We start from the raw sequence: 144,179 nt of genomic DNA on the forward strand, positions 1-144,179 counted from the left end.
CTAATGAATAAAAGGAAATTAAACCATGAGAAACAACCAAATTCAACTACAAACAGAAACTGAAACTAAGCACTAGTGATAACTACTAAGAAAAACAAAAAGATAAATTACACATAATACAGGGCATCAAACAGAATATGAGAAAAATAAGAAGATACAATCAGAATAATAACTCCAAGAATTCAGAAATCCTGGGTTTAAGAGGCAAGACAGTATAAGCTGCAGGTTTTGTATTGTATAGCAAAGAACAAAACTAATATAGAATATGGCACATATTTTTCATTAAAACAGTACCTGGAGAATAAAAGATCAAATATTAATATTAACAAGGTAAATACAGTTAGAATATATGCATATAAATACATATAGAAATTACTTTTAGTTCTTTAAAGATTTAAAGCCAGGTATTTAGACTGTGACAGTTTACACAATTTTGCCTCTGCATGCCACCTCTGAGGGATTTGAAATAAATAAATCAACAATGGGGTTTTAACAAAAGCGGTTCATCAACTGACAGATTTTTTTATGTCTCTTTTTTCCCAAATGGTTCAAAAATTTCACATTTTACTGACAAGTAAGTTAACGGCTAGGTGTGAGTTATTTCCCTGTTATTAACAAATTATAGTGCAGAGATAAAAGATCTGAATATCAATCAATTCCACCTGTTAAATTATCATTAGTGTTTGGCAGATTAACTGCAATGGCAGTTGCAGTTAATCTGCAACAGGCAATTAAAGCATTGTAAGTCTAAGAAAAGGAAGCTGTCATTTGGCTGAAAAACAAAAAAAAATAGATGAGATGAAATAAGATACGTGGACACCCAGGTATTTGTATGGCTCCACCACATTAACATACTGTCCCAGGAAAGATACAGAACTTGTAGCTGTCCTCTTCCTTCTGAAATCAATCATCATCTCTCTGGTCTTTGTAGGAAATAGTAAGATCATGCAATATTGCATTGTTTTAAGCACAATGTTAGTTCAGTACAGATGCTTATTAATTTATATTGTATTTGCAAAACAAAATGTAATCAGTGAAATAAGCACAAATTATTAACCACATGGTGAACCTGCAACCTTTGGGCCCCATATTGTAGAGGATATCCCAGAGCTATTATAGCATTATGTCATATGTGTTACTATCCATATAATGAGAGTCAAGCACTTCAGATATCAGCAATCCATGCCAACCAACCACTAAATGTACATGAAGTGATACATAATATAGGATAGAATTAACAGAATGTTGGAGATTTTCGTCTACCTAAACTTTACAGTCAGTGGGCCAGAATAGAAAGTTTCTCATCAGATTACTGCTGGGAAAAGCCAGAGTCATTGAAGTCAAACAGTCATCATGCTGCGATAATCCCCTCGGGGCTGACTCTCTGGGGAGCATGAATGTGCTCAGTAACATCATATTATCTACCATAGAGTTACCTGATCGTGGTGCAAGGGTCGGGGGGTATCAACATCACTCACAATGGTCCTCTGGGGATCGCTAAAAAGTCATATCATCTTTCATAGCAATCTGGTCTGTAGTTCTCTTGATGTTTGCTCAATCATCCAGGTAAGGAAAGCCTAAAAAGTTGATTCTATTCATCCGGACATAGGCTAGTCTGTAGTTAAGCGATACTGGAAGAAAAAGTTGGATGGACAGTACAGCTCATCAGTCAGCAGTGACAAACATCCCTTTTCTTTAAATCTATTCAATTCAATTCAATTCAATTTTATTTATATAGCGCCAAATCACAACAAAAGTCGCCTCAAGGCACTTTATATAATATCCACTATTTGATATTTTCTCAGAGGCTATGTTCAAAAAAGGAAAAAAAACAAAAAACCCTGTCAAGATGGGTTTGGGGGGGGGGTTAAGTCTGTTTTACTAGAAAGTTTATAATGTTTAAAGCTAAATTGGGAACTACAGAAATTTTTGTCTTAGATATTCCAGCCAAATGGGCGACTAGGACACTGTTTACTACAACACATATATGCTGTCACAGTTTAGTTGTATTTTCTAAAAGTGATATTTGGAGACGAGGACAACCACACAATAACCTGCATGGAGATTCTGGACCTTGTGGCTCTATGTTTAAGTCAATAAACCTTTGAGTGAGTTTTTAGTGTTTTTCTTGAAAACATGATGTGGAATAAAATCCAATGGGTTAAAAAAAAGGGAAGCTACAACATCAGCATCTGTGGGTGCTCTAATTCTAGTGATGACAAACTGCAGGTAGAAATAAAGTTGACAGGGATCTGATGGGATGTCTGTGCTGCTTAGTACTCTGAGACATCAAAAAGACGAATGATTGTGTGTGACAGATGTTGGTTTGGGATATGTGGTATTCTAAAAAAATGAGTGTGCATTGCAATGGGAGATAAGTGGGGACAGAGTGAGGAGGAAAATGTGTCTGTTTGAGTAAATGCACCGGGTGGGTCGCAGAAGCTCACACTTCTGTGGCTGAGTTTCAGTGATGGGTCATGAAAGGAAAGAATGCTGAGAAAGATTCTTATCGGGATCTGAAAAGACATGCAATGATAACAACAAGTTATCATTGACTGAAAAGAACAACAATGGACAGCAACAGGTTTGGTTAAAAGGACTAGGAGGAAGTATAACAAGTAGCAATAGATTTATGAGACAAACAGGTGACAACAAAGTTGGAATTTATTAATAAAAAGATTTTTTTTTTTGCTCTTGTATTTAAAACATCTATTACAAAGTTACCTCAGGCCACAATCCAGTTCCTGTTGTATGTAATGATAATGGTGAGAGAACACAAATAAATTAGGTGATGCAGAGTCACAAAGGTAGGAGGTGGGGGTGGATGGAGGAGTCAACAAAACAGAAAAACTGTGTTTTTCCTCTTTCAGTTTCCTCTTTAGTTCCGTTAACCACAATCATTTTATGACCTTGACCTTAGGTAACATCTTGGAATCAGTGTTTTTGTAATGGCTAAGGCCAAAGCTGGCTCCTTCCTTACATAAACCAAAAGGAGGGAGAAAATAGTATTTCTGTGTTACCAAAAAGGTTGGTAATACAAGAGACACTCATCAGGGTAATATTCATGTGGTAGAAACAAGAGGCAAGTGTGATTTTTCAGTCTGGAGGAATTGTTCTTCAGTCATCACTGTAGGTGCTTTTTGAACAAAGACTTCTGGGTAACTGCCTAACTGACTTGAGTGCTCCCCTGGGAGGTACATACATTAATGGCTTTGTGCTGCTAATAGCAACGCTAACATAACATATTATCAAGCCTACAGCTGGCATAGCAAAAAGTAGGCTACAACCCCAGTAAGTGGGACGACACTATGAATGTAGCAGTGTGTTTGCAGTATGTTGTGACTTTCAAAATAACAACAAAGCTGTAAGGACACATTTTGTGTTCTTTTAAAAGATAAGATAAGATAAGATAAGATGACCTTTATTAGTCCCACACGTGGGAAATTTGTTTTGTCACAGCAGGAAGTGGACAGTGCAAAAGTTATGAAGGACAATTAGAATAAAATAAAATAAGAATAAATACAGTACACAACTGTACAGAATAGAATAAAAATAGAATACTATATACAGTAGAATAAAATAGAATAAAATATACAATAGGATAAAAATAGAATACAAATGCTATATACAACAGAGTGAAAAATACAACGGTGCCAGAAAGATTATTGCACATTTGTGTTATTGCACATTTGTGGATGTGTGTGTATGATCAGTTAAAGTCTTTGTTGTGGAGTCTGACAGCAGTGGGGAGGAAAGACCTGCGAAATCTCTCCGTCCCACACCGTGGGTGCCGCAGTCTCCCACTGAAGGAGCTGCTCAGTGCTGTCACAGTCTCATGCATGGGGTGGGAGATGTTGTCCAGCAGGGATGACAGCTTAGCCACCATTCTCCTGTCACTCACAACCTCCACTGGGTCCAGAGGGCATCCTAGAACAGAGCTGGCCCTTCGGATCAGCCTGTTCAGTCTCTTCCTGTCCCCAGCAGAGATGCTGCCACCCCAGCAGACCACACCATAAAAGATGGCTGAGGCCACCACAGAGTCATAGAAGGTCTTCAGGAGTGGGCCCTCCACTCCAAACGACCTGAGTCTCCGCAGCAGGTACAGCCTGCTCTGCCCTTTCCTGTAGAGGGCGTCTGAGTTATGAGTCCAGTCCAGTTTGTTGTTCAGATGAACACCAAGGTACCTGTAGCTGTCCACAGTCTCAATGTCCATACCTTGGATGTTCAGTGGTTGCAGTGGAGGATGTTTGTGCCTGCGGAAGTCTACCACCAGCTCCTTGGTTTTACTGGCATTGATCTGGAGGTAGTTCAGCTGGCACCAGTCCACAAAGTCCTGAGTCAGTCCTCTGTACTCCTTGTCATCCCCATCAGTGATGAGGCCGACTATAGCAGAGTCATCAGAGAACTTCTGCAGGAAGCACTGGGTGGAGTTGTGGGAGAAGTCTGCAGTGTAGGTGGTGAAGAGGAACGGAGCCAGAACCGTTCCCTGTGGGGCCCCCGTACTGCAGACGACCCTGTCCGACACACAGCCCTGAGTCCTCACATACTGTGGTCGGTCGGTGAGGTAGTCCAAAATCCAGGTAGTGAGGTGATGGTCCACTCCTGAGTTCTCCAGCTTGTCCTTCAGAACCGAGGGAAGAATAGTGTTGAAGGCACTGGAGAAATCAAAGAACATGATTCTCACAGTGCTTCCAGCGGTCTCCAGGTGAGCGAGGGAGCGATGTAGGAGGTGAATGACGGCATCATCCGCTCCAATGCCAGGCTGGTAGGCAAACTGAAGTGGGTCCAGTGATGAGCTCACAAGGCGCCGAAGCTGAGCCAGGACCAGCCGCTCCAGGGTCTTCATCAGGTGGGATGTCAGAGCCACCGGCCTGTAGCTGTTGAGGTCCTTGGGGCGTGAAGTCTTTGGCACTGGTACAACACAGGAGGTTTTCCAGAGCTGTGGGACTCTTCCCAGCCTCAGGCTCAGGTTGAAGAGGTGCTCCATCACACCACACAGTTGGTCCGCGCAGGACCTGACGACCCTCGAGCTGATGCCATCTGGACCCACTGCCTTCTTGCCATTAATCCTCCTCAGTTCCCTCCTAACCTGGGTGGTTGAGAGAGACAGTCTGGAGCCTTGTGTTGATTGTGTATTGGATGCTGTTGTTGGGGGTGGGGAGGAGTGAGCAGGGTGAATAGAGGAGGTGTGAAGTGTCTGAGGTGTCAGAGGTGGAACAGCAGCAGTGGGGGTGGTTGAGTCTGCAGCCGATGTTGGAGACTGCCTCATGGCTGAATCAAATCTGTTGAAGAAATGATTCAGTTCATTTGCCCACCTCACATCCCTCCCAGGCAGAGAGTTCTGATGTTTGTGGCCCGAGATGGTTCTGAGGCCTCTCCAGACTTCACCAACGTTATTTTGCTGAAGCTGGTTCTCCATCTTCTGCCTGTAGCTATCCTTCCCATTCCTTATCAGTCCCCTCAACTCTCTCTGCACCCTTTTCAACTCCTCTTTGTCTTTGGATTTGAAGGCCCTCCTCTTCTGCTTGAGGACAGCTTTAATTTCTGGGGTAATCCAAGGTTTGTTGTTGGAGAAACACCGTACAGTCCTGGTAGGTACGGTGTTATCCACACAGAAATTAATATAGTCCGTAATGCATGTAGTAAGGCTGTCGATGTCCTCTCCGTGGTCGTCACAGATCACCTCCCACACAGTCGACTCAAAACAATCCTTAAGAGCCTCCTCGCTCTCCTGCGACCATCTCTGTACTGTGCGGGTGGCTGGTGGCTCCCTGCGCACTAAGGGCTCATACACAGGGACAAGGTGCACCAGGTTGTGATCAGATCTGCCCAGGGGAGGGAGAGGTGATGAACTGTATGCCTCTTCAGCATTGGCATACAGTAAGTCCAGTGTTTTATTGTCTCTGGTTGGGCAGGTCACATACTGGGTGAAGGTGGGCAGTGTGGAGTCCAGTGAGGCATGATTAAAGTCCCCTGATATTATGAGGAGGGCTCTCGGAGATTGTGTTTGCAGTCTGCTGACCACTGAGTGGAGAGTGTCACAGGCTGCATCCGCGTTGGCCGAGGGGGGGACATACGCTGTTATCGCGATAACATGCGAGAATTCCCGGGGCAGGTAGTACGGACGCATGCTAACGGCTAACAGCTCAATGTCTCTGCTGCAGAGTTGTTCTTTTACAGTGATGTGCCCAGGGTTACACCATCTGTCATTCACAAACACTGCCAGTCCCCCTCCTTTCCTCTTACCGCTGTCTCTTGTCCTGTCCGCTCGAAGCAGCTGGAATCCCGGTAGTGTCACACTCGTGTCCGGAGTTAGCGGTGTTAGCCACGACTCCGTTAGCATCATGATGCTACATTGCCGGTACTCCCTCTGTGACCAGGTTAGCGACGTGAGCTCATCCAATTTATTGTGCAAAGACCGTACATTTCCAATAATTACAGAAGGAAGAGATGGTCGATAACGTCTCCTTCTCGGGCGACGGCGCTCCTTCCCAGCACGACACCCCCGTCTTTTCCTCCTCAGCTCGCTGGGAATGTCGGGTCTGTCCGCCGGCAGTACCGCTGTGGGACGCAGCGCTAACAGCTGATCCTTACTGTAAACAAAGGATCCCTGCTCTGTGTCCCCACACACGGGTGAAAAAAGTAGAAAAAAACTAAGAAAAACGACCAGAACTAGCACAAAACGGTAGAACATGGTTGCAGAGTCTAATTACTAATACGTTAGTTATAGAAAAATTACGAGAAGAAAAGATAAAAAAGAAAGAAACTCGGAATGAGCAGAGCTGCTGTAACAGGCTGCCGCACACGGGGGGCGCCGGAAGTGAAATACACTACCAGTTAAAAGTTTGGACACACCTTCTCATTTAATGGTTTTTCTTTATTTTTACTACTTTCTACATTGTAGATACATAATGATGACATCAAATATATGAAGCAAGGTATATACAGGGTGGGCCATTTATATGGATACACCGTAATAAAATGGGAATGGTTGGTGATATTACAGTCCTGTTTGTGGCACATTAGTATATGTGAGGGGGTAAACTCCTCAAGATGGGTGGTGACCATGGTGGCCATTTAGAAGTCGGCCATCTTGGATACAACTTTTGTTTTTTCAATAGGAAGAGGGCCATGTGACACATCAAACTTATTGGTAATGTCACAAGAAAAACAATGGTGTGCTTGGTTTCAACGTAACTTTATTCTTTCATGAGTTATTTACAAGTTTCTCTTTGTTCACAGCCATTGACATGTCGAAGAGGTTAACACGTGAGGAGCGGATCGAAATTGTGTTGATATCTGGTGAACGCAGTAACCGGATCATTGCAGCAGATTTCAATGCAAGACACCCTACGAGACCACCCATCTCCCATGCTACAGTCCAGCAAACTGCTTGCTAAGTTTCGTGAAACTGGTTCAGTGTTGGATTTGCCAAAATGTGGACGCAAGAAAACTGTCACTGATGAAGAAACATCAGTGGCTGTCCTAGCTTCATTCAGCAAGAGCCCACAGCGTAGCACTCGCCGCATGTCACTGGAGAGTGGCATTAGTCAAACATCCCTTCGGCGGATATTAGCTACTCACAAATGGCACCCTTACAAACTCCAGCTACTGCAGCATCTCAACGAGGATGACCCAGATCGGCGCACAGAATTTGCAGAATGGGCAAAACAAAAATTGGAACAGGACCCTCAGTTCACGCATAAGATTTTGTTCAGTGATGAGGCAAACTTTTATGTGAATGGTGAAGTTAACAAACAAAACCACCGCTATTGGTCTGACACTAACCCACATTGGCTGGATCCCTCCAAGACTGTTGGAACAACAGAAGTGATGGTTTGGTGTGGTATATGGGGTACAACGATAGTGGGTCCATTCTTTATCAATGGAAACCTCAAGGCCACTGGATATTTGAAATTGCTACATGATGATGTGTTTCCCTCTTTATGCACTGAAGCTGGCACGTTCCCTGAGTTTTTCCAGCAAGATGGTGCACCACCACATTATGGGTGCCAGGTCCGAGCATTCCTAGATGAACAGTTTCCTGGAAGGTGGATTGGTCGTCGTGGGCCAGTTGAATGGCCCCCAAGGTCTCCCGATCTGACCCCCTTAGACTTTTATCTTTGGGGTCATCTGAAGGCAATTGTCTATGGTGTGAAGATACGAGATGTGCAGCACCTGAAACTACGGATACTGGATGCCTGTGCTGGCATTTCTCCTGCGGTGTTGCTATCAGTGTGTGAAGAGTGGGAGAAGAGGGTTGCATTGACAATCCAACACAATGGGCAGCACATTGAACACATTTTATAAGTGGTCAGAAACTTGTAAATAACTCATGAAAGAATAAAGTTACGTTGAAACCAACCACACCATCGTTTTTCTTGTGACATTACCAATAAGTTTGATGTGTCACATGGCCCTCATCCTATTGAAAAAACAAAAGTTGTATCCAAGATGGCCGACTTCTAAATGGCCACCATGGTCAACACCCATCTTGAGGAGTTTGCCCCTTCACATATACTAATGTGCCACAAACAGGACTTTAATATCACCAACCATTCCCATTTTATTACGGTGTATCCATATAAATGGCCCACCCTGTAGAATTATGTAGCAAAGATTTTAGACTTCAGAAAGTAGCCACCCTTTGCTTTGTTTACAGCACTGCAAACCCTTGGCCATCTCTCAGTGAGCTTCATGATGCAGTCACCTGAAATGGTTCTCACTTCACAGGTGTGCCTTGTCAGGGTTCATTTGTGGAATTTCTTGCCTTCTTAATGGGGTTGGGACCATCAGTTATGTTGTGCAGAAGTCAGGTTGGTATATAATATTAACTGAGTATGAGTCTGAGTCTTCATTAATCCCATGCAAACGTACACCCATTTGGAACAACCCTGACATACCACAGGTCCTGGTCCTACTTGGGCTCTCGTGCTCTGGGGGACCTCTAGATGTTTGGGGCCTGGATCTCCTCCATGCCTGTTTCATGTCCTGGGCAGCAGGGCTATGGCTCCCCACACCCACTATTAGACACTTACATGGAGAAACCTTATGAATACAAGCACGCTCACACACAGGTGTGCACATACTTGTACACGCAAGTGTTCACACAGGTGTACAAACAGGTACTCAGACACACACTATCTTGGTTGGCTGCTGCCTCTAAACATATTATGTATTATTAGTACTGCTCAGTAACAGTCAATATTTATTATTTACTGTAACTTATGCTTATGTTGGTTGTTGCTGTGGTTTCCCAACTGTGTTGTCTTCTTTTTTCACCAGGTATAGATTTTCACTCTTTTCTCTCTATCCCTCTTCTCCTCTATTTTTCCTACCTTCTGCTTCTGTTAATTCTTTTCCCAACATCTCGTTCATTCTTCTTTCTCCACATCTCTACATCAACTGTTCAGAGGAGACTGCATAAATCTAAGAAACCACTACTAAGGAAAAGCAACAAGTAGGAGAGATTTGTTTGGGCCAAGAAACACAAGGAATGGACATTAGACCAGTGGAACTCTGTGCTTTGGTCTGATGAGTCCAAATTTGAGTTCTTTTGTTTCACCCACCGTGTCTTTGTGCGATGCAGAAACTAATGGTGAACGGAGGTATGATGGTGTATCCTAAACCCAATGGAGATGGTTTGGGATGCGATGGACCGCAGAGGGAAGGCAAAAGGGCCAACAAGTGCTCACCATCTCTGAGAACTCTTTCAAGACTGTGTGAAAACCATTTCAGTTCACCTCATGAAGCTCATCTAGAGAACGCCGTAAGTGTGCAGTAATCAAAACAAAGAATCTAAAATATCAAACATGCTTTGAGTTATTTGACATATTTGTGTCTACTACATAATTCCAAATGTGTTCATTCATAGTTTTGATGTTTTGATTAGTTTTTCAGTCATAAAAAAAGAAAAAAAAAACATTAAATAAGAAGGCATGTCCAAACTTTTGACTGGTAGTGCGTACCATCTGCCATTAAACGTGATTAACTTTGCTACATGTAGTGAAGTATAAGAGGAACCACAAATAGAGCCTTTCCCTGGCAGACTAGGATATCAGTAGAATTCAACTGAGAGGAGACCTTTATGGTTGGGACAGTACCCCCGAAGTCCATTCATTAAATTCATGCTGTAGAGAAGACCAGTTGTCCTAATGTGGATCCCTCAGAACTCCTTTGAATTCTAGCAAAAAAGAGCCAGCAAAGTGGACACACAGTTGTAGCTGTCAAGTAATTTGAGAATCAACTCATGTCATTTCCAAATTAGCCAGTGTTGTATCGTCTGTTTCCAAAGATGACAAGACAATATTTTTTGCAGTCTATTACATCGATAATGTTATTTACCACTTTAAAGGCACAATAGAAAGTTAAATGATGTTCGTAAAAAACACAGTTTTTGTCAAACAATTTGTTATTTGTTTGCTAATAAGCTTTTCAATAACTTTTTCTAAAATATACAATGTAGCTATTGAATCATGAACTGAATGATCACCTCAATTCAAAAGAGGGAAAATAAAGGCAGGTATCAGATTAATTCTTACATACTGTTCAGGTTTGACATTTGAAAGCAGGAAAAACACACTAAATGGTTTTTACTTTTCATTCACAGGTGCTACACAAGAAGGTTTATTCACATGTGTGAAAGGCTGGGGACTTTCTTCATGTTTTCTTCATGTCTCAGTGATTCTAAATTTGCCATGGAAGTGAGGAAGATGAAAAGCTTGAGGTGTATAGAATAAATTGGTGTATGAATATGTATATACAAAGTGTGACTTTTTGTGAGAAGCTCTTTAAGTTGTCAGTAATGGGCCTATTTTTTGGTGCTCGTGCTTTGCAACTGCAATCATAAATACCTACAATGTAAGAAAATAATCTAATGATAAACAGATGAAAATCTGTTTATTCTGAACTAGTTGGGATTATGGTAATTTAGAGTTAACTCAGATTAAAACACAGATCAAAAGGGGCTGACGGTCATAAGATTTGAATGGCACCTGAGTTGCTGTTTCAGTGAGTGTACGAAATATGTACAAATCCCACATACAAAAGTTTTCTTATCACCGTTTTGCAGGCACAGACTAGTTGGAATAAACAAATTTTGTGCACCGTTTCATGATTGTAATGGTTATATGTGGTTATATAATAAAAAGTTATAAAATTTTTGTGCCATTTTCACTTTTAATAAAACATAATTAAATCTTTATAGCTGTTATGTTTTCATAAGACATACTTAATGGTGGCATTGTCTGGGTCGGTACTGACCCAGACAATTCTACCCAGACAGTGTACAGTACAGGGCTTAGCACACAACTTTGTGGGGAGTGAATATTAAGGCTAAGGATTGTCCCATTTTGGCTCTCTGTATGTAGAAAGCCTCTAACCAAAGAGCAGGTGGTTAAAGGAAGTTTTACTGTAATTCTTTCTGGGAGTATTAGCATAATAATCTGTTCATCTGTTAGCTCTGTATGGGAGCTGAAGTGGGTGGGAGGCAGGACATGGTGTGGCATCAGACCAGTTTCTCAAAACACTTCATTATAACAGATATCTAGTCTGTTGGTAGGGTTAGGCTGGTAGTTCTTAAGGTGGCTAATGTTGGTCTTTTTGGGCAGTGGGATGACTGCGGTCGGTTTAAGGATGGTGGGATGAAGAACTGGGACAGTGATGCCCACCTCATGGTCCTGTACTATGAGACTTCAGCTACTACATTCTCGTGTACAAGTTGCAACTTCCTGCAAAGAAGCAGTTCAGCCTTTCTGTGTGTACAGAATCATGCTTACCCATCATGGTGTTGCCAGCATTTATTCAAAAGTTCTCTGAAGATTTAGCAGTTGTTGGTCTCATCACCAATGAGAACAACAGAAAGTATAGAAAATTGATCTATTTTTCTCATGGGTGTTCACCTGACCAATACACTGGACTGGACTAACAATACAAACGCCATCTACAAAAAAGGATAGAGCAGGTTGTATCCTCTACAGCGGTGATGGTGTCTCTCCTAATGATGGGGATGTATGCAGGAATATGGAAGGTGGCATGCTTATTTAGAATTTTGATAAAAAGTATTTCCACAGTAGTTCATTTAATAAGATAAATGCTATTCTAAACACAGTCCCATATATCATTTAAATTAAAAAAAAAAAAAAAACTTACCACAATGATTAAAACCTAATTTAAAAACTATTTAACATCTTCATTTTGGGAGCTTAGATTATCTGACAGTAGCTCCCACAAAGTGGTCACTGACTTCATCTGCAAAAACATTAACATGAGAATATTGAGTTGAGTATTGGTTAAAAATAAATCAATATTGATTATTTTTCTCAGCGTTTAAGATTTGGATGAGTTGGACTGTTAATCTCGTGTGACATTGGATGAATCGCAGACAACCAGTCTCAGATAAAATCTCCAGTCAAAATCTACTTAAATTAAAATCTAAGGTAGGTAGCTGGTTACTCCATAAAATTAAGGTCTCCCTGTTTGCTGAAGGAGGCTATAAAAACCTACAATGGTGATCAAATGGACCTTGAAAAACTAAAATTTGAGGGCAAGAAATTCAGCAGATACTGACAACTGGATAATAGCATAGAATTATTTTTTTACATGAAGTGCAACGCCACCATCCTTTTCTGGGGCAGTCTCTATGAAAGTCATTATAACCAGTAATTGCAAAGTCTTTGTCTTTATACAAAACAAAAGTTTAGTATAAAGTATTAACATCAGTATCTGATGCTTTTGCTGAAATTTTCCCCAAATGCAGTTTATGAGAAAATCTGACATTTAGATGGAAAATATCAAGGCCAGATAGAGTTTTAAAATCACAATGAATACTCAAAACATTTATAATCGGCACCACAGGGTAGGTTGTACATTTCCCGATTTTTTTTTTTTAAAAAGAACTGGTGGAGCATTTTTTTCATTGTTTTTTCTAGCAACACAGACTTATTTTTGGGAATGAATGTACAGGGAAATAAGCCAATTGAATAAATAGGTAAGATGAGATCTCCACTGATATGTGTGATCAAGTTAGAAGAGTTTCTAGAAGATTTAAAATCCCAGTTCATGCTGTTTGAAAGTAATAAAAAAAAATATAGTCTTGTTCTCCAGGCTGTTTCTATATCTCACATGGAGAGGGAATAGCCAATAAAGACAATTAAAGAAGCAAATGTGCTGAAAGGCATGTAAATCGAGTGCACTCGAGTGCATGTTCGAGTGCACTTAATCTAGTCTGGTTCAGGATAGAATAGTCCAGATATTTTTTTTAAATCTTACTCAACAACCTGACAAGAAAAGAGCAACCATTTTCAAAAGTGATACATTTTGTACTCGATTCATTTTCATAAATTGTATAATATAGTATATCATGACACTTTTTTGTTATGATAAGTCTGAATATGAAATTATGATATCAAAACATAAGAACTAATCTGAGTTCTGTAATACAAAGTAGAAAGCCCCCTCTAGCAGTGGTCAGTGCTGACACTTTAGCTGCAGTATTAATAAACCACAGCACTGCTTTCACTACTACCTCAAGTAGTCGCATATTTGTGGAGCCAACATATTTGGCTCCACAAATATAGGCAAGGAAGTACTGCTGCTTGTATGAGACATGATATGCAGCTCTGTGTGATTACTGAATGCTATGTGGATGGATGTTCCCTCTGTACATACATTAGATTTGAAAACATGCTTCACCACAATGGGAGGACTTGGATTCAAACTTGTCTGACTGTTGCCTTAAGTCGCAAAAAAATAAAAAAATGTAAATCTAGAAAGATCATCAAGCCCCGACAAGAAACCGGCAAGGCAATCAGCACATTTAAAAACACTGTATCTGCTGTTTCGCATTCTGCATCAAAGTTTTGGACTGTGTATCCGAGAGACTAATGGGATTATCATGAATATCATGTGGTGATGTGGCAGCTACACTGATGACTAGCCCAAGGGTGTGGAAAAACAATTATTTTGCAAAGCCACCAAGGGGAAAAAAGGAAGCATTTACAAAAGCAATGCCTATCGTCCCCCATTCATTTTCATAAACCAGTGTATAGAGTGATTCTTGGGAGCCACTGTGTTTTAATAGCTGTCGTGTGATGTCACTCATGTTTCAGCACTTCTGACGGCTCAAACATCATCCCTCGAGCCATAAAAGTGTTGAGCAGTGTTCTTGCTTGCAGTTACTGCAAAGCCGATGAGCTTATATTATGATTTCAGATGTCTTATCTTATATGTCAAAGGAATGGGATTTCAATTTAACGGCAAATATAACTTTACAGTATCCTCGGGCCATAAAGTGCATTTTTCACACTTCCTCGGTTATATGGTGGCTATTATTAAGGTAGGCTTCTGAAATGAGAAGTAGTTGCTCTCCTTGTTCTTTACAATTCCTTAATGTTGTAATATGTCTGGAAATAAAGTCTCTTCTCAGTCTTTTGTGTGCCAGATGATTAACTCCATATGTGCAGTGTGGTGAAAATGATGTGCCCCCTTCCTGCTTTTTAAAAATTTTGCATATTTTTCATGCTTACGTCAAACAAAGTTTACCACCTTGCTGCCACCGTTGGAACCAAAACTACATTCAAGCATTTGTGATAACTGACAAAGAGTTTTTCACTCAACAGTGGAGGAATTTTACCCTCTCTGACCCTGTGTGAAAAAGTAATTGACCCCCTTGTTTAATCATGAATTAATAGTGATTAACAACATTTTTTGGAAAGCTGAAATCAATTTCACTAGCCACAACCAGGCCTGATTACTGCCAGACCTGTTCATTAAAAAATCACTTAAAAGAAAAGGTCTGAAGTAGACTTAAAAAAAAAATCATTCCACAATCTAAAGAAACTCAAGAACAGATGAGAAAGTCATTGGCATCTATCAGTCTGGAATGGGTAACAAAGCCATTTATAAGGCTTTGAGACTCCAGCAAATAATGGTGAGAGACATTATTCACATGTGGAGAAAACCTGGAGCAGTAGTGAGACTTCCCAGGAGTGGCTTGACTACCTAGTCCATAAATGACTCATCCAGGAGATCACAAAAGAACCCAGAACAACATCTAAATAACTTACCTCAATGAAGGTCAGGGGGTGGCTGTAGCTCAGGAGGTAGAGCATCTACTGATCATCTACTGATTGTAAGGTTGGTGCTTTGATCCCTGGCTCCCCCAGTCTGTATGCCAAATGTACTTGGGCAAGATATGAATTCCAAGTTGCTCTCTGATGAATCCATTTGGAGTATGAATGTGTATAAAGTTAGTTAGAAAGCGCTTAAAAAGCATAGAAAACAGTGCTTGTGCGAATGGCTGATCTTCTGTGGACTGATGAGTCAAAAGCTGAACATTTTGGAAGGTTTGGAGATGGTTTGCAGATGGAGGTTAAATCTGGTGTAAAACGCATACAGCATTTCATAAAAAGAGCATCATACCAACAGTCAAGTTGTGATGGTAGTGCAATGGGCTGGGACTGCTTTGCTGCTTCAGGACCTGGACATCTTTCCATAGCTGAGAATGCCCATCCATCAGTTTACACACTGAAGCTCAAACACACTTGGGTTTTGCAGTAAGACAATGATCGAACAAACAGACCAGCAAGTCCACCTTTGAAAGTCTAAAAAAATAAAAAATAAGAATGACTAAATAAATAAAACCAAAAGAAGGTTTTGGTGTAGCCTAATCAATGTCCAGACTTGGATGAGATGCTTTGGCATGACCTTAAACAGGAAATTATCCTGGAAAACCGCCCAGTGTGTCTGAATTAAAACAATTCTGCAAAGAGTGGGCCAAAATTCCTCCACAATAATGTGAAAGAATCATTGTCAGTTATTGCAAACGCTCGATTGCAGTTCTGCCTGGCCAAGGGCAGGTAGGTAGGTTTGGAAAGCTTTTTTTCTATTAATGAAATCAGTTTCAGATCATCAAACATATTTCAGAACTGTTTCAGAAATCAGGAAGGAGGGGATACATGGTACTGCAGAAAATGTGAAGATCAAGATTGTTTTGAGATTTAATTATCTGATACCATTGTATTAAGTATGGCTTTCCCATTTATTGTAAATTCAAGTGAATTGCTCTGTCTTGTTATTCTCAACCTGGTCGAGCTTTCTCAGCCTTCTCTGAGGATCTTTTGAATCATCCTCTGATCAATGTCTTTATCTCATCTTGTGCCTGCCATGCGCATTTTTATACTTATCCTCTTAGTCACAAATCACACAGAGACTTTTGTATTGCTTTTATCTTTTGATTGTATATTGTGTGCTCTCTTTCTTTGAAATACGACAATGATCTATACACTTGATCTGAGTCACACAGACAAGAGTTATTCATGCAATGTACACACGAGCAACCTCTCTGACCTACTGTGTATGCTACAGTTCTTGTGTTTGACTCTTTCAGAAAGGGTTGTTTAGAGATCTAAGGTTGCACAACCACTGTTACACATTAAACTACTTTTGAGAATATGTAAAAGATGCTACTATGGCTTATAGTAGAACGTAGAACCAAACAGCAGCTCCAAGTGGTGCCGGTTTTTCGAGATTTTGCTTATTCTTTTCACCACATGAACATTGACACCAGCGGTGATCACAACCACCAACGCTAGACACAGCATCATAATCACCAGCGCCAGACTATATGACCTCAGCTTGCTGTGGGCACCAGGAACTTGGATATTATAAGTGCAGTGCAAAGAAGATCTGAAAGCTAACTTTATTCAATATCTCTGCAACAAAAGCTAGTTAACGAGCGTTAATTTAATTGCCATAACTATTTAATCCTCACATTCTGTTGATAATTTTAATTATATCTTTGAACGGGTTTTTTATGAACTAACAGTTTCATAAATGTTTCATAATTGTTACCAACCCATTTCAAGGTCTTTTTGAGTTGTCACAACTCCCCAAATGATGTCTCACAAGGGACAAACTGTACAGAAACCATGGAGGTGTGTATCATTCATTCTGCTCACTGATTAACCCAAAGTAACCCAGATGATGTAGGTGACCTCTTGCAGTTAGACGAGTAAGTGCATGTAAATTCTTGGATGGTGTATTTGAGGCCTGTGTCATGTCAACATCTTCAATAGATCTGTTAGTTCACCTGAGCATGCCATGTCAATGTCAGGTTTTGCTTTAGTTAGGTGGTGAAAAAAAGAAAAAACAAAAGACATTTTGTCCAACGATTGTACCCAAACCTTTTTCTTCACCCTGTAAGCTGCTGACTTTCTGGAAACTGTACCACTGAATTTAACGGATGATGGACCCTTAAGATGCTTAATGCTCTTATTGGCTGTTCCAGGCAGCTTAATAAGGTGTTTACCTGCAGTCATGTGAAAATGAATACTTTTGGAAAACTGCTGTGAGCCGTTCACCCTGATATACATTTTTATGTGTAATTCTTAACACAGAGGCTGAGAGTGCAACTTTAGGACAGTTAAGTTAATGAGCTTTTGTTGCCACAATGGCTACTGTACGTGTGCATCATTTTAAAGGCCAAAACGTTCAATTTCACCAAAATATTTTATTTTGTATTTTAATTTCCTACCACACAACACAAACAGCTCTTTCCATATATTATAGGTATAGAGATAGTTTTATGTTCTGGAAATGTGATTTCTCATTATTTGCTTTTGTGCTATAGGATGACTTCCTATATTACCCGTGCCTATTAATATAATTTTATTGAATTTGAATATGAGGGTTAAATTGTGAATTTTTGTGATATTTCAAAGGACCAAAACTTTGGATCCTGGTTCTTAATTTGTATTTGTTTGTCTGATTTGTCTGAATCCTCCCTTAGTTATGCTGGAATAGGTGCAGGGTCCTTGGGGATTCCCATGGTGCATTAAGTATTTCTTCTTCAGTCACCTTTCTCACTCACTATATGTTAATAGACCTCTCTGTATTGAATCATACTTGTTATTAATCTCTGGCTCTGTTCCACAGCATGTCTTTAATCCGGTCTTCCTTCTCTCACCCCAACTGGTGGCAGCAGATGGCCACCCCTCCCTGAGCCTGGTTCTGCCGGAGGTTTCTTCCTGTTAAAAGGGACTTTTTCCTTCCCACTGTCGCCAAAGTGCTTGCTCATAGGGAGTCATGATTGTTGGGTTTTTCTCTGTATGTATTAGTAGGGTCTACCTTACAATATAAAGTGCCTTGAGGCAACTGTTGTTGTTATTTAGCCTTTTGTTGACTTTTGAGAACTTGAGTTGATATTTTAAAACAATCAGTTCATTCATTTAATTTATTACATTATCGTATGTTCTACAAAGCTATAAAATGGTCACAGCTCTTTCCAGCATGGCCAAGGAATAGCCAGCCCTGGCAGACGCACAACACACACAGCTCATGGTTTTTTTGTATTCCTGTTTATTAAAGAAATGACAGCAAAGAGCCAGAGATCCAGTAGTGTCTCTATCTTCTTACTTAAAAGCCAAAACACAACACATTGGCAGGCGTAACGCACACAAACTAGTTACACTTGCACAAAATCTTAAAACATATCCAAGTGTTGCCCAAAACCTGTATTTTAGTTGTTGGAGACATTTTGCAATACTATGGATGAAGCCGATACATAAAATGATGAGTTTCCAATGTTATTCACAGCAGTGTGGAAATGGTCTAAAAGGTCTCCATTCATTATAATTCACCACATAGATGAGAATAGGTATTATGTTCAGTTTGTGAGTCAGTCACAGCCCTGCTGTTTGCTGGAGAGGTTTCTTCTCATATAAGGTGGGTTTTTTCTGTCTGTGCCATGAATAGACGGGGTTACAAGGGACTCAGCATTTAAATGAAATTCTCACATTTCCATGCTGGATCAAACAAAGTGCTGCAATGTTCAAAAAGTGAATTTGGCATTTTAGATTAACAGTCTCAGTCTAACATTTTCCTTGTTCCCTGAGTGTCTGACTGAGTCTTCCTCCTTAACATCGCATAACAGCCTTTAATAAACCCATTACAGGTTCCTCATGAAATGCTTATTGGGATAGTGGAGGGATTTGTGCATGTAACATGGAAGGTTGTGCGGTTCACACTATTTCACATTGGATATGTTTGGTGACGGCAAGCTGTAATGGACTGAAAGGTGCAAATCCATATGGATTTACTTTATGGTAGTAATAAAACTTGTTGGCCTCTTATTTCTGGGGGAGTGTGTGTGGCCCAGCTCCAGACCCCGGCAGATGAACAGACATTTCTGTCTAAGAAAGATTTCACATAATCACAAATGTGCAGTTTCAATCCTCACCTTCTACAAAACACATTAAAAATGTGGCTGCAGGTTTTTCAGGTACACTTTAATATTTATCAGAAAGTTTCTCTTTTACTGTCATGAAGTTCATTTGTGTAACAAGTCTTTCTGTTAGTTTATCTTTTTGTCAATATTTTATTGACTATATAAAAACATCCATTCACACCTCCTCACTCATAAAGTGCTTATCACTTACCTCTTTTCAATCCCCCAAAAGAATACATTAATATGCACATTATTTTTCTATCTTTTTAATGTTTCTCTTGGCTTTTTCTTGTTTATAGCTCAAAAAGACCATTCATGTTTCTGTTTCTCACCCACACCGTGTTCATTTCTTTGCTCTGCAAATGAAATAAACAAGCAAAGCTGCTAATTCCTATGACCCCTCTGCATTGCAATATGTGACTAGGGACTTCTTGCTTCAGTATAAAAGTAATTTACCATTACAAAATTCACTTCTGAAACATTATGTCAAGACCTGCAGCTCTGTCTGAATACTGCAGCCTCTTAAGCTTTTATTGTGTCAGCCAAGGGCAAGCCATGCCCTATTTCATCACCTTTAATGTTTTACCCTTTTCTAACATTAATCAGCTTGAGCTCAGACCAACTCCTTATTGTGTCTTTAAGACTGTGTGAACACATCTGCTCCTCCTTTATCAGCATCACAGAAAAACAAACAAGTCTTGCTTCTGTGCTTCTGACGACCATACAGAAACCAAAGCCACCCAAGTTAACAAGTGGCATGTTTCTACATGCTATTTCCATTCAGATGTTAACATGGCCAACAGTGCTGAAACTGAATCCTCTACATTTTAATCAAAATTATGCACTGATCAATTTTTATATTTGTTTTCAGGGGTGAGTGTTCCTAAAGGTCACTGTGGTCAGTCCAAGTCATCATTTCATAATAAACTCTAGAGTAAATTTTCCTTATCTGTCAGGGTTTCTAAAAATAAGGTTCTCTAACTCATGCAACAAATGTTACATTTGTAGGCTCAGTAAGCTAATTGTAGGCTTGTAGACTCGGTGCTGATTTGCTGAAACAGTGCCTAGCAGGACTCTCAGGAGTCCCAGAGGCTTCAGACACTAGAAAACACTAGAAAAAGGGGCGGCACATTACCTATGTTGGTAATAATTTTAATAAACATGGACACAAGAGAAAGAGGAAGAGTCCTTATAATGAGTTGAAACATTAACTTGTTATTTATTTATGCATATGCAATTTTTGTCATTCATGTTGTGTCACTTTGTATGTCCCTCATGATTTCCCATAGTCACGCTCCTCTACGCCCCTGCACTGTTCTGTTTTTGGTGTGCCGCCCTAATATTTTTAGTGGCCCCCATATGGCCACCCCTATGAAAAAAAGTGCTGGAGGCACCTCTGTCAATCTATTGTGGATACTACTTTTGAACCAAGCCTACCCAGACCATCACCACCACCAAACCAGTCAATCCAAACAATGTTACAAGAAGCCTAATGTTTTCCATGGCTTCTCCAGACCCTCCAGACGTCTGCTCACCTGCTCACAGCACAGGGCACCAGTAGTAGACCTGCCAATTCTGGTATTCTATGGCAAATACCAGTCAGGCTTCATGGTGCCAAGCAGTGAGCACAGAACACTCTAGACAATATTCGTTTCTCAGGTCATATCTTCTTTGCACGAAAGAGCAGATACAGCTCCTGCTGATGGATTAAGGGTCGTCTACGGCCCAGTCGAGCTCTCCTACAATAACTGCTTGTCTGCTGAAATCTCCTCCTTGCGCTTCAGATTGTGCCAGGAGACATAGCAAACCTGTGGCAATGGCATTTACTGATGTGCCTTCCTGGAGGAGTTGGACTAGCTGTGCAACCTCTGTAGGGTCCAGGTATCACCTCATGCTACCACTAACTGACACCGATCTTGATCAAGATACTGAACCCTGGGTTTCATACATCCATTCGCAAACCAAAAAAAGTACTTGTATGAAAGTGTTTGTGACTGGATAAATGAGGCTTGAACTTAAAAAAAATGGCCTGCATTTGTATAGCGCTTTACTCAGTCCCTAAGGACCCCAAAGCGCTTTACACTACATTCAGTCATTCACCCATTCACACACTGGTGATGGCAAGCTACATTGTAGCCACAGCTGCCCTGGGGCGCACTGACAGAGGCGAACTTAGTTCAAGTTCAAACAAACAAACAGAATGTTTTGAGTTCTCAGAGTAGAAAATTAGTCTATAAGTACTAGTCTATTTATCATAACTTACAATTCAGAATTTTACAAAATAAGTAAACTTAACCTTCCCCTAAAACGAATCATGACTTCGGACAACATTGTGATTGTAACAGATGGCAGGTCTCAAGCAACTTGTCTAATAATAAGAAGGTTGGATGGTTTGATCCCTGACTCCTCCAATCTGTATGTTGAAGGCTCACAAATTGCCCCTGATCATGGCAGTGTAAATGCATATGTGACAACCAAAAAGAATTTCAAAGCACTAAGTAAACCTGAAACTGCTTTGAGGGCTCAAAGCACAAATGTTGCATTACTATTATGTCAATGCCATACCAATTATTACCATTATGACTATAATTATGGTTAGTGTTAAATAAGCAATGGGTTTCCCATATATTAGCTTGGTAGCTTTTGAATCTCGTGAAAATGATCCAACGTGTAGGAGCAGTTAGTAAAAGTGCTAATGTTAAATAGTTGAATATGATAAAAATCAAGGTTTTAATTTTAACAGAAGGCGCATAACTAGACCACAAACTCATATCTTCATCTACAAATCAAAGAGGGAATGGAGAAAGTTCCACAAGTAAGCAAGCTTGCTGCTTCTGTCTGCTTTCTTGGGCTTTATGCAAAGTTATTATTAATCTGTGCTCTGTTACCCCTCAGATGTCTGTCCCTTCCTTAAACTGTCTCCACTACAGGCTTCTTCCTGTTAAAAAGGAGATTTTTGTTCTCACTGTCGCCAAGTGCTTTTTCAAAGAGGTTCATTGGATTGTTGGGGTTTTCTCTGTATTACTGCAGGTTCTTTACCTTACATATCCCTTTATTTACCAAGGGTCTGTCAGTGGATTCATTTTACAAGCACTTTTTAAATAACCAAAACTCCATTACAGTTTGTGCTCAAGACAAAATTCAAATGGTTTTGGAAGGAAGGTGAGCTTTATGGGGATATTTAGTGTTTCATGGTAGCACGAGGTATTGCATGGTAGCACGAGAAGGTATTGCTGTCCGAACATGGACAGAAAGAATCAGCTCCATCTAGATGCTACCATGTGCGCGTCAAATCACCATCCTCTTCAACCAAGAGAGAAAATTCAGTTGAATCCTGAAAGATGAGAATTTTTTGTTTTTCATTTTCAGCCAAACTGACAAAATAAGTCCATTAGGTGTGTATGAATCTTGGTCAACAAAGGAGTAAAGCACCTTAAGGCAACTCTTGTTGTTATTTGGTGCTACATAAATAAAACTGAGCTGAATTGAAATAATCTAGGCTAACAACAAACAGACACTAGTTTTGCACTTAACTTATAGACCTATATAAATCAAATTAATGATTTTTCTCATCCTGCTCTCTAAAAGATATCACATAATAAACTCACCCAACATTTGTTCCTTTAATTGAATTATTGCCACTACAGTGCTGCAAATGAGCTAAACAAAGCAGAAAAAACACTGTGTGACAAAAATAGGTCACCAACTGCAAAATGTGTAGAAGCCTAAAATTGTGAGGTACTCTTCTTAACTTTGTATGGGAGCTGCCATGCTTCAAAGCCATGATCCTAATCCTCCCTCCTCTGGCCAATAATTACCCCAATCAGATGATGAGAAGAAGTGGACGGTCTAGGGCAAGATGTGGGTTGATCCCTATAAAATTTACATAATCCCCTTTGTTTCCCTAAAGGGCAAAAAGAAATGCATGTGGAGTCAAAAGTGCACATTGGGTGTTTTAATGACAGAGAGGAGCTGAAAACTTTCGAGCTAGCCAGTTTTATCTCATTAATATATACACACAGGCTGGAGTCAGTGTTAAAGGATGGCTACCTGCTCCCATATTCCACCTCAGTCAGTGTTGATGTACTGCAGCTGAAATGAGTGGTGATGAGGAAGGAGTAGAAAGAGACAAGTGGCGATTGATGTTATAATGATAGTGGGTTTCCTCCCAGGGCTCCTGCCTCGCTGCAGCAAAGCTGTAGGCCTGGCAGAAACCTGCTGAGTACTACACACATTTTCTCTGACTTAGAAGATGAAGAAGGCTAAATTCCTCACATACCACTAACAGGCATGTAAAGTAATACGCAGGCGTAGTGCTTATACTAATATCATGGTAAAAACTCTTCAGTGAGTTTATTCTTTTGTGTGTGCCTTGTTTAACCAGGTATTCATATCTAGCTTAGAATATAGTGATTTTTCTATTATATATATAAAGGATATTTAATTAATCCTGTTAATACTGTCCACTGTCCACCAGCAACTCAATGACCTTTTTGGGGTTCTGGTTACATGTAAGAACATACTTACAGTCCTAACCATTAGCTACCCTTTGACTAGATTGTACCAAAGAGTTTTTGCTTGAACTCCAGACTTGTTGGAATAAGGATTAAGTTTAAGCACATCCTTAAACAGACCTATGCCTTTATAGATGTTTTTACTCTGTTTTTACTGTTTATCTTACTATGCTTAAAAATGATAAAGTCTTACATTTTCTTTTTTAAATGCTTTTTTTTTTTGGAAATATTTGTAGATGTGTATAGGCATGAACTTTAGGTCTTTTTGATATTTGCAGAGATATTAATAAAGTTGCATGCCGTTAGCTATGGTAATTTTGTGCACAATGAAGTCATTTCAAAATGGCCTTTGTCTGCTAGATATTTCAGAGGAGAGACTAAAATTAACTTTTCATCCTGAGGAGAATTGCAGCAAAAAAAAAAAAAAATCACTTGGACGTTAGACAACAGACTTGGACACAGAATTTAATTTTCCCATACCAACAACAGCTTCAGCTGCATGTTAAACTGGTCAGCCTATTGTGCAGGCAGCTGATTAAAGAGCAATTGTAGGGGGAAAAAAAGAGGATGTCTATTTCTCAGGGGTGGTGAGTGCCAGACAGGCAGCATGGCGCATGGCTAAAGGCTGTGTCTTGGTGGAGAACAGCCGTTCGACAGACTGCCCTGGGGAGACGCGGGCCAAACTGGATGCTGTCAGCATTGCAGCACAGGCAGCTGGAGAAACAGTGAAATAAAACACTTTTCTGTTGCCCATCCTTCAGAATTATGGGGGCCACCTTCTTCTCTTTCATACCACTGGAAACCCTAACTGACTCCAACACCCTGGACCCTGACGCTGGACTTCATTTACCGTAGGCACTTCAGTAACTTGACACTGCTGCTACATTTGGATGTCGGTGATATAGAGTATTCCTAACAGTCTACTGTGTTCAGTACCTGAGCAGGGTGATAGCAGCCCTATGGGGCCCTGTTAATCCTATTTCACATCATAAAAAGAGATTTATAGCTGAATGAGCAGCTGAAAAAGTCTTTTTGCTAAACTGTGTCGCCAGTATTCCAAAATGGCCATCTAAAACCTAAACAAAATGTAAAAAGTGATTACTGAAAGAAACTATATTGAGGTTTCTTTTGTTATTACCATCTGAAACCAACTATGTAAGAACTCCTGAAGGAAGATATACCTTAAAACAATATATCACTTAATCTGCCTGTTCTCTGGATTTCTAGGACACCTAATGGCTTTTTGAGCATAGAAAAAAAAACTGCAATTTGCACAAAGGATCTATAATTGTGTTTGTGCATGCAGACATAATGCAGTGGAGCAGGGTGTTTGACCAATACAGGAAATGGGTCACATTTAACACTAGAACTGCCAGAGCCCAGTGGGAAAGGGTGGGGGTTGTGCTAAGTTAGTTACCAAAAATCTTGTCTAGATATAATAAGTAAATTAGCCAAAGTTGATCAAGTACTGTTGAGGGTTCATGGTCATATTTGCATCTGTTAAACTCAAAGCAATTAAAAACAATAGTAAACAATAGTGCAATATATAAATGGTTGGTAGGCATGGATTAAGGATTGCAAAGAAACTATTTAAATTATGGGCAAGCAGTGCACGCCAACACTAATGCTCAGGTTTCTCTGTTTATTTTCAGACGTCTCAACTGCGGGACTGTGAGGAAGCTAAAGGAAAGCCTTTTTAATCACTCCTAAATAAACAAATGACACGACGATAGTGGAAGCACCAGTCTTGTGACACGTGCATGAATGATACGAAGTGAAAGCGTCCACATGTTTCTCGTGAATGCAGACGTCTGGATGTCTTCATTTGTCAAAGGCGATTTCAGCAAGCTCATAATCGTAATGAAAAGAGCACTGACACTGGCAGTGATCAGAGCAGCACACTGTGGTGTCTTTTTCACATTTCATTCGCTGAAAATAATTTTCGTGTAAAGCCGTTGTATTTAAAGTGAATAAAGAGCTGTGATCTTGGGATAATTTGAAATTGGACTATAAAAACAGCTTCTTATGTCAGCAGGCTTGTTAATTAGCACTTTAATTAAATTCAGTTTCAATGATAATACCAAACTGAATTTAAAAGGGTTGTCTTTACATGTGGCTCCGTTTAATGTGGATATTTCAATTACTACAGTTGTGTTTTATGAATAGTGAGAACATTGAGTCATTTGAGGCTCCATTGGCCCTGTTTGTGTCTCATATTGCACTCTGGCTCTTGTTCTTCCTGTAATTATAGAAAAAAAAGTAATTCATCTGCACTGTGGCAAAAATGAGTACTTGGTTCATTCTGAAGCTCCAATATCACACACGCTGTAACCCACTAACTAAGATGCAACACCTCAAACTTCTGCTCTATCTACGCAACTAAAAAAATAGAGCAAGACAGAAATGTGCTTAACAAATAAAAGTCCAAACTTCTCTCTTTGAATCTCCTAATTGGATCACAAAGAAATGCAGATTTCTATTGTACTTCCTTGTTTCCTGATGAACCCATTTTCATAATTGTGACCCACGGCACCTCTGGGGGGTGGGGGGCTTGTGTGCAGTGATTTGCTTTTGATGATGCACTTTCTCTGGTGGTTTGCATTTTAAAAAGTTGACTACAGCCACAGACAGACTCCAGCCCGAATGTGATCATATCAACAAAAAGGTGTCAGGTGCAAATGGTTTTGAGCTGCTCTACAACAATACCAGCTGAATTTTCAACACTTGAGATTTCCTCCGAGAGAACTATTCCATATTACCGATCTATAAAAAGAAGCAAATTGCCTGCTTGCACAACCAAACTGCCATTTGACAGGGCCTCTGGGCTGCTTCTCATGGTCGCTATTAAAGCTCTGGGTGGTGTTTTCCTCTAGGGTCCTGACAGGCAGACTTCAGACTGCCCCCACCCAGCTTTCTCAATGCCAGGAGCAGACTGCTGCTGGATCTGGAAGGCTTGTTTGCTACTTACTGACAAAGCCTGAGAGGTGCACGGAAACAAGAGTGTACAGAAGTACCAACTTCTTTACACATCTCAGCAGTCTGTGTAAGATGTGTAATTCGAGCCTGGAGGGAGGAAACACTGGGAGAGGAGTTAAGTGCTGCCTGCTGATGAGGACGCTTGGCGAATGTTTAACAGATTTCTCTGGAATGGATACAGGTTGTGCTTTTATCCTTCATACACGTTTCCTTGCCTAATGTGATTTGGGGAATGAAAATAGCCTTAAACAATTTGGAACAATATGGGGCACTAAAACTTTCCACTGACCGCAGGCGTGACAACATTGTTTATGGTTGGTTAGCAATACCATGAAGCAGGTTAGTGGTACCGTAGCACTTCAGATGTACAGTGTGAGGGATTCACAAATACCAGTGTACTGCACCCACCCTGAGAGAAGTAATGGACAATCACCCACTGAAAAAAAAGCTTTTTAATTTTTGTTTATATGCTTCAATAAAAAAATCAAAAATCAACTATCGAGAGCAGTCCAAGACTGCATGCCTCCAGAGGCTGCATCTAGAAGGATATTTGAATCTGAATTATGTGATATGTCACTTAATTGTTGTATATATTATCACTTTCAATTTTCCCATTTTTTGCTGTAAACACAGTAAATAATCACAATAATCCTTCAAAGCCTTCCAGCTCCAGTCAAGGTGGACAGTTATCCATTTGTATTACTCCTAACATCTACTGAGTGATGCAGACGCTGAACTTCTATTTGTTGGCTTTTGTCTGACATTGCCTTTTATTCAGAACACTTTTCACAACTTTTACACATATATGTTTATTTATTTTCAGACAGACATGTTTACATTTGCCTTGAAATGACATCCATTTGACCGTAGCCCAGGAGGCAGATCAGGTCATCTACTAATCGGAAAGTTAATAGATGACCTGCTCTACTCGGCATGCCAAAGTATCCTTGGGCAACATACTGAACCCCAAGTTGTTTTCCAGTGCATTCATGTGTGCCCATTACAGAGAAAACACACACAAAATGCTTGTGTGAATGGGTGAATGAGGTAAGCACTAAGTGCTCAAGTGGAGTAGAAAATTGAATCATACTAGTTTTAAATCTCTGTCTCTCTTCCACAGCATGTCTTTTATCCGGTCTTCCTTCTCTCACCCCAACCGGTTGCAACAGATGGCCGCCCCTCCCTGAGCCTGGTTCTGCCGAAAGTTACTTCCTATTAAAAGGGACTTTTTCCTTCCCACTGTTGCCAAAGTGCTTGCTCATAGGGGGTCATATGATTGTTGGGTTTTTCTCTGTATGTATTATTGTAGGGTCTACCTTACTATATAAAGCACCTTGAGGTGACTGTTGTTGTGATTTGGCGCTGTATAAATAAAACTGAATTGAATTGAATTGAATTGAATTGGATTAGAAAAGCACTATATAAGAACCAGTCCATTTACTCATTATGTAACTAACATCATATGATTTAAGACAGAAATGTCAGATGAAGAGCAGAGATGCTAAAACGTTGAGCCCACAGAACATGAGCTGTATTAACTTTACTAATAATACATCGTGCACAGAGATAAAAACTCAGACATCCATTAGCCCAGCTGATCTCAATCAGCAGACTGCACTGTATTTAAGCCAGCACAGCAGATTTCACTGACACATTGTGTAATGTTAATGTGTTTTCTGTTACCAGTTCACTGTCTTGTTATGCTACTACCCTGCAGAATCATATAATATATTATGCACATCTTTCCTATTTTCTGTTTAACTGCATAAGTTACATTGTTTTGTGTTTTTCCGTGTGCAGACGTAATTGAATTGTCCTAATATATACATACCTAAGACTCTTTCCAAAGGAGCACTGATACAGAGTGGCTCATCCTGTGCAACTTGATTAGGATAAGATAATTAGGATTATAGCGTTTCTCTGACCAGTCAAACACAGAGGAAACAAACAACAAAGAAGCATACTGTGGTTTAGCTCAATGTGAACTCTGCAACAGGTTGTTGTTGTTCAGTAGCCAAAAAAGGTCAACCTGTTTGCTTCCCATGCCTAAAGTTGTATTCATTGGCATTAAAATATTTACAACTGTTAATACTATATCACAGAAAACACTTACTGACTTCATTAGATTTGTCAGTCCATAGTCTGCAGCAGCAGTTTGTCTCAGTACATCATGTTGCAACAGCTGTGTGTTCTTGCAGCCACTCCCTCCAACAAGTCATTGTTGCCTGTTGTGGCAGAGCACCTACTGAACCTAAATTAGTTTAAAAGGCTCTGCTGACAAAGAGCTGGTGCATGCAGTCACGCAAAGTCTCACAGCACTAACTGCCTCAGAACAACCTTTTGATTCATCGCGGACGTTCACTTCTTTTCTGTTAGACTATGATTTTGTCAGAAACAAGGCCAGACGACAACAGCTTCATTACTGTCACATAATACATCTGATGCATAGTGTCACTTCCACTTCAGGATAACGGGAACCTTTTAATTAACAAACGCCATGGCAACAGTGAACATGCTTAGGTTAGGTACAATGAGGTGAAACAGACACATTCCAGTTTAGGGAGATATATCTCATTAGTCAGGCACTTGCAGTGTTGCATGCAGCTAGATAGCCAGACTGTTACAGCGAGACAAATGCATGCATCTGATTTCTAACTGTTACACTTCAAGCAAGCCTTCAATTTTTAATGCAACTTAATATAACTTGCATTCTTATCCCACAATCAGGTTGTGTACATGCCCCTTAACTGCAACTTCAAAAGATCAAGAAAAGTACAAAGACTTTTAACTTTATTTCTGAGAGTGTACTTGGATCATACTTTAATATCTCATGATAAAAGTTTGAAAGTGGAAAGAATGACAAGCAGCTGCAGGATAATGAGCTCCAATCATGTCAGTCATTTTAGAGCCCTTTCTCCCAAACACATTGTAACCCTAAACTTTTCTGGACATTACATAATGAAAGTGCTTAATAAAACACAAATGTCTCATGCTCAGAATGGACATCAGAAGACTTCCTGTCTTCCTCCCCTCACCCCCAACTAGTGAAGCAGATACTCCCTGAGCCTAAATCTGCTCGAGGTTTCTTCCTGTTAAAAGGGACTTTTTCCTTCCCATAATCATTACAATATCAAGCGCCTTGAGGAAATTGTTGTTGTTATTTGGCGCTATATAAATAAAATTCAATTTAATACAAATTAAAAATATCATTTAAATTACATGATAATTAAGGATATTCACAAGACCTACCCCAATTATACAGTCGGCTCTTAAGCATTGCGTTAAAATTTTGCTTTCGCTGTGAAACCAGCACAGGGTCTGTATCTATGTATAAAAACTGTATGGAGAGAACGAAGCATTGGCTTCCAAGCAGGAGGTAAGAAAAAGAATCCTGGGTTGGTGAATGGACATATTACACACTTCATGTTTTGTCACAGGTGGCCGCAGCTGCCATGTTTATGAACCTATCAGGTTCTAGAAGAATGTGATGCCAGATACCAGCATATGGCTTTGCAGTATCTACAAGCAAGGCACAAGATTTTTTAGTTTCCATGTGAACTCCCAATGAAATGTATCAATCACTCTGTGAGTGCCATAATGTAATGTTAATTTCACTTTAAGAAAAACTTTTAAAAAAAATCTATGTGTATTTAGAAATTATAGGAAATCTTATCCCAGATACTGACCGCTTCCACCGGACATGCCAAGATACTGACGGCGTACACTGTGCTATGTCGGGCTGGCTCAGATGAAAGATGGCCACAGTGAAAGATTCAGTTAGACTCACAAGGTGAAAGAGATTAAAAGTTAGCTGTGGTAATGTGATCAGTGTTTGTCTCATAACATACTGTGTCTACAGCTTATTTCTATGAACAGGAGCGCAGCATGAATCGACACGCTGCATTCTATAGGACATGGGACATTGTTGAGATTCCCATGCAAATGAATTCATCAGTATATATAAATATATTTTCTCTTATTATAACAGCACAAATGGATGGATTGTTGCCCAGTGTCACCTGGGATAGACTCCAGCCCACTCATGACCCTGAACTAAACATGAAAATGGATAATCATGATGTGACTCCACTGATGCTGGTAAGTCAGCTACAGGGTCATCAGCTGTGAGCCACATGATGCAGATGCTTGCAGATGTTTGGCCCTTTTAATCCTAGAGCATCTCCATGTTGTTTTGCAGCAGTAGGGATTTCGCTCTACTACTTCCTGCAGCTTGCTGTATAGATCCTTTCCTGTCCCACTTTGCATTTATTCCTGAGCCACAGCCAGAAACTGCCTTGTCCGGACTCTTTAGCCATTCTTTCACTGTCGTACTCTGCATGGCTCCGCTAATGCCAAGAGCCTTAGTTGTTGCATGGATTTTCCAGTGACACCTCTGTAGCCACATTCCATTGGATAGGAGAAGGCGTTTCATCCTGCTTCTCTATCCCAACAGCTTACCTGATTAACTGACTCTGTGACTGGGATGTTGATGCACTGGTGTTATTTAGTTCTGCTCTATGTGATTCCCAAACCTCTGCCAGCTTGCACAGAACCAATCATGATGTCATCTGTATCATACCTGATTTGTGCTCTATTATAAGAGTAAACTAGGGTTATGGATGCAGTTCATGGTGGCAGTTCATTTCAGAGTCACTCAAAAGATCAAAGTTACATGGACTTAAATACATACATTGCTCTATTAAGGAATCTCAGATTTTCTTGTTAAATCTTCCATATGTTGGCCCATGGCATGGCCCTGCTAGTAAATATACCTCAGGTTTATGTATTTTTTCTAATGCCACTGGCTTACAACTGTAATTGTGAACATCTCGTCCTCCGTTCTAGTGACTTCTGAGACCTCAAGTTGTTTCCTCTCATTTGTTTTGACTTTTGGGGAGTTGGTGCTCAGCTGAGCCCAACACTTCTCCTGATAATAGCGTATGTTGGTTGATTCTAGTTGTAGTTGGAGAATGTGTTTTCCAAACAGGGCATGGAGGGAGAACTTACTTGCAGACATATTTGTTGGCATCAGGGTAAGCAGGTAGGACCAGAGCTTAATTTAACTGTGAAGGTCTTCAGTCTATTTTCTCCAGGCCTTCATAAAATGATGTAATGACTGAGGAAGTCATGTGCTTGGCTGAGAGCTCCAAAGACTCTTCACTGGCTGCCCTATCAGCAGTGGGATCTTTTTCTTTTCACTGAAGAAGGAGATGTTATCAGTGCTGATCCCTTTCCTAACTGACAGGCCTGACTGGTTTGATTTTCATCCTTGCCCATCTAAGGAACTCTTCCAGTCTTTTCAGTAACCTTGTTGTGAAATGAGCTGTTTGCAGGGCTGTGGTGATGCTGTCCATGTAATCCATCTTATGGCTGGTAGATGCCTGATTGGGATTGCATTCCTTGAACATCAATCAAGATTATTTTGAAAACCGCTGTGAATGAATAGATGGGCACAAAAGAAGTTGAAATATAGTATGACGATTCAGCCGCTAATATATGTAATGAGCTTAGTCTCTGCCTTAAATGATTCTTTTCTTTGATGTTATTTTATCTTAACCTGTACATGTTTGAGATTAGAAATTTCTTTTCTGGTGTGTCTGAGAAAACACAGAAAATATGTGAATACTCATGACTGAAAAACAAAAAAAAAACTTTTGGAATCACACATCCTGTTTCACACTGAATTCAGACTGCTGAGTGTTACACGCACACACACACACACATACACACACTGTAAGTGTGTGTGTGTGTGTGTGTGTGTGTGTGTATATGAAAAAAGGTAACATTAATCCAGATGAATTCAAACAATCTTCTATGAAATACATACATGCAGGACTCCATTGTGTATCAAGGACAAAATGGATTAGGTGCAATTTGCATAATAAACAAACAAAACAAACATACAAAAAAAGCAAAAGTAAACAAACCTTGAAGTGAGTCCTTGTCTGCTTCCATCCATTTTTATGTACACAGTTTATTAATCAATATTTGTGGGGCATAATTACAGTTGTTTTGCTTGTTGGGAGGTAATGGAGATTAATTAGTGACCTGCAACAAATGCTGTATGTATAAAGGGATAATGAGCGCCGCTTTATGCTTTAATTTTTAAGTGATATGCCAAGTCATCTGAGAAAGTGGGAAATTAACTTTAGACTTTTTAATTGTGTTTTATTCTTTGTTTATGGTTGTTTGTTACTTAAAGACCCCCGGTGGGTCCATCTTTAAGCTGAAAGTCTCTGAAGCACGGGAGCAGTAATGAAACAGGTCCTGTTGTGTGAGTGGCCTGTCTCTGTGGGACTTTCTTAAGGTGACCTTCTACAGATTAAAAACGCCATTTAATGTCTCTCCATCAAATGCTATATTTGGCTCAAACATTAAAGACTCCTTCACCTATAAGAACCCAGGAAACAATGGAAACCCACTTCCACTCAGCCTGAAATGCAACTTTTTAATTATACTTTGATTTTATTTTAATCTAGTCATTCTGTTTTCCTCCTCCACATCTGTACATAGCACATTTATCACAGCCTGGAAAAGCCACTCCCCCTCTGTTCTTTTATTTATATTACAATTGTGGATGTTCTCAGTAATCATATCCAATGTTTAAAATAATGGGGTCAAAGCATGAACAAGGAAACACATGAACTAAAACTTCAGAAATGCTCAGACAGTGTTTTTTCTACTTTTGGCTGTGTATGATGTCACAGAGAACAGATATGCCCATATGGAAAAGATATATATAAATCTTATAAAGTTTGTATCTGTCTTGTGTGAAACTTGTATGAAAAGCATACAAGAATGAAAACAGATACAAGATCCCTTGAAAAATTATATAAATGAAACTTGTATGTTTTGGATACTTCCTAAAACAATATATGAAAGTAATGAGAAAGTGGCCACTTTCATGAGTAAATCATATAAGCCTTATATGATTCACTATATGAAGCAAGCCAAATCTGATGCAAGTCTTTTATAAGTTTTTTCTATTTCTTTTCCATATGGGTGGTCATCTTAGTCACGCGTGGAAGATGGAATTAAAACTATTTGTTTGGGGCAGAGGGTTAACTGATGGAGCTGTGCCCAGACCTATTATAAGACAGTCATAGAGGGTCTATTTTGAACTGTGGAGCATGCAAAGCTTGTCTGGATGAGTCCAATAATGAGAAATCTAGAGTTAAGAAGCAGACATCCTCTTTGAGTTTAGCAGTACAAAACAGTAAATGGCCAAAAAATAAAATAGTGATTCAGCCAGAGGTGCATTTAACAAAACACAGTAATATACAATAGACACCATATACAGTGCTGTTGGTTTAACATGTAAATTTGGCCACATCACACACACACAATGCTGAAGCCTTTTTGTGTTGCTTGTGATACATCCAGCATCCACATAGTCATACAAAATCTTGTTTGAACACAAATGTGGTGCTATTAGACTCTAATAAAATTCTAACTGAATGAAGCTGAGCTGAAACAAAACATTGCAATCACATATAATTCACACACTAGGAAAAACCAGGAAAACCAACTTTAAAGAGACACACACTCTAACTGCATTATCTCATGGAAAAGGCATACAGTCATGCACTCGGATATATGGGCTAATCAATACACACAGCTGGAGATGAAAGCACACTGGGAAAGGGAATCTGTTGAAAATCAGTAACATAACAATTAAACTGCATTATAAATGCTCTTGACTTCACCCACTTATCTTTTCTTCACTTGAATAACATCATGATGAAGGATTACTAGCACTTTAACACATTATGTGTCAGCACTTGTTCAGAGGCTGTGTTTGCTTCAGATATTTCGTTGTGGTGAGGTTGCTTCGGACCCAGGAAGAGCGATGAAATTCATTTTTAAGCACATTATTGTTTTTAACTGAAATAAAGTAAGCAAGTAAATTTTGTTTGTATAGCACCGTTCGAGATAAAAATGACAAAGTGCTTCACAGAAGCTAAAAAACAACACAAAATAACAGTGTTTAACTGAAGGTGACGATTTATTAGGAGTTTACAGATTAGATGTTTGACTGTCTCCTCTCCACAGTGTCTGAACTGATTTCCAGAGGACCTTTAATTAAAAACAAAATCAACCGTGACATCATCCGAAAAATTAATAGAAGTTGAAATCCCCGAACGCCGCGGAAGTCTGTGTTTTTCACTAGAGCTGTATTGTGTGAGTGCGTGTAGAGTTCAGCTGAGACATCCACTATACTAAAAAATCCCTTGCCCTTTTCCTGACAACGTTTCCACAGCCGTGGACCTCCAGCCTGCTCATCCCCCTTAAACTCCACCTCCATCTTCGTATTGGCTCTCCAGGTCTGTTGCGTTCCCTTCTTCGCGCTGCTGTTGGATAATGCCTCTGTCCGTCCGTCTAACTGACACGAGTGGAGCTTTAGTCTCCTCCCAGCGGCAGCAGACGATATTTGAGTGGAGACCAGTGGATTGTTGTACATAGAGCCGATTCAGTGTCGTCAATGGGAAGCACGCGAGACGGTGGCAAAGCTAGTTACGGTCTAGATTGAAATCCACAGCTGCACCATGCTCTCCAGGTCTCTCCCGTGTCTGTGGATTACGTTTTGCCTTCATTTATGCTTTTATGTAGACAGCGGTGAAGCACAGAATGCGAAGGAAGGTAAGTTCCTAAAGTTTTCCTCTCTTCCACCCCACTGCAGTTGGAGACGACATTAACATAAATATGTCAAAAATAAGCACATCGCGTCCTGACATTGAAAGAAAAATATCTCTTTTTTGCTTTTAGTTACTCGGAATTTTAATGTCAGGTGATAACTGAGCAGGGATAACAGGACTGTCTGCTGCCAGGCTTTGGTGTAAGCGGTCTCTTGGTGTTTTTACGCACGGCAACTAAACGCTGTAGATTAGGCGCAGAGGCTCTAGTTTTTTATTTTTGTTCCAGCATCAGTGGGTAATCGGCACAAATAACCTGCTCGTTATAGATTAACGGTCTGTCAGGCGTTTATATCTCAGCAGCAGTCTCGCCTGGCTGGAAGTGAGTAAGCCTTCTATCAGGACGCAGTTTCGGAGCGTTATTTCCTCCAAAGTGTCCTCGGCTTTTGACAGTCGTGTCTGTTCTTGTTTCCTGGAAGGAAAATCCAGTGGAACGATGCGGAGACATGATCTGCCTTAGACTTTCAAGTCGTCTAGAGTCAAGGCAATCGAAGACTAAAATGGAAGGAGATTCAGATACATGATAACAGCTAATAATTGGCACCTTCATTTAGCCAGAATTGAGTTAAATGACATTTTACGATCGTGTTAGTAAAAGCATAAAGTCACCCGCAGGAACTGGTGTTCGTAGCGGAAAGTACAGTGTAATAACCGTAGAGGCTGGAATGGTGTGAGGAATTGTAAATCACAGGTGAATGCGGGATTTCGTAGACCTCCATCAGACGTTTGATTTATTTTTTTTAAATATGCAAAAAATAAACAAATAAGTAAATATTGATTTTATTGATTGATTTTTCCCCCGGTGGTGCACCGTGGCCGCTTCCCGTCCCCGTCGTGATGTAGATGTCTGCTAATATTAAATACAATTGAAACAACTTCCTCCATTTTTCGGGAAGCCGCCGCGGTGCTGCTCTGCGCTCTCGCACGCGTCCCCGCTGCCCTCTTCGTCGCCGCCGTCCTTTAAAATTGCGGAGACGCCGCATGTCACACATTGTTTCGCTGTAGTTTTGTGGCCGTCTGGAGCTCAAAATAGCCTTCATCTTTTTGCGCTTGTAAGTCCAGGGTAATAAGAGCTACTTTCTTCGTAAGGCAACAACTTCCATGCTAAAATTACTTTTAATTTTAAAAAGGAAAATATATAAATTAGAGACAAATGCTTATTTTTTTGTAGTGATTCCTATTACATATGTTTCGTTACTGTTTTTGATAGTCAGCTAGAAAGTTCCAAACATGAGGACCTGTCTGCTGCAGTGTGTACCTTCCTTTCTGCCTTTTTTTGCTGCTGGCAGAAATTAGGTCGCGGGTTTGTGCTGTATAGACGTGTGGCCTATCAGTAATTCCAAGGCCCGATGCCCCGGTGAGATTTAACCACCTGCTTCTTGGTTTCCTGTCACTAGTGATTCTGCTGGACTCCAAGGCACAGCAGACAGAACTGGAGTGGATCTCCTATCCTCCCAATGGGGTAAGTCTGCAGAACCTCCGCATCGAGTGCATGCGGATGTGTTCCATATATCTGGATTTTTTTCCCCTGCTATCTGTGATGTCTCACATATGTGATAGGAATAATAATATGTATGTGCTATAGTCCTCTGCTCAGAGAGGTCTGTTCTGAGGAAAGATGGAGAATGCAAGAGGCTGTTTTCTGCGGCTAAACTCTGCCGGCTTTTGGCATTCAGAGCACAAAGGCCTCAAGCAAACCACTTCTAACTTGCTGATTAAAGTGTGTGTGTGTGGGGGGGACTTTTTAAATAAATAATGTGAGCACAGGCAGATAAACTGAGCACCATCATTCTTTAAAGATGTGCTTGTGCGATAAACGGATAATCTACCTTCTCTGCAGTTTTTTGTATACAAAGCTGTCTGAAATGACTATATTTCATAAACCTTTGTCATATTCGTTACAGTGTAATCACCTGCAGTTTAAGTTTCTTCATTAGACACCTATCTCTGTTATTACTTTCACATTCAAGTTTGTTTCTGTGCGGATGCATTCATGTACAAATCTGTGTTGTGTTCTTTCAGTGGGAAGAGATAAGCGGCTTGGATGAGAACTATACACCCATCCGAACATACCAGGTTTGCCAAGTCATGGAACCCAATCAGAATAACTGGCTTCGGACTAACTGGATAGAGAAGGGCGATGCCCAGAGAATTTTTGTGGAACTGAAATTCACCTTGAGGGATTGTAACAGCCTACCTGGTGTGGTGGGCACTTGCAAGGAGACGTTCAACTTGTATTACCAGGAAACAGATTCAGAGGTAGGACGAAGCTTACGGGAGAACCAGTACGTGAAAATAGACACAATTGCAGCAGATGAAAGCTTCACTCAGGGTGACCTAGGCGAGAGGAAGATGAAGCTGAACACCGAAGTGCGCATAATTGGCCCCCTGTCCAGGCGGGGCTTCTACCTGGCCTTCCAGGATGTAGGAGCGTGCATTGCCCTGGTCTCTGTCAAAGTTTATTATAAGAAGTGTTGGTCTATCATCGAGAACCTGGCCACATTCCCAGACACCGTGACGGGATCAGAGTTCTCCTCGCTGGTGGAGGTCGAGGGTATGTGCGTGAGCGATGCCGAGGAGGAAGCCGATAACTCTCCTAAGATGCACTGCAGTGCTGAGGGGGAATGGCTAGTGCCCATTGGGAAATGTATATGCAAAGCTGGATTTCATCAGAAGGGAGACGCATGTGAACGTGAGTCACTTTCACTCATTTATTGATTTATTTTTTATGTAATTTTTGGGAGAAATTCTCAGACTTTTTTTATTTAACAACATTTTATAAATAATTCAGTCGCATTATGAATGAAAAAAATAAGAAAAAAAGGTAATGAACTTAATAGTATTTGTGATTTGATTATGCAAAACAGGTGAATGACAATTTAGGCACCAGTGGACGTATAGTTGTGTGTGATAGTAGGATTACAGGAGCTGGTTTGACAGGAATAAACTTGCATAAAATCTAGTAATTTGATTTTGTATTAAGCGATTATGAGGGTCTTAATTTATTGACATGATTCTGTTGACACTGGGATTAAATAATATCTCGAGTTTAGCTCCGCAGTTCCCAACACTTCTCTCTGTGTTACTGGCTGGAAGCCAAGACAATCACTAGCAGAATATACAGGTCTAGAGGAAGTCCATCCAGTCACTCAGTATTCTCTGTGACCCGGCCAAATGACCCAGACAGAGTGGGAAAACAAATTGCCGCTGTACTGTGGCATTTCGGCCTCGGGATATTTATGAAGGGAGGCTGGTTTTTGGATTGTTGTGGTGCCGAGTGTTCCACTACAATTACCGATAATGTGCTTTCTGTCACTCTGAACTCCCAGAGGATTACTTCCAGTAGACACCTGACTTGAGCGATAGAAATCACTGCAGATTAAAAGGGGTCGACTTAGGTACTTGGGTCACAGAACCTAAGCAGCGCCCCTTATTAGCCAAACTTTTTCTTTTTTGCAAAGCGAGCCACCTCAATCTAAGCAGCTTATAAGGAGCAGCAGCCAGTAATAATTGAACGGAATGCGTCTAAGAACAAATTAGTGTCCCTGGCAGACAAGCTTTTATGCCATGCTGTCATCCATTAGGGACCCCTCTGAGGGAGGTGTGCTAATGAAATATATTAGACCATGTAATTTAGAGCAACACAGCCTGCCTCAAGTTGTGCTAATGTTGGGAGGCTATCGCTTATCCGACCCCACAAAACCCCTTCTTATTGTTCTTTTGTTCTTATACACACACATAAGATCCGATTGTGCACTCAGGTTGAAAGAAAGCACACAATTTATTTCCACAGGGAGTGTGGTGCAGCAGAACAACCAACTGCTCTGGGTTGTCAGAGTCATTTTAACTACCTTTTATTACATCTTGGTACAGAGTCCTCACAACAAAAGATGGTTGCATGTCTCTATTAATTAATCTGTTAATGTGTCAACTACAACAAATAACCTGCAGATGTGGGCAACAGCACAATGAGTCTATCCTTTAGTCGTTAAAAACCCGAGGGATGGAGGCACCTTAATGCGTGTGCCGATCAAGATTCCAGTCTTGACACTGCACCTTTATGAGCTTTATCTCTACTGAGGCATGAGATGCTTTTGTATTAAGGGGTAGTTAATCTAAATAAAATGAGAATCACAGTGCATCATCAGCACTTCTTCCAGTGGCTCCACTGACATCAAATTGTCCATTCAGTAGTTTCCACCTAGAACAATTTAAAAGCTATTCAAAGTATTTCTATCAGCTCAACAGCAGAGCAATAAGTCCAAGTATCTGTGACCGTAGGAAGAATAAGTGAGATCCTTGAACCAGTTTGTCTTAGTGCCGTAAAAGTAGTCTACTTTATCTTGTGACTTTATCTTTTCTGTTGATATGTTAACTCCTGGACTTTTAATGTGAAGAGTTAAAATGAAGCATTGCCAACATATGTCTGTTTATACATTTGGTACATTGGAAAAATGTATTATACAGAGGGGCAAAGCACAGGGAAGTTTAGTATTTAAGTATTTTCTGTGTTGTACTACTAATGGGTTCAGTTTTTGCTTTCCCAACTCCTGACAGAGCAAACCTCTGAGTGCTCGTTCATTTTAGTGTTTTGGAAAGTTTTAATGATTTTTGCAAATCTAAATGATTCTGCAGTTTAGTGAAATATACTTTGCCTGTCAAGGTCAACCAGTCCTAATCCCGAACCCTGTGATCTCTGAAGATCTTTCGAGTTATTGTTTTTGGCTGAGACAAAGCCCTATTTGTGAAAAGGATACATGTTTGAAATAATGTTATCCTTCAATTAAAGTCTCATACATGTATTTTGGCTTTCCTTTTATTCTGCTATAATCTTTTCATTTGGGTATGTTAGATAGGGACAGATTGCATAAAAAGTGACTGACCTTACACCTAACCGTTAATGGGTAGTTGACATTCTAGTTGTTCCTAACGGGTTAAAGCCACTTAAGGATCTAGCCAGGATTACAGTGGTCTTGTAAACACGTGAAAATAATTTCCATTACATTCAATCTTTGCTGAGCATGTGTTGCCTTGAATAATGACAACCAAAAGGTGACTTTGGTTTGTAGTTATCTGACAAACACTTATTGTAAAGCAAACTGACTCCTTAACACACTTCTTAACTGGCCTGTTTTAGAACGAGCAACTGTGCTATGATAATAAAGCGGGCACTGGGAGGGTGGGGGTGGAGTAAGCGAGTTGAGCTGTCACTCATGTAATTTGAGGAGCCTCTGTGTGGATGCAAAGGCCTTCTCCAAAAGTTGTTGTGATCCACTCATTCATCATCTCTGCCCCCCCACCCCACCCTCACCCACACACATACACACACAAAATCCCCCCCTCTCGGTCCGTTGTTAACTCTTTTGTCGCAATCTGCGCCGTGTTCGTTCAGTGATCTCAGCGTAATGGCTGTTGAAAAAGGCCAGTTGAAGTGTCCCCGCAGCCTGCGAAGGCTTCATTTTGCAAAGAAGTGCGTGTTGTGAAAATAGTGCCCATTCATCTGCTGGTTCTGTTTAGCGCTGGCCACTGGTGGCAATGGAGCCACTGAGTCGTTTAAACAGAAAGAGGGCCCTTGTGGGAGGACACTGGTGTCTTTGTTTCGCTCAATCCCGGGAATGTATGTTGTCCAATTTTGACACATCGCATCATTGTGGTACTAAGTAACCAGTGCCTGAGAAATGATTAACTGTTGACCCTGTCCCAGAAAAGGGAGAGACTGCTGTCTGGTGGAAAACAGATAAAACGGGCCATATCTCACTGCTATCGGTGCATGCTAACTAGAGAACTAATGAGAGGATACAGCATCCTGTAGATGCTGGCACCATCCATCTTGACTGTCAGGGAGTTAGACAGAAGTTAGTAGGAGACTGATTGATGATTAAACCCCCTGAGGGAAAGGGCTGGGATCTGACCGCGACAGCTTACGTGTATGGAAGCCACCAGGCAGCCAGGTCTAGCTCCAGGCTTGGAGAAAAGGCTGTATTTAGCATTTCAAATGAAGCCAAGAAGTCAGGAGGTCCTCATACATCTTGATGCTCCCTTGATTGATAAGGTGTGAATTTAATACACCAAATGGCTGTCTTTTGCCACTGCTCCGGAGCTTAATTATGCAAATGATAGGTATGTGTCGAATATCACAAGAGACCCAAATGGGCCCAAATCACTCAAGATTGAAATAAATTGGTGATGGATGGGATTGCATGCTGTCACTGCCAGTGCCTGTTTCCTGTGAATAGTAGCATTCTTTCTCAGCCTAGGGCTTTTTCCTACTTGTTGTTTTGGCCTGGCAGGTAGCAGTCTGAGATAAGATGTATTATTTTCTGCTCAGAATGTTTCCACCAATCCTGTTGGCACTACCTTAAAAGTGATCACTTAGGGAAGGACCCCGAGACAAAAACAAAAGCGTTCAGCGCTGTGCCCAATAATAACGTAATAATTAAAGTCATTTATCAAGTAAAAAGCTAGACATCGATAGAATAGCTGATTTCATACAATCGCAGGTGGAGCCATTTCTGAACTTTTGATTGAAAAAGAAAATATATTTTTTTAATGCAAGGTAATTTTGAAAAATGATCTAATAATTAAATTAGACCATGTCTGGAGGTGTTGTGCTTCTTACTTTAACCAAATTCATTGCTTTTTTTTTTTTTTTTGCATGAACACTCTACTCCTCATTTCTAATTTCTAGCATTTTGAGGCCCTTCAGTATTACCTCCAAACTCTGCTTCTCTGTGCTTTATATAGGTGGAGAAAATTATACAAATAGGAATTGCAGGTTTCGTAGAAAAGAAAACAGTGCTTCAGGTCAATAAAAAGGGTAATATTGTGCTACATTTCAGCTAAAGTTACACTGCTGAAAACAGATGTAGAATTTACTTCCTGACAATTCCTATGCAGATGTTCTGCTTTAATTTCTGCTCATTAGTAGAGACTAAACCGCAGTTAAGGCATGGGTAAGGAAACTATGTTTGAAAATCGTGATTTGCCAAGCTGGAATAAATGGTACTTGTATAACTTTCATATCCAGAGCCTCATTTTTAAATATCCACTACAGCATGAGAAGTGAGAGCCTGGTTTAGTAAATATTAGTTTGAACATTAATATTCCGATTACTTAACTTATTCACACATCCTGAAAACCGAGTTTAGAGAAAGCCAGGAGGCTGCCTTTTTCATGTCTGTAGACTAGCGGTACTGATGCATTAGACTCTTTGAGCAGCATTAAAAACAAGTTTCATGAAGATATTTAAGCTTTATAGATGCCCTGGGCAGTTTTTGTTTCGTTTCCATTCTTCTCAGCTCAGGTTTATGCCATTTTCACAGCTTGTCTTAGCTAGACATGCCATACATTTCTAGCCTAATTTAGTCTCTGTAGACACAGGACCAGATGGAATGCCAGTTGTACTCTACCACAGAAATTCAGACATTTTTCATGAACTGCTCATCATAGAACATGTAAAGGTTATCAACACTTGGCAGGCAAACAACTGTGGGAAAGTGATAGATTGACATAAGAACAAGGAATTAATTAATTAATTAGATCACATTGTTTCATTTAAAAATGGATGCAACTGGATCCCTTTTGATACTGAATTCTTCTTTTTTGTATTTAACTCTAGCTTTGATGCAAACAAGACGGACTTTCTAGTTTTACTGGCTCACCATTCTGAATGGAAGACGTGTGATTATAAGTGCAAACTGGACCAACCGGCTATTTCAAGTCAGCATGGGAAAGAAAAAAAATCTGACCTGCCAGTTCAAATTTGAGACCCTGCGTTGCACTGCATGAATAGAATCCGAGTAAACATTCCTCATTCTCACACAAACAAAAGCATATGGTCAGTTAAAGACTTTGTAACCACCAGAAAGGGAGCGCTTTGTGATTTTGCGACAGATAGCGTTATTTCCAAGGTGACACTGGGGTCCACATTTGGCCATGCGTGAGGTCAGGGAATATTAACTTCATTTACACATGGCTGCAGACCAGCACAGCGCCACAATGGAGGCCTGCCTGTTGTGTTTAGTAACGTGAGCACCCAGGCTGACAGGATCCTGTCAAGAAGAAGATGGATGTTTGCACAGTTGACCTCTGCTCACCAGCAGAGTCACCTCTCTGGCTTCCCTCCCCCCTGCATGGCAAAAGAGCCCCCACCCTCTCACCCCCCCTCGCAGTGCAGCGCCCTTCATCTTCTCTTGCTCTTCCATGCTGTTGTCCTGCTTATCTACCCAAACTGTGGCACAGATGTCTTTTTTTTTGTAATTGCTTGGTGCTGACTGCTAGAGAGGGATGTGGTCAGACAGGAGAAGTCCATGTCAGAAGACACTGTCTTTGTTGTTCTCTGTTGTGTCCCCGTGGCATGAGGGTGAAAGTGATATGTGACGAGGCCTGGGGTCTTGCCATCTTAAGAGACAGCAGGGAGGGTAGTGTTATCAGTGGGGCTGCTCCTCTGGGAGGCTTCAGACCACTGGCTCTTTGGTTCAGTCTCCCTTTAAGAGGAAAATCAATAACTTATTACATAACTTCTCACTTTTTCCCCCACTTACACCCAGAGGAAGAAGAACTTAAGATGTGCTGAGGATGGCTCTGTTTCAGGAAATTCAGCTGTTTCTTTTGGATCGTTGTCTGAAAATAAACCATTCTCTGTGAAACAGGAGTTGACATGTTTAGGAATGCAACTGCTAATTATGTTCATTACTAAATTATCTGATAATTACTCAGATTACCTGATTAATTGTGCGGTTTACAAAAAGGGTCAGAAAATAGTCGTGATTCATTTTCCAACTGTTGATACAAAAGTGAACCAGCCCTGTAGGAGCAGATCTGTACAAGCACTCATCTGAGGCCAAGCTACTCCCTTTCTGTTTCAAGGGAACGCTTTGGCCACAGACTAGTGTTTCATTCCTTTCTGTCATAGCTCTGGAATTGGAGAGGGGTGGGTGGGGGCAGGTTAGAACGGTAGATAATGCTCAGTTGCTGACTGGGGACATTTTCGGGGCTGATTTCGCTTGGGCTCCAGGGGGGCTTTGGATCGGTCAGACCTCTAGACCCCATGTATTCATCCTGAGAATGCAAAGTCTTCATCTCATCTGCAGTGTCTTTTAACAAGGCTCCTTTTTAGAGGTGGCCGCCTCCTTCGTAAAGGTAGCCTGCACGGCTGGGCTTAAGGACCCACTCTCTTGTTTCCATGTGAGTTAAATGAACTAAACAAAAGACGATTAGGCAGGGACATTTTCCATGTCACTGAGAATCCATTTCAAAAGCTCACTCCGCATGATAACTTAAAGAAGCAGAGGCCTCTTAGGAGGACTGTGTGCAGACTCACGATGCAGGCCAGGCAGTGTGAGAGACCATTTACTGATGTAATGCGTTTAATCTTCAAATACTTTTTTTTCTACCAAGACCACAAAATAAATTAGCAGTTGCAATGAAGGAGAAAACAGGTGATTGAGTTTGTTGTTTGCCATTTGTATAGCTGTCGGTGAGGGCTCTGATGAAGTCAATTCCTCTGTGAGGTTCAGCTTAGAGTTAATCTGAAAATGTAATTCTATGTTTCCTTTTCAGCAAGACAAAACCAACTACATCCTTTCTATTTTGGGGATAAAAAATAGATTATAAAATGACAACAAATGAATGTTACTTCTCGTGCTCAGCTGCTCAAAGGGGGAATTTTACTGAGAGTGATCTAAAACAAATATTAATGAGTTTAAACTTTGTAAAAGCATTCCTTTAATTGCCACTGTAGGAGAATTGGCTTAGATGTCTCCTGCACTTTTTAACTTTGATTTTTGTGACTTAATCAGCATCTGGCTTTGATCTTTGATGTGAACAACCAAAGCAGGCACTTTCTTCAGGCTTTCTCTGCTTTTGCAGGGCAAAGCTGCATGCCCTCCAACACAGTGTACGGCAGAGCTAATCTTCTTTTTGTTTCTCGTGGAAAGCTACTTATCTCCCACTAAGCACAGGTACCTCGGATGAATGGGCTGGTTGTGCAGATGTGTTGAGAGCAGCAGCAGCCAGACATAATCATTCCAAGTATGTCGGGGTGGGGAGGGTTGGTGGGGGAGAACCATCATAACATGACATCATATTCTTTAACCATTTCGTATGTGTTTCGGTAGCTCCTATTCATTCTTTTTTGGCTCCGATTGTTGAATGCCCCTGCTTCCCTGCTTCCTCCAAAGCCTTTGGGAGGTGTCGCTGTTCAAAATGAGCTTGTTTGAAAAGGGTTTGACATTGAAACTCTATCTCTGCCCCATGAAGAGATTTTTTTTTTTTACAAAAGACTTTGTTCTCATCCTTTTCTGTGTATTTCTGCCACTGTTTCCCTAGGCTGGGCAACTGCCTTGCCTCTCATAGGTGTGAGATTAACATGTCTGTGGGCAAAACCCAGCTGCTGAGCGTCTCTTTTTAACTTATAAATCACTGAGGTGTAGAGTGGTGCACTGGACTAAGAGGAAAGAAGAAAAAATTCAACAAATGCTTGCTGCTCTGCTTGTTATTCCTGTGATCACACTCAAAACCAAAATCATGTTTGAACTGGGAAAAATACAATAAAATTACAGACCAAAAAAATTCTGCAGTGTTTTATTAGAGGACTTTGGATACCTCATACCTAATAAATAACGTATGTCATCCTTGAAGGTGCACTCGATTTTTCCAAAATCTTTGCAGCTATAAAAATCCACACATCACCTCTGCGATGAGATCAATTGAGCTGTCCTTTAGCTTTTAAAGTAGACGAAATACACTCGGCTTGGATTTTTCCAGGTCTGCATGTCTGCGTAGCTCTCAGATTACTCTAAAGATATACTGCCTCTTACATTGCGGCGGAAAACACCACAGGCTTTAGTCCATAAAAGAGATGCAGCCATAGTTCAGCATGCATAAAGCGCCTGATGAAAAACAGAGCCTGATGAATGTCCACGTCGAGGCCTACTATTTATTGAGGCAAGGAACGTAAGTCACATCTAATCACAGCAATGCACGTAGACCCTGAGCTATATCAATGCATAAGAAATAAGCTCAGAGAAGGACGTCATCGGCCCGCTTGGTTTTCGGAACATGTCATCATCCTAATTGCATGCCTCGAAAGTAAAACTTAAAAACGTGTAGTTGGATTTGGGTTTTTAAATAGCATTTTATGGTTCCCTGAATATGCAGCTGAAATAGCTGACAGACCATGTTTCTGACAGTATTAATGTTAGCAACAGTAGCAGCGTAACAGAAGCGATCGAGAGAGAGAGAAGAAGAATTTGTTTTACAGGTGGCTCTTGGCATCGCACCACCCAAAATATGGCGGTAGGACAAGGTTAGTCAGGGGATTCAGTGCCGGAAAAATGTCTTTTACTTAAAAAATGTTATTACATAGAGTAGAGTTGGTAGTTTTTCATCAGCAAATATATTGTGTTTAGGGAACATTTAACATGTAAGCATGGGTAGATTAAACTGCAATGGAGAAAAAAAAATGAGCAGTCAGTCCTATATTAAACCCAGTTCCTCACACTATCTGGGAAAACTGTCTGGTGTTTCTGTCCTTAAATATTTTAGCACACCCATTTAGGAATACAAATCTTATATCCACAACTCTTATGAAATAAGGGCCTTGAAAACAGATTTCAAGCCATATCCTTAAGAAAGAAGGTGTGAACAGACCACCTATTTAGGGTTAGGGTTAGGTTTACAATTATCCCCCAAACTCTGTAATCAGCTGCAGAATATAAATAAAACTTCCAGCAATACACAGCCTTGTGTGCCAACTGACATTGAATGTCAGAATCATGCAGACAATGGAAAAGACACTGGGAGGAAACAGAGTCATAAACCAGAGGCGAAAGGCGCCACATATGGTACCATACCGTGCCTGTGTTTAGAGTCGATATTTATAAAGACATTTCCCTATCGCTGTGGCTTCGGCCACAGAAAACAGTGTGTTTTTTTTTAAATAAGAAAATAAACAGTTTCCCTTATCACACTTGACCCGTTCCACCTGGCATTCATCAGTGGCTGTGCATGTTGGTCCTGTCGGCTGCTTTCCTCCCTCTGGCTCTTTTATCACTCTAATGGGGTGCTATCTCCAGGCTGCTCTCTCCAGGTCTCTGCAGCCTAGCTCGGCTCACTTCAGCATACATTCTTTCCACATCCATCCTGACACACGGGCGGATTTAACACATAATCAGGCCGGACGGGAGGGCAGTCGAAGAAGAAAGGGGGAAGGCCTGGCCCTGACAGGACTCATCATGCGAAGACTGTGGAGACAGAAAGGCCCGCACTAGTCATTCTCACTTTGGCTCTGGCAGTGTGCAAAAAACAGACAGTCTCCCACATTCCCACACTCCAGGTCACTTTTAGACCTGTCTGCAGGAATATTGAGACAGATGGGGGGGAAACTCAATATCCCAGCTGCCCTGTTTGGACCAACTTGTCCCCTCTTTGCTCAGTAGAAACAAGGATTGTAACCTTAATTGGATTTGTGGGTTGTAAGCAAGTAAGAAGATCAGTTTCCAATTCTTTTAAGACAGACTATCATTGGCAGGTTTTTCTAATACTGGTGGCAATATAAGATATTTTTGAAAGCAATCAAATATCACATATTATTGCATGGCATACATACCTTATATGTAAAGATCCCATCTATTCACATTGATATGCTTTGCCACACGACTCTGTATAGTTATCATTTTTCCTCTATCCATATCCACACTAGTTGTCATCAATACCTTTACAGTAAGTCCTAAATACTATATATACATGGATCATAAACAAAATATGACATTTATAGCTCTTTTATCTGGGCAAACACACAGAGCCACCTACCTCATTCCTTAGAAGGACATACAGCACTAAAGATCTGCCTCTGTCTAGGCCTGTCATGGTGTCTGGTCCAGTTTAAGGGCACACCCAAACGATCATATGCAACAGTGTTTGAACTCTTGCACCACACTCTGCCTCTCTGTCTTCTTGTATAAATCCTCATTTCAGATCTGTTTTGCTCAGAATATTTTTTGTGCATCAATAATTAAACAATCACATGGATTTTTGTACTTCATCCTAAATGAAACTCTGAGTGCCTGCATAGTAACACAACATGTATATAATGCTGCACTTCCAAAGTTACCTCAAACAAAACTCTGTCAGATTTTGACCAGCTGTTGATACTTTGCTCTTTTTAATTATTGATCTTAGAGACTCATTTCAGTTGGCACTTTACCAGTCAGCCAATGCAAACACAGCACAAAAAACAAACCCAGGAAAAGCACTAAAGGGCCAAATTTGAATTCCAGTTTGTCATCAAAGTCAGAAGATTAAGTGGAGGGAAAAATCCTCCCCCCCCACCCCACCCCAAACAAGAAAATAACCATTTTCTATTTTGGCCAAAGAGGGATATGTCAGGCTGCCGAATAAGGAGCCACTACCACCCACCACCCCCACACCCCCGTCTGTCACCCAGAGTGTCATGACACTGCTGAAGCCTTAGAAAAATTGGATGTAATTCAGGAATGTTAAGAAGCTCAACTTAAAGGGAAAAGGAATAAACTGAGAACTTTGAAGAATACAGAAATCTGTTCCCCTGTCTTCTCTTGTATATGTGTGTCTGAATAAGATAAGGAGACTTTGGTTTACTCTCTGGGCCAGTGTCTGCCCTGATAGAGACACTAAAGTCACAAGAGTGTTTGATTATCTGCATCCCGCCTCTCCGAGGACCTTTCCTTTGTCATGCCCCTCTTCCTGGCTCTGTGTAAAATTGCTGACTGCAGCTTGCCCCCCCCCGCCAATCACATCACTGAATGAAACTTCTTGACCACTGGATGGGAAATTACAGATGCTAGCTCTGTATACTCCCGAGGAACCGACTGGAATGTAAGACTTTTCTCTCTCTCGCTCTTTCTTTGTGCTAAACCTCAGCCCAGTTCTCTAAGGACTAGCTAATTTCTTAGAGTCGTAAATAGGCTTGCTGTTGTGTCTGCTGCTCAGCTTCTTTAACAGGCCCTGTGTCAAGCTGGCAGTCAGCCTTTATCTGCGCAAGAAGAAAATCAGACTTACATAAATGGGCCCTTCCCCAAAGAGTCTCTCTGAAACACTTCATCCCTACAAATGTAATTACACGACGGACTGCGAGTCGCCTTGTCAAAGTCACTGCAAGTTGTAAAGTGAACAGAGTCCAGAGTTTGTGCAGTGTTTTTACATGTTTGGGTGTCAGTGTTTGCCACTAAGGTGTCAGTCACATTGTCAGTTAAGAAAGCTACTTGGTGAACAGACTCGGTATAATTGCTTCACAGCTATATCCTTCCAAAGAAAGTGTTGCTGGAGGGTCAGTGGAGAAAGAACGTCTCACTCACTATCTTCCCAACTAAGAATGTCTCTCTTTGGCATCTGGTGCCAGGAAAAAGGGAACTTGCCAGCAATGAGTCACCGTGCTGCTGCTGGGACAGGAATGCTGGGATAGGATGGCTGTGTTTGTACTTGTCACTCATCTCGCTGCTAGTGATGGGAAGAGCTGCAGAACCACTTAGTTGCCCATGTCATACAGGCATTCGATTTTTGAGGCCTCATTTGCTGCCTTGTTGCTTCTGTAAACGTTTATGGGTGCCAAACCCGGTCAGGCACACTGGTAAACACACGGGTTGTCACTGAAAAGAAACAAAAGCAGAGAAACCGAACCAAGTCCCGAGCACAAAATGCAAGTTGAGTTTATTACAAAAAAGAAAAAAAAAATTGGGAATTATTTTTGTAGTTTGATCAGGATCTCCTCTGTCCACATTTGACATACTTAAAACCTTTTACTGTTACTTTTTCATGTGGAGGATAGCGCTACAGAATTACTTGTTGAAGGCTGGTAAAAGCCCACATTAGGACCGTAGTGTCCACCTAAAATGTTAATGTCCTCTTCACATCCTGTAGTTGCTATTTTTAGAGTCTTCATTTGCTTCTTTGGTTAGGTAGTCCATTAGGTATGGGTAGAAATATACTCCCAACGAGTAAAGGAGAAGAGAAACTTTTTCTTGAGCATTAAGTCTCTATTTTCTAGTTTCTGTTAAGGTCAAGTTGGGCAATGCTGCATTGTACACAGTGCTACTAAAGGGAGGGGGTTATTGCAATGGACTTCAACATGAACCAAAAAGAAATAAGAATTAAATCCAGAGAATTTAGAGATACATTAATGCATGATTTGGACGTCTGTCGGTGTCTACATTACGACTTAAATCGTATACGGGAAGTCCTTTTAACCCTATGCCATAGCCTTCCACATAACCTGACATGCACCTCTTGAAAAATGTAACCACAGGTCGATGCTGCCCGCAGTGACTTGAATGGCGTACAGTGTAGCTGCAGCATAGGGTTAAAAAGGTGTTTCCAGTTACGCCATAGATTTCCCCCAGAAGTCTAGATCTAGCTTAACAGGCAGTTTATGCTTGCTGTTGTCATCAGTGCAGTGTGGTGCAGTGTCCCTTGGTATTGTTTTGCCTTGTGATGCACCTCTCAGTTTTTTGTAACCTGGCATACGCAGTGCAGATGGTCTGGAGGCACAAGCGCTCAGGTCAGTCTCTATGGGAATTTCTATGATACAGTTGGAAAAGTGCCAGTGTGTTGGCCATGGCATTTACTTAGAGGCCTTGATAAAACATTAATAAACCATTCAAAGAATATTAAGAAACAGACTTTTAAAACAAAACTTTCAGCTTTGATGGATTATAAACATGGGCTGACATTTTTATACGGTGGTTCAGGAAAATGTTTGGAGTGTATTGTGAGGCATTTTGCTGTGAGTTTTGGAAGAAACCCAAACAGGTTAAGTGGTTTGTAAGTTTATATAAAATCTCATAATGAGGTTAAACATAGTTAAATGTTTAGATGTAAGTATAGAGGGAACACGTTATGGTTTTTGCTCACATTTGAGCTCCTCTCGCCTTTTTGTGCTTGTTTGCCTCTAACAGTTACAGCAGCTGAGTGAGACTGCTGCGCTCACAGACAGAGCTCTGCACTTCACATGACTATATTTACGAAAGCGCCTCTCTATGAAATCATACAGACTGAAGAGTCAGGGATTACTTTTACAATGGGCATGACGTATTACTCTGTCAGTATATAAATATATATGTCAGAAAATGTGGAAAAATACTGTTATAACATCAGAACATGTTCAACTACCAGCACCTTGAATTTGGGAACTAGAATCAGTAATAAATTCTAACTGATAAGAAACACTGTAACATTAACATGTGAGTCACGTTACAATAAACGAGTTATCCAGTGTTTAATTTTGAAAACTGTCCTCTTTGAAGGCCCGCATTGTTATTCTGTACTCTGGAGGGGAGGGAGGTGGCTGTGGGGGTCTCAGTCCAAGCTGGGTGTTTCCCCCTCTGCACACAGGCCACCCAGCAGTTGAGCTCTCAGAAACCAAAGGCAAACAGACACGCTGGCTTATCAGAATGTTAAAAATCCCAGCATGCTGAGCAAAGGCACTGAGATCTAGCAGTTTTGAACCTGCTGTAGAAAGCATCATTATCAGCATTTATGGGGAGTGTTTACACTGAGGATCAGGTACTAGACACGGTTTATTCTGCTGTAAGTCAAGTGTTGTCATGAGAACTGTACATTAAAACAACATCAACAACAATGAAGAACTTACATATGAAGATTAAACACTTCCATTGACATGTTTTGCCTGGTCAGCATTAAAGGCCCACTGCTGACAGCCTTTTCATGGCTCTGTTTTCAATTACTGGCCAAAAAAGGTAAAGAAAAAAAGATTAAAGATAAAATCATGTTGTTTTTCATCTTGGGAAAACAACAAAAAAAAACCCTTTGTTTCACAAAACTGTGGCACCCTGATAAATAGAGAATGACAGGGCTTTCATGTAGCTGAAATGGGGATACCCTGAGCCTTGGCCTCTTTTTCATGCTGCTCTGGAAGTGTTAAAACCAGAAAACTCTGATTTATCTGTCTTCCTTATTACAAATCTGTCTCAAGAGACGCTGGCCAAAGGAAATTAAAAGAAAGAAAGAAAGAAAGAAAAAGCTAGCGGAACAGAATCAAGATTTGGAATAGGGGGCAGCAAGCATGAAAATCATCGCTCATTTCCCCCCCGTGGCTCATGAAAAATGCATTTTTAGTATAATTTGATAGTTTGTATGCAGAGCTGTATAGATTTCTTTCAGATTGTTTGTGAAGTCATGTGACCCAGATTGCAGTTTTTTCACCATGCTTTTGCTGCGTTTTGCACACGCACAGCCAGCCAGTGCGGATTAGCTGAGTTCCAGGCTAAAATTGCATTTCCCTGAATAGAGATTTGACTCTTTGCTAGTCCTTAAACATTTACTGTGTGTTTCTCACTGGGTTGGTATGAGTCACTATATCTGGTGGCATTACTTGGAACCAGAAAATCATTTGTATGTGTGAATTAGTTAGGGTTAGGAGCATCATTCTTAATACCCCACAACACAAATAGCGATCAGTCATATCAGCAGCCTTCTTTGCTTACCTACTCGGTCAGAGGTGAACCACTGAAATGATCAATTTGCTCGAGCTTGATACAGTACATATGCTTATCTGTCTACTGAAGAATATTTCCTCTTACAAATATGAGCTGTTGTAAACAAGTGAAACCCCTTCGCTGACCTGTGGATTCATCGGAATAAAAATGGTCTTGTTATTTCCCTCTCAGGTAGGAGTTCATCTCTGGGCAAAAGCTTCAACTTGAGATTTGCAGTGCCGTTTCACAGCTAAGCCTGCTTGATGAAGCCCGAGGGGGCAGGCTTGCTCAAATTCTGGCTGCATCGAGATGTGAACGCAGTGGTTGGTTCTGTCATGCCCCCTCCATGATGGGAATTCAGCTATGAAGCTAAGACTCTTTGAGGCTCTGTTTGCACAGGACTAATATCACCTCGAGACATTCAGTGATTTGTAATGACTGCTGAGATCATCAGTGAATATGATCCTGTGTGAACCTGGCTCAGCTGGGACATAGCAAATCAAATTCTGAGAATTTCAGAGAGCTGTCGACTTTATGGTTGGGGATGGTGACAGGTTATATCTCATACCTCGTCTTTAATGGATTATGCAGTATGTTACTCAGGAGTTGTTTGCATTGTCAGATATATAATTGATTCTGTTAACTCTCAGAAGCCCAAGTCTCCCTAACCTTAATATGTATATAGTGCTGTATAAAAAGTAGTATCTATCTATCTATCTATCTATCTATCTATCTATCTATCTATCTATCTATCTATCTATCTATCTATCTATCTATCTATCTATCTATCTATCTATCTATCTATCTATCTATCTATCTATCTATCTATCTATCTATCTATCTATCTATCTATGTCTGCCTGTCTGCCTGTCTGTCTGTCTATATTAGCACAATGCAGAATTATAGTTACTTGTCGCAGATGGTCATTTTAATGTCTTGTCTGGTGGTAATATAACTCAGTACTGTCAAGTTTGAATAATTATTCTATATCGGATATTACAACTGATCATACAACCTTGGTGATGACGGGTAAAAATCAATCACCTAATCCCAGACATAACTCTAAACTGGCATCTGTGATTCATATGGAAGTTTTTGAACTGCAAATATAGTTGGAAATCGGTCCGCTGAGGAGATCAGAGAGCAAAGCCCAGTCTTTTACATTAATGTGTAGCTCCCTTTGCTTTCCAGTCTTGGATATTAGATATCATATATCTAGTACTGCCTTGAAATACAATTTTCTAGGCTTTGGAGCTTCAGTAGTAATCTACAACGAATAATCAAACCTGCAAGTGAGGAAGGACGAAGAGGAGGGGGAGGGTGTTTCTATGTAAAATGATCATTCAGAGAAAAAAGTTAGAAGCAGCAGAAAACATTTCACTTTTTCTTCTCCCACTGTCCACTCTGTCACTCTCTGAAGCTTTACTGTTTGCTCACACAGCAGAGATGTATAGAGAGAGAGTGAGAGAACTCATCCTATCCAATGAGAAAGACTGAAAAGATTATGAAAAAGGGCTGATTTTTGTAGCCAAGTGAGCAAAGATGCAGTGTACTTATACTGTTCACAAAACATACTTATTACAAACTAGTCTGTGCATTCAAAGCAAAGGTAGGAAACACTGCATGCGTGGGATTTGTGTGAGACATCTCAGGTGCAATTATCACTACCCCTCCCAAACCTAAAAATCTCTGGTTTAATCTCAATTAGCTCCGAAGGAAATGGATTATAAATTGTTTATTGTTACATTTTCTTATATCATCTGCTTGCATGTGCAAAGCACAGGCACAAACAGATAGGCACAGGCTGTACTTGTATTTATATAACACTTTTCTAATCTTACTGATGAGTCAGTCTCCATCCAGTCACCTGTTTTAGTTTGTTTGAAAGGGTTAAACATTATTTGATTATTCAATAGGCATTAAATAAACTGTCAGCTGTTTAGATTACTCGTTATTTTTAAAGCCACATATTTGCTATCTATTTAAATGTGATGTGATAACAATACGCTCTGTTCTCTGTTTTTACTGCTGGTTGGACAAATAATAAAACACCTGAAGCACTGCAGCTGTTGCCCTGGGCAGCAGAGCATTATTAAGACCTTTCTGAGCGTTTCCTGACATTCTGTACAGGAAATGCATTCATTAGTTTATCAAGAAAATAACCTGCAGATTGCCAGACTTCTACACTTCACACTGTGTTTTTGATTCAGTGTTTTTTTTTTTCCCTTTTCGCTTCCTTCCGCACAGCATGTGGTCGGGGTTTCTACAAGTCTTCCTCGCAGGACCTTCAGTGCTCTCGCTGTCCGGCGCATAGCTTCAATGACCGCGAAGGCTCCTGGCGCTGTGACTGTGAGGACGGCTACTACCGAGCACTCTCTGACCCTCCGTCTGTGGCGTGCACAAGTAAGTCTGCCATGCTGCTGTATAAAGGCAGTGCAGATCACATGCATTTAAACAGCTACTAATGCAAGTGGAAAAACAACACACTCCAGAGCCTGATTTAGTCCTGTTCAGTCAGCCTGCAGTGGCCTCATGAAAGCCCCAGATGTGTTCCATAGCAGTTCCTCTGCAAATTATGTTTGCAAGCTTGCGTGTCTGTTTTGTGTCTTAGCTGGTTGCTAATGATGACAGGAGCAATTTGCCATTTCCCGTCTGAAAGATTGCAATTACGGTCGGCAGTGGCAGCCCATGCAGCAACCTGCATCTTCATTTGTCCTGGCCAGTGTAACAGCTCTGTGACAGCCATCGATGGCTTATTTACACAGGCTGGGGGATGCAGTTTGAATGGGTGGGGCTCATTTGCTTCCAGAGCTGTTCTCAGACATGTTTTTTTTTTTCAAAGTGCTACTGGATGTGTCTTTATTTTCTTATTTTTTCTCCTTTGCTTTGAGCTACTGTGCATGGGAGAAGGCCATGTTAGCACTGTGCTTTATCTCTGGAGGTAAACAGGATCCCTAAACATAATCTGTGCACCTTATCTGTGTGCCTTCTTTCTGCTGATAATGTATCACTGCACAGGTTCACAGTCTTCTGGCTGTTAGACTTACACTTGTGCTGTTCTTCCTTTGCTGTTTCTATTAAGGAGACCTGATAAGTTAACATTTTAAAATGCTTTGTGCATGTGTTGGACAATTTGCATGCCCAGTCAACATCCTGAACAGCATTGCATTTTTGCTGCGCACCTAAAGTAGGCCAAGTCAGAATATCTAATATCTAAGTGTGTGTGTGTGTGTGTGTGTGTGTGTGTGTGCGTGTGTGCGTGTGTGCGTGTGTGTGAGAGAGAGCGAGATAGTTATTATGCAAATACAAAGAATTTTATACCATTGCATTGGCTTCTCTACGCATTAAATCAGAGAATCAAAACAGGGATTTAAGGGATTGGAGTTAAGATTTAATGTTGCAAATTCCATATGACAAAAGGATTCTTTGTTATTTATGGGCGTCTTTAAAAGCTCATGCTCATTGAGCAGCGCCTCTGTCTCTGCCTGCCGTGAAAGCCTTTCCATCTATTTCAACATACAGTACTGTATTTACATTGCCAAGAGGGTGTGTCTGAGTATGCAGTCCATATAGTAATATAGTGGTAATTAAGTGCACTTTCAAAAGCTAAAATACTCAAAAAAATCACATGTTAGATATTACTGGCTACAGCTGCTGCATACCATTCTTACTCTTGCACACTAAATTGGTGTGACACCAGCTACAACATCAACAACAAATGATACTGAGTCACTGATAAAAGTATTTGACGCACTTAAATTATAAATGGCTGCTTTTAAAGTTGCTGGTTTTATTAGTATGTGGCTCATGTCATTTCCAAGGATGATTTACTGCAGTTGCCTCAGGACCCCAGAACTCCTAGAGACCCCCCATAAATCCCCGCTCTCAGTGTCTTGGATGTCAAATAATGAATAGCAAATTTGTTTTTGAGTACACACATCCAAATCCAACGACGGGGGTGGTGGGAACACGAGGTTAATAAGAGCCACAAGCAAATTTTGCCCTTATTCCCATGTAAAAATGGGAATTGTCATTTCCTATTTGTTCAAAAAGGGAAATAACAATCACAGCTTGATTCTCAAAAAGAATTGGATACAAGAGGCCAACTGCTACAGAATACGAGGCAAAATGCACCTAAAATCTGCCGCTTACCTACCTACTTGCTGTCAAGTAAAATGTAAGGTTAAGACTGCACAATATTAACCTAATAATGGCCAAATCTGAAGTATGGTGTTGGTGGAGCTTGAGAACTAAACTACGCATGTCACTGTAAATGCACTGTAAAGACAAGGACTTAACTCAAGCTCAAGTGACCACAAACCACCAATCTTTCCATGTAGCACAGAGGCAACCATATAGATCTTGTTCTAAAAGACAGGTCCATTACTCTATTCTCCAACCATCCTAATCGGACGTTAATGTTTCACTCTAACATCCCCGACTGAACCGATCGAGAGCAGGACACACAGAACAGGGGAAAGTTCCTACTTTTTTTGAGTGTCCTCTGGCTGTTCCCATTTGGGCAATCACCTTGGCCAAGTACCGAAGTAATTACTGAAGTTGCCTATTGCACACTTTCCATTATTCATTTTCATTAACTTTGGGTCTACACTTAGTGACCCCATACCATTATATGTAAATATGTATTTTTGACTTCCTCCTCCTCATTTACGCAGCGCAATTTTTGTACAGCTCTGTACGTGCATTTCCTCGTTCATTGTTGGATTAAGTCACTGTGACCAATAGTCACTGTGATTTTCTTTTTTCAAGCCTTATCCAGACCAGGAGTGAATAGTAATTGAAAATGAATTTGCACTGCCTGAATAAATAGCTTGATTGACAGATTTTTTTTTTTTTTATAATAAGAGTTTGCTTATAATAAGCTATCGTATTGTAGGCCTTGGTAAAACAGTGAGATGGATCTCTGGCACACAGAGATTAAGGATGCGTCTATGAGGATTTGAGAGGAAATGAGATAAAGATGTAATATGGGGACATGAAAAGCCAAATCCATGTTGAATAAAGATGAGGGAACAAGTTCCAAAAACACAGCTTCAAAAACACTGTTTCCCATGTGGTATTTGCTAAGAGGGGGGTGGTATAAAGAGATGCTTTTGTTTGTTGAATATTTGTCCACACTATTCATATGCAAATATACATATACGTATATATATATATATATATATATGTGTGTGTGTGTGTGTGTGTGTGTGTGTGTGTGTGTGTGTGTGTAAGACCATCAGGAGCCTTTTTCTCCAGAGGCATAGCACACAGTGGAGTTGTTGACAGGTCAGAGTACTGAGCATCAATCATGCAACAGCTGTGAGCGGTGCTGGTGCAAGCAGGGACTGAAAGGAGCATTTGTGACTCGTTTCCTTCTCCCACCCCCACCCCCCACCCACTCCTCTTAAATGTGCCACCTCAACAAGTTGATTCCATCTGAGGATCCATTCTAAATAGAGTTGCTAGGGGACAGAGAAAGAGCTGTTACCTGATATTAGAGCCTCGCAATTTCACAATTTGAATTGTTGAATGTGGCATAAAAGCATTTAGTGGCATGGGGCTTTGGTAAAATGCCCTTCATTGTCATGTGTGCAATTTTGTCATTACTCAAAGAACAAAAGGCGAGAGATAATGAACTAGACTTTCATTTAATGCCGTTAGAACAGAGAGGATGATTTTTAGAAAAATGTGTAGGATTGTAGTTGGATCTACTTCACTGAACCGATAACTCAGACCGAGACACACGTCTAAATTCCGTGCCATTATTCACTTTTCTCATCCTGGTCCTGCACATGTAAATTCAATGTAAATCTCTGTATGTGTTCGGGTCCATGCTGTAATTAGAGGAGGCTATGTAAATTCAGCCTGTTTCCTTAAAACAATATTCTCAAACGCTACCACGTGTAAGGACATCTAAGAGAAAGGTTTGTCACCATTGTAGTCTCACAAAACGTTCAAGCTTTTTAACAACTGAACAGTGAAATCCGCGAGCCCCGCATTTGTACATCTGAGATACACCAAAACATAAATTGTTATAATGTAGACTTAGTCATTTGTCATTCATGTTGACATGCCATCATACACTCTCCAGATACTTGAGCCAAAAAGGAGCAAATCCAATATTGAATTCTTGGCAGTAGTTGAAGTGGCACTGAAATTTCAGTACAACAGTGGCAGTCGGAGGCCCCAAAAAAACCCTCCTCTCTTTTCCTCTTTAGCATGTCTTCCCTCAAACAGGTTCTACTGCAGCCGCATCATTAGATGGAAGGTCAGAAGGTCATAGCGCACATTTGTAGAGTGACGAATACCTCATGGGTGATTTGAATACCACTCACCTCTGCCGTTCCTCTCTCCTCAGCTCCCCAATTAGAGCACAGCCAGGTAATAGGCTGTGCTATTAGCTGTTGAGGGTTAAGTTAGCCCAGAGCACCTCTCAAGGCTGATAAGCGGAAGATTCTTCTCTCCTAAGCCCAGATTTACTTGGGTCTTACAACTCTGCAGCGAGTGGAGATGAAACATGACCTAAATTCATCTAATACTATCCTGTGCTTTCTATATGGTAGTTTAATAGCTGTTGTAGACGCATTTGCACAACCGAAGCCTTTTTCCTCTTACAGCTTTTTAGAGTGAGCGGCTTTTGCTTATCCTATAAAATGTCAGCTTCTGCTTTAAAATCTGTGCCATTTTGGCATGCAAATGTTGTAGGAGGAAATGTAAAGTGTGCTTGTACATATTTATGTAGACCCCCCCCCCAAAAAAAATAAAAATAAAACAGCAACAGAACAAGACACACGCACGCACTTACACAAACACTCTCACCGCTGCTTGGTCAGAGTTGGAGGGCAGCTAGCAAGTGATTGAGACATTTCAGGCTGTGGGGGCTGTGGCAGGCTAATCCGTGAAATGAAACTTGACTGGGAGGAGGGGTGAGAGGAGAGAACATGAAAAGATAAGACAGAGTGGGGGAGTGAGAGACAGAAAAAAAGAGTAAAAAGAAGAGGGAGAGTGACAAACCCCTGAGCTGTAAGGATGAGCAGACAGGCTGACAGTGGTGGGCTCACGATGTGAAAATCTGTGCTGCAGGTGAAGCTGAGGCCAGAAGAGTTTGGTATTTCTGAGTGCAGACAGAGTACACTCAGAGAAACAAAGAGACGCCAGGGCAGATGAAGTAGAGCTGTTTCCAGGCCAGCCAAAGGAAGTTATCACTGGGTCTCCCCATAGAAGGCATGCTTGGTTCCGTAGCTCCGCACAGGCTGGCTGTTACAAAAGATTTACAGAATGTAGCCATTGAAGGGACAGTTTTAGTCACTGCTACTCGATTTGAAATATAGCAAGGCGTTTATAAGGGAAAGACAAAGCTCCTGGTGTAGTGTGCATCTGAACAAGATGACAAAACAGAAAGGTCACACAGATCCAGGGCGAGTCTGATCTAATTTCCTTTTGCTTGTTGTTGCTGAAAAAATCATCACTTGCACCTGAGACCTGAAAGAGAGTGGCACGAGCAAAATGAGATGTTATCATGGTAGAATAAAAGATCCCTGAGGACTGGTCTGGAGGAAGGTTGGGGAAGTGTGTTTGCATGCACATGTGAGGGGGTGTGCGTGCGTGAGTCACACCCCCTCCTTTTGTGCACAAGGAAGATTGAGAGTGTGGGTCGAGTGTCAGCGCCAAGGCTGAAGTCGAGTGGCGCTATTGGCAGTCACTCCTCTCCACTTCACCTGCCACAGGTGGCTCTTTCATCTTCCCAGCCCATAGCTTGGTTCTTATCTCGCCTGATAATCATGAATATAGACGTCTCAGTCGAGCTGTTGATTCTAATGTGTAGAAAAAAGAAAAACAACCCAGTGCCGATTTAATAAGCTTGAATCTTGTGATAGTCCATAGGTTTTGCACTGAACGTATCCATTTTGTTAGGTAATGTCACAAATTGAATGAATTGAAGCATCACCTAAGAAAACAGCACAGAATGAAGATGTTCCCTAAAACATTCATAAACAAAGAATACAAGTTATATCATTTTTACTATGTCAGGGGGGATTTATTTATGTCAACACCTGGGCCATAAAACCCAACAGTCTGGAATGTGAGAGGATGAAAGCAGCCGTTTGTTATTCATTGTTTTACAAGATGAGCTAATCTTTTTGCTGTTATGTGAATATTTATGGGGAAATGGTCTGTGAGTGCTGCAGAGGTAGTCGTTATTCTAGTATATCAATTTGAATTGTATGCGACAGTTACAGGGTGGTAATAATCCAGGTTTAAATCTCGTTAATAAACGTTGTGGGTGAGTCAGACTTCTTGAAAGCCACTACGTTTTATTGTGCTGCTGTTTATGTGATATAGTTTTTCAAAGGAAACCCTGGAAAGCCACTGTCTGCAGCTGGGATATTGGCTCCACGGCTGCTAAGTCTGAGGAGTAAACCGTGCATCAATCATTTCCATGTCAGCAGCAGGTTTATGCTGTCACCAACAATCATTGTGTAATCAAAGCATTAACTGGGACGAATCACCAGCTATGAATGTGTGTTTTACAGCTAATATAGCTAATACAGCTATATGGCTTTAAGTTGATTCAAATTTAAAGTAGGACAGTTTGTTCGTTATGAACACATTGGCAACTTCAGAAAGTTAGTAGCTTTTAACAATGGAAAGTGGTGAATAACTTGATTAATTATACACAGACTTACTAGCAGTTATTTAAACAGAACTCGTTAAGGCGCAGTCACAAAATCTTTGGCAACTAAAATGCATATTCTCCTGAATATTTTTAGATAAAACACTAATAGTTTGAACTTCTGATATTGCCATATTTATTCGATTGCTGGAGAACGCAAAAGGAAGAGGAGCCTTGAAACCCCCTCACAACCCCAGTGCTGTAATATATCCTGATCTATTTGGATTGATCAGGATTGGACTTGCCAATTCACAGAGTCAACAATGTTAATGAAATAATGAAATAAAAGTGAAGTAGGTGTGGGCAGCTGCCGGTGTAGTGAGGAAAAAAGGAAGACATAGAAATCTGTCAAACGATCGTCTGCTGCTTGGATTCTCACTGACCTGACCTTCACTTCCTTTCATTATACCTGTATGACTTTTTCTAGATCTGAGTCTTATTATAATTGAGTGTCAGTGTTTGGATCTGGGGCTGGAGCTGGCCGTCCTCTATTAGCTTTGTTATTTATTTATTTATTTATGTATTTTTTCAGAGAACAATTAAAGTACATATCCAGCAAGTACAAATGCTTGACTGTCACTTTCCTTGGCACTCACTTGCTTTCTTGGCGTCCACCTCTGACAGGACCTCCCTCTGCACCACAGAACCTGGTCTACAACATCAACCAGACCACAGTTAGCCTGGAGTGGAGCCCACCGGCTGACACCGGCGGTCGCAACGACGTCACCTACAGGGTTATATGTCGCCGCTGCAGCTGGGAACCCGAGGAGTGTGTTCCGTGTGGGCTAAATGTGGGATACTCTCCCGCGCAGTCAGGATTAGTGGACACTTACGTGACTGTTGTGGATCTGCTCGCTCACGCCAACTACACTTTTGAGGTGGAGGCTGTCAACGGGGTGTCTGACCTCAGCCGCACGCAGAGGCTGTTTGCTGCAGTTAGCATTGCTACTGGCCAAGCAGGTAAAGAATTTTATCATTTATTTTTAATAATGCTGTCTTGCATTTAAACAACTTTGAACTGTGAGTTTTAATTGGTTAAAATTTTATGGAAATGCTGTGGAAAAAAATTCTTAGTGTTTCTTGTTTGTTTATAGTCTGTTGACACACACAATAACAAGTAGAAACTCTGAAAAATCTTTGTTCTACAAATGGACTGATTATTTTCCCAAAATGTGGAAACGATTTCTTTTAAACTCAAGTTAAAAGTGTTTGTCTTCCACTAGCACGGAGCTCGGCCTTTGCTCCTACTAAGAGTGCATTTGACATTAGTACCGTGACGATTGACAGTATTAATTCTGAAAACCTCTCAAATGCAAACTACATTAATGATTCCCCATTAACATTAATGGGCCCAGTCTGATATAATCCATAATATTTTCCAGTATGCATATTACCAAGATTAATTTCATGTGTATATCAGCACTACAGTGGCAAACGCTATTAGCTTAGCAAGGATGCTGACTCCCAGCGGTACCTAAAGAGCTAGTTGTGTCTTTGCAGCTCATTCTCAAGGGAATCAGCCGTAATTAAAATGCTGTGTTTTGTAGTGACAAACTCTTAAGCCTTTTTTATTCATTATTTTTATGGATCCACTCAACAAGATTCCTCTTTCATGCTCGAGCATCCGTGAAACACAGTTGGCCCAAAAGACTGTAGTAATAAAAAATAAGACTGCAAAGACAGCGTTGATGCTTTAGCTGCCAATATAACGTCTTTCTCTGGATAACTACACCTGCGCACTTCAGTTATGATCAGTTATGTCCTGCTGCTTTTAAATCACCATCATTTTAGTCTTTAGGAATGCTGCATATTTGTCACTTCTCTCTTTGTAAATGCCTGCCTGCTGTTGTCTGCTATCAAAAGCAGAATATGTCCCCGTATACAAGCTCTAGGAGTGACAGAGGTGATCAGCTGAACGCATGTGCCCGGGTTTGTCAAAGAGACCTAAGCTAGAATGTGCCAGGGTGTTGAATGGCCAAGGACACGAGGACACCAGGAGGAGGATAATCACATGCTCCTTTGGACTTGCCCGTAATTATACGTGGCATGTTGACAACACACAATTACTCAGTTAACCTGGTGGAATATTAGGCCATTAGCTATTGTGAAAAAGAGCAGTGTTCTTTGCCAAGATGTTGTCATGTTCATAATTTTGAGTAAGTAGCAACATTTAACATGCCTTAACTCTATAAACACAGCATTTGGGCTATATGAATCGACTTTTGTTGGTTAACTTCTTGATGTTTCAATATTAAATGCTTTTTTTGCCTTTGTTTTATGGCTTGGGTTTGGAAAAGTCTCTGAAATTTTATTTCAGCCATGACCCAATACTAAAAGTCTTCTTTGAAACCCAGACTAATCAAATTCATTCAGGGTTAGCAGTTCTTCATGGCAAGACGACCCTCTCCATCTGTTCAATGGTAGGACAGCAGGACAGAATAATACCTTTAATATGAAGGCTGAAATTACAGAAGACTGCGCTGAAAAGAATAAATTAAGTGTGCAGAGAAAAAATCAGCACTGGTTTAATATGTTTTTTTTTTCATTCACAGCATAACTGAGTGATGTATTTAATAAGAAGTCAGTATTTGTCCAACATTTATCTAACCGCAGATGACTTTTTTTCAACAAGTGTGCCAGAGTGATAGAATTTAACAATGACTGAGACTGAAGTTTGTTTGTGTCATGTGACTTCATTTTACCATTGAAACCCAACTATGTAACTCTTGTCTGGCCATTTTGTGAAGATTGGGGCAAGAAAATAGTATTTATTCTCTTAATCAGTATTAATTAAGGACATGAGTAAAGTTCATGTAGAAATTAGATCCTCTATGAGATTTATTGTGTCTGTGATGTTTAGTGGAAGCTCTATTTTTGCTTGGTTTAATAGAAAGAGGGTCAAAACTTGCATTAGTTGAAGCCCGTCCTGTCAGCACTTGCTTTAACTGGAAGGCCCTATATAGATCTGATCGTTCTCATTTACACTCTTCAGCAGATGTTAACTTCTTTTTGCCAGACTCGCAGTTCCACTGCTCTCTGGACTATTGGGGAATGCTTAAGATGTCAGAACTTCTTAAAATAACTGGCAAGCAGACACGGCCACTTATTAGAGAATCACTGCGATATTAGAGTCATTAGAGTCTGAATCATCATTCAGAGTCGACTAAACTTTAGAGAAGGACCATATCAGTGAAAGAACCTTGAAAAGGAAACGGCCCTCTCTCCATCCCTCCCATTGCCTCCTGCTAAATGATAATCAGCAAGCACATAGACTCGTAGCTAGGAACTGGGGAAATGAACGAGTCTGTGAATACAGATGGTGATCCATCTGATGAGGAATTCACACCTCCCGTAATTATACCAAAGGAAGTGTCTGGAGCAAGGCTGGAGCTACATAAGATTCTGAGTGCTTATTGTTCCCAGAAACCTAATTGCCTCTCAGATCTGTCTTAAATGAGTTTAAGTAGAGGCTGTAAGTTAGTAAGCTTGATTTCTTCAGCTCCGTCTTTGCAGTTTCAATAGAAATTCTTCAAGTTGAGGATTTTTGCTATCGTTGCTGCCTGCTCTATGCTGAAAGTTAAGAGTGTGATTCAATCAGCACTCCATTGTGAGCTGCCGGTGCTGCACAGCCAACCTCAGAGGCCCGCAGAGGTCCTTCGTGCCTTAGTTTTCCTCGAGCACACTTGTAAACAAGGCCTTTTGTTCTACCAGCCACTTGTAAGTTGGCCCTGTTCATAGAATTACCATTAATATTTATTCAAGCGAGGTGTTCGCATGTCTGAGCTAGAAAAATCCACAGTAGAGAGGGGCACAGAAATAGGATTGAAAATTGGTTATGGGAACGGCTGCAGGACCTGCGTTTGTGTGTACATGATGTGTACACCTGTTCAGCACAAGACCAGTGTAATGGGGTTTAGGTGCAATCAGTTACTTGTATAAACACTATGGAGTGGAAGGAAGAGCCCGTGGAAATTGATTTTAATGTCGAATGCTTGCCAGCAGCACAAAGCCTGTTACCCTCTTACAGAAGCTGTTACAATAGTGCTCTAAACTATTCACAGGTTTATTCATAGCAGGGAACAGGGAATGCTACTTAATGCTGTAATCTTGACTGCCGTGATTTTACCTAGAAATCCTTCAGTGCCATCTAATAAGAGACATTTCAAATATCTGGTGCAGATACAGACAAACATAATGATTAAGACATGTTATTTTGATGCTTGATAACATTTTATTTAGACATAAGTATTTGGTATTAATGCAGATTTAGAAGGGTTTTGTTTTTAGCATACCTCCTTAACAACAGCATGTCTTTACTTTGAAGTAAACTGCACGGACAGCAAAGTAACAGTTTACCTTTTCTATATACGGGGCCCAATGCTTACAGAAACCAGGTCCCAGCAGTATTAATGCATTAGTTTAAATGAATCAACACTTCAAGTCATTCTGTCAAAATCCCTGAAGCACAGGTTGAGGATGAGGAGTGGCTGCAATCTTTTACTCTAGCTTATCAGTTAGCCAAAGACTTGGACAGTTTTTAAAGCCTGACTGTTAAGGCCTTTACAGGAAATTGAAAATATTTTTTTCGGACTCCCCTGTTCTTAATGCGGCCATTTACACCAACTTCGTAATTTTACTGGACAGTAGAAATAACAGATATAACCAATCAGATTACTGCATTTGGCAACAAGTGCGCTTGTAATTCAAAAATGTGCACCAGTATTGTATACAGAATGAGATGGAAGTAGTAAAATAATCCTATTTTACTTCAGACACAGCTATATGCTGCTTCAGGTTAGTCAGCTCGGATGCAGTCCCTTCAAGGTAAAACTGCTAAAGTTGAATCACATCATTATACAGCAGTGGTTTGTTCTATGGCTCAGTACAAAGGTCAGCTTATTAGGGGGGCTAATAATAATTTCTGAAAAAATTCTGCTATTGTGTGTATGCCTTCTGAAAAATGTGTGTGTTTCAAAAAGCTATGTTGAAAAAAAAACACTTAATATTTCATATGGGAATTCTTAATTTTGTCCTCATCTTTAGATGGGAAAAACAAGCACAGGCTTGTAAACAATAGCACTTAGTTTTTATTAGACTAAATTAAGGGTTAACTTTAAATTTACCTGAATAAACCAAAGTCCTGCTTTGTAGTACACACCTCTGGAAGCAACTGCTAAGAATTAGGATTTTATAAAATATATTAAAATTCAGTTTAAATCAAATTGAACTGGATGCTTAAAATCTTATGTTGCATACAACTTTAACTGTAAGAGTTCAACAAAACGAGGCATCCCTTGGGATCCCGATTGCTCTTTCTGCCAACTGTCCAGATAAAGACAAAGATGACCACTCAGAATGCTTTTACACTGATTTTCAGACTTCTTTATGTTTTCTCAATGAATAAAAACAGTTACTTACAATTGGTGTACTAAGCAATGCTACTAATTCCATGTCAAAAATGGCCTGTAATGAGGTGCAGGTGATGGGATTTCTGCTCTGTGCTCTAGTGATTGTAGTTCTGGCAGCATTGGGACGAAGGATGAAAACATCTGGGTGTTTTCTGCATTACGAACTAAATACAAACTAAATGTGAATTCTAGTGACTGTGCAGTGCACAGTTTGCACTGTTATGGCTTTGCAGCTGGGCACAATGCATGGGATTCGCTCTTCCAGTGGTGGAAGAATTGATGGGTGGATGACACTTTTTTGGGCTGTGGCTCGGAGCCTGGCCTGGTTCTGTTTTGTAATCAATAATAATAATTATTATTATTATTGTTGCTGTTGTTGCTTGAATGTCTTAAAGGAGCTTTGAGATTGACTTTGAATCCCTAGAATATTATGATCATCATTGCAAGACATCGGATGAGACTAAGTCTTAACATTCTTTTGTAGTTTACAACAATCACACTTTTCTCATTACATGAGAAGCTGGGTTATCTTCTGTTTATTTTTAGCCATTCTTCGGTTCATTTGTTGTGCAACACTGTGTGAATGTAGGATGATGTTATAGTCCCCCTCATGTACAAACCTACTTAAACATTCAGAGAGAACAACAGGCTATTCCCTTTAGTACAGTCTCTCAGCACAAAAGGAAAAAGAAGAAGAATTGCAAAGAGGCACATAAGAATGTAAGCAGAGCATTTTACTTTGATCTGAAAAGGCTTCGTGCCTTTGCACTGCGTGAGAAGCAAATATTCCCATTAAGTTTGGCTCTTTTTGTTAAAGTCTGATTCACTGTCCTCCAGCAGTTTAGAAAGGACGATAGCGTTGTTTTATACATGGTTTGATAATTGTTCACAGCTACGAGTGATGCTTCGTGTGCAAGGAATCGATACTCAATGGTAACCTATATGTCCATTTTATCCACATTCAGTCATCACTAAAAGGATATTGTTCAGCGCATTTGTGAAAGTAACACTTGGGGAACAATAAGAGCATTGATTTATCCCTTTTTGTGTTCTAATCTGCCGTGGTGGCCTTAAACAGAAGGATTGATTGATTCTGAGGAGTCCCCACTGACCAGTGCCAGCCAGTGTAATTTTCTAGTTAAGCGGATCCCCCTTTGTAGCATTTGTCCCCGGTTTTACGTTACCTGGGAACCCATTCTTTTTAAACACGGCCCCTGCCCCCGCCCCTCAGCATCCAACATGCTTGCAGTAATTTGATGAGAGCCAGGCAAAGCACTAAGATTCAACAGCTGCAATAAAACTGTGGTGGTCTCAATGCAGCAGCTCAGAGCACTTAACCTGTAGCTTTTCTGTAAATGCCTCCTGATTTGTCTGTCACCCAATCCGTCAGCAATGAATAATTTTCATGGAAGGTGCACTTTAATTACTTTCCCATTTTAAATGGCATTATCGTGGCCTATCTAGGTAATTAATCTCACAGAGTATCCTGTTTCAGCCTTTTATTGCTGGCAGACGAGCTCCCTAAATCCCCCCCGAATCTGCTGTGCTTGAATGAGCCCTCCCTCACAGAAGCTGGCGTCGCCTCTTTCCCCTTCACTTGGTCCCTATCGGAACCGTTGGACAGTTCTTTCTTTGGGAGCAGGCGGCCTGTCAGAGCAACTGGCTGTTTCGCCACCTTGGAAAGGACACAAGCAGACACATCCATGCAGGGCTGCCGGAAAGAACTGGCCACAGTCACAACGGATTTAGTGAGCCGATTCAATTTTATGTTGGTATTCAGGATCCGTCAACAAATTGCGTGAAAACTCCCAACAATGAATATACCCTTTTAACAAGTCTCCTAAATCTTCCTTCTGTGTGCGACAGAATTTCACTCTTTTCTAAAACTAATAAAACCAAATCATGGCAACATCTTTCTACATTACCTCGAATGCACAAACTGCACTCGATATGGACTATGTCTCACGCAGCTTTAAGTATCCACTTAATCACCAAATATAGATTCTTGCACAGCCAAAAGTAGTTCCTGCAATGTTTTTCCTCTATCGGTGGTACCCAGGCATTTAAAGCAATTGGTGGGCTCAGGAAATGTAACGCATTGAGAGCAAGGCTAAAACAAGGAATCAGCTGAATATATAGAAATCTCTCTATAAAATCTGGCTCAAGGGTCTCAGATTACTGGAGGTGAGGCCTGGCATGCAGTTAGTGGTTGTCTTTTAATGCTTTTTTATCAAAATTTTACTCCGAGTTAGAAAAAGTCTTCCCAGTTAAAGTGGATGTTTTGGTTTGACAGCATCATTAGAGGAAAGGTCACAGAGAGTCTGAAATAGAGAGGCTTTATTCCTTGGGGAACATTAGTGAATTTTAGAGAAACGCTGAATTTTGGGGAGTGACTGGAACTTAAATATAATGCTCACAGCCTTAGGTGTCTGTTTTTATTCCTGGCTAATATCCTATCATTCTCTACATTCTCTGTTATAATAACATTTCAAAGAAAAACATACTGAAATGTCCTTTCTATATATATATATATATATATATATATATATATATATATATATATATATATATATATATATATATATATATATAAGGAAATTTCAGTACGTTTTTCTTTGAAATGTTATTGCTTTCTATTGATTTTGTTTCCATAGAAGCTCTGTCTGCTTTTCTGTCTACTTGTGCTTTTGAATGCAGCATTATTAATTTGGTACATTTGCAGGGAGAGAGATGACTTCATCCTGAAAATTCTGATGTTTTAGGTTTAGCTGGAGTGCTGATTCACATTCATTTTCATCCTATAGGGTCCTTTCCCCTGGAGCAGACACAGAAACACCTTAAATTATTCAGGGCTATGCAAGGCACCAGAAAGAGATTGAGTCAATGTTTTTGTGTTTATTTTTTGGCAGTCTATCTGCGTTTACCTTCTACGGCTTTCAGTTAGACCCTCACCTTTCTGGAATCACTTCTTTTCTTCTCACAGATGGCGGCTGCTCTCATTTATCCGCTGAAACATTTGACAGTTCTTTCTTGGCCACTAAACAACTTTCTGTACACTCGCACTTATCAATATTTAGGGAGCATTACGTTTTTGCTTCTGTAGCCTATGATATCTTAAACTCTTGTGCAAACAAAGATTTATCTGGCTGCATAAAGCAGGAAGTTTGGACGTGGAAGAATGTTTGACTAGACTCGGCTGCACATTTATATTCTGGCGACGGGCTGGCCAAATGACAGGCCCCAAAGTTAAAGGTTGTGAATCCAAGTCGCAGAATATTCTCTTGAAGTGCCTTTAACGGTTAATCTGCTCTCTTGCTGTGGATAATTGAGGCAAAGTATTCAAAGTGTCAGCAAGGCTCAGATTGTTATGGTCGCTGTGTCAGTAGCTCTGTCTTTATGTCAAGCAAATCTAATCTTCTCATGGGAAAAGAAAGATTCTTTGGCTTTGTTTTTGCATGTGAGACGCGACTTTTTTGGTATTTTAATTGCAAACAATCAGTTGATAAAGGAAGTTGATAATATGACCTTATTTGTGGGAAAACTATCTGTTTATATATATTTATTCCAGGGAAGAGGCAGATCTGGCATGTGACATGGAAGCTATGATTTCTTGTTGAATTCAGTGTTTGACGGGCATTTTTATCAAATGAAAGTACATGGAACATGGGAGTGATAGCAGCCATACTGAGAGATTGTACAGACCAGTCGTACCATCACTGGAAGTAGCCTTAGAAAACTGTGAATTTATGGAGGACTATGTTACTGTTAAGGCTGTGAGGATGACAATATCCAGTTCACCTTTTTTGGGGATGCATAAGAAAACTGATTTTTAATATAATACTTCATTAAAGTGTAAAGTAAGTAATTCATTTAAACAAGCTTAAAGAAGCCTTATTTAGCATCAATAAGAGCAACAGAAATATGTTTCAGCCTGAATTTTCCAGATTAAGTCACCTCAGCCCTGTCTGTGCCACCTCCACCTCCGTGGTGACAGATCACGAGCAGAGTATTCTCTCTGTGAAATTACAGACCTGAGGGGCAGCTGATGAGAAATGTCACTGTCGACAAAAATGGAACTCTAATATATTCCATCAGAGGTTTGTTGGACACTTATTAATGTCTCTCAGTGAGTGCTACTAATTAAGGCAGTCAGTCTGGTGCAGCAGATGAGGCGTGGGACAAATAACAGTGTGACCTGAGAACAAAAGAGCTGTGATGAGACTATACATATTTAGCAGAGCTATGAAGCACCCAGAGCACAGTGTTCAGGCTGACAAAAAAAAGCCTTTTCCTGTGGTGGAGCAACACACCTGATATTCATAATCTGTCTTAAAACGTCGGTCTTTGTTAGATGTTTTCATTTTTTACGACCATTATTGTTTTTCCTCTCTTATTAAAGAGTTTTATTGCTACCACGTGTTACTGTTATTTCCTTTATTGTGATGAGATTTAGCTGCTTTAATATGGTTTCAAATCTGAGATGTTGACACATTGGAATTAAAGAAAAGAGATGGGAAATTCACGGAAATTCACTTTCAGACAATGCCAGCTGCGGTTGCAGTGCTGGCCGGTTGCTGTGTGCATTATTTTTTATAGAAAGTTACAGATACTGCAAGTTCTAACATTACAGTGTGAAACAATATTTTAAATTAATTCTGATAACATATTAAACATTTGAGCAAAGCCTAATTCTGGAAGACGTGTTGATTCACTGCTTTCTTTCTCTTTGATTTTATAGTGAAGCATATCTTCAGTGTTTACCCCACGGCCACATGCAGCAATCAATTTGTAGCTCACTCTAGGCTGAATCAACCTATGATTGAGGCTTTATAGACTAAACAGTTCATCAAGTAATCAGGAAAGAATTTGATTGGTTACTGGCAATGGTGCAGCCAACCAGTTTTAAAAATGTGAACTGGAGTTTCTATATTTAAAGCGTCTGTGTTTTCGAGTGCTGATCAGCCAGTGAAGGCAGCCTGCTTTGACTGTGGAATGCAGCTGCCCTCTGTTTAGTGCCCGTGGGTTGCCGTAATGCCTCGGTAACTTCCCAACTTTCCCTCTTTGTCTTTCTTTATCTACTCGCTTGCTTGCACTCTGTCTGTTCTCTCATATGCATTCTTGCTGAAGTGCACAAACCTATCACACACACCCAGTCAGCGTGCACCTGTGACTCCTCGAGCCTCTCTTTATATGGAACACATGCTCAGGAATGTCACAGCCCTGGCTGCAAATGGCTTCGGCACTTTGCGATAGAGCCATTTGAGTGTTTCATTTCCTGCCGAAGGAGTTAAAAGGACTTCCAAGGGTAATAAAAGCCAAGTGGGATTGCATGCCGTAGGTGCCCATAGCAGAGAATTCTCCTTACTGGACAAACACACAGCGGGAATCTTTCATCAACAACTAAACTTTGATCATAATGTCGGGGGTTTTTTGTGTGTGTTTTGTTTTGTTTTTTTAGATTTTTTGAGTGTTTACAACCTTTTATCTCATTCTTTTGATTCTCTACTGTACATTATCCCCCTACTATAAAGGCTGGCAGAAGAAGATGGCACATTTAACACCTGAAGAGTGATATAATTATTACCAAGATGTGTTGCTGAACAAAGCATGTAGTTTGTAGTTTGTCTGGCTTACTTTGAACAGAGTTATTTATCACCTGTAGTCATCACAGCTGTGGCAGAGAAACAAGAACCTCTGTAAATGTCAGTGTTTTGGGTTCCATAACAATAATAGAGAATCCACTTGAGCATATTTTTACATTTATTTTCAAAGTATGGCGTTACAGTAATAATCCAGCTATAGAGAATTCGGAAACATTTTGGAATATGTTAAAAATAAATGTTATGTGAATAGCTGAAGAATAATACGTCACTGAAACAATGAAAGAGACAATGGGATAGGAATAAATAGTGGAGCACTCGTTTGGGTCTGTAAGTAGGAATGAATAAACATAACCTTTGTAGAATCAGTTGATATTATTTTGAGATGATGGGCATTTATATTTGTGTCAACTCCCTTCAACATGTTTGTTTTTCCTTCTTTCATAAAGTCTATGAAATAGTTTGCGGTTGCAGTGCTGGCAGAGGTCCGCATTGTGTAACACAGTCGTGCATTGTGGTTGCAGGGTGGGTGTGTGAGGATTTTTTGGGGGGTCTGTGAGCATTGCTCACTGGTGCTTTGTGAGATAAAAAAGAATGGTGGGAGACTGACAGCTCGGCTTTTTTCCGTCTTTCATTGTCTCATCAGCATACTGTCTCCTGCAGTGAGGAAAACTAATTATGTCTTCAACCCCTGCTTCACCCCCCTCCCCTTTTATTCAGATCATCACACTTGGAAATCATAATGAGTTTGTGTCAGACCACTTTGCCTTTTAGAAAGGAAGAGGGGGAAAATTCCAAAAAGTCCATTTGCCTTCGCTCAAACAAGCTGCCGGCAATTACAGGCAACCTTTCAACCCTCCGAAGCTGTCGTCTCGAATTCTTTCAGGCCCCGACCAAAAACTTGTGGACCCGCACACCTGCCAGCTTCCTTGTCTGCGCTCGTACGCCTTTAAACCAGAGCTGTACCAAAACCTTTTTGTTATCAAAGCAGAGGAAGTTTGTGACAGCCATCTGGTAGGCTGCTTTTAATTATTTATATAAAACAACAGGAAAAAAGATTATGGCAGCTGAGGATTTGAAAAGATGCTTGGGCTTCACATCTGGGCTATGGGAAGTTAGTGAGGGCAAGACGGATGTTGGGTCCAAGAGCTTCCCAGTGCCTTTGACTCAGATGATTTCCTACTTCCTTGGACAGCTGAGACAAAGACTTTGTGAGAAGTCTTTGGCTCTGCCTGAGACAGAAGTCATAGTGCTGGGAGAAAATAATTGCTCATTCAACCTTGTGATTTCAGAGATTGAAACAGATCAGTCACCTTCAGAGAAACAGCACACGGGCAGGTGTTTAGGCAGAATATTTGCTTATAATAGATTTGGACATTTTCCCAGGGCTACATCTTTGCCATTTGTAATACTTATTGGCCCTTTTCTTTAACCTGCTTTTTTACTTTTACCTCATTTAATGTATTCCTATCTTCCCACCACACTTAATTTGGTGTGTAGTTTAATGATCTATTAAGGCTATAACGAGTGTAGAAATAGATGTTTCTGCTGTTCTTGGATTTCTTCCCATAAAATTGAACGCCGGAGTTGGACGACGAGTCTAGAAACCCCCCTCGCACCTTTTGTTGATCATAATTTGGTTTTTAGGGTTTATGTTTGAGATTACTGAAGCATTTTCTTGTGTAATTGTATGGTTGGCTATTTATTTTTAAGGATAAGAAAAATAGAGCACTAAATAAAAAGGGACGAGGGCAGCCAGGCCTGTTTTTAACCATGTTAAACCTTCAGAAGTATATTTATCTTTTAATGAAGATTTATTTAGGGGTGGAACGGTGTAAGCATTCGTCAATGCAAGACATTCAGTGTGGCAGACTTTTTCTTGGTTCACTACACCCTCTGAAGCAAATAATTACTGTCAAGTGAGCCCAATACACTCTAATTAGGCCAATTTCTTAGCACTTGTAGAACACAGTAGAGCTGCAGTTATTAGTTAATGAACAGATTAGTCAATCGACAGAAAATAATTAGGCAATAAATTGAAAAATGGATTCATTGTCGTCAAGTCCTTTTCTCTAAATCTGCAAAATGCAATCATCTGCTATTTTCTTTTGATTTCATAGTAAACTGAATGTATTTGGCTTTTTGCCTCAACGTTGTACAGAAGAGCAAAATAAAGAAAATCACTGATAAATGTATATTAGAAAGCGGTGTGTTTTAATCATGCAACAGTCGTTTTTTTTTTCTTATTCTGTAACATTTCCTTTTTATTGTTTTATCTTATTTAAGTTACATTCACACCCCAACATCCACTTGTTTAGGGGTTTTGAAGATGCGTTGGGTTAAAATACACCCTTTCAACAATAATACACACATGCCTCGACTGCCTGCCTGACAGAAAGCTTTCTTTATGTTGCATGTACACTCTCAGGAAGTGAGAAGCCACGTTCTATTTCTTGTCATCGAGTAGTAAAGACAGAGAAGAGCTCTTCTTCTGTGACAACTGTGTGCTGAAGTGTATTCTCAGAAGAAAGATTACATCTAAATGAAAGTTCGAAGAGCCTGTATCCTCAGAGACTGAGCTAATTAAATTTGTAAATTCCTCCCAAATCATCTCCCTATCACGCTGGTAACTCGATGCTGCCAAAAAGCGTGTCACAATGTGTTAAGACCAGTATACTGGCAGAAGATATTTAGATGAGAGATGAAATTAACGGCCTGCAGAGACCCCTGTGTTTTCAGCAGGTTTGGCTTTTATAAAACGACTCCTTAAGAAGAGAGATACTCGCTTATTAATGTCACGGCATTATTTGATTTAGCCTGCTTTGCAAAATTAAATTACATCGAGCTTGTGAGATTCACTGATTTAATGCATTGAGTTGATGTATTTCAGCTGTATGGGGTTGTTAATCTGACATATTACAGATAACATCCTCTGCTTTCTAGCTGAAATGAAATCGCTGTTGATAACATGAGATGAATTCAGTCTGGAAGCCCTGAAAGTGTACAGCATCTGACAGCCACTGTAGACAAGTGCAAGCACCCCACGTACCGAGCGAGTACATGCATGGTGTGCTGCTGTAGGGGAAGACTTATTCCCAACACTGCTAACACAGTTTTTTTTTGGCCACCTTAAGCTAGCTAAAGGTGGCTCGCTTTTAATTGTATGAACACGATGGCATCTATTTTGGAATAACTCATTAACTCTCCAATTAACTGTGGACAGCGTGGGTGGAGGATCCCTAAGTAAACATGCCGGATGTCTGAGACAAAGAGGCAAAAGCCTTTGCAGTCTCTCATTGTCCCAGGAGTAATTGGGTTGGGGGTCTGGGAGAAGCTCGGCACCCTGAAAAGCAAACTCTTACCAGACCCTCCCACTAAGTCTTAAGCCTCGTCTCCCTGGCCTCCCTATCGCACAGAAATCACCAATTACAGTAATGGCAAATCCAGCAGCCGATACACAAAAGCTGACAATGATGTGACACCTCGCTGGCCTTAATCAACATGTCAGGCTTCATCTCTCAATTTGCAGGACCTCTGCCACTTGCTTTGCTATGTGACTTTAAGCTGCTTTGGCCCAATTTCACATGGACCTATTATCTTCTCTGGACTTTGTTAAGAGAGAAACTGCCCTAAAGACAGTATGGCTTTGTGTATTCACAGCTATTAACTCTGATTGTGTAAGTGTCATGTTAAAAACTTTTTTTTTCCTTTGACACTTTTGTTCCTAAGTTTGCTGCCAAGTATTATTATTATTATTATTATTATTATTATTATTATTATTATTATTATTATTATTATTGTTATTATTATTATTATTATTATTGTTCGGCTTAATGTTAAATACTTTGGGAAAAGTATTTTAAGGTATATTAAGGATTAGGGTAGTTTAGGGTGAGTGAGGTTTAGTGTAATGTAAATCATAACATTTTAGGGTGAAAATATAGTTTAAATAGAACTTTTATACATGCATACAATAAGCAACTGAACTGACATCAAAAAAGTATTTACAGTTTTTCCATAAAAAGGTGTTTGGTTTCTCTCTAAATCATACAGGCTTGGCAGCTGATGGGTTTTAAGTGATAAAGGACTTGAATGGACCAAAAACAGAGGATTGGGTCTAATTTAAACGACTTATCATTTATCAAGATGTACAGTACGTGTCACATGTCAGACATTGTCTCAGTTAAACTGTCCAAAATTGTTAAATGTATTATTTCAGTTGGTCAAAGAAAGAAAGAATGGAGGCTTATGAATTTGACCAGGAAATGATAGATTCATTTTGTACAGATTCCATTCTGAGCACCGATAGCCCATCTAAATTTACAGCAAGATTCACTCAGCCCTCTCATAACTTTATTAATGCAGGCTGAGGCAGATTGGCATCTCTGCAGTTCGCTAAAACACTAAACCTCCTTCCATCACATCGGCAGGCTGGCTGATGTACGACTTATAGTACAAGGCCACGGGATAAAACGGCATACTGTATGAGCTGTGGCGTGTTGTCTGCGTGTTTGCGCTCTACACTGCCGGTGGTCCTTCTCTAGCAGGGAATCTGCATCACAAACAGCAAGCATGCTGCACCCCCACTCCCACTCCCACCACCCCCACCGCCCCCTGCTGCTGCTTTCTGAGTTTGAATCCACACGTCTCCACTAAGCTACGGCACGGCTCAGCCGCCCCATATAGATATAAATGATCTCACCAGTTATTCTAGAGTTTAATAGTGAAGGATTAAGGCAATTCAGGCAGATTACAAAGCTGGGCCAGCTTCTGTAATTGTCTCTGTGTGTCTAATAGGAGTTGTATTAGGCCAGGCATTTTGAGAGACAACACAGTGCGTTCATGGAATTGACTGCTGATTATTTCCATGTGGAGGCTGAGATATTTATGTGACCGGAGCACGTTTTTTTTACTGCGGGGACAGATTAAGAAATACCTTTCTTTTTCTTTTGTGCATAGATCTGCTCTGACAGCATCTCTTTACCCTGTACCTGTTTCTTTTCTCCCTTTCAACTAAAACAGAAATAAGATTACCAGAAAAAGAAAGAAAGCAGTTAGGGTGCAGACTGAGCTCTTTTTTTTCTTTGTGTCTGGCCAATCTTCAAACCTTAATCAGTGCGCCGACTTCAAGGAGGTACAGTGCTTTCCACGCAGACTTCTCCACCCAGTAGGGAGAGCAATTTGTCTGCTCTCAGTTTTTATGTGGCCATTCCCTGCTTCTATCATCTTAAGCAGCTGAGCTTACCACAAAGCCACGGAACAGCCAAATTGAGAAAACATTATACAGCTAATAGAGCTGTTGGAAAAACTACCTCGCTGGATTGCTTAATGCCATGAGGTGCCACCTTGAGTGCACTGGGAGCATTATGTTGCTTAGCTCATCGTAGTGTTTTGAAGTCCTTTTCAATATCACTGTTATTTTCTCCCCAGCTTCACTGATGATCTCTGACATCCCATTAGAGTGTCTGTTATTTGTATTACCCTCACTGAGAAATTGTGGTGGAAATTGTGAATTAAATTTCTGTAACCATCCAAAGAAGAAGAGAGTCATTATCAAGTCCAATATACAGTTGGCAGCAAACAGGGAGACTTTGCTTGAAGGAGAAAGTACAAACTATGAGATTGTTTCCCAAGATACATTTTCAAGGCTAATTATCTTGCAATAATGACATCATTAAAATGATGGGAAGCCAGGGCTCAGGCTGTTGAAGAATGGAGCTTTGCTCGCACAATACTTACTCATACTTCCATGCACAAGAGTTTTAGTCTGCTGAAACCATATCATTGAACAGATAATGACTGAAAAAAACAAAACAGATTTCTAAATTTTGACATTAGAAAATATTCACCACTTTTTGGTTTTTTGGACATGGCTCAGACTAGTAGTTCCCTTCACTTCCCAGACTTTTTGACAGCTCACTGAGAGCTTGTGAGAACTTTTTTGTTGTCAGCTGCAGGTTTTGTGCACAGGTGGAAAGAAAGAGTTAAGACAACGTAAGAGTCACGACCGCGACTGAAAAGTGACTGAAAGATTCTTGTATTCTTTTGTGGCTGGGGAGACTGGCATCCACTGCCTATTCTATTGCGGAATAGTGAAACAGTTATTTGTTAATGTGCACACTAGACCATTGTATTCTGTTTGAATAAGAAAATAAGCCATGGAACTACCGGAACACAAATTTTCCTAGACACAAGCCACTTGAAGTGTCCTGAAAAGAAATAAATGGGGAAATGGAATTTGTTCTTCTAATATGTCCCCCCTTAACCCCAGATTCACTGACCATAGACTGTATTAGAGTTGGACGTGACTTCCAGATCCACATTTATGAAACTTGACATGAAACATGAAATTTTTCTAAGTAAACAGTTTGCTTTTTTGTTTACAGTCTCATTGCTAGTTTGTAATGTAATGTAATGTAATACATATATATATGTATTTATATATATTCGTGTATATATATAGATATGAGCTCATTAATGCGTTAGCGCTGTGCAGCCCCTTGCACAGGCGATCCGCGTTAACTCACTAACGGAGATTTGCCGTGTTAATGAGGTTATGGTATTAACGTCATTTTAACGAGATTAACGCTGACAGCACTAGTACACAAGTACAGATAGCTGAAAATTCCACTTAGGTACAGTAACAAACTATTTGGACTTTGATACTTCCCACTTCTGTTCACCGTCGTTATCAGACATATATCTTTGAACGACAGGAATGCATTTTCGTTGGTGAAGTCTTTGTGAGCTTGATTGTTATGTTGGCACACTGTACAGGATTACTTTTATGGATGTCTGAATTGATGGTGGACAATTCATATAAGTAAGCTTTGTGTGGTTCAGACTACATCAAGTAAACTTCACACTGAGGGATGCAAGGCAGTGATTTAGGGAGCGCTTGATTTACTTTTGCTTTTCATTCCATTGGCGAAGCACACGTTTTCAGTATTGGTTGATCGTGTTCGTTTATTATGAGAAGCCAAAATCATGATTGCGATTAAAATTTGATCAGTTGTGCTGCTCTAATAAGCGTGAAGTCTCCTCGGTTTCCCCTCCCACCCCAAGGTCATGATGTTGATCTGTCACAGTTTGTGGGACTAGAGCAAGATATGCAGCTACTTAATGCGAGCTTGTTAGTGTTGTGAAACATTGCTCATATGTAATAGCAATAATCCTATGGGATTAAAAAAAGCTTTTTAAATTTTATTATTGGCAAAGAACACAAATAAAACACATCTTTAAAACACACTTGACTGGTTATACATGCATGGGTTAGGGTCTTTCTCAGTTTTTACAAAGGTGCATGGTCTCATCAAAAGGACTACAGAATCACAAAATTTGCCTGTAAGGATTTTGATATAGTATGGTTTGCAATTTATCAAAATAGCTGGGGCCCCTTTGCATAAGCAGTCTCTCCTGCACATAAGGCTGATGTAGATGGGACAAAGGACAGTGTCCATGCCTTTGAAAGGCAAAGACAGAGAAGCTGGGGGCAGATCTGTGCCCAGTTCAGCTGGGCAACCTGAGAGCTGGCTTTGTTTCCACAAGCAGCCGATCACTCAGCGCAGTTTTGGTTGAAAGCTGTTCAAATGTTGAGGGTAGAGGGCAGTCTGGGAATATTCAGCTCTTCTTAGACTTTGCAACCTTTTAGTAGCACAAACGGCTTTAACATGACACTTGATAATAAATCATAGTTATAAATTTGATTAAAACAAACTTTTAAATTGTTTTAAAAGCATGAAAACACACCCACATATAGTGTCTGTCTCTGTTCTTAGAAGTCATCAGTTGCTCAGGAGGTCAGCCACTGAAAAGATCAGCTCGTTCTGTGCGCTGTTGCACATGAGCAATTGGTTCAGAAATGACTCTTTCTGGACAAATATACTTGGCATGCATTTTTGTTGAGCACAAAGTGACACGCCCAGCTGTAAGCATTCGTGCGCTGCCGTCTGGTTCCCTTAACATCCTGTCATTTGGTTTTTGTCTGAGCATAAAGAAGACATCAAGTGAGCTCATAGCAGACAGTTGAGTGATAGAACAGCTCATCCTGATGACAGACACAAAAAGCCAGTCCCTAAAACTGTAGTCAACTGCTAAGCAGGCCTTTGTGCAATCTTATTTTTTTCTTTCTCCCACATGCTGTCTGGCTGGAGGCCTGTGTAGAGTGTCTGGCCCGGGGGTTACTCATCATGAGCGTAGCTGCCAGCATCAGGCCGTCCCCTTGATTACAGGGCTGCTGCTGACTCGGTTGGGTGTTCCAGTCTTATCCCTTTATCACCAGGTGCATTTACGCAGGCTTTGCACCACTCGGTTTCCTTTAGATGCACTTGCTTGACTGAAACTGCGTGTGCAGGCAAATGAGTTCTGCATTTTCCACGTAAGGTTGTTGCCAGCATCCAGTGTCTGGTTGCTCACACAGAATTAGATGGCGCTACACAGACACGGCAGATGTAGTTTGGATTACGTTAACATTAAAAAATTCACATTAAATGCACATACTGGCATATTAAATGTGGCATCTATGCAGTAATAACTTCAGACACAAGGTAGTTCTAAAATAGAGACGTCAGTGACATGGGCATCAGGAGTCACTGCATCGTTAGAAATGTCAGTTTCTACTAATTTGTTATCATTTAGGATCTACTTCTTTTTTTTTACCCTTAAGGCTTTTCAATAATTCTGCTCCACATTGACTGGCTAATTCAAATATATTCCATATCCTTGTGAGCACAGTGTGTGAAATGGAATACATACTTTGGAGGGTTGCATATATGGATCAATATGTATATGTATACTCACTAGCTGGGCTCACATCCTCGTTTTAGGTTTGACAGATAAAGGCGAATGCCTTAAGCATGAATTGAGCTGCGGTTTGGGGAAGGCCTCGGAGGGGATTGGCGCCGGCTCCCAGGCCTGGCAGATCCCCATGTACTAATGAAAAGGGAAGAAGTGTAAGAATTGCAAAAAGGGAGGGAGGGTGGGGCCCGAAAACGAGAAGGAACAGCTTGTAGACCTGGGGGTAATATATACATAAGAACCGGAAATTCAGATCATCTCCAACATATTGATCATATATGTATACATCAGTATCTATCAAATAATCTAAGCCCTATTTTCACCTTCACATGAAAAAGGAACTGAGAAATAAGCTGCAGAGCTCTGCAGCTTTTACATAGTTTGTGTTGTTTTAAGAACCTAAAGATCTGTTTTTGTGTTTTTCCAATCTGTACTGAAATATTCAATCATTTACTATTATTATTACTACTACTATTATTATTTTCTCTCCTTGCAATACAAACCTTAGCTTATCAGCAAGACCTGACAACAGCAGTGATCGTCGTGCTTCACTTCGCTCCATCATTGATGACTTGGCAGTTGCTGTACTTTGATACCCTTTAACACTTTCTTTAACAAAACATCTATGGGCAGTCCGGCTTGGCTTTGCATTACTGCTTCTCCTCGTATTGCTTCGCCTCTCTCTCTCTGCTTTGTGGATTGGGTGAGCAATGGCAGTTTCATCTTTTTCAAAGCTGGAACCAGTGGTTAGATTTTTGGGAGGGGTGCGCATAGTCACGTTTGGAGCAGTGTGGGATGAGCAGCTGATCCCAGATGAGGACTTGGTGCCTGTCATGCTCCTGCCTTTTAAATTAAGAGCAAAAAGCCTGAAAATGTAAACTAAAAGCATCAATATTTCATGTTTACTGAACAACACTTAATAATTTAGAAAGATAAGTCTCAAAGCTAGATATGTCATAGTTACTTGGTTGACAACAAAAAACATTCAATTAAATGGAAATGTGCAGACACATTCCCTTTACATCCACACTGTAATATATGGTATCATTGAGATATTCAAAGAAAATATGAGACATTTGTATAAGCTTGATTGCAGAGCTTGAGCTGAGGGGTTGGTGGAGTTAAAGAATTTAGGATTTGCCTATTTTTTCTATTTGTCCTGGTTGTTTTTTTGTTTTTCTTCTCACGATGAAGGTGATCCCCATTGAATGACATGCATTAGCACTCATGTAGATTTGTTCCACTTGCTGTGTAGCACATTGTTTTCTGTACTCTTGCAAAATAAAATATCCAAACAGAAGCCCAGTGCTGAAATACCCAGACCTAAAATATGCATCTGTCACTTCATCTCGTGGAGTGCTGAACTTAAGGTTCTTGGTAACCCAACGACAGCACCAGGGGACATACACCCTACATCGCTGTCCTTAACAGGGGGAGCAGGATCATTTTCACTTCTATCGCGCTGCATGCTAATTTAACTGTGTGGTGTCTTGGGGAACTGCAGACCTGGACTAGCTCCACTGGCAATCAGCAGTGTGTAGGGTGAGAGAGCGCCATATAAAAATTACAGAGGTGGCTGGAGGGGCCTTGGATGTGATTTCCCTCGGATGGTGCCTGTCCAAGACTGTGATTAAAGAGCACATGAGCACTGATTAATATGATAATTTTCCTAATGACAGATGTATTTCTATAATAGATGGATGTTTATGGTGCCAGCCCTGAGCGATCATATGTCCGTCCCCCCCCCCCCATTTTGCAAAACAGCAGCTGTGGGTCTAATTTGAAATTTTAATATTTCTCATTCTGGATGCCAAACATTTGGTTTATTTGCAGATGATAAGGAAATGAAAGCAGCGTTAGGAGCAGCTGCCTCTGTGTGAAACCACTGATAAGTGTGACTATAGGGGTTGCAACCTCAAAATAATAGCACAGCCTCAGGATTCTGACCTGGTGAGTGCCATCAGTCCACAGCACCATTTTTTTTTGTAATTTATCTCACTTATCAATTCCTGTGGAGCTCAGATGTCCAATCAGGCTTTCAGATTGGAGCGCAGGGCCCTCAGGCTGTGCTTTGACATTTAAGCAAGGCAAAGAGGTGGAAGGCCGTTTGGCTGCTTAGCAGCTCCTGTAAGCATCCAGATTCACCACGCTGTCTTTTTTCCCTCAGCAGCCTTTGTTTCATTAAGATAAATGATAAAAATACTGCGTATGCTAACGTGGATCTCTGTTTAGCCTGGTCATGTATTTGAAAAGACATGCCTTCCAGCCGCTTGTAGCAGAAAGGTCAGCGAGGCAGCGGAAAAGCAAAGCCAAGCTTGTACATTATAACGAGTACCCGTGCTTTCATTTCTCATCTGGCCTGTGCCTGTTTGTTTTACCGTATATTCTCACTGACAGTCCATGTACTGGGCTAGAGTTAGATAGCATCATTATAACACAGCTTACCAGCGAAAAGGGATTTGGACAAGCGTGGCATATTTTCATGACTTCATCAGGCTGTCTGGGCAATGAATTCTGCTGATCTCAGGAAATTCAACAATTAAGAATGAGAATATCAGGCTCTACATCACGCAGCCAGGCAGTTCCTGGGGATTTGTACTGATTAAGTGGTTTCAGATGGAAACAAAACTCTGAGTGTTTCCTTCTGTTTTTGACCGTGTCGTGTCTTTCCAGCGTCCTCCGAGAAACAAGCCTGCGTCTCTTGAGTGTTCGTTTGCATCCTAACACTCCTCGCCACCTCACGTTACGTCACATTACATCCAGCACACACATGCGAGCCTGCTGTGTAATGTCACGATAATTGCAATTGCCAAAATAAGTCAACAAACATTCGTATTTGGCAGCCGGGGACAGTTATTACAAACGACCAGTCCCTGTGATTCTCATGTGAGCGGCTAAGGATTTGAAATCAAGCAGCACAGTTTTATGCCTGTGGTAAATACATGGTTTTGGCACAATCAAGCTGCAGTACACATTTAGTTTATGTTCCATGTCAATGTTCTCTGAGTCACACTGCCGTTTTCTTTCTTTCCAGCTAATCGTTATGGCTTTCTAAACATGACCTGATTTCTGTGAGGCAGAGGAGGAAATTACTGTTCACACCTGGCATTATTAAAACAAGTCTTGATTTGATTGCCTGCGATCATATCTGCTTCACTGCTTATATTTTATATGGGAACTTATGGGGAAAAAGAAAGGAAATACACACTTGTAGTTGCAGAGAGGATTGCTTTGGCTTTGCTAAATCTGGTCATATGTGTCCCTGAGAATTTGGCCTCAGCCTTTGAATCTGAATTAGTCCAGTGAGATTACAGCTATGAGGCACGAGAGGAGAGGTTTCTGACTCACTGGTTTGTTTTTCACTTTGAACTTTATTTTCTGCCACTGCCACTCGAAGTACCGTTTGAAGTTTTCTTGACCCTCATGTAAACACCAGAAACAAGCTGAGGCTACTTCCACTTTGACAATCAAAACCTGTCATCTTTACAAGAGTTTGAAGTTCTGTTTATAGTTAGCTGTTTAATACATACATATATATATATATATATATATATATATATATATATATATATATATATATGTGTGTGTGTGTGTGTGTGTGTGTGTGTGTGTGTGTGTGTGTATTGTGAACAGTGCAGACTGCATTATGTATTGAATTTTACCACCAGAATATAGTCAAACCACTGAGGATGGCAGGACTTGTCGTTTTTTAGCTGTAATAAAGTTAAGATATTATCAGGCTCAGGCATCATATTAAATAACAGTCTCATTATTAGTAGCTAAGGTTTTTTAGACTTAAATATTGGTTGGTTTCTGGCTGTAATGCAAAATATTCTTTTAAAACAATGATCTTATCTAGTCTTATTTACAGTACGATTTAAGCCCAGTGTGTATGTGGGCTTGTAAAAGGATCACACCATGTGGCTAAGTTTGCCATTTCACCATTGCAAATGTACGCTCATGCAAATTCCATACACCACACACTGGAGTGAAAATGACACTATTTTTGCCTTGCATGAGCAAAAATAAATATGGCTCTTGCAAACCGGATTCTAGCTGACTTGAAGAAATCATCAAGTGCTGTGAGCTGCTGATGATAGGCTGCCAGCCTTGCTCCCTAATTTGGACACTGACACAGGGAAGCTGAGTGCTTCTTCAATAAGCGGGGTCCCTGCTGGTTTAACAATTATGTAACAAAGCTGACCAATGATTTCTGCATCTGTTACACTATTGAATGGCATTTTGATATTATATGAGAGTGAGCAGCATGAAACTCCACTGTGGGTAAAAATGAACTCCCTGTCAGGAGGCACTGGAGGGGTAATCATGCACAGTGTGCCTTGTGTGTGCATGTCAGTGTAGCATGAATGCAATTTCCCCCACTGACCTTCCACTGCAATTCCGATTCTTGGCTTCACAGCAGCACATAGGGCTATACTTAAGCTGTTAGGGGTGCGTGATGCACTCAGTGACTCACACACTTAAAAAAAAAAAAGAAAGAAAAATGCCTGAGTGCAGAGAGAATTCAAGGAGGGATTCTATTAAGTGAATAACTTCTCATTTAAAACAAAAGTGCTCACTTTATGGTCAAACGCATCCAACATCATTTCATATCAGCTCTGTCTGTTACTTTTAAGAAAAAAACATAGCTGTGAATATGATAGTGGCTCCATGAACTGGGAAATAATTGTGCAGGTCAATATCACGATGGTTACTTGGGCTGTCAGCAGTGAATTCATCTGATGTTCCCATTGTTAATAATCCCTCTCTGTCAGAGCTGTCAGAGCCTAGGTCTCTTTCACACCAGGCCAAACTAACTGCTTTCAAACGGAGCATCCTTTGACCTCCCAGCATGGTCACTAAAAGGTGTCCCTACCTCAGCCAGCATTGTTATGCAGGGAACACTCTGTCCTCTGTCAGACTCTTTAAAAGTGCTTTCAAACGCATTCGATTGAAGGGTACATTTTTACACCTTACCATCTGCGGTGAATAGGAATGATTGGACCATCAACATGTTCCTGAAATATTATGGTTAGCCAGTGATGAGTAACCATGCTGCAACTTTAATTATGTCAGACCAAAATCCAGATGATCGATGATAGGGAACCGAAATTAGGATAATGAGATGGAATAAAAGATTCCAGTTACCATTTAACCTTTAAACATCAATAAGGTGATCAGCAGTGTGATTTGATTTAGATGCTGATGATTTCATTTGTTTTTTGTGGGCTTTTTTGGCATACCGTTCATTCAACTTGAGTTTCTGAAGTTATTGTTGGGGCTAACTCTAAACCACATTATTCTACCCTAAATCTGTAGAGTATTCTAACTCCACCACTATGTGGTTTATCTGTGGTCTTGTGTATGCTAAGCAGTTGCAAAAAACAGAAACAGGAAAATCATCTGATAAGTTAGTCTATGGCGAAGTGACTTGGCAGCAGCTGGTGAAACTGACTCCTATGGTGGACCAGAGGTGGCTCGTTCGCTGTCCACGCCACACCAGGGACTGCGTCTGCAGTGAGTTTTGTTGTAAGATGGAGGCGCTGTAGAAAGTACTACAGCAGGGCAAGTCTGTGGGCAGTTGCAACATTACAACATTGGGCAGCTGATGATGTCATCAGCTGGGGTCGCATGAAATTAGGCAAAATTCAAATTGTGAACTTTTCTCAGGGAGAGGCAGCCATTGTCCGCCAGGAGAGGACACAGCCAGGAGCAAGTGGCAGAAGGCTGATGGAGAAACAGAGTGGCAGAAATTGGGGCCCTCTTTCAGTGACCCGTGTACTATTCTCAATCGATGCAACCATTTTCTGTGCAGCCAGATGCCAGATTTAACCAAGAAGACAACTTGACCAGAAGGTTTAGCTCTGACCTTCAAGGAGAATTCCACTATATTTTTAAAAAAGGCTCCTATCTCATTCTAACTAGTATGTTGACATCTGGTAAAAACTAACTTACCCACAGATATTCATAAACAGCTAACTGTTTATAGGGATCAGACTGATCTTAGTTTGTTTAGTTACAAACAGACGAAATAACACATGAAGACCTATGAGTTTGTACTGAGTGATATGCTGAAGACTGTTAGTTAAGTACAGAGGGGAAAAAAAGTCAGACAACTCAATCGATCAAATACTTAAGATTTGTCTAAAAAGTCCAAATTAAGAATAGAATGAGAATAAACTGATGGAGAGTCCATATAAATTGGCTTTGGTTGTAAGTTTGTTAAAATAAGAATGTCATACTAACATCAGAATAACATTCCTTCAGCTGAGCTTAGCACTGACAGGCTGTTTCTGATGAGCTTACTCTTTGGAATTTAAGATTTTTTCAAGTTGCTGCATTAATAAATCAGTGGAGATCAATGTTGTCCCTACTGCTGATAAAAAAGAATTCGACTCAGGGAAGGGACATATAGATGAAAAGAGAATGCATCCTCTCCAGCCAATCACACCCCAGATTATATATCACTATTCTCTGACACAGCCTACAAACAATATTCAATAAATGTGTGATTTGAGCTCAGCATTGTGATGAGTTTGGCCACAGTAAAGCAATAGCTAGAGCCAACACTTATCTTAATGTGCAGTAATCCGATTTCAGATTAATGATTTGTATCAATAACAAGTAATCGACATATTTCTGATAATTTGCAAACATCAGCCCTTAAAAGCTGGTTTCTCTTTATCTGCTAATGTGTAATGGCACTCGCTTTTATCTCTGTTACGGGACTCACAACATAAAGTAGAGTTAATCTTGATTATGTCATACCTCGTTAGTGTCAAACCAAACTGTGTCTGGTTATTTGTTCCCAGGCTGCTGAGGATGAAGTGTTAAAAAGCCTTTGGTGTAATAACAAGGCTGCCCTGTAAATATTTGTTTCTGCAGTGATGAAAAGGGAGACTGAATAGACCCACATATTGTGTTAAAGGCTCAGTTACTGCCAATGTGTGAAACACTTGACATGCTGGAGAACAGAGTCAGCTGAACTGTACTTTAAAGTATATGTCACATTGATTCCTAAGATTTCAAAGATGAAAAAATAAGTTTACCTATGTGTAAATGCTTTTATTTAGCATTAGTTGGTTCACAAAGTTAAAAAAAAAAAGTCTTCTGTGGAATCAGGAAAAGACTTTTTCCCTACAGACAACATTAGAATATCCAGTTCAAAAAAAAGAAAAACCTGCTGTAAACTTTTAAACACTGTTAAACACCAACAATCTCTTGCATTTCAACACAGATGGTGCCGTAGGCGTTAAGATACACAAGCACATCTTGAAAATGGCAATAATTAATATATGAGTTTTTAGGATTGCTATGGTCCATGAGGCAAGCATAGAGGCAGATAAAGACGCTTATGTAATGAACTACCTCCACTCTGCTCTTTGCATCAGATTCAAAGTTAGCTAGTGGAATGAAAGAAGAGGATATTAGAAATGCAATGTCTAATGTATTCATAAGATGATTCAAATTCAGAGCATGGTGGCGACTGGCTTCTGGTTCAGTTAGCTTCGCAGAAGGTGTTCAGGGTCACTAACACATTTTCTAATATTGCAAAATAAATGCACAAATGCTTTTCAAAATGGTCTCTTTAAGACTGGCATGACAATTATACAATTTTCCACTGTGCTAAGCACCACAGGTAGGCTAAAAGTGTGAGAGTGGCTGGCTGGTTTGAGTCTCCATGATATCAAGTCAGTCATTAATGGCTGTCACACAGTGCCGCCTGACTGATTCGCGGGGGAGGCAGAGAGAGCCCGAGGAACATGTTTTTTTCCTTTAGAATTAACGTTCAACTGTGGTCTGGATTCATATCCCTGAGAAATGCAGAATGACTTCTTTTATCATTCAGAAAATCACCCTGGTGGAATGATTACCTTTAGCCCATGGAACATCACATTTGCTAATACTGTTCACTGATCTCATGATCTCTCGGGAAACATAAGGTCCCAGCTCTCTGTCACCCATGAAGGGGTAAAGGAGGAGGTGGGCTTGACCTGAGCAATTGCTAATACATCCACAGGCCAACAGGGCTAAATGGGGCAGATCTAGTGCCTGAGCTCACATCACATACTGGAGGGAGAAGAAGCTGCGAGGGAAAGTAGCTCATCATGCTTTATGTTAACTTTGTAGATCAGGCAGTATTACTGCTGCTGCATGAGAATAACAGCTCTCATACAAGTACACAGTTGAAGAAGAGAAGAATGCTTTGTCTCTCAGCAAGAACTGTATATTTTAAAAACTTATGCACGTTTGATATTTTGGTTACATGTTACATATTTTGTACCCTAGGACAAGAGCCTGGTTTGCATAACCAAAACCATTATAAAGCTGCATAAGGAAAAGTGCATTTTAGAGAATATCCCTTTAGAAGAGGGAAAGTAAATAACATCTGATATTAAGAAAGGCCCAGTCTATCCTTGGAACAAATCTGAGTTTTGCACATGGTTAAACTATCCCAGTGGTCGACAACCTTCAACATCAAAAGAGCCATTTTAGCTCCTCCTACCAAACGATGGACGTAAAAGATCCACACAAATAGGTGCTGATGATGGATGTAACTAGGACAGGAATTAATGCGTAGAGTGTATGTATTAATAAGGTTATTTATGGTTAACCCTAACCCAAGTCACATGTGACTCTTTATAGGTGATGTCCTTTGCAGGCAGCCAATCAGATCCACCTTGTCACCATTTTCCTGACCTTTCCTGACCTTTGACATTTCAAAAGTCCAACCAACTTGTAGAATACGAGTGAAGAAACTCTGCAGTAGCACATCTGTTTGGCCCTTTTAAGTAAAGTTGTGTAATAAACACTGGGAATTAAGGGATTCCAATTTATTTTTAGCGTACCTCAAAAGGATATCTCAGGATATTCAAAGCACAGAGTTTAAACATTTAAGACACCCGGTCTCTGTGGTGTAACTAGTGTATCATGGGAGTTATTAGGTCTGATGTTTTTGGACAGAAGTTTAGGGAATAACAATTGTGATTTTCTTTTGCCTCTCCAATTTTTATCACTGTAGAGTGATGGATGTATTATCATCCAACAAAAAGTTTTCTCTATATTTGGAAGCCATACAGCAGCATGCCACCTGCAATACTGTCATGGATCATTGCTCATTTTCCAGTTTATTTCTCCAAATTGCATTTTTTCTTTGTTATTGATTGCGTTTAAACATAAAAGTAAAACGAAAGTCACAGATAGTGTTACATTTCAAAATATCATAGAAAGAAATAAGCACCGTTAGAGGCACTTGAAATATGTCAAAAATAAAGACTTAAAACACTTGGGGATGAATCAAACAGGCAAGAAACATAGTTTTAGACCTATACACCTGAACCAGAATTGGAATGGGGGGAGAGAAAGCAGCCAAAGCCAAGGCAGCAGTAACTGCTTGTTGTGACTTGTAAGAGAAAGCTCAGTCATCCCTTTGACTGGCTAACTGTGCTGAGAAAAGACACATTATTTCTCTGTTTTGGGTGGATTATGAGGGAACATGTCACAACAGCAGGTTTTTGACAAGGTCTCGGGTGTTTGCTGTCTTGTGCATTACTGTTAGGAGCGCTGATGAGGCCTAATGAGGTTTTAATCCACCAAGAGTCATTAGTGGCAGGTCATCGTAAAACAATCTAAGGTCAGACTGTATTAAGGGTAGAGAGGTTCAACTCCCATGGGGTCACTGAGCATGACAGAGACACTTAGCAGCTTCTGTTTGTTCACAGGAAGGGACTGTCTCTACAGGGTTGACACATTTTTTACATATTCCAAACAGCCAAAAGGCAAGGCAGTTGTTGTTTTTCATTACATTTGTACATAAATAAAAAATTAAGTCAATAAGTACATTTCAGTTTGTATCTTTGTTCTTCATTCATACACTTTTCCTTCATTTCAAAGCTTGTTGCTGATCTAAAGACCAAGCAAAGAAATCCAACCACAGCTTTTGGCAGGTGGCTTTTACCTTACAGTTCAAATTTTCCCCAGGGCAGCTTTCTCAAACTTGAAAAGATGTGTTAATTAATATGTTTTGCCCCTAGAGGAGTGTGAGTCATCAAGATTTTACCGTATGTTTACAGAAAGGATTTTGGGGCTGTTTAGAGTGCAGATTTGCAGAAAGCATATTTTTTGAAAGCATCATCTCCTCCGGGTGAAGCTTGCTAATCCAAAAAGCTTGCCCTCTTTTTTCCTCACTGGGGTCTTTATGAAAAGTGCTGTAAAATTACGGTGATTATAATCAAAATGATGATAATGATGTACTGTAAAGGTAATGGAAGCTGTACGAGAAGCTGCAAACACAGCTGCTAAGCTAGAAGACGTTCGACGTTACAGAAAACTTTGTTCAACAGATAAAAAAATTCCTACCACAGCTGATTCTACTGCAGTTTAATACCAGACAAGGAAAAGGTGAAGTGGTCAGCGTGTGTTGATACGTCTTGCACAGCATATTTTACCTATCAACAGATCTAATGAAATGACCCAAACCCTTTCGGTTTTTTATGCTACATTTCAGCTGACTGGTTTGAGCTATGGTTTTATGAATTTTAAAGCTGAAGGACAATAGCAGTAGATGAGGCCACAGCATTACTATATAGAAAGAGCAGGAGTACAGCAATTACAGCAGAAGATTTTGTAGTAGCAGTTTTATTTGATAAAGCAGCAGTGAAGAGATTTTACACGGCCCAAAAGTTAGCTTAAAATCTGTCTACATAAGTGTGTATCATTTATCCTTTGTTACTGGCATTAACAAGTGAAAAAATGTCTGTGCACTGTTTAGCAAAACTAAATGTAGCAGCAGTAAGTGACAGCCAGACACTTAAAATAAGTCATGCAAAGAGCCCGAGATAATTGGTGTGCATAAGACTGGTGTCAGGAGGTTACAGGTACACCCCTCTCCCTCTGAGAGGCTTTCTGAACAGCTCTGTCATGAGGGATAGTAAGTGTCTGCTTGTTCCACTAGAAATGTTGGGAGTAATTGAACTGAACTGTCATTCACGAGCTACAAATCGTGGTTTTCTCCTGGCTGGAATAATGCCACCCTCTGCTGTTGATGGTGTAATTGAAATTTTGATCATGAGGTGTAAACATTTAGAAGCGTCCATGTGAATATTCATCATGTACAGAGGGCCTGCGAGTGTTGGTGGAGGAGCTGGTGCGGCTCATTTGCGGCTGGCCTTATGCCTGTGCATGCTGAGAGGGTTTGCCCTGCACTTATTGACATGTTCTTCTCTAAACAGCTCCGTCCCAGGTCAGCGAGGTCATCAAAGAGAGAGTGCAGCAGCACAGCGTCCACCTCTCCTGGCAGGAGCCCCAGCAACCCAACGGTGTCATCACAGAATATGAGATCAAATATTATGAAAAAGTAAGTTTGCGCTACATTTGTTTGTCTTTGTCTCTTCCCGAAGCACCATTTCTTTTTTTCTTTTTCTTTTTTTTGCCAACTCCTCATTTTGCATTCTGTTTGCACGTGGCTGTGAGTGGAATGCACAAGATTCTGCAAGTACCTTCTTTGTCTCATAATTGCAATAATGAATGAGATGCTCATAAGATTTTAATCAGGCTATAGTCCTTCACAGCCACCCCCACACACATGTTAGCACACGCGCAATCCATGGCTGCTGCTCTGCTAGAATTAGTAATCTGTTACTGTTATCTCCTTTCCCGTTCTGCATAGATTATGCTACTGCTTCACTGTGTTTCAAGTCTGAGCGCATCAGCTTTTTGCTGCGAGGTTTAACGAAGCGAATTTAACCCAGCAAATCAAAGGCAGAGTAGCAGAGCGCTGATGTCAGTCCTGCTGGCCGCAGTCTCTTGTGTACACTGACGAATCAGTCTCTGTCACGTACTATGGCTGTGGTCTGCCCAGCTGTAAAAGTGGAAAGTTGGAAGAAATGACCGCACCCGTAACAGAGCCTGGCATTCCATTTGGGCTTTTGCTGAGCAAAACATTTACAGATCAACAGCAAAGCACACAGCGCGTGCAGCCTGTGAATCCAAATGTATTCCTTGATGGAAAAGATATTTTCAGATGCCTTTATGTTCTCCTCGAGGCATGCTGCCTAATGGTAGATAATGATTGCAGTTAGAACTTTTTGTCTTCTAGAATCTACAATCAGAAAAAATGTGATGTTTACCATTTTTGTGACATAAATTCTGAAAGTCGTAACAAAGGCCAGGCTAAAACTACAGTGATATAACTCAGTCACTGATTATTCTTATTAATAAGCTTCATTTGCCTTAACTTTGTCATTTTAAAAAGTTGTGACTCACATAAATTTGAATGTAAATGTCATCAGCAGTAATGTGAAAGCATTTCAAAATGCTAATAAAGACAACTTATACTATATAAAATGGGTAAAATTACCTTTTTTTTTCCTGTGCAGGATCAGAAGGACCGGATTTACTCTACTGTGAGGTCAAAGTCCACATCAGCTACGGTGAACAACCTAAAGCCCAGCACAGCCTATGTGTTCCAGATTAGGGCTTTCACAGAAGCAGGATATGGCACCTTTGGGCCTAGACTAGAGATAACCACCAAAGAAGAGGCCACAGGTAGGGCTTAGTGTTTCTGTCACCGTGCTTTACAGTTTTATGCATTGTTGTAATAATCATCGCAAGTAGAAACAAAGGCTGTCCTCTATGACTTCCTTAGATTTCACCATATTCCTGAAGTATTAAGGCTGACCATATTTCACTTTTTGTGATACTCAAGTGTAGCAATTTAGAGTACCTGACTTTAAAACTTAGAATAAAACTTTCTGGCAGTTGATAACTTTTTTTTCTAGTTGGTAAGACTGCCCATTGCTTAATCAAGTCATCACAAGGACTAACACTCCAAGGCAGTGAATCTTTATAGAGTCTATGACCTAATTTATGTAAGTGGCCTAGTCAAGGTCGTGTCCTGGTATTTTATGTGCTGAAACAAATATCATGCTTGGACTTTTTTCCTGCCTGGGTCCCCAATCTTTGTTTATGATTATTTATGTTGTAGTTAGTTAGTTAGTACATTTATCGGGGGGGTGCACATCACGTTATGATGTGGTGGAGTTTGCGATTACGACAAAACTATGGTGAAGTTTTCACCCTGAAGGATAAATCCTCACTACAAGACTACACCAATATTTTGGAGAAAGCAAACATGACTTTTTTCCTTTTGGAAACAATTTAAATAGTTGGTGATGTTTGTATCACTGGCTATTTTTCCCTGATTGCCAAGACTTGGAAGAGCAATTATACAATAAAAAACACAAAAACTACATATTCTGATAGCATAGGTTTAGCTTTAGGGCCCTCACCAATGAGGACTCTAATCTTCTCTGTGTTACTTTAGCGACATTTATAGGGTGATATAAGAGAGTAGGGCAAAATGGCAATTAGGTTTGCACAATTTATTACTTTATTTTTGATCAAAATGAACCACATAGTTTGCCACAGTAGCTCACCTGGTTGATTAGGTGACCTACATACCGACAATTACTGCAGAGGCCTGGGTTTAAGCATGTGTCAGTCACCCACATTCTTTCTCTGTCAGCCCTCCTTTCCTGTATAACGAAGGTAAAAAAAAAAATCTAATATTAAAAAAATAATTAATTAATAAATTTACACTTAATTGTGGTTAAGCGTCGATCCATGTGGGCGGAAGCAGTATGTGGTTTAGTTAGGCGCAGCAGTATGACTCCAGTTAAACTGATGCTGGGCCACAGCAGTGCACTAACTGTAAACAAAAGATAGATGTAGTTTTCAGTCTGAAGTGAAGGCGCTGCGGAAGCATATGAAACCTGCATTCTCTCTAACGGCCAGCAGTGGGCAACTCCTGTCTTTTTGTTTTGGTAATCTTATACAGATTGTATGGAATTCTATAGTAAAAATGACCCTCAGCACCCTTTAATCTCTAGTTTCATGGTGAGTTTATGATTTTATCTGATTAAGTCTGAGATCCCTATTAGAGTCAAAAAAGATGTTTTGGGTGTGTCGAACACATCCTATTTCAAAACACCTAATGACGAAAATATTCAGCATGAGCTTTATACGATGGGACTCTGTGGCTGTAACACAGTTTTCCCCACTCAAATATTTAGGCACAACTTGTTAATATTTCCTTCTACTGTAGTAATAGCCCAGGGAAATTAGTTGCTTTCAAGCAATGCAAACACAAATTACTTTGACTTTATGCTGACAACACATCATGGGAAAAATCGCTAAGCACAAGGACAAACTGCTGTAGTGTCGAGAGGATAAACCCATTACATTAGCTCAGCCCTGAGTTTTAAAGTGTGTTATTGAAAGCGGGATGACGCTTTGGAGTTTTTGTGTTATGGATCAGAAAGTCTGGCGTTATACGATTTTGTGAAAGGCGTACACGAGGTAAGGTCGCAATCCCTCTGTTGACATAGAAACATTGCCGGGTTACTGTTAATGCCCATTTTTTATTTTTTTTGTGATATTTATAAATTTACTATAATATTACAGAACAAATGATATGCTTTTTAAACAGCAGCAGCAATAGTTTGGAAGTTATTAGCGGTTATGAATTTGAATAAATCTTTAATGAAGGAGTTGTTACGGAATAACACAATAAATGGATATTGGATCTTTAACATGTTTTCCAAACTTAAGCAGGCACACTGTTCTTTCTGAGACTGCCAAAGGGATTTTTCGCGGCTTGGCAACCCAAATGTTGGAGTATGTAAATATTTTTTTATTAATTTTTTTAGCATTAACAAAGCTTGAATTGTTTCTTTTTTTTTCCCTTTTTGTTTTCTTTTTTTAAAAAGTACCCAAAACCAAAGTTTCAGCTTTTTCCGCATTTAATCCTCCGTTTGCATTAATTTCTCTTTAGTTTTGAGATCTACCATCCAGCTTGTTCACCCAAAATTACACCCTTGCCCATTTTACATCAAACATTTCTGCATAAAAGGACACGTTAATTACTCATAACCACATGCCGAGTGTGTCCTGTATCAAGGTTAGAAGTTTGCAGTCTAGGCATGGTTGTGATAGTGTCCTTGACCGAGACAGTGAACCACAGCTTCCAGAGGAAAACCTGCAAGTGTGTAATATGACAGTAAAATTCTTTTCAAAATAGATGATTGCTAATATTGATTTTTGATTGGACAAAAGGCACATGACAGATTTTTTTTATAACTTCCCCTTTTTTCCTGATACTGCATTTCTCAGTATTTACACAGTGCGGATCCACTTGATCTGAAATGCACAAGTATCCTCTTCTTATACACAACTTACGTTGACTTTTTACGATTGCACTCACCAGTTTGTCAGTGCAAACTGTCTGCGCACAGTGAGAGCTGTGCATGGGAAACAATTCAACCTGAATGTGTCTTTGTTTGAGATGAAGGGCATCGCTGTCGCCGTCTGGGACTATTAAGCCCACTTTCTGAAACAGTAGAGCCGTGTGTATAAGGACAGCTCAAAAATAGAAACGTCCCTCTTCCACTCTCTCAGAGGTTAGGAAAAGGGTGGGGGGTGGGGCACGTTATCAATCTCCATGCTACTCAATGGGCTCAATTACCAAATGTCCTGCAGATTGTAGTCTGATGTGCTGAAGTTCACTCAAAGTGTTTCCGTTTTTCTTTGGTGTGTGTGTCCATTTCATCAGCTGCAATCGTCTCTAGTGAGCAGAACCCCGTCATCATCATTGCAGTGGTGGCCGTGGCGGGGACCATCATACTGGTGTTCATGGTGTTTGGCTTCATCATCGGGAGAAGGTACGCTCTCGCGGGCCCCATTGACTCTCCGCTCCTGTGAGTCTGCGCTTGTCAATTAGCTTTTCTGTCACTCACAAGGCCTCCACGCCAGTGGAGTCGTCACTCACTCACACACACACAATGCACACGCATACACACACATCCACCCGTCATCTTGTGGCATGCTGTGCTAATGGGCTGTGAGGCATCATTTTTCTTTTTTTCCACTCTAAACAAAATTTTAAGCTATTTTTTGCAGTACCATTATGAAACAAGCACTCAACAATGAGAAAGCTTTGGCTCTGCATTCCTGTGTGTGAGTGTATGAAAAATCCTGAGGGCAAAATGAAGTATGGTGCTGATGTTTTTTTCCACCATCACAAAGCACCCAGTCCACTGTCATTATCACCATTCCCTCACACATTTCATCTGTTTTCATCTATACAAGTGGAATTTCATCCAAAATTGCTTTTCATGATGGATTCATCAGAATCGGAGCGTTCTAATCCAAGGTGGGCTTTTTGTGTCAAAAAAAAAGTGGCTCAGCGCGCACAGGTAGAATCAGCATGATTTTACATGACATTAATAAAGTGAGCTCTGACTGTGGTAACATCACCCTTTCTGTGTGCATCACATTAGTGATGCAAATGAATTAAACCTTTAAATGATATTCATGAGAGCATTCCCCATTGCTTTTAAAACTAAAGGTTTCTTTTTAAAATATATTTTTTAATTATCATAACTTTGTTGGTCATACTATTAAGTACTAATGAAGTTAGTTAGTTCATACATCTTCAGTCGAGTCATATGTCATTCTTTTAACTATATACAATATATGAAAACATACCGATGAGTAAGTCACATTGTTAGAAATATGTGTTTTATAAGATACAGAGCATAATTATTTTTTCCTTTTGCTTGTATAAGAAAAAGCATAAAAAATAAAATAAAATAAATACATAAATAATCGCTGCTTCAGGTCACTGTATAAAACACCATCTTCAGAGTTGCGTCTTTGCCACATGCTAACTAAAATATCATTATACAGTTGTTGCAATTAATGAATTATTTCAATTTTGAACTATTTGAGGAGCAGATAGTAAAATAGGTCCCTACCTCCAAGTCTCTGAAACTTGATTTAAAAGGTACCAATGTTTATGTGTTGGAGCTCTAACTGTTGTTTTGGAAATTGTGTTGTGTTTTTTTAGTAGTTGCCTGAAATGCAGCCTGACCGCTAGGCCTAAGAGGTTTGCTGTTAAATGTTAATTCAGTTCAATTCAATTCAATTCAATTCAGTTCAATTTTATTCAATTCAATTTTATTTATACAGCACCAAATCACAACAGCAGTTGCCTCAAGGTGCTTTATATTGTAAGGTAGACCCTACAATAATACATACAGAGAAAAACCCACCAATCATATGACCCCCTATGAGCAAGCCCTTTGGCGGCAGTGGGAAGTAAAAACTCCCTTTTAACAGGAAGAAACCTCCGGCAGAACCAGGCTCAGGGAGGGGCAGCTATCTGCCGTGCCCAGTTAGGGAGAGAGAAGGAAGGCAGGATAAAAGACATGATGTGGATGTGGAATGTTAAGTAGTTAAGTCTCCGCAGAATTCTGCTGAACATGGCATGTGCACAACATAATTTGGTACTTTTACTTTGGGATGTTCTGTGTAAGCTCCCTCAATATCTTTCGTCTCAAAAAAGCGACAAACAATACAAGCTTTATGAGACTGCTAAGGCTCAGAATGTCCCATCAACATATGTCCTACTATGTATGTGTGACAAATAATTTCCACTTAAACCTACTCACAACATACATAACGTGAATAAGACCATCTAACACCATTTCTGAGTAGCATACTCCATTTCTGGATAAAGCATGTCAAAAAGATCAAAAGTCTTCCTTGAATTTGGAGACAGACGAACCAAAATACTTCACTTTAGACAGAAAAAATTCTGGAATGTTGAAACATGTAGTAGGAACAAAGGAGACCTGCTTTGCTACATACGTGAGCATTTTCATCCACAGTAAGTGCATGTCCATCATTTGTGGCTTATTTAATCTTCCTATGTCATTCACCTTTTTTCACAAAGACCAGCCTTGTCCAGCAAATCACTTGCTTAAGGGAACCTTCAACACGTTAATATTGCAAGACGTGTTGAAAAGTACATTACAGTGCATGTATTATTCGATATCTTACATGATTAGATGCTTGAGCTACTTTTCCTAGTTGAGGCTGTTGGGTTCACAGCTCCTGCTGCTCAGCTGGGTTTCTTGAGGGATTTGTCTTGCATTAAAATTCTTGTAAATTAGGGCATTTATTTCCTCTGCACAATCAGTTGATTCTGCTGCTCTCTTCCTCTTCCGCCTGTACAGGCACTGCGGGTACAGCAAAGCTGATCAGGAGGGAGATGAGGAGCTCTACTTCCAGTGTGAGTGCCTGCGTTCCTTATCCGCAAACACACTTACAGCACTTGTATGTAGATGGTATACACACATACGCACGCGCATACAAATATTGCATCAATGTCTAGGCCTTAAAATCTTTTAGCACTTCGAGGCATGACTGTTTCATCCCAACTCATCTATCAAGCAAAATCTGTTGCTGATTGGCTAGACTCAGCCTGTTGAGATAAAGAAGTCAGGGGCCAAAAACACATGAATCTGACAGCTGCCAGGCAGGGATAAAAGGACTGACAAGCATACAAAAGGGAGTCCTTTAAAAATGTAACCATAAGGCAGGTGGTTTTAGTGGTTGACAGGGTTTTTGGTGTGCACACAGCTGTAGCTGCTGCTTTTATCATTTAGGTATTTTTTAAACTGATACACCACCCCTAATGATAACCCTGGAGCTCCAGCTGCAGACAGCTTTCCCAAGTGGAACCATAATGATCCGCGCTGTAGGCAAACTGCTGATTTGGAAACAAAGGGTCAGGGGTGTCACTAAGTGCATTGCTAGAGCAGAAGCAGTTCTAGGTTGGCTACTGCTAAGTATCTGATAGATCCACCTGAACAGATCACAGCTCAGCCCAACCTGCCAGGGGAAAAAGCACTGGGAGAAAATACAAACAAGGCTAGATTTGGGCTTAATGGACAGATCTGCTGTGCAATATCAAATGACGGGAGACTTCCAGGGTGACAGAGAAGCTAGATAGCACATAAATCCAACATGTAGACCCAATTTGTCTGCCATGAAGAGGCGAGGAAGTCATGATAAGACATCTCCTATCAGATCCCAGACGTCTTGGATGGACGAAGCAATTATCCGAGCAAGTCGAGGGAAATCTCAGCTGCTGGTGTCCCCTTGCCGGAGCACAATGCTTTAGCTGTATTTACACTGGTGCATTGGATAGACTGCTTTTCAAAGAATAATTGTCTCTCCAATTGAATGTGCTCGTTGTGCTGTTGTGTTGTTTTTGACCAGAGTCTTATAGCTGTAGTGTCTCATTAAATTTTTAAAGTTGACAGGTTATGTTGTTATCAGTGTAAATTTCAAATACACACTGTAACAACCCCCAAAAGTGGTCTGTTAACCTAATAGTGCATAATATTGTAATTTACTGTTAATTTGGAGAGCTGTTTGAAATAGTAACCCCCTCCCTGCCCCCGTCCTCTCCCTAACCTTGTTTTGTTTGCTTTATTTCCAACAAACTGTTTTTGGTCTTACGTAATGGATATTCATGAACCGTTCCCTTATCACTGATGTTGGAAATTGCACAGAGTTAATTTTAAGACGTTCCCAAATGCCTGGGGTGCCAGAGTCTAACAGAAGTAGCAAACCTGTCTCAAAATCTCATTTAGCTTCATTCATTTCTTATGATGGAAAATGTTTCATTTGCATCAGTTCTTTACCATCTCATCTTTCCTTGATGTTCTTTTCTATTGTCTTTTTCAAAGCATGTCATTGTGCATTGTCAAATCAAAACAAAAATTGATCGACTGATTTTCCAGCCTAGAGACAAGTTGTCAGGGTAGCAGCAGAAATTCATTAAGACTGTTATAGGGAGAGACTATGTAAGCACAAGGTGATGAGCATTTTTTTTAAAAACAATATTTCAACAATTTTCATACTGTTAGAAGATCTCTACAGGTGGGCAGACTCATTCCAGGATATTAATACATCTTTGTATGTCTATTTGTGGTTTGGGTGACCTTTATATGGTATAGTTGCATTTGAAATGGGAACTTTATATGAAATTAGACAGCTCATAGCAAGCTAGTTTGAAACAACACATTATATGTAGTTTGATTTGACCTACTTGAAAACCCAGATATTTATTTCAAGTGGTCCAGTTTCAGTAACTTACCTAAGTATATTCTTTAAGTCCTGGTGGTAAGGGTTTAGATTTGGGTTATCATACAAGTTCCTTAATCACCTGATGTACCTTTAAACCCAAGTACTTCTCTAAAAAATTGTTTAATAAATTTACCACAAAAACAAATTTATTTACATTTGTTTACAAAACATCCTTTATATTTCTAACATATGGTTTGGTACGTTTACTGTTACTCTAATTATCAATGATGGCCCTAATCCCAAATCCTTAACTTGTGTTAGAATATGCAGTTTTTGGCCTTTAAGGGGGTTTAGGGATTAGGGCTATAATAGAGATATGTAGTGCTAAATCTAGACCTCAGTGTTAAATCCATTTGGTCACGGGTAAAGTCAATAAGAAGTCGTTCAAAAATTTACTAAATTGAGATCCCATAATTAAAGATTAAACGTTTTAACATGGATATCAGCATTAGGACAATGATAGGTCTAAACAGAAGTGTCAGCAGCTAATAAGACAGACCTTAACAGACTTCAGTTAGTCCAGAGTAAGGCAGCCAGATTAGTGTTAGGATGTTCATGCTATACCAGTATTGATCAAATGCATAATAAACTTTTTTTGCTTCCAGTACAAGCTAAATTACACTATGGCTTACTTTTATTTATAAAGAAAGCAACACTGTTAAACACACCACATTTTTTCTCTGCTCAGCTGCAGTATCCAGATGAAATACACGATTTTTAACAAAAGCGCAATGTAGTAATTCCTCAAGCCAAAAGTAACGTTTTGAAAAACTGTGATATTTAGAGCATCTTTTACGTAGAATAAACTGGCTTATGCAATTAGAGAACAAGCTACTATTCCTAATGTAAAAAAATAAAATAATTAAAGTCTATTTACACAGTTTTTAATTATTGTAAATATTGTAAGAGGCCAGTGTTGTGACCTGTTTTTGATTCTTGTGTATTGTGCCTCAATGTTATTGATATTGCCATGCTTATATTTTTACAATTACAAAACCTCACTGTGGCTGTAAGAGCCAAATGATGTGGATATTTTTTCATCTACTTTTTTATTGTGTAATGCTGTATTAGATTATACTTCATCGCTTGGGCCCCAGAAAGACCACTATTGTGGAAGCTAATGGGGTTCCTTATAAATAAAATAAATAAATAAATAAACACCTTTGCTTATCAGTCTGCAAATTATACAGTCCAAAATAAAGACACTTAAATTCCTGAACCCTGAAAACCAATATCATTTAATATAAGCAACTGCAGAACTTCAAAAATGGGTCAAAACATTCAAATACATGCAAAAAACCCCAAGACAAAACGTGCTCACTGTTGGCTCTAAAGCTTATTGTTGTGAGCAAACTGATGGGAGATTTAAGAGTGGGATAGCCCCGCACCCACTCAATCACACATATAAACACCCCGCTATCCTTAGAATGATATCATGGATAGAAAAGCACCGAGTTGAATACAGCAGGTAAGACAGATTATTTTTCAGGGAGTCTCTGCAGAGAGGTGAAATGTAACCGACAACCTCATAAAAAGCACGACGCACAGGTTACTCAAATCTTAGCTTCCCTTTTTTGACACCAGCCGCTGACTGCTCAGCAATTCCCTCTGACTCACTGGCCTTACCAATCGTTTGCCTGTCAAGCACCCGCTGGTGCGCAGTGTGCATATTTAATCATTAACAGTAATCCTCTTACCTTTCTACAGTTAAATTTCCAGGCACCAAAACCTACATTGACCCCGAAACCTACGAGGACCCGAACAGGGCTGTCCATCAATTTGCCAAGGAGCTGGATGCCTCTTGCATTAAAATCGAGCGGGTTATTGGAGCAGGTGAGCCCATCCCATGTCTCTCAGCTCTTTGTGTTTAGTCAGTCGGTGCTCTCGTATATCACACTGACAACCAAATATTTACACCTTGAATGGGGACACAGCTTTATGCATCGTGTATTGATGGAGCAATTGCAAAGAGGGGAAAAAAGTTCATTGCAATTAATGTGTGGGCTACATTTGGTAGAGGCAATCACAGCACTACCCACAGCTGAAAAATTGCTGCCACATGGGTTTTACAGAGGCGGTCAATGACAGTATCTATGCATCTCTAGCATGTCTTATTATAGGTGTTTGCTGCATTCCCCTGAGTATAACAAGGTGTCACACTCCAATTTGTATTCCTGCTCTGCACAGCTGCTTTGTCTCAAAATACACTAATAAATTTGTCATCTTGAAGTGCTGCTTCTTCGTTTTTTTGTACCCACTCTCCACCTCACTCATGAAGTTTCACCTCACGCAGGAGAGTTTGGAGAGGTGTGCAGTGGCCGACTGAAGCTGCCTGGAAAACGGGATGTGTCAGTTGCCATCAAGACACTCAAAGTGGGATACACTGAGAAGCAGAGGCGTGACTTCCTGTGTGAAGCCAGCATTATGGGACAATTTGACCATCCTAATGTCGTTCATCTGGAGGGAGTCGTGACGAGAGGTAAACACAATGTTTAAAACTCTAAATGAAGGAGTTCAAACATTCTGTAAGACCTGCATCATCAGAATAGATTTAGCTGGCAATGTTCGACTGACGTATCACATGAAATTAGCCGCATTTCCTCATTTAGATGCAGTAATAAAAGGAGCAGATGGTGAGCTTTAATTAAATGCAATGAAATGTATAGTTAAAAATAACTGCTTTTTATTAGGGAGCATTTTGTGAGCAAATAAAATTTAGGTGTTAATTAATAATCCCCTTTCTTTTTTATTTCTCCAGGAAAACCAGTCATGATTGTCATCGAGTACATGGAGAACGGCTCATTAGATGCTTTCCTCAGGGTGAGTATAACCTTCGATGTGCAGGAGGCTCTGAGCGGCATCTTTTGTAACTTTTCCCTGCAGTTTGCTGGAAAGTGTCTCAGAGAGTGGGGAGTCTGCAGCAGAATTTGTGCAGTGCATAAATATCATAAATCTTGTGCTGAAGCTGCTGCAGTGCTGTGACCTACATTTCCATCATGGTCAGTGAAAATGGCTGACCTGTCTGTGTTTTACTGTGCCGTGCAGAAACACGATGGCCAGTTCACAGTCATCCAGCTGGTGGGAATGTTGCGGGGTATAGCGGCGGGAATGAGATACCTTTCCGATATGGGATATGTCCATCGTGATCTGGCTGCACGGAATATCCTGGTCAACTGCAATCTCGTGTGTAAAGTGTCTGACTTCGGCCTGTCGAGGGTGATAGACGACGATCCCGAGGCTGTCTACACAACAACCGTGAGTCAATTAAAGCACTTGCTCTCCCCACCAAGAGCCGTGTCTGAATTCTCTAATCAAGTCACTGTTCGTGAATGTTAGAGTGAGCACCAGCCTACTCTACACCATTTTTAGTATGTGAAACTGTGTATTTTACCACAACTTCCTAACAGGACGGTCTTTTGGAATGCTTTAAAGGTGTAAGTCATTAAAATCGAATATTTAATAATGCTTTAGAGTTCAATTATAACTGTTATATAAATGAAAATCATTAAAATGTCAGGAATTTTAAATGCTGTTATTAGTGGCCATCTGACAAATTCACAACAGGGAACAACCTGAATTCTTCAATAATCAAGAGACCCTTAAAGTGAATCAGATTAATTTGAAAAATTGTAAAAGGGCAACACTAAAAATGGATTTTACTCATTAGCATTATGGTGAAGGGAAGGACTGGAAATGTCCTCAAGGAAAAGATAAAAATGTGTAATGTAATATTTAGGGTGGTTCGAATATATGATGGACATTCACTTGCAACTCCACAAAATACCAAGCCAGTACTTCAAGTGTGTAGTCTTTCAGCTGATATCGGTTTTGTAAGCAGCAAAACAGTAAAAATGGTGAAACGTTAATTTTGCCTTACATTTTTTTACATTGTAAAAAGAAGAATGGATACACTTTAGTCAAGGTTCTCAGAAGCAAAAAAGCAAGACCAGCCAACTATTTACACTAAGCTTTATGGCATTGATAAAGGATTTAGTAGCTATTAAATCCTATAGCTAATAACTAAAAGTCGGTAAAAGTCTGCTAAAGCTGTTTTGTGTCTTATGTGTATTTTTGCATATAACTGAAAAATGCATAAAAATCTTTTGATACCGTTTTACTGAACAGGGTGGAAAAATCCCTGTCCGGTGGACTGCACCAGAAGCTATCCAGTACCGTAAATTCACCTCTGCAAGTGACGTGTGGAGTTATGGTGTTGTCATGTGGGAGGTTATGTCGTATGGAGAACGGCCTTACTGGGACATGTCCAACCAAGATGTAAGTTACTTCTGGACGTACGTTCATAACATGACTGACAGGAGAACACATTCACTGGTTTCAACACTTGTAATAACAATAATAATGATAGTCACAATTAGATCTTATTAATGTAAGTGTCCCAAATTATAAACCAGTGTTAAGGGTCTCAGTGCACTGAAGACTGTGCATTACTTCCAATCAGATTCTTGAATGAAAACTACTATTTCACAAAATATTATCTGAAGCCAGACACGAGTTGTCAGAGTATGACAATTTCCCCAGAAGTTCACCCTTAATTATGACTAATAAAGTCCTCCCATTAAAACATTGAAAAAAATCACAGACAGAAATTCTGGTTTGTAATTCTTTTTTGAGGTTTCTTACAAGATCCTCATGAGAGCAGCTCTGCGATGACAGTAACCTTGGGCTTAATTAGTTCAAGAAGTCTTGCTATAATCATGCTGCTTGAATCCATTTGAAGGAGAAACAAGCCTGAAGTGGGACATGCATTGAAATGAAGCCCTGAGAGCATGGATTTGGTAGTGTTATTAATATAAATAACAGGAGTGGAAAACACTTGTCATGCAGAATGCTTTTGATTCAAACGTCTTTAAAGGTTTATAATGACTTATGGTAATGGGAACCAATGTGACTAGCAGTGTTGAACCAATTACACTGCAAACAAGTCAGCAATGAGAGCAAAGACATTTGCTTTGCTTAAATTTTAAAGAACTCCTGCAAAAACATAAATGCCTATGCATCTCAGTAGTATTACAACTACTGTGAAAACTGTTGTATTCTGTTTGCAGCAATACTTCTGTAGCTTGTGCCTTGTAGATGTCAACAAGTAAGTTCAAGTAAGAGAGCTGAGCTGAAATGTAATATCTTCTGTACTTGAGAAGTGTGTGGCTAAAATAGAACCAACCAACTAAGTGGTTTGCTGGTGACCTAGTGGAAGTTATACAATCAGTCATCTGTCTAGCTTTCCTAAGTCCCCTGGTTATATTATACTGCAAACTCTGTAAGTTAGTTGTTTTTGTAGTAAGATGATGACTTATTAGTGAGTGAATAGAAAAATATTGGCATAATAATAAATTCACAACACACACTGGTTCTTATATAGCACTTTTCTACTCTACTTGAGCACTCAATGTGCTTTATATAACATGTCTCATTCAAGTAAGCATGGTCTTTCTACATCTATCACCTGCTCACACTCCAGTCATGACCAACTCGGGGTTTAGTACCTTGTCACCCCAGACATTGAGTGTCTGTGACTCTGGCAGTCAATACAACACAAGTTTTAAAACTTGTGAATACACTTAAACAAGATCAATTAAGGATCAATTTATCTATTGACACCATGATTTTTAGATAAAAAGTTAATGCAATGGAATATAACAACCACTAAGACGGCCTTTTTTCATCAAGCAGTGTATGCCTATGTCTGTGAAGGTTCTCAGTCATCCAGGTCATCGTAGTCTAAGGAGCTTGGAAAGAAAAGCGTCTGGACTTCTTTAAGTTTCTTGAAGACGGGGGGGGGGGGGGTCCGTGACCTTCTTGGCGGACACTCCTATAGGGCTTAAAATCTGGGACTCTCCACCATTTGCTCTTAGAACTGAAGACGGTTCTCGGATGAAACATCAAACGTCTTCAAGAAACCTAAAGAAGTCCAGACGCTTTTCTTTCCAAGCTTCCTAGACCAGTGTATGCCTAGAACATGGTGACAAAAGGAACTAAGGAACAGCAACATCAAATGTGTAAAACAGTTGCTGCTGGACAGTCAAGTGTGCTTTCATAACCTGAAGTAGTGCCTGTTTATCAATCACTTCGTATTCTAATAATGTGATTTTGACTGTTCTTCTGAACTTTGTAATGTAATTAATGTTTGTTTGTAATTGTTATGTTATGTTATGTAATTATTTTTGACACTTATTTGTTTCAGTTTTTTAATCCAAGCAGAAATACTTTTGGATCTTAAGTTTCCTTTGAATGTTTCAAATGTTATGGAGCAACCAGGAAAAATGGATGAAAATTAACCTATAAGGTTAAATCAAAGCACATTTATATGATGCACTGGTGTCCTCGTTAATTACTAAATGAGCACTGTACCTTTTTTTTTAATCAAATAAATGTGAACATGAACACATTTTTAAGCATCCCAAAGTAAAAGAGGAAGTAGAGTAAAAAGATTTCCCTGCGCTGAGGCCACAAGAACTGCGGTCTAAAACAAAGGCTAATGTAATTCAACTCAGTGTCTCAGAGCTAAAGATCGCAAAGCTCTGTAGGCTACTCCTAACACATGTGTTTTTAAAGTGCAGAGGGATACAACTTACTTGACTCATGAACCAGAGACTTGTAATCATGATTCATTCTTTTACCCATCTTGCAGCCTCACCATCAAGTAAATTCCAAGTCATCTTCCTGACTCTGGACATTACCCACATTTTTCTACCTTTATGAACAAATTTGTTTTTTTTTTCAATCCCACTCTTCACTTTACAAATGTCACAAATTGCTATAATGACTGACTCACCCGCAGCTCTCTGAGTGCTGTTGCCTTCTTTCCTGCCAACTCCCACTGAGATAATCCAACAGTGCCAGACCATTTGAAGCTGTTCCTTATTCTCAGACACTTGACACATTTTGATTGATAGTGAAAGGCGAGTGAGTTCTGGCTTTAAGATTCCTATATGGCTTCCTGTTTTAGCACCCACAGCATCGTAGCTAAATATGATTAATATTCTGCTGCGTTCCAAAGCAGAGGCCTGCTGATTGAACAATCAGATGTTAGAAATGCTAAACAAGATGGCTGGGCGTGAAAGTGGGATATGTGGTGTTTTGACCGTCTGCTGCTTGACAGACATCAATGTCAGAAATTTTTTCACTTTGTCAAGATGTCAGCAAACATCCTCCAGGGATACAGGAAGAACATTATTTGCATTTTTCCCAACGGTTTCAGTGTTTTGACACTGGTTCCCTCCATGACTCATTCTTGTCTAAGCAGTCCTGACAAGAATAGCTGATGAATATATGCAGAGATATAAACATCTCAACACATTAAAGGAAGGAGAGCTTGTTGCATAATGTTCCTGTTGCACCTACAATTTTTAAAAACCTTGACTTTTAATTAACTCTGCATAAAACGATATGTGTGCATTAGGTCAAAAAACGTTGCAGAAGTTCTTTTCAGTTTATTGGTACAGACTGTACAAGAAGTCTTTGTTTAGACATATGAGGAATAGTACTCATGAGTTGAATAAAATTATCCAGCACCCCCCACCCACCCTAATCTAAACCCAATCTGTGTGTGTGCTTGAATTATACATTAAATAGTTGTTTAGTATTGGTGCCATTGTGTCCATAGATCTCAGTTCAAACTGGTGAAAAATGTGACCAAGATAAGGCCAACTTTATTCAGTGGGTAATTAGTGAGTTTAGTATTACACTTCCATAAAGTCGAGGGGGAGACAGACTGAAATAAAGATAATCTTCTTTGATGCTTTAAAGGCCAAGATATCCCAGGTCCTACAAAAAGTTACATGCAAATATCTCCTAGTAATACACATACTAATTATGTAGCATCTTTGGTAAAGGTCAAGTCTATCTACAAGATGCCCACTGCTTTAAAAATCTTTGCTTTAAGTTTACGGTATCTTAGCTCTCAAGCTGGGTGACAACCTTCTGCACATAAATTGAAAACACTTGGCCACAGATAGAATTTGAGATCATTAACCATTCCAGAAAGAGGTTATATAGCAGAATGATGCTGCTTATAGCTTGTAGCTACTCTAAATTGTTCTGCATTAAATCCTCATGATCCCATTGACTGTAACAAAGCTGGCACATGATAGACAATTTTTTCTCAGGTCTAAGTGTTTTAGGTAACCATGACATAATTAAGGTACAATACTGCTATATACCAAGAGCTTAGTGAGCTTGGCTTGTGGTAATATTATACTATAGACTAATGCTAAAGGGTTGTGGGTTAGGGTTTAGAGTTAATGTGAAACTAAAACTGGACTCTGAAGGGTTTCAAATGATACTCAACGCTGTTAGTGAGAGTACAGGGCAGGAGGTTGGGATTAGGTTGATTCTAAAAGCTGGTGTTAAATGGCAAAAAGCTAGGCTGAGACTGAAGGGTTTGAGGTATGGGTTAGAGGTATGGTTTTTTTGGATTTAGGATGATACCAAAGACTGATGCTACTTTCTTCGTCTGTTTTAAATTTTCCAGGTCATTAAGGCAATAGAGGAAGGATACCGTCTTCCAGCCCCCATGGACTGTCCGCCGGGTTTACATCAGCTAATGCTGGACTGCTGGCAGAAAGACCGAGCCGAACGCCCCAAATTTGATCAAATAGTTGGCATCCTTGATAAGATGATACGTAACCCTAACACACTGAAAACCCCAGTGGGAACGTGTACAAGGTATGGAAATAAGACCCCTAATGATTTATTATAAAATGTAGGCTTCATAAGCTATAGAACTTCAACTTATCACACTGGTAGATGATCTAGAGTGTCCAGTGGATGATTTAGCCTCTCAAGTTCAAAGATGAAAGATAAATCCAGGGGGATCGATAGCCCAAAGCAGCTTTCATGCCTTTATGGTCAATAGCAGGGCTTTTAAATCAATCTCTATAATGAGTTTCTAGTACTTTGGAGTGCAGTGGGAACTCCGGAGCTCACTCTGACGTTTGTCAAATGAATTCTTCTCGCAGTCAGAACATGCTTTCCACTGTGAGATGAGGCTCAGAGGTTATAACTGGTTAAAAAGCATTTTCTGTACAGAGACTGTACGGGGTATGTTCCTGGGAATGTATTCAGATCGAAAGGATATTGACAAAAACATTTTTCAGAAGCAGAGCATGGAATGCAACATCTATTTGTGATATTCTTATTGACCGAAGCCTCCAATCAGCAAGTTTTTCCCCTGCTTATAATTTACCGCACTGCTGGATGCCTTTGGTCACCGCTCTGTCTCATCTCTTGTTTGATTGTGTTTTCAGCCTAACGTTTCCTTTTTGCATAAGACTTAACCATTTTTCTGTGCTCATCCCACAGACCAATTAGTCCCCTGTTAGATCAGAGCACACCAGACTTCACTTCTTTCCGCTCAGTGGGAGAGTGGCTGGAAGCCATCAAGATGGAGCGATACAGAGACAACTTCACAGCAGCTGGCTACAGTTCCTTGGAATCTGTGGCCAGGATGTCAATCGAGTGAGTAGATAGGAAACCCGAAGGGGTTTAAGCATTAGTAGGGAACATTAAAACCAACTATGCTTAAACTGTGCTCTCCTCTAAACTTTATTACTTCCGTTTGTCCTTGAGTAAAAGCTTCAGCTGTATTCAGAAGTAGAATTGTTGCTAGAATGTGTTTTGAGTTTCTGTAACCCACCATAAAGTGGCTAATACTAGCTTTTATTTCACCAAGAAAAACCAGTTCTTTTTCTGAACCACATTGTCTTGGGAATAAGCCTATTTATTTGTTTCCATATTGTTTACCTGTGATCTTGATAAACTCATTACCAAGTACATTTCCATAAAAAGAGCTCCAAACTTCCCAAAGGGGAAAAAAGACTACTTTAGATTATGGGTTTTGCTATCTCACCTTGTGAAAATTCATTATTAAGATTCATAAACAAGCCTGCTGTGTTTAGCTGTATACTCACAATAATGGAAAAGCTGAGGCTGTGATGGTGCACTGACTCATAATGTTGTCCTCTCTTCCAGGGATGTGATGAGCTTGGGGATCACTTTGGTGGGCCATCAGAAAAAGATCATGAGCAGCATACAGACTATGAGAGCCCAGATGCTGCACCTCCACGGCACAGGTGTCCAGGTGTGACGATCTCTGACGGGCTGCCTTCGGAGAGGGCGAGAACAAAACTTGACTTGGGACATAAATGGAATAATTGTCAAAGCAAACAGACGTGTGATGTCTGACTCTTCTGGCTGTGCCTGGAGTGAAATCATTCCTTTGTTTCTCAGTGAATGATTGTGGTCCGCCTCTTTAAAGGGCACTAAAGAGAGGAAAAGGGCAAAAAACGGCAACAAAAAAGAAACTACCTGGATGAGACAAATGTATTTTTCCCTTCTTTTTGTAGAAGCGCTTACAAACTAAACCACATATCAAACAGCGCATTGGAAAGGAGTTTGCCGCTTATATTTCTCTTTATGTGCACACGTTGTCTAAGGATTTCCTTTATACGAACTACAACACCTTGAAGCGGTTTTAGTTGTTTTTTTGTTTTTTGTTTTTCATTTTTCTTTGTGTCTGCCACGATGACACGTTTTGGCACATATAAAAGTTCTTTTTCCTCTCCTCTTTGGATGTGACAACAGGGTAACTCTTTTATCCAAACAGAGACAGAACTTTTTAGGTGCAGATTTCAAAGTACTTTTTGTACTGGACTGTTTGCAATGACTCTTGTTTTCCTTCATGTGCTGTTGAAGTGAAAATATTATCCTCACGCGCTTGTTTTGCAGCCTGTTGGAGTGGGTTCTTGACCTGGTTTCAAATTTTCAGCATTTTTTTAGCAAACAATTTTCTGATGAGTGCAGCACAGATGGAGATGCAGGAAGCAAACTGTTCTTTAAATCACCAGAATTTTTTTCTATCAGAGTAGCAATATCCTTCATCTATCCTTCCCTTAGTGTTCACTATGGGATACAGAGTTTCACTTGGTTGTTGAGTAGAATGTGTCAGCACATTTGAAAGATTGTATTGGAGTTGCAGCTGTGCTTTGCCATCATTTTGCCTAAAATGTTTTACATAGTGGTTGTTTTGAAGAATTGTTTAGCTGCGAGTGCGTTCAAGAATTGACGAGACGTAATACTGCCTTAAAATGTGTTTAAGTATTGCCACTATTTTAGGCACTTCAATGGCATTGCTTTCTGTGGCTCATTTCAGTGGTGTACTACTTCCTTTTTTTGTGTGTTTGTTTTTAGCATGATGTCTTTTTATCTTGAACTTGTGTGCACAGACTCTGTTTTATGCCACAAGTGACACAGTCAGTGAGAAAGAGTTGGACTAAAAAGAGCAATAATTACCAGGTAGAAATTGTCCTCGACTGAGACTTTTTAAGGTGCTAGATGACATAGAAAGCATGGGTGTGCTATTCTGAGACAAAACCTTTGGAAAGATTCAGTCACTGCTGCAAAAGGAAACAAATGTACCTCTTTGACCTGAAATGGTTTGGAAAAAATACCATGCCAACTCATCAAATGAAATAATCATGTTGTATTTTGCCGCTATGATATGTTAAACATGTGATGAGACTCTAACGTGGCATGAAAATGTTGAATTGAGTGACTGCAGAGATAAAACACTTAAATGGTGCCAATTAGCCATGCTGACATCATTTTCTGACAAAAAAAAAAAATCAACAAGCCCCTTCAGGGTCTAGGTATGAAAATGCCAGACCAAACCATGGAGCTCCTCTCAGACACGGACTGTGTTGTTAAATCCCTCCGTCCCGGCTCTGCAGGCAGCCGTGCAGCCTCCTTGTTTATTCATGCGTCTTTGCAGCTCATCCCTCACAGGAGCAGATGTGACAGAACATGCATTAAAGTGTTTCTTAAGATTCCTCTTCTTTTCTTCCATACGGCTTTGTATGGAGAACAGAGAAGAGGGGGCTGTGCAGAGGATGTGCTAAAAGCCAATCAACCTATTTGGTGCCATCTGTCTCCACTTCAAAAACAAACAAACAAACAAAAAAGACTCCCAAAAAAAGGAAAAGTTTCAATGTTGAATTTGTTTTACTGCACTGTCCTTTGATACGAAAATGTAGGTATTCAGCTGTCACATAAAGGGAAGTGGTGTTCTTCTCTCACTGCTGCTGCGACCTTAAACATAACTCTGTGTTTTCAAAGCTTTACTTATTTTCTCACCATAGAAAAAAGTACAACCAAATCAGGAATCAACTTTGAGCTCGCTAACAGCCAGTAAAACCAACTGAAGCTTTCTTCATTTTTTCTCTGTCATCTTTGAAATGTCCACATTGGGCCACGAGCATTAAAAAAGGGTTCTTTTTTGACCTTTTGTCCACACTAAGCCTGTGACTGAAATTGGTTCAAAAATCTAGAAAAGACAACAAAAAAGGCCTCCACAGACATTATTGAATGCTGAGCCTCACCAAAAAAGGCTAAGATATAGTCTTGACAATGGACAACACACAGGGTTTAGAACTTCAGCTTCTGTAATCAATTAAGTCATTTCAAAGTCACATTTTTTCTGTACTTTCTCAACTGTTTGCTGTATTGCCACCTGTTAGTTTGACATATTCAAACCATGCTTGTGTGGATGGAAAATTCCTTCTCAGTTTGAAAAACATGCGGTTTAGTCCTAAAATGAACAACGTCATCTGGCTTAGTGTGGATGCACTGTTTAAATCCATTTTCACAGTGGGATTCACCTTGGGATGAGACGCCCAAAATTAGCCCTGACCAGCCCATTATGTCATACACAACCTCCCTTTATCCATACAGCAGACCTCAGCAATTGGGCCTTTGAATTGAATACTGGCATAAAGTCATTCAGTCAGCACAAAACTCCCCAGTTCACAGGCAGCGCTCTGTCTCTCACCATCAACTCCCTACACCCTGCTCTGATTTTCAAAGCGGACCCCTGGAGAAGGCCCCTCACACCTACTGTAGGATGCCTCTGTCCCTCTTTTCTTTCTGTACTGGGGAGACAGCAGTTTGAGCCAAACTGAGATTAAGGCCAGGATGCAATCAATACAATGTTTCAACTTGAATCATGCTGAACTTCAGGTTGCTCAACTCTGGAAAAAAAGGAGAAAAAAAGTTTAGTTGTGACTCTGTTTCATGGAGAAAAAAAAGTTTAAATGAAAAAAGACAAAAAAAAAAAAAAAAAAAAGGAACCTGCAGGGTATAGAGTGCTGGCTGAAATTTAGGAGTAGCAGATAGAATACAAACATATTTTTTAAATCTTGTGGTTCAGCAGTTGGAAATTTGTTTCTCCACTTTGGCAAGGTGGTGGATGCTTCCAAAGAGTGCAGCACTGTCAATTGTTTGAGAAAGAGCTGGGGTTTGAGGACATCTTTGTATATGGTCTAATTGTAAAACTTGTACATTTTATTTATATTGATTTTCTTTGGGTTTTTTTACACATATTACTCAGTAGAGAGCTCTGGATACATTGAAAATGCACTATATTTTTCTATTTCACAGATGAACTATTGTCACCCACAAGATTTCAGTTGTACATATTTTGTTCATTTAGGACCAAAGACAGCTAATAGGATTCCCATCTTTCCTTTGACTGTTTTGATTTTGCCTTCTAGTTTATTGTACAGTAATATAAATGTTGATTCATTATTTATTTTTCTGTGATCAGAGTACTGAGAATATTCACTGGTCAAAAGTATTTTCCCCAAAAGCAGAACTGTAAGATCATTTAATTAGACAGTTTCTTGTTACATAGACAATTCTTTTTGCTTTGTAACCTTTGTAATAGACTGTACATATATTTTTGGAAATATAATACAATCTATATAATTTTCAAGTGTCCTTTGCAGTGATTTTTTTTTCTTTATATGCCATTTATCCTATCCTGTGTTATGTTTTTTTGCCATTTTAGTTGTGGACACAGGTATTCAACATCATTATTCTCTGTTGAGTCTTTATTTGATGGAAACACCAGGCATTTGTAGTCTTGTTTTACTTAAAGAACAAGGATCTCATCTTAAAGTGGCTTTGTGCAGCTCTTCTCTTTGTACTCTGGCTAAGACACAGTGTTTTAGTTCTTCCTTCAAACTTCCAGTCACAAACTTCTCCTCCAAAGCCACAGCTGTTAGCCTGAAATGACAATATTGGGGATATCTGCTGTCATGGGTATACACAGAGAGAGTATAACAAAATGAAAGAAAACAATTTCATTCTCCTCTGTGATTTTACAGACCACTCAAGATTTCATTGATGTTTGATCAACATCAAGAGACAACAGTCAATGACCCCAGTAAAGTTTGAGCCCAGAACCTCTTTATTATTAGTCTATAGTGCTAACCTCTACGCCATCATATTGACTATAGAGAGCCTTTTTAGAAAAAAGTGTAAAGCTAATATTTAATCTAATAACAAAAAAAAGTATGTATTTTGGCTCTGAAAATGTCACATGGTTCCTGCACTTGCACAGTTTCCAAGGATCAAAAATGATGGGAACAAATTTTCAAAAGATATTGTTCAAAAAGATCTACTGATTGGGCACTCACCAATTTTCCACGGAATATATAGAAAGACTTCTCTGAACTTTTTGAAAAGTTATGTTTGTCAGTATGAAATTAAGTGCAACAGGTATTGAACCTTCCCAGTCCTGCTTCAGAGTTACATTCCCACACAGGTCTTGTCCAGCACACTACACGCTGAGTCTAAACACAAACTTTTTTTTCCTTCTCTGATTTTGCTAAAAAGGCCAGAGGGTACAGCTGGTTACAGGCCTTGAAAAGTGTGTTACTGCAACCCTTCTGACAGACCCATCAGTTTTCCAAAACTCTGGATCCATCCGGAGCTATTTTTCTTTTTGATAATTCTCACTATAATATCTGTGCATATTTCTCTTTGGAGTAGGACAAAGGTAAGGGTATCATTATGAAATATCTTGTGTTCAGGTTCAACTAGTCTACATTTCCTAATATTAGCTCAGAAAACTAAACATTCCGTTACAAAAAAGTTTGTGGTAGTTGCAAGTAAACCATGGTTACAGATGATCATCCAAAATTCCATCCTTCCAGAGACTTTCTGCTCCCATGCCACCAACATGGTTTAATTATAAAAACTCACAAAGAAAGCATAATATAACACTCTCAACTGCACATACAATCAAATCAGTTAAATTTGGACAATAGGTCGGTCTCTCTCAGTTAGTAACAAGTTTAATAACTGATCAGCATTATGGTTTAGTTTGCCTCACCTGGTTAGAGGAGGATGAATATATTACTTTAAATGAATCAACGCCCTCTATCAGAATACTCAAAGCACATGCCAAGGAGTTCCTGCAATCTTACTCTCTAGCTTGTCAATTAAAGAAAGACCTAGACTGACTTTTAATTCACTTGAAAACTTTTTGTGTTTGTGTTTCTTTCTAATAATAGAGCATCTTTACCCAACACTATAAAGTGCTTTGACAAGATTGTTCCTATGAATTGGTCCTATTTAACTGAATTTAATTCAATTGAATCTAATCAAATCAAGTTGAAATCAAATATTACAGTATCTGACATGGGCCACTTGAAGTCATAGTTTAATAAACTAGTTCCCCCCTTTATCATTAATGCATGTTGGCACATGCAAAATAGTCAGTCATATATCAATAGAAATCCCTGAATATCATAGATGGATAGATGCAGTGACACTGTAGCCCATTGTTGTGATCATCACAATTGTGGGACTTCTCAAATAAACAAAGGGGAAGCTTCTCTATGCATGTTCTGTGGTTCATGTGCCCACTACCATCTCCTTTGTACATTCTCATCCAGTTTTATGCTAGATAACTATCAACATGCAGAGTACCTGGTGTCTCCAAGTAAATGGTGAATGGACTGGTTCTTACAAAGCGCTTTTCTACTTTGAGCACTCAGAGTGCTTTATACAACTTGCCTAAGTCATCCATTCACACTCTGTGCCCCTTTTCTGTACTTTCTCTAGGTAAGTGCTTTCTATGAGGTGCCGTAAGGGACATTATTACTGAAACGCTCTCACACACACTACTGAAACGCTCTCACACACACTACTGAAACGCTCTCACACACACTACTGAAACGCTCTCACACACACTACTGAAATTTTACCTGTCACACAGACTACTGAAATTTTACCTCTCACACACACTACTGAAAGTTTATCTCTCACGCACACTACTGAAACGCTCTCACACACACTACTGAAATTTTATCTCTGACACACACTACTGAAACGCTCTCACACACACTACTGAAACGCTCTCACACACACTACTGAAAGTTTATCTCTCACGCACACTACTGAAACGCTCTCACACACACTACTGAAACGCTCTCACACACACTACTGAAAGTTTATCTCTCACGCACACTACTGAAACGCTCTCACACACACTACTGAAACGCTCTCACACACACTACTGAAAGTTTATCTCTCACACACACTACTGAAACGCTCTCACACACACTACTGAAATTTTACCTCTCACACAGACTACTGAAATTTTATCTCTCACGCACACTACTGAAAGTTTATCTCTCACACACACTACTGAAACGCTCTCACACACACTACTGAAATTTTACCTCTCACACAGACTACTGAAAGTTTATCTCTCACGCACACTACTGAAATTTTACCTCTCACACACACTACTGAAAGTTTATCTCTCACACACACTACTGAAACGCTCTCACACACACTACTGAAATTTTACCTCTCACACAGACTACTGAAATTTTATCTCTCACGCACACTACTGAAATTTTACCTCTCACACACACTACTGAAAGTTTATCTCTCACACACACTACTGAAACGCTCTCACACACACTACTGAAATTTTACCTCTCACACACACTACTGAAAGTTTATCTCTCACACACACTACTGAAACGCTCTCACACACACTACTGAAATTTTACCTCTCACACACACTACTGAAAGTTTATCTCTCACGCACACTACTGAAATTTTACCTCTCACACACACTACTGAAACGCTCTCACACACACTACTGAAACGCTCTCACACACACTACTGAAATTTTACCTCTCACACAGACTACTGAAATTTTACCTCTCACACACACTACTGAAACGCTCTCACACACACTACTGAAAGTTTATCTCTCACGCACACTACTGAAACGCTCTCACACACACTACTGAAACGCTCTCACACACACTACTGAAACGCTCTCACACACACTACTGAAATTTTACCTCTCACACAGACTACTGAAATTTTACCTCTCACACACACTACTGAAACGCTCTCACACACACTACTGAAACGCTCTCACACACACTACTGAAATTTTACCTCTCACACACACTACTGAAAGTTTACCTCTCACACACACTACTGAAACGCTCTCACACACACTACTGAAAGTTTATCTCTCACACACACTACTGAAACGCTCTCACACACACTACTGAAATTTTATCTCTCACACACACTACTGAAATGCTCTCACACACACTACTGAAACGCTCTCACACACTCCACTGAAAAACCAAGGCATTTCAGCTGAACAGGAAGGCGTTATAGTTGAACAGGAAGGCATTTCAGTTGAACAGGAAGTTGTTTCCTGACAAGGAAACTGAAGGAAAAAGTGGTAGATTTCAAACAAACCACTACACAGATGTCTACTCAGCAACCTGCTAGTAGCCTAAGTGAAGCAGCTGCATTACTTAACAATATATTAGCCTCAGCATAAGTCAAAATTTAGAATAGAAGGAAACGGGCATTATCCTGGTTAATTTTTTTGGCATATTTGCTTTTTGTCTTTTATAGCAAAGACAAAAATATCTTAAAATCATTAATAAAACCAGGGAGAGAAGGCTTAGCGTTCCTCCATTTAGCACAATGGATATGATATTTACTCAAAAGTATGATGATGTTAATAATGTCTGAGACACCCAATGCTAGATGATCCATATAAAAAAATTATATGATGTAATTCAAATGGTGGCACATCATTAATTTTTAGGGAAATCCAATTTTTTAAGTCACACCAAAAGCATTGTGTGATAGGACATAGAAAAAAAAGATGTTCTAGGGTTTCATTTTCATCAGATCTCTTTTTTTTTTAGAAATTCTGCCACAGGATTCATTTTGTTTATTACTTTAAAGTGTGTTTCTTTAACTTTAGGTAGAATAGGCCATTTCATAAATTTCGAGTATGCTTTATCCAGTGTATCTGAAATAACTAAATTAGAACCATGCCATGAAACCATTCTGTCGTAACTATGAAATATTTTGTCTTTGAAGAAACTACTAATGAATTTATTATTGCATTTTTATCAAACAGCTGACATTGTCCTAGCAATAAATTTGGGAGCACTGATGAGAAATTATTGTATATCATAAAGTTTTTAATCAAATGATGCAGAGGCAGTGGGACTAGTTTACAAAATTTGTTATATTCTCTTTGAGAACAGTTTAGACAATATTTTTCTGAAAAGTCTGTGTAACTTAGAATGACACCGTTATCATCCAACAAATTTGTTATGAATATAATCTTTTTGTTTAAACCAGTCACTCTTGAAAATTGATTTTTGATTAAGTGTTATTACCCTATTATTCCATAAGGTTGAATTATGGGGAGAAGTTGTGGGTAAATATCATTTTCCAAAAATGCAAAGTCTGTTTGGGAAAGTTCGATATCTTGATTGGGATTTTATTTACCTCAAAATCACATTTCAGAATGAAGTCTAATCCTCCTATTTTATTAAACAAGGATCGTGGGATGTGGAACTACATAGAGTCTGGCTGTGACAGACAAGATTTTAACCATTTAATTCTAAGGGTGCCAACCATAAATTCAAATTCTGGACCTTTGATACCACCTTTATTGTATTCCTTCACAAGCTGAGATCTTTCAGTGTAATGGGTTTTATTCCTCCACAAAAATTAGAAAATAACTGTGTTAGCCGTATAAATGTTTTTAGAGGAGATATATAAAGAGTGACAAGGATAAATCAATTTGGAGATGCCTTCAGCTTTAGATAGGATGTTTCTGCCAAAAATAGTGAGGTCTCTGGTTAACCAGTGGCTAAGTGATTTCTTCATCTCCATGATACGGTTAGAAATATTAATGTCTTCTCTGCTAATTAGGTTTTTAGATATTATCAGCCCTATATATTTAACTTTAGATTCAACTCTAACCAAAGCTATTGAGGAGTCAGAGCTTGTATGAATCGGGAGTAGTTCACATTTTTTGATACTGAGAGATAAACCAGAAGCTTTAGAGAAAATTTAGTTTTCTCTACCACGTATTTCTCTTTCAAAAATTAAATGTATCATCTGTGAATTGACTTATTTTGAAGTCTTTATTAAAAATTGATATTCCTTGTATGTCGTTAGAATTCTTGATTAATAGTGTTAACAGTTGAGTTGCCAATATTAAAAGCTTAGGGGAAATAGGACATACTTGCCGAATTCCCTGTTGCAACTTGAATCCATTCCTGGATTCAAGGAAGCTAATATATTCTTAAGTAATGCGGCTGCTTCACTTAGGCTACTAGCACAGCCGTCCCCAACCCCCAGGCCCTGGACCAGTACCGGTCTGTGAGTTGTTTGGTACCGGGTCGCAAGAGTTGAGGCTCGAGTTTGAAATTTATGGTTTTCAGGGTATTTATCGTTTTTTCTTTTTATATCGTTTATATTGTTAACTCGGTTTCCCTGGGTCTTTTCCCGTGTGTTATGAATAAATCTTCTCTTTTTTGATACCGGTACTGGTTTTATTTTATTGTATTTATCCACGACACCTTAAAGGCCGGTCCGTGAAAATATTGTCGGCCATAAATGGTCCCTGGTGCAAAAAAGGTTGGGGACCGCTGTACTAGCAGGTTGCTGAGTAGACATCCTTGTAGTGTTTTGGAATTTATCACTTTTTCCATCAGTTTCCTTGTCAGGAAACAACTTCCTGTTCAGCGGAAATGCCTCTGGTTTCAGTGGAGTGTGTGAGAGATAAAATTTCAGTAGTGTGCGTGAGAGCGTTTCAGTAGTGTGTGTGAGAGCGTTTCAGTAGTGTGTGTGAGAGCGTTTCAGTAGTGTGTGTGAAAGATAAAATTTCAGTAGTGTGTTTGAGAGCGTTTCAGTAGTGTGTGTGAGATCATTTCAGTAGTGTGTGTGAGAGATAAAATTTCAGTAATGTGTGTGAGAGATAAAATTTCAGTAGTGTGTGTGAGAGATAAAATTTCAGTAGTGTGTGTGAGAGCGTTTCAGTAGTGTTTGTGAGATCATTTCAGTAGTGTGTGTGAGAGCGTTTCAGTAGTGTGTGTGAGAGATAAAATTTCAGTAGTGTGTGTGAGATCATTTCAGTAGTGTGTGTGAGAGCGTTTCAGTAGTGTGCGTGAGAGATAAACTTTCAGTAGTGTGTGTGAGAGAATTTCAGTAGTGTGTTAGAGATAAACTTTCAGTAGTGTGTGTGAGAGCATTTCAGTAGTGTGTGTGAGAGATAAACTTTCAGTAGTGTGTGTGAGAGCGTTTCAGTAATAATTTCCCTTACGACACCTCATAGCTTTCTATCTACATTCACTCTGTAATAGATACATTGGAGAGCAACTTGGGGTTAGTGTCTTGCCCTAGGATATTTGGTATACAGACTCAGGAGCCAGGGCTCAAACCACCAACCTTCTGATTAGTAGATGACTAGTCTTTCTCCTGAGCTACAGCCACTCCAAGACTGGGAGTCATAATATTACTTGATTAATTTATTAGTCTACTAATAGTCCCCTATTTAAAAAGCAGAGGTAAATTTTAGAAATTTACATTCAGACCCACCTTCCTACCTTAACCAAACAAATCTCCAAGGCTGAAAAATTAGGTCAATAGGAAAGTGCTAAAAACTGCAGCTTTTTTATTGGAGACTTGAGGCTGTTTCCAAAAGCAAATAAAATCCCCACAGACTCCCTTGTTAAGATGTCCAACCCTAGTAACATAACATAAGGATAAAACTGAAATCCTCCTTATTGGCACCAAATCCAACCTTTTGAAGGCGAACCATTTCTCACTCACCATCGATAACTCCACAGTTTTCCCTTCTCCTCAGGTTAAGAGCCTTGGTGTCATCCTAGACAGTTCACTTTCCTATAAGTCTCACATCAATAATCTCACCCGTTCTGCCTACTTCCATCTACGCAACATTAACAGATTACTTCCTTCTCTTTCCACCCAGTCTACGTCCATTCTTGTCCACAGTCTTGTTACCTCCCATATTGACTACTGCAATTCTCTTTTGCATGGTCTCCCCCAAAAATCCCTCCATAAGCTTCAACTGGTTCAGAACTCTGCTGGTCGCATTATCACCAGAACCCCCTCCTACCAGCACATCACCCCTGTTCTTCAGGAACTTCACTGGCTCCCTGTGAAATTCCGGATAATATTCAAACTTCTTCTGCTCACCTTCAAGGCCATTCATAACCTCGCTCCTCCTTACCTTTCTGACCTGTTAAGCACTACCTGTTCTGCCCGTTCACTTCGATCTTCTTCTTCTATCCAGCTTGTTGTACCTTCCTTCCGCCTCACCACCATGGAAGCTTTCAGCTGCTCTGCTCCCAGGCTGTGGAACTCTCTACCCCCAGAAATAAGAAACATTGGTTCTCTCCCCCAGTTTAAATCCCAAATCAAAACCCATCTGTTCAAATCTGCATATTCACTGTGAATCCACTGTTTGTTAATTTTATCTTGTGCTTTTGTTTTATTGTTCTTATTTTGTCATTGTTCTATTATGTGTTTTATCCTATTGTAAAGTGTCCTTGGGTGACTTGAAAGGCGCTCATAAATAAAATATATTATTATTATTATTATTATTATTATTATTATTATTATTATTATTATTATTATAACAACAACACATTTTTAGTCTTTATACCTAAGTTCCATAACAACTCTACAGTGGAAGAACAGTGGATATTTTTTTTAACTTATACACTTAGGTACTGTTAAGTCTTAAAAGTAAAGACCACATTGATTAACAGGTGTGCTGACACTAGTCATAGTAAGTGGCAGGTCTTTGCTAGGCCTCACCTCTTTTAAATTCAAGTTATTGACATTGACATATTCTTTTGTTAGCTAGTTTAATGAAACTCCCTAAAAACTATTATATCTTACTGGGAAACATAGCCCATTTAAGTAGCGCTTCCGTTTTTGTAAGTGAAATTCTAATGTATTAAAAGTCTGTTTCTCAGCACTAATTGGCGGTTTTTGCAGTTTATTTGCCCATGTACTTTATGGAGCTTGCTAGTATGACTTAGTAACTTAGCACATACTGTAGTTAAGGCTTCAGAGTCGATACCCTATTTTCTGACTTACCATATAACATACCGCCACGTCTTGTTAAGGTCTACATTCATACCTCCCATCTGCTCATTCTTACCTAACACCTACAGAAAAAGACTGCCTCCCCAACCCCCTCCCCTCTGACCCCTTTCACTAAATATTTGTGAGGAGGATGTGTGTCTGGTCTTCCAGAGACAGAAGACTAGGGAGGCTGCAGGACCTGATGGTCTGTGTCCCTCCTGCCTGAAAGTCTGTGCTGACCAACTGGCCCCCATCACAGGATTAAATGATTACAGGCCTGTCACTCTGACATCTGTGTTCTCCCTGCTGCTCCCCTCCCTCTACACTAATGACTGCACCTCAGGAGAATCATCTGTGAAATCCCTGAAGTTCACGGATGACACCGCAGTCTGATACAGAACAATGACAAGTTTGCATACAGACAGGAGGTGGACCAACTGGTCCACTGGTGCAGTAAGAATCACCTGGAGCATAACCCGCTTAAGATTGTGGAGATGCCCTCCCACTATCCCCCTCCCACTATCCTCAACAATACAGTACCTACTCTAGATCACTTTAGATTCCTGGGATCCACCTTTTCACACGATTTCAAGTGGTGCTCACATGTAGATTCTGTCTAGAAGAAAGTCCAGCAGAGGTTGTGCCTCCTGTGACTTGGATCTAAGGCAAACTTACACCTGCAGCCAGCCATGGTAGCCTCAATCCACGATGAGGACCCAGCCTCTGAAGCCCAGGCTCAAAGCCAAGCCTAAAGTACAAGCCTGCTCCCTGCTAGCTGCTGCCAAACCCTCGATTGTTGTCCAAGGGGAGAGGAGACGGGGAAGAAAATTATCCTGGACTTTTGGTAAGTAGCCAGACATCACAAAAGAGCTCAAGATGTCCAGAAACACCAATCAGAGCTACTCAAAAGAGACTTTGAACACTTATTCTGCTCACTAAATAGACCTGTGGGCCACATTTCCGTGTCTGGTCCCATCCCTCCCCTTCTGCCGTGGTGTTCTGCCCTCCCCTTCTGCCCACAGTGTCTCCTTCATCATCAATTTCATTCTATTGGGGACACAGTCAACTAATCAGATCCAAATGAACTTGGAACAAAACTTCTTTCCACAAACATCTCCTATGCCATTTTCCATTCTGCTACTCTCATTGCAGCATGTGAAATCAGTTCAGCTCAGTCCATTCGGTCTGACCTGTCTCGCTACTACTGACATCACCTGGGTCCTTGCCCTAATTGATCCCCACTAGCATTATAAAGTCATGAAGATAAAAATATAAAGATGATGGGAGCTCATCATCGTGTAACTCCTCATCCTCTACAGTTCCTAACAAATCATTACATAACTTTCCCAAACCATCTTCTCATATTAAAGTAACAATTAAAGACAGACCAGTTACCAACAGGAAGCCAGTAAGCAGACCTCAGAGACTTTCTGCTCTTATACTCATTAAACCCATCCCGTGTCCATCCACTAATATCGCTCTCACTACCTGCAATTTAAAAATTGGCCTCCTAGATGTCAGATGTTTAGCAAATAAGATTTGTATTATCAATGAAATTATTGCTAACAAAAAATTGGACTTTAGTGAAACCTGGCTTGATGACACTGGCAACACAGAGTTGATCCAAACATCACTCACTAACTGTAGTTTTGAACACTATTGCTATTGAAAACTAAATGAGTTCTGAATATTTAACATTAGTAATTAATTCTATATTCCCCCCGTATCACTACTGAGACATTGATTCCTGGAAAAAATTGGTGAACTTTTTTCCAAACCTCCAACAAAATTAGTCTGTATTATCATTTTAGGCGATTTCCACATTCATATTGACAACAGCAAAAACTTTGACAGCAAACAGTTTATTTTAATGTTTTGAGTTAAAAGACATGTGACTGAGCCCACCAATGCAAAAGGTTACAGCCTCAATCTAATTATTTCCATAGGCCCCAATGCCACAGTTGCAAATGTTCTAGTTGTTGCTGTGTCTGATCATTAATGCATAATTTTAGAAATATTTTTTTCATCTCTCAAAACAATCATCATCTCAAAAACAATAGAAACTGATCTCTCTAATACATTTACCAGTGAGTTTTCAATGTGTACACTACCATTATTGTCATCATGTGATGAAATTATTGATCACATTGCGCCTGTCAAAACTATTAATGTACGCCGTCCACCAAAAGCACTCTGGAGAAACAGCAATAAGGTAAAGGTGGCAAAAAGACACTACAAAAATAAACTACAAATTCATTTTGAAATGTATAAACATGTACATTTACTGGTCCAAAAATCCAATCATCCAGACATCTCCCAACTGATCAACAATAACCAGTCTAATTCTACTTTTTTGTTTTTATCCATTCATAAAGTATTTAATCTCTCCAAAACCATAAAATCTGAATTTCAGTCTGAGCAACTAAGTGTAATGAATTTGCATCTTTCAAAAAGAGCAAAGTTTCTAATATTGGATGTAATATCTTAGCCTAAGTAGTCTACTAGAAATCGATCTAGCACATAACCTCACATAATGATCAAATTACAATGTCCATATTCTCACCTGTAATTTCAAAATATCTCGAAGACGTTATTTATCAGTTAAAGTCTTGTAACCCTCATCCCCACCAAACTATTTAAACTGTATCTCTTTGTTTTAGAAATCACTAATAAATCACTGATATATACCAGTCAGGGTTCAAAACCAACCATAGCACAGAAACAGCTCTTACTAAAGTCATCCAACAGTGAGCCACAGAGAGTTTGAGTTTCAGTGCTTGACCTCACTGCTGATTTTAACACTGTTGACCATGACATTCTAATACAAAGGCTTTGTGACACAGTTGGTTCAACAGGTTAGATTCTTGACCGGCTCTCATTGTATCTAAGGGGCAGAAGTTTGAATGTTTCAATTAGCAGTTTTAGATCTGCACAAATAAAAATTTAATCGGGGTTCCTTAAGGGTCAATCCTTGGTCTATTACGGTATAACATCAAATGCTCCCACATACTGTCATAAAGAATCATAATATAACTTAGCATACTTGTGCAGATGGTACACAGGCGTACTTATCTCTTTCCTCGGATTATATCATAAACTGTATTGATAACATTAACTGCTGGATCTCTCAAAACATTTTAGAAATGAACAGAGGCAAGACAGAAATACTTGTTATTGGTCCAAAAAGTCAGAGACAGCAAATCTGTTCATACTTATCAACCACTTTGATTTGTGTGTGTAAGATGGGTTGAGAAACAGTGTGGACACACTTGCAAACTCGTTTGTATATGCATACATGATAAGACAGGCAAAATTCTCCAAACATTGCTGAAAACATTCCTTTTTTGTATCATAATCTTCCATAAATTCTAGTTCTTTAAAGGAGATTGAATGGCTTTCTTCTGATCACATCTTCAGCAGTTCTAGTATTTATTTTGTTAAGTCCAGTAGTGGCTCACCATGCTGTCTCCAAGCCTGCTCGCCTGTGTCTGTGAGGTACAAGTCTGGATTTCATATGATTTTAACATGCCTCTTTGTGTTTTTCTGTGTGGCTATTTTTCAGTTCCCATGAATGTTAGCGACACAGTCTGATTCAGCTTCAGTGTTTAGGTCATTTTTAGAAATGTGGAGAGAAGAAAATCTAAAGATGAATACTTTAGCGGATAAAAGACGTATTCATCATCTGTGATCAAATGGGAGTCACTTTGGTCAGTAGTCCCACTCTTCTCATTTTTTTCCACCGTCTAAAACTTTCAGGGACAGTTTAATGGCTGACAAGCTACAGCTTGGGTGAAGCCAATTTGGATCTTTCTTGTAAGTTACCAATGACATAAAATAATGTACAATGAGAAACAGATTCAAATAACCAAAAAACTGAGAAATGAAGAATAGCACTAACCAAAGAAACCATATGCTCATGGTGACTGTGACATTGGTGTGGGGTGGTGAGCTATTGTGTCACCAACACTCCCAATGCCACTGCTGTGCTAAACCTGGTGCTTTATGGGGGGAGGGATGAGGTCCACTCAGATCATAGTCACCCCCATAATGCATGATATATTGAATCTTTATATTTCAAACTACAAAATGTCTTTATCTACATTTCTCAATACACTGACATACTGCCATAAAGAAATGGAGGAAACTGGCAGACAGCCAGAGAAAGATAAGACCGTAAGAAATCTTTTGTATTTGGCAATTCTGCAATATTCCTGAGCTCTGCTTCATCATTATTACAGTATCTGACATTTTGCATCTAATATAGAAGTCAAACGTGGATATGGTGATGAATGGTCTTAAACTGTATAAATTGATTAGAGGATGAAAGTGCAGGCCTGCCTTACGGTTTACCTGCTGGACTCCACAAGGATAATACATCACAAACCATTTGCAAAACATAAGCTTTGCTTTTCACAGTTTAGGTATAGCCTTTAGGGAAATATTATGTGGTATTTACAGATGCAACAACATAGACTTCTCATGCCTAATTTGCTGCTCTTTTCTTGAAGAAAAATTTAGGTAATTTCTGGGAAAGGTGCCCTGTTTCCTAAAAAAAAGTGAGTGCTTCATCAAAGTTTATTCATGACCTTAGCACTAGGAAAAGATCACTTCATTCTCATTATGTTCATTTGTATTATGTAGAAAGTGATTTTGCTGATCAGACCACATTGCAAATACTTTGTGCACTTTTCAGATAAGAAAAATACATCCTCACCATCTGGACCATATAACTCTAAGAGCAAACCTATATAGAGAAATCAGACTTGTCACGGTGTCATAGTATAGCACAACATCATGTAGTGCACATAGTAAAATATAAAAAAAGAACAAATCAAAACAATATGAAACTCAAATGTTTGTGTTGGTAGTTCAACCAAAGGCTTCAGTTAGTTAAGAGTGAGAAAAAAATGAATTCATGTTTGAGGTTTTGTCTTGTTATACAATATTTGAATTAAAACAAACAAACAAGCAAAACACTACATTTTTGGAAATATTTGTGGGTGTTTTCCATTTTGTTTTGGGGTTTTTTCTGTTTTGTTTTTTTTTGTATTACTTGAACACTAAAGTGGCCCTCCAATGAGATGACAGTGTTTGCAGTGGCCCACAGCTCATTTAAGTTTGAGAACCCTGATTTAAAGGGTAAACAGTTTCAGCAAAAAGTACATTTCTCTGAAACTCTGAGGAGCATCTCTCTGGAGCTGCTCCTGATCAACAAATTGGGATAAACATTTATTTTGGAGGTAACTAACGAGCCTGAGTGACAGCTTGAAGACCACCTGAGCAGCAACTATGCTTTTATTATTGTAGGGTCTACCTTACTATAAAACACCTTGAGGTGACTGTTGTTGTGATTTGGCGCTGTACAAATAAATTGAATTGAAATTAAGAAAAACTGAGTGAATAATGAGCATTGGAGACACATCATCAAATACAATCTTGCAAAAAGAAGTTATCAGTTACCACATAAGCTATGAAATTCTTTCTAATAAATAGAAAATTGCTATATTTTAATGTCTGGACAACCAATACTATACGGATCATATGGTAAAAAGTACCTGTATTTTGAGATTAGCCAATTATTGTATTTATTTATTTTTATTTTTACGTGGAATTAGATTAGATTAGATTAGATTAGACTGATAATCAGGTAGGTGTGGTAAGACTTACCTTTTACTAACTAAATCCATGGCTTGAGTATAATGCCTTTTCGACTATGCTGCTATGACAAATAAGAACAACGTACAGCAAGTTTCTTGTTTAAGGACCAGGTATACTTAAATGTCTTCATTTAAATTAATGTCTTCATTAATTTAAATGAAGACATTTTAAACTATTTCAGTTGCAAGGCAACTTTTTTTCTCTTTTTGAATTTGGTAAAGAATTGATTGGTGAATACATGCAAATAAAGTCTATGTGTATCCATCTACAGTAACACAATTGTTTCCCATGAGTAAATTTACCTAAAGTTAATGCTTTTTTCATAACTGATAATAAGTACACCACAAGTTGATGACATTTATTTCTATCAAGTCAAACGTTAATGTGTTTCTACTGCAAATCTGAACTTCTTACCTTAAAGAAAACTAAGTTTGCATCCAACTTTTCTACTGAAAAAAAAAAGAAAAACACCCAAAGAAATCCTGATCCTGATTAAGTGTTGCATTTGGAGTCAGATTAATCAAATGTCTGCATTGAGAGTGTCTCAAGACACTTTTGGCTGATTGAGAGTGGCCTAGCCCTGTGGATTCATGGAGTTCTTTTTTATAATCAGGCCTATGGCACCTTCCTGCATTAAGTAGGGAGGCAGTAAAATATGGCTCCCCCAGCTGTGGGCCGCAATCCCCTAGGTAGATGATCAGTTTCACAGGCTGGCAAATGCCTTTGTGGGAAAGGTTGATGGATTTGGCAGATACAATGGTTTCTTCAAAGACACAGTGGAGCAGAATGAGTGATGGTGCTACTGCCATTAGCTCACTGTTTGCTGAGAGCAGCAGTGAGCTTGATTTCCTGCTCAAAACCTCGTCTCAACTGCTCCCTTAGTCATAAGAGGCCACCACTACAACCATTACAAAAGAGCTACTCTGTTTCCAGCTTCATAAAGGCTCATTCTTAAAAAACAAAACAAAAAGAAAACAAAGGAAATTTTAATTTCTTCTGTGGAAACCAAAGTTTCTTTTTGTTGTAGGCCACTCAAGCAACACTAAAAGGAGTCACATGAAATAAAGCAAATGTGTTTTAGCAGAGGAATAGCACCGCAAAATAACAATATTGAGGGCCTCTTAAGGCAAAGACATTAGTGCAAATTAGCAGTGAGACTAACTGAACATTAAGTCTAGATGTATTGTCAGCATGTACACCAGTCCTTGTCAACTGCTTTCATCTTTGTTCTTTTCCAACAGCTTGCATGGCAGCAGTCTGTATTAATGATCTGATTTAATGACTAATTGACTTTTGTAGTACCATGGAGCAATATTTGGAAAAGTTCCACAGATTAAGGGATGGCAGTAAGACACTGACAGTTAGAAAAACTAAATAGTTATTGTGTTGATATATTCAGTATAATTAAGAGTGCTTGGTGTGTGGTTTGATTTTAACTTAAAGTGGGGATGAATGGGTTTTGGAAAAAGCCTCTTCACTGGCACCGGCACTGTCATGAGAAATAGGCCAGGCTGAATGGAATACACAGAAACGCAAGAAAAAAGTAATGAGTGAACATCTGAGACCTGGTCAAATAATCCCTGAGAAGGTATTGTTAAAATATTCCAACAGCCTCCTGTAGGTGAATAATTATCTAATATCTTTTTTTATGCCTGGAAAAATGACTCTGACATAACAAACTGAACTTTGCTGCTTCATTCTACATTGTCCATTTTAGCTGTTCAGAGCCTTAAAACCCTAAAGGCTCCATTCTTAGTGGCAATTTACAAATGAAGTAAGTATGTTTCAACCATATCTGAAAAACTGGAGTTGGACCATTAGTTTTAAGCCATTACTGGTTCTTTGACCGATAAATGAAAAGTACTTTATCAACCATTACAGGCATCAGTATGCAAGTATTCTTACTTAGTCTAATGACTACGGTTATCATTCCCAGGTAAACATAATATGACAACACTGGCACTATCATTAAGTACAGCTTCATAAATCAGTAGACTCCCAGGGCTCTGTGTAAACTATGCAAATGTGATTATAAGTTCAAACCATCTTGAGACAGTAGGAGAGGCCCAGTTAACAGGACTATCAATTGGACCGCTGCACATTTTAGGGCATATTGCAGTGCAAAGTGAACAGATTGTAAATGTGGACAGAGGCCACTGACATCTTTTTCCCTCATGTCTTTTGATTTGGCTATGACCAGCGTTACAACTGATAGTCAGAGGCAAGACCTGGACCCTACAGATTCTGTACAAGTGGTCCGTCTCAATCAGAAAAAGACTTCATGATGGTGGTCTGAAGGCCTGATGTCTAGTGCTAATTGCCCAGCACCATAAAACTCAATTGGCATTTGCCATAGCATTTGCCCTATGTAGTAATGGGAACTGAATGAATAGAAAAGGACGGGGGGGGGGGGGGGGGGGGGGGGGGGGTTCTGTGCTAGGACCAATTCTGTTTACATTATACATGCTTCCAGTACCATCAGAAGGCATAGCATCAATTTTCACTGATATGCGGATGACACACAACTTTATCTATCCATGACGCCAGATAACACACACCAATTACTTAAAAAGGAATGTCGCAAAGACATTAAGACCTGGATGACCTCTAATTTTCTGTTTCTAAATTCAGATCAAACTGAGGTTATTGTACTTGGCCCAGAAAATCTTAGAAATATGGTATCTAACCAGATTCTTACTCTGGATGGCATTACCTTGGCCTCCAGTAACACTGTGAGGAACCTTGGAGTCATTTTTGACCAGGATATGTCATTTAATCCACATATTAAACAAATATGTAGGATTGCTTTTTTTCCATTTGCGCAAGATCTCTAAAATTAGAAATATGCTGTCTTAGAGTGACGCTGAAAAACTTCATGCTTTTATTACTTCAAGGCTGGACTACTATCAGGACGTCCTAAAAACTCCCAGAAAAGACTTCAGTTAATCCAAAATGCTGCTGCAAGAGTACTGACAGGGACTAGAAAGAGAGAGCATATTTCTCCTGTATTGGCTTCCCTTCATTGGCTCCCTGTTAAATCCAGAATTCAAAATCTTGTTCCTCACATACAAGGTCTTAAATAATCAGGCCGCATATTATCTTAATAGCCTTATAGTACCATATCACCCCATTAGAGCACTTCGCTCTCACACTCCAGGCTTTCTTGTTGTTCCTAGAGTATTTAAAAGTAGAATGGGAGGCAGAGCCTTCAGTTTTCAGGCCCCTCTTCTGTGAAAACCAGTTTCCAGTTTGGATTCAGGAGACAGACACTATCTATACTTGTAAGATAAGGCTTAAAACTTGGCCACCCCTCTCTGAGCCTGGTTCTGGTTCTGTAGGAGGTTTCTTCCTGGTAAAAGGGAGTTTTTCCTTCCCACTGTCACTAAAGTGCTTGCTCATAGGGGGTCATATGATTGTTGGGTTTTCTCTGCTGTATTATTGTATGGTCTACCTTACAATATAAAGTGCCTTGAGGCACTATATCAATCAATCAATCAATCAATCAATCAATCAATCAATCAATCAATCAATCTTCATCATATAATCATGCCTCCCCTATCTGGGTGGGATGCCGAGGACCTCACTGAAATAAGGGATCTCAAAAGCTGCAAAAGCAGAGAGATCAAAGAAACACTGCAAATAAACATTTTCTTGTCTGGCAACACTGTGTGCATCAAGTCCTTTCTTTTACATTAACCAAACAAAATCCAAAAATTCAATTGTAACCTGGACACAGATTACGGCAAAAATATTCCACATTGTATTCCTCTCAGAAAGCCTAATACCCTGGCAACAACTGGACACAGAAAAAAACAAACAAACAAACAACCAATGCAGATTTAGATGTCACAAAGCAGACCACACAGTCATGACAAAAAAGGGAGATGAACATAAATGCCAATTAAAACAAAAACTGTTTATTTTACATGGAGAAACAGGAGAGAACTTAAAGTAACCATGATGTGTGTAATCAGTACAATTAGTAGTGTAAATGAGTGAATGAGTGAAAATATATATGCAGTGTTGTTTAGTGCAGAAAACTACAGTTGGGACACTTAATACTGACATTTCGACACTCAAGTGTACAAAGTGCAGATGTTTCGAAACACTGCTCCAAAGTGTGTATCAAAGTGACCTTGGTTAATTGAGGTTTTGACACATTTCACCCCAATTTTGGCATGTGGCTTACCTGGTGCTTCTAGACCAATGTGGTGGCAGGATTCCCATTTTGGACAGACCAGAGTAAATTGTGCTTACAATTAATGAGTTAATGTTCTTGCACTACACTTGCACATTACACTCAGTATCATTTTTGCTGCGGACTGTGAAGATCAACTATTCATTAACATAAACACTGAGATACCATGTGTAATTAAATAAATACTGTCATATATAGAGAGAAGATACATTCCGTTTTGTTTATTTAAATATATATAGATTTTAAATTAATTGAAAGTAAAACCTACACTTCTCACTGGAAATGACTTCTCACAGACCTTCAGACTGGACTTGTGTGTCAAGTGGATGGGCCCTGGCCATATAGGCCCACACACAAACACCACAGCAGCTAGTTTTCTTTGACAGTTTGTAGAACAAATCTGATGTTACTAACTCCAAGATAGCTTAAAAGTTGACCAAACACATCCAAACTTTGAGCGTTTTTTTCCCCCCAAGGCTAGGGAGGTAGCTTGCAAAACCATTGTTTTTACAGAATAGCATTAACATTGTTATGGCGATAGGCAAAGGTGTCACTGTAGAGATGGGTTTCAAATTTTTGTCCAAACCTCAATACAGTGTCAGACATTTCAGTATTTCACAAAGCCTCGCTTTGCCCATCACCACAGAAAACACAAACCAAAGTCCAAAACGAGTTTCAGTGTCAAGCATTCTTCTACTACTGGTGTGGACTCTGCTGGACCACTTGTGTAGAAGTTATGTTAGTTGTAGCTGTTATCTGTTGTTTTCTATCTTTCCTCTCCTTCACTAACAGCTGTTAGTGAAGGAAGCCCACTAACAGGCCTACATTAGTTAGGCTTTAAAAAAAAAAAAAAAACTGGCCTCAGCATTTATTTCACCTTACTCTATGGGAGCATTAAGTACACAGAAGAAACAACATTAAGTTTTACAGATATATCTTTAATTTTTAAGATATAGTTTTTGTTAAAAGCTTGGTTGTGCTTTTTGGTGACTATTTGTTTTTCAGTAATTTTGGATTTAGTTTGAATGTGTAGTTTTTAGTGGAATGGGCCTATGTATAGATGTTGTCTTTAGTCTTTATGTATATTTACGTTCAGTTTTAACACAGCAGAAGAGCTAAAGAAATATATTGTGTGTTGATTCTAAGCATGGATTCACATGTTTGTAACAGGATTTCAGCAACAATGCAATTAGAGAGTATTATGTTCCCTGGGCTTTGAAGACCCTTGTCATCCATGAAAATGCAGTAGCCCTAACAGCAAGTAAAAGCTGTAAAAGAACTGTCAGCTACAGCTTAATCAATTTTGTTAATACAGTGATTACCAACTGGCATGTAGCTTTTCAGGTTCAGATTCAAGTCAATTTCAGTTTTATTTATACAGTGCCAAAATTCAAACCTCAGACATACGCTATGAAAAATGTCTGAACCTTTTTTGTGCTTTAGAGAAAGAAACATTTACATTCGAGGTCTACAAAAACCCAGTTCCAAAACATATGAAAAGCTGAAATGTGTGTTTTATTGTGTTAATTACTTATTGTGGAAAGTAACAATCAGTGATATAGTAGTGATTAAAATGTGTTCAGAATTTGCAAATTGAGAATTCATCTCATAAGTCATTGCACATTACTCTCCCCCAATTAGCTGCCTGAATAACTTCGGCAATACTGGCCCAAAATTTGTAGCACTACTGTGAATGAGGAAAAATGTGAATGTTAAATGTTTTTGTTGAAATGTCCAGGCAAGTATGTATATATTAAATGACAAGATATACAACGTGTTCAAATAGCATCAATTAAACAGCTTCAGGTTTTTTTTTTATTTCTATACAATAATTCTTTATAATTAAACAATCAGAACAAGTAGCCTGATGTCCTGTAATCATTATGAAGCTGTAATTTGAAATACAATAAAACAATACGTTTTTGTACAAATTATCGGTATCGGATCAGTATCATCGATACCACCCTGAATTTTACTTGGCATTGTTTCGGAAAGGAAAATTAGTGGTATCGCACATCACTACTATGCAGATAAGCTACACAAAAACACCACTGTGTGTTGGAACAGGAACAGGAAGTGATATTCTACCCCAGAGAGAGTGAACACCAAGTGACAGCGCCACCCTAAAGGATGTTACTGTGAACTGGAAATTCCCAGCACTCTTGGTCAGTCTGTTGGAGGATTTAAGAGCAGATAGAGAATTTAAAATCTTTAAATGTAAAACTAAAATTTACGTTTTCAGCCAATCCTCTGGCTGAATATGCACTATAGACAACACTTTAGCTTTGTTATTAGAAAAAAACATTTTAAAAAATGGTTGTGTTATTTATAGCTTTTATACTTGGGAGGTAAAGTGGGCTGGTACTAGTGCAGATGTCCCTAAGCTGTGTTCACGGTACTTCAGTTTTTTTAAGTGGCAACATTTCTGTCATCTCAGCAAACACACAACCTGTTTGTGTGCAGTTTGTTGCAGTGTGTTGCTAGCTAAAGGTCCAGGTGCCTATTTCACAGGGAGAGAAAAGAAAGAGAGCTAACTTTAGATGGAGAAAGATGTAATAAAAGACAGGAGAGGAAAAAAAGATGTTAGATTTAAAAGTAAGCTCACCCGAAACCCTGGCTGATTGTGACCCACACCCGTTTTCACACCTTGGCTCATGTGATTAGGTAGAGGATCATCAGGGGGTCCTTTTGTCCCTCTTTGGGGGGATACTCCCACGGGGTTTAAATCTGGGACTCTCCACCATTTGACCCTAGAACTGAAGAAGCTTTTCGGATGAGAGGTGAAACGTCTTCAAGCAACCTAAAGAAGTCCAGACGCTTTTCTTTCCAAGCTCCTTAGACTACGATGACCTGGATGACTGAGAACCTTCACAGACATTTAAAAGTGAGGACTGCTCAGTGATGCTTGATAAACTGAAAGTTTAAAGTTTACATGTAAAGTCATAATTTTATAACATATCAGGAATTCCTGTAAAACGCACTCAGCTATATTAACTTTGTGTTATTCAAATGCAGCACCGTTTTGGACTGGTGCCTTAGATGTAAATTAGTCTACTGCAGTAGACTAATTTATATCTAAGATGATGATTGTTAGATTCATTCACTAAATTTCACCTTTATACCAATTGTATACTGTGTTGTATAAAGACAATACACAGTATATTATCAGTGTAGCAAATGGAAATCAGCCAGGATAGCTGTGAAACATCTGTTGACATCTAGTTAAATTCAGTTATGTAAATACACAAAGAGCAGCAAGTCAGCTGGTCACAGCATGTACACATAAGAAAATCTATTGGAGCTCTCAATAGAAATTATTGTGTTGTGGCTTTTTTTCCATGCTGAGACACTACACAGATCTTAGGGTTCCCTCACCTGCTGAATCCCAATGTAACCTTTGACGGTACTCATTTTACTATTTAGGCATGGAGGCAAAAGTCACCCTGTACAATGTGGACAACAAAACTTTTTTTTAAAAAATTCTCTTTCGCTGCTTGTGTCCCACATTGATTAGAAATGGTACACAATACAAATATTTGAATCTAAATTCTAATGTTACTTTATTATGCTATTGATATAATGCAAGGTTCAGTTACCTGAAAAAAAAATGGTTAGCACAATTGTCCTTCAACGAGCTACTTCTTACTTTCTTATTTTTCCTTTTTATTTTACTCTTCTGTACTTATTCACTTTTACTTGAGTAAAAAAGTTGCTTCAGTACTTTAGCCTTTTTTGGAGTATTTCTTAACACGAGTATCTGTACTTCTAATTAAATAAAAAAAAGTCTGTACTTTTGCCACCTCTGACTATAATACATGAGTAGAAAAAGATAATGCACATTTAGAGGATGGAATTGGATGGAGAGGGGTGGCATTAGACTAAGAGCCCATAGGATCATTGTCTCCAAGCTAGACCCAATGAGGCTTCCTAATGAGGGTTATATTACTCATAGCACTGCAAGAAGGGGTGAGCCACTGACCCCTTGTTTCACAAAGGTGAATTAATATAGTAAATAATCTTGATATAGTATGGCAGCTGAGAAGTTTCCTGCTTAAAAGGAGGAGGAGTCTGTGACTACTTCCCTCTACCTCAGAGTAAGTGCACACAGCAAACAGCTATGATATATAGTCTACATGTCTCCTAATGACCTTGATGTGGTATATTGAATGTAAACTAGCTTCCTGAATGTGCTTGCACATAAAGTATGGCAGATAAAGCTAAAGGGGTCATCCTCAGTCTTATGACTAGATAAACAGGCAGCTCGTGTAGCTCAGGCTTGGGCAACAAAGATGTGGTGTAGTCGGGGTTACTTAAGACGTATTTAGAGCTATGTCCAGTGTGAGTGCAAAAAGTGATAAGCAATATAGGATAGTACCCATTCGTTTCCAAAAATGTCAGGTCAGTGTGCAAAATGGAAATAAAAACGGTAAATAGTGATTTGCAAATCACTCAAAGCCCAGATTTAATTTACAAAGAAAACCTCTTGAAATTGATGATTGTTATTGTGTTTTGAAAAATAACAATGAAAAAAAGTGCACCTGGTGGAACATTTGATAACTGTTGGGATCAATTAATATCTTAATCCAATGTGATGTTTAAATAAAAGGAGCATCTCACTGGTATCAAAAGATCACCACAGAGAGAGGGAGGTTTCCAAATTCTTATTAAAGTATATAATGTATGAAAAGCAGAGGACAAGGCTGACTACACTGCATTTCCTTCCTGCGAACTTTTCTTAGAAATACTCTATTGCCTGTGTTTGTTTTACTGAATACAATTTATCACTATTTTACATCATATTCTTTTATCAGAAATTTTGCCAGGATTTTCACTGGATGAAAGCTTTTTATTCTTTAAATATTCATTTTTTTTACATTGTTTCATGATCTGTGTGTGAGTCTTGCAATATTACATTGTCCAAGTTGATGAATGACATCCTTTGCTGGAGACTCAAACAAAAAAAAAACAAGCTGGTAATGGAGTTTCACGGTCTTCGTGGTACCGGTACCTATAAAATCAGTCAAATGTAAAGATCTTTGTGTCACAGATTTCTCCTGGTGTGATGTCCAAGACAGGACGAACAAGACCTGCTCACCCGACAATCACTCAACTTCAGTCACGATGGGTGGTTAAAATACCATCCCGTGATCCAGTTCAATTACCACTGAAATTTCAGAGGCTGCCCAGGTCTAGCTGAAGATCCTCGGATTATACGAGCAACAAAACGTAAGGCCCCAGCCAGTTCTACATCCTACATTGGGCCTGCTGATAATTGGACTGTAGTAAGTAAAAGGAAGCACAATGGCAGGTGATGATGTCACTATTAACATCAACTGTGAATCCAGCTTAAAAAAAAAACTCCATGATGACCATGAATTCACCCCACTGGCTTGTCACTCAGCTGCACCCTAGCTATCTTAACATCTGCATCTTCATTGTTGGTTGTAGAATCTGACACAAAGTATTGATGAAGATCTTTTCTGGCCTTTCTTCCTTTCTCCAGCTTGCCTCCCTTCCTTGACTGCTAGTTCACCTCTCAGAGTTCGTCTCCCTCTGGAAATCCGTCTCCCCGTCCGCCTGCATCGCACCCAACCCGCACTTATCTCACCACAGCCACCAGCTCCTCACACCCCCGTCCGAGCCTTTAAACAAACTTGTGACAAGTAAGCTCTCCAATTCTCTTACCTCACATTACCCTTGTCCTCCTCTTGCCATGTCACTACACTAATCACTGCCCTCTTTTCTTCTCCAGATTTGCCTGATTTGGTTACACTTACCCAGATGACCTCTACAGGCATTGATACTTTACATCACACAACAATACTGCTCCAACTAAAACTAGTGCCACCTCTCCAAGAAATAGACTATTCCTATATTAACTCTCTCTAATATAGGTTTTCTTAATAGTGTTCAGCATAGAACACACACATATACACATGTAAAGTATACAGATAAACTCACTGCCAATAACAGGCCATTTGCTTGCCTGCCTCGATCATATTATAGACCAAATGATTCCATTTCAGATAATCCAGTAGAGATTAATACACAGCCTCCTGAGACAACTGATACCTTCACTGCAATCATTTCTACTGAAATGACCTCTCACCTCTGCACAATTTCAAAAACAAAGTCTTGGATTATTAGATTTAAATCTCAGAAGATAACTCTTTATTTTCATTGCAGTCATACACAGTACAATAGTACAATGAAACTGAAAAACTGTCCCACGTCGGCACTACGTACAACACAACAGAACACAACAGAACACAACAGAGTAACTTAAGTTATAAAAAGAAGAATAAGTGTATGTTTATTGCACATTGATATTATTGCATATTATTATTGCACCTTGTGCATGTGGAGTGCTGATCTATAATAAAGATTAATTTCAGGCTTCTTTAGTCACTGCAGCATGTCTACCAAAAAATTTTGAATATTATTGTTATTGATGTCAGTCCTGGAGGTAATGATCACTTTACTGTAATTGCAATTTATCATCCTCCTCCTGCAAATTGTGATGCACTGGAAACAAATGCTATATTAATTTCCTCATCTGTTAGTTCTGAGGTTGGTTGGTTGAGGCTAAATTAGATTTCTAAAAGCTCGGCCACACTGAAAGATCTTAGAGCTTAACTTACATTAATTGATTTCTAGCCCTGTTAGACCACACAAACACATTGCTTTTAAATCCACCTTAATAGATCTCATTTTAAAACTAATAATTTACTACTACAGTCTTCCCTGTAGACATCAGTGACCATTGCCCAAAAGCATGTGTCAGAAATATTCACAACCTTCAGACTAACAACTACGCGTTTAGTAAAGAAAAGAAATTCTTTAACTGTAGAAGTCCTGATCTAAAAGAAGTTGCAAACATTTACAATCCCGAGAAAGCTTTTAAATTCATGATCTGTGTGTGAGTCTTGCCATATTACATTTTTATTTCTCAAAAATTGTGCTTTTCTGCACAATTTCTGAGAATAAAACAGAACAAACTGTCACAGCAGGATTCACCGATGTGTTTGGCACAAGACCCCAACACAGATGCAGAAAAGTATAGCTGGTTTCAACACAAAGCAAGCCTTTATTCGGGCTGAAGGTAGTTACATGAAACTATGAACAAACTATTAAAAACTATGAACAATATGACAAAACTATGAAAAAACTGACTGCCTCTGAAAACTGTGACGAGTATAACAGGCGACCTGACAAGGAGTGAACAGAAACACACAGACTAAATACACACAAGGGGTGATTAGGGGAAGAGAAAACACATCAGGAAACAGCTGATACACATGAACCTAATGACGCTACTGGGAAGAGAAACTAAATACAATGACAACGGCACAGTAGACTCCTCCAAAATAAAACAGGAAACATGAGACATAGAAATGACAACAGAAGCTTGACAATAGGGAACACACAAACCTAAAACACATAACAAACTACACAAGAAACAAAACACCAAAACTTATGAGACAGATAATAATAATGATAAATCAAAACTCAACTAAACCCTAAATAAGAATAACAAAGGAACTTATCATCACAACCTTAACATAAGAGTCTCAAAAATACAAAATAAAGCACAAAATGCTGGATCAGAGACCCAGATACACCACCTCTTTTTTGGTGGTGTATCTGATATCCCCGTGTTGGACTTGTTTTTGCATAATATCATATCATAATAATGTTGGTCCAGGATCATCATCGCAGTTGTTGTGATGTCATAGCTATGTAATGTGGGGGAAAAATGTCCAAAACATATGTTTTGGAATAAATGGTACAATGGTACAAGTGTTTTTATTGTTAGGTGATACAATATAAGAATTGTATTATCAAGTTTGAGTCCTTAATAAATCTTCAAAGAAAAGAGTATCTGGAATGAAATAACTTTTTAATCAGAGCAGACAGGTCACAGCACAACAGCTTCAGCATGTGTACTCAGTAATATTACTAAAGCATTTGATTATGACATAGTGCACTGTACTTCTCATTTATTTATCAAAAGAATCAGATTCAGTAGATACTGACATTTTATTAGAAATATTATTCTTATTTGGTTATGATGAGCAGTTCCTCAAATGATTTCATGATTACCTTTCTAATACTAATCATGAAATCCATAGTTTCCCAAGGTTTCAGAACATTTTTACAGGTGTTCCACAAGGATCCATACTTGGATATCTTTTATTCACTGTTAAAATATTATTATAATAATAATAATTATGGTGATTATGATTATTATTATTAAACTGTGATCTTCCGTTCCTAAGGCAGCATTGCATTAAAGGTAGATGATTCACTAATGGAAACACTGGTATTTAAAGGCAGCAACAATGCTGAAGAATATATACACATTTTGGATCAACATATGCTGCTTTCACGGAAAGAAAGCAAGTCAATACGAAACCGTGTTCAGCACATATAACAGTAGCATGCCTTTTTATTTTTTAAGTATGAATATAAAAAATAATTACGTTATACCAGTCCCTTTTATATAAGCTGTTTTTATCATCTTTGCAGAATTGTTGTAATTCAGCCACGAACTGCGTTTTTAAGGTCGTCCCACAGCATCTCAATCGGATTCAGGTCAGGACTTTCTCTAAGCCACTCCAAAGTCTTAATTTTGTTTTTCTTAGGGTATTCATAGGTGGTGTGTTTTGGATTATTGTCCTGCTGCAAAACCCAAGTGCGCTTCAGCTTGAGGTCACGAGCAGATGGCTGGACATTCTCCTTTGGGATGTTTTGGTAGAAAGCAAGATTCATGCTTCCATTTACCTCAGCAGTCTTCCAGGTCGTGAGTCACCAAAACAGCCCCAGACCATCACACTAACACCACCATATTTTACTGTTGGTACGATGTTCCTTTTCTCAGATACTGTGTTAATTTTACACCAGATGCAAGGGGACACATGCCTTTCAAAAAGTTAAACTTTGGTCTCGTCAGTCCACAGAGTATTTTCCCAAAATTCTTGGGGATCATTAAGATGTTTTCTGGCAAATGTGGGACGAGCCGTTGTGTTCTTTTTGGTCAGCACCGATTTTCTTCTTGAATTTTAAAATGGATGCCATTTTTGCCCAGTCTCTTTCTTAGTGTTGAATCATGAACTCTGACCTTAACTTAGACATGTGAAGCCTGTGGTTCTTTAATGTTGGTATGGAGCCTGTTGTGACCTTCATGAGCTCCTGGAGTAATTTTGGTAGACCGGTCACTCCTGGGAAAGTTCATCACTGTTCCATGTTTTCTCCGTAGTGTCTCACCATGGTTCACTGGAGTCCCAAAGCCTTTGAAATGGCTTTGTAACCCTTTCAGACTGGTAGACGTCAGGAACGTTGTTTCTCAGCAGTTTTTTTAGATTGTGGCATGCTTTTTGAGATCTTTTAGCCATCTTCACTTTGTCAGACACGTTCTATTTAAGTGAATTCTTGATTCATCTTAGTATTTCACTGGGAAATCAGGAAGGGGTCAAACACTTTTTCACACCACTAAAACATCAAAATATCCTGTCAAGATTCTTTTTTTTCCACTGTCATAATTTATAACAGCTATATTTACTGCATTCACTGATTAGCAAATTAACCTTTATATCAATATTCAAACATAATTGTTAACAAGATATGTTTGCTGACAATTGCTCATTCTGTTTCAGCCACTATTGCAGCTGTCAGCTGTGGTGCACATTTGCAAGGAAACTAAATTTATGGGACTAAGAAGCAGCAAGCATATAGATGCTTTCCAAAATGAGAGTCATACTCTGCAGCATGTGAAAAAGTTTGTGGAACTTTAGATGACATCACCCAGCTATGATATATGAGAAACGTTAACTAAATTCATGATAAAATGATCATCATCAAGTTCTTTTCTGCTGATGTTTAGTGCGTTGCCTAAGGTTAGCAAAAGCTTAATTTCTTTTTTTCATATTCTAAGACTGACTCAGTCAACCTTACTGCCTAATTATTATTATTATTATTATTAATAACAATAATAATAATTATTATTATTGTTGAAAATTTTTTTTCAAGTTTTATAACTATCTACATCAAGTGACTGTAAGATAAGAAATATCCTACATCTGCACGTAAAGTCTATAAAATCAGTCAAATGTGCAATAAAAGAGACCCCCTCAGAATCAGCTGATTTTTCAGTAACATTTTATAATAATGACACACAATTAACCATTAGTAAGTTGTTAGTAAGTTATTATTGCTTAATTCATCATCAAAGTAGTACTCCTTAGTATGTAATTTATGCGACTAGAAATGTTTATCCCTGATTCAGCTCATATATTATATAAGTATTTCACAGAGCTTCACAATCAACTCATATTAAACTGATTCCCATCATATTAAACTGATAATGCAAATGTCGGATGAGTCCCCAGGTCCCCAAAGCCTGTTCCACCCAGCTTTGTGGAGTCTTTCATAAACTGTTCATGTTGAGTCTGAGTCTGCAAAGAAAGACAGAAAGAGTTGTTCCCGTCGTACCCAGACTATGCTTCCTCCACAAAAGACGAGTCATAGGAAGTTCTCGAAATATTCAAGTATTTCCTCATGAATTAATAAAGTATTCTGATTCTGCTATTCCTTCCACCGTCCAACAATGTTCTCAAAGTCAGCAGCGCTCCACCCCCACTATACACAGTGTAGGTAGAACACCACTTTCCCCTCCTGCATCACCTGATGGTTT

The 144,179-nt window shown here is 39.6% G+C and overlaps 1 protein-coding gene across 1 annotated transcript; it reads left to right on the forward strand.

Annotated features, from left to right (window-relative positions):
• Positions 1–35,198: 35,198 nt before the first annotated feature.
• On the forward strand, positions 35,199–115,144 carry epha7 (eph receptor A7). The gene is made up of 17 exons (XM_063494764.1): positions 35,199–35,355; positions 36,806–36,870; positions 37,431–38,100; positions 55,127–55,282; positions 62,181–62,516; positions 92,592–92,716; positions 93,738–93,906; positions 96,971–97,079; positions 99,438–99,493; positions 103,066–103,191; positions 103,652–103,837; positions 104,117–104,178; positions 104,404–104,613; positions 105,484–105,633; positions 109,850–110,043; positions 110,680–110,835; positions 111,349–115,144. Exons 1-17 carry the CDS (start codon positions 35,262–35,264, stop codon positions 111,461–111,463), a joined length of 2,979 nt encoding a protein of 992 aa, XP_063350834.1. The 5' UTR covers positions 35,199–35,261; the 3' UTR covers positions 111,464–115,144.
• The last annotated feature ends 29,035 nt before the right edge of the window (positions 115,145–144,179 follow it).

The sequence above is a fragment of the Pelmatolapia mariae genome, linkage group LG15 (assembly GCF_036321145.2).
Source record: "Pelmatolapia mariae isolate MD_Pm_ZW linkage group LG15, Pm_UMD_F_2, whole genome shotgun sequence".
Classification (NCBI taxonomy): domain Eukaryota; kingdom Metazoa; phylum Chordata; class Actinopteri; order Cichliformes; family Cichlidae; genus Pelmatolapia; species Pelmatolapia mariae.

Bases quoted from the DNA above. Each gene is read 5' to 3' on its own strand.
- epha7 (XM_063494764.1), top strand. From the start codon at position 35,262: ATGCTCTCCAGGTCTCTCCCGTGTCTGTGGATTACGTTTTGCCTTCAT. The intron at 62,517-92,591 runs GTAAAGAATTTT...TTCTCTAAACAG, and splicing joins CATTGCTACTGGCCAAGCAG to CTCCGTCCCAGGTCAGCGAG. The intron at 105,634-109,849 runs GTAAGTTACTTC...TAAATTTTCCAG, and splicing joins GGGACATGTCCAACCAAGAT to GTCATTAAGGCAATAGAGGA.